This window comes from Bufo gargarizans, chromosome 11 (assembly GCF_014858855.1).
Source record: "Bufo gargarizans isolate SCDJY-AF-19 chromosome 11, ASM1485885v1, whole genome shotgun sequence".
NCBI classification, from domain to species: domain Eukaryota; kingdom Metazoa; phylum Chordata; class Amphibia; order Anura; family Bufonidae; genus Bufo; species Bufo gargarizans.
In genome coordinates, this window is record NC_058090.1 from 15525493 (window position 1) to 15662774 (window position 137282).

The 137282-nt window shown below is 45.7% G+C and overlaps 2 protein-coding genes across 2 annotated transcripts; one reads left to right on the top strand and one right to left on the bottom strand.

The window, feature by feature from the left end:
• Positions 1–8162: 8162 nt before the first annotated feature.
• Positions 8163–21204, top strand: DEGS2 (delta 4-desaturase, sphingolipid 2). Its single transcript, XM_044272172.1, has 3 exons — positions 8163–8248; positions 13072–13814; positions 20989–21204. The coding sequence occupies exons 1-3, from the start codon at positions 8221–8223 to the stop codon at positions 21130–21132; spliced, it is 915 nt and encodes a 304-aa protein (XP_044128107.1). The 5' UTR covers positions 8163–8220; the 3' UTR covers positions 21133–21204.
• Positions 21205–24442: 3238 nt separating this feature from the next.
• EVL (Enah/Vasp-like) lies at positions 24443–102819 on the bottom strand. The gene is given in 15 exon segments (XM_044271502.1): positions 24443–25146; positions 26009–26066; positions 28389–28455; positions 31846–31908; positions 31984–32050; positions 36040–36100; positions 36262–36322; positions 37085–37206; positions 37352–37549; positions 37551–37597; positions 46536–46594; positions 51372–51444; positions 63291–63468; positions 65579–65747; positions 102655–102819. Coding segments are annotated over 15 exon segments (1284 nt in total). The 5' UTR covers positions 102678–102819; the 3' UTR covers positions 24443–25108.
• Positions 102820–137282: the final 34463 nt, after the last annotated feature.

The following is a 137282-nucleotide window of genomic DNA, read 5'->3' on the forward strand; positions in this document are numbered from 1 at the left end:
CGGTTTTGCCGCACGTCTCATCCTTCCATTGACAAGAGTAAAAAAACGCAGCTAAAACCGCAAGCATAGTTGACACGCTATTCAATTTGAAATCCGCACGGCAGCTCCGTCTGTGTACCGTAATCTCATGCACTTGGCTGGTAGTGTGATACGCTGCGGTTTTTCCGCATTGGAATCTGCGTTGGAAAAACCGCCTGTACTCTGCACCGTGTGGCCTTATGGTGCTGACTTCATGGTGGATGGAGATCACACGCCATCCCCTCTCCATACAAGTGTCCGGCTCCACCCTTCTGGGGGGGGAGGTTATATAAGACCCGGCTGAGGAGCCACTTCCCTCAGTCCTGGGGTGGAAGAAGCAAGAATTGAGCCACGATGGGCAACAAGGTGACTCGAGGAGACTTTGAATGGGTGTACACGGAGCAGCCGCACACCGCGCGCCGGAAGGAAATCCTAGGTACGGAGCCGGTGGTTTATAGAGTTATTATCGCCGTCATTTCCTTTGATTTAGTTCTTTGTTTAGTAAAATTGTCCGTATTAAATCTCTGCAAAGTTTATTAGGGCCTCATGCACACAAACTTATTTTGTTTCCGTTTTTTTTTTTCTTTTTGAGGATAGGATGCGGACCCATTCACTTCAATGGGTCTGCAAAAAATGCGTACAGCACACATGTCCTATTTTTGTCAGTTTTAGGCATTGTTACAATGGATCCACCAAAAAACATAGCATACGGGTGTCATCCGTATATTTTTTTTTTTTGCGGATCTGCAATTTGCAGACCGCAAAATACATATGGTCGTGTGCATGTAGCCTAAAGGGGCGGGCTGGGTGTCGCGTTGGGGCTCCAACTAGCTGCTGTGTCTTCGCCAGAGTATTCGGATTCCAGACTTGGGCAGTGAATGCAATCATTGCTCTGGGTGAAGGGCTCATGCACACGAACGTAATTTCTTTCCATGTCCGTTTTTTTTTTTTTTCTGCAAAACCATTATGTTCAATGGGTCTGCAAAAAAAAAAAAAACTGAAGTTACTCCAAGTGCATTACGTTTCCGTATGTCCGTTCCGTAAAAAAAATAAAAATAGAACGGACAAGGATAGTACTGTTCTATTAGGGGCCAGCACACGGACGCCATCCATATTTTTTGCGGACTGCAAAATGCTTACGGTCGTGTGCATGAGCCCTAAGGGTGCGTTCACACAGTCAGTGATTTTTTTTGTTGTTGGTCACAAACGCATGCAATGCACGTGGTTTTAATGATGCTGGTTTTTTAGCACGCCGCCGCCCTCCGGGGATCATCGTCCACACCTGAGATTAGATTCCAAACTGCAGATGTGATTGATCAGGAGCGGCTGGTGGGGCAGGTGATGCCGGGGCTATCCCATTACAGACTCCTATCCACAGCATAGAGCAGCGATCGGCAACCCCCGGCTCTTTAGAAACTACAACTCCCAGAATGTTTCACGCACTTCTAAATAACAAAAAAAATATAAACATCATGGGTATCATGACGAAAAAAGCCCGTACTATTAAAAGATAAGAATATTTTCCCCATAGGCCGAATGGCAAAAAAAGAAAAAAATAGAAAAACTAAAGCTCATAAACATCCAATTATGAAAAAGTACTTTATTGCTACCCCGGACGAAGTCACGCTGAAACGCGCGTCGGGGTAACGCCGTCCCAGGAGCTCGGGTCCTATCCTCAGTGGGTGAGTCTCTCGTATCTACACTCTGTGCAGACTTTCAGCTTATATTTAGGACATCGGGTCACGCCATATCCCGTCTGGGATTTAGATGGGATACACTTTAGCCATAGGTGCTTTACACTATAACGTGGACCCTGGCATCGCGGGTAGTATTTCCATCGCTTGTCCTTTTTATGTTATTCACTGCTGAGGACTCGCCTTTACAATTTATCATATCATGTAATTGGTGAATTTTTGATTGTACGCATATGTACTTGGATTCAGTGACCTGTAGGTTGCTGGGGTGCTGGTTTTCTCTGTTCTCTACCCTCCTTATTAATGGTATTTTATAGACTATTTGTTATGTAACAAAAAAGTACTTTTTTATTATTGGATGTTTATGAGCTTTAGTTTTTCTAGCTCATTTAGTGAGCTCTTCCTAGTTACAGCGTATATTGGGGAGTCCCTATATATAGCTGCAATATCGCAGTGGTTCCTTTTTTTTGGCAGGGATGCCCATGGCTGAATTTGTTTTTTAGGCCTCATGCAGACGACAGTGTTTTTTCACTGTCAGTGATTTGGCTTCAGTTGTGTTTCCTTGTGTCTTCCTTTTTTTTTTTTTTTTTTTTTCTGACGGGGGAAAAAAAAGGAACGTTAATGAAAAGTGTAATTTTATTGCACCAAGGTCTTGTAGAAAAAAAAACTAACACGGACGCGGATGACATACCAGTTGTGCATCCGTTTTTTTTGACGGACGCAGCACGGCGAGAGGCCACCGGACTAAAAGTACCGCGTCACCGCAGGGTGAACAGCCTGTCGGATCCGTCCTGCCGCGAGTGTGAAAGTAGCCTTCGGCATTGTTCACACAGACATCCAGCTTTATCACCTTGCCTGCATTACAGAGTGCGCGATGCCTGCAGCGGATTAACCCCGGTGAGGCAGAGCTGCAGTTAGTGTTTCTGTTTCTTTAGTATTAGGCTACCTTCACACTCGCGTTTTGTGCGGATCCATCATGGACGGATCCGTTCAGATAATACAGCCATCTGCATCCGGTAAGAACGGATCCGTTTGTATTATCTTTAGCATGACAGATCCGTCTTTAACACCATTGAAAGTCAATGGGGGATGGATCCGTTTTCTGTTGTGTCAGATTGTGTCATAGAAAACGGATCCGTCCCCATTGACTTACATTGTGTGTCAGGACGGATCCGTTTGGCTCAGTTTCATCAGACAGACACTAAAACGCTGCAGGCGGCCTCCAGAGCGGAATGGAGACTGAACGGAGGCAAACTGAGGCATTCTGAGCGGATCCTTATACATTCAGAATGCATTAGGGCAAAACTGATCCATTTTGGACGCTTGTGAGAGCCCTGAACGGATCTTGCAAACAGAAAGCCAGAACGATAGGGTAAAAGTAGCCTAACTGCTATTTTATGATATATTAAGTAGACTGTAAGCTCCTCTGTAAAGAGTTAATGTTTCACTTGTAACATTTGTTTGTAAAGTGTGTGTATCCCTTTAAGGTTGTGATCCTTTTTTTGATCCCGAGTTTTGTCTACCTAAAGGCACCTGTGTAATGTGCTAGGAATCCCTCTTGGGGGAGCTACTTGCTACCAAGGTAGTTGCGAATACCCATAAAGAGAATTTTATTTTATTTTTTTCTTTTGCTTGCTTTTTGCTCAAAATAAAAATGAGCGTTGCTTTTGCAAAAAAAACAGAGTTTAGACTGTTTATAACGGCATATACACCCACATCTCAACAAGGGGTCAGAATATGGTGAAGTAAAAAAAAAATTAGATTTTTTTTCAAAGTTGAACATTATTTTTACACTATTTAGACATAAGACCTATATATATATATATACAGGTCCTTCTAAAAAAATTAGCATATTGTGATAAAGTTCATTATTTTCTGTAATGTACTGATAAACATTAGACTTTCATATATTTTAGATTCATTACACACCAACTGAAGTAGTTCAAGCCTTTTATTGTTTTAATATTGATGATTTTGGCATACAGCTCATGAAAACCCCAAATTCCTATCTAAAAAAATTAGCATATCATGAAAAGGTTCTCTAAACGAGCTATTAACCTAATCATCTGAATCAACTAATTAACTCTAAACACCTGCAAAAGATTCCTGAGGCTTTTAAAAACTCCCAGCCTGGTTCATTACTCCAAACCGCAATCATGGGTAAGACTGCCGACCTGACTGCTGTCCAGAAGGCCATCATTGACACCCTCAAGCAAGAGGGTAAGACACAGAAAGAAATTTCTGAAGGAATAGGCTGTTCCCAGAGTGCTGTATCAAGGCACCTCAGTGGGAAGTCTGTGGGAAGGAAAAAGTGTGGCAGAAAACGCTGCACAACGAGAAGAGGTGACCGGACCCTGAGGAAGATTGTGGAGAAGGACCGATTCCAGACCTTGGGGGACCTGCGGAAGCAGTGGACTGAGTCTGGAGTAGAAACATCCAGAGCCACCGTGTACAGGCGTGTGCAGGAAATGGGCTACCAGTGCCGCATTCCCCAGGTCAAGCCACTTTTGAACCAGAAACAGCGGCAGAAGCGCCTGACCTGGGCTACAGAGAAGCAGCACTGGACTGTTGCATGTCATTCGGAAATCAAGGTGCCAGAGTCTGGAGGAAGACTGGGGAGAGGGAAATGCCAAAATGCCTGAAGTCCAGTGTCAAGTACCCACAGTCAGTGATGGTCTGGGGTGCCATGTCAGCTGCTGGTGTTGGTCCACTGTGTTTTATCAAGGGCAGGGTCAATGCAGCTAGCTATCAGGAGATTGTGGAGCACTTCATGCTTCCATCTGCTGAAAAGCTTTATGGAGATGAAGATTTCATTTTTCAGCACGACCTGGCACCTGCTCACAGTGCCAAAACCACTGGTAAATGGTTTACTGACCATGGTATTACTGGGCTCAATTGGCCTGCCAACTCTCCTGACCTGAACCCCATAGAGAATCTGTGGGATATTGGGAAGAGGAAGTTGAGAGACGCAAGACCCAACACTCTGGATGAGCTTAAGGCCGCTATCGAAGCCTCCTGGGCCTCCATAACACCTCAGCAGTGCCACAGGCTGATGCCTCCATGCCACGCCGCATTGAAGCAGTCATTTCTGCAAAAGGATTCCCGACCAAGTATTGAGAGCATAACTGAACATAATTATTTGAAGGTTGACTTTTTTGTATTAAAAACACTTTTCTTTTATTGGTCGGATAAAATATGCTAATTTTTTTAGATAGGAAATTTGGGTTTTCATGAGCTGTGGCCAAAATCATCAATATTAAAACAATAAAAGGCTTGAACTACTTCAGTTGGTGTGTAATGAATCTAAAATATATGAAAGTCTAATGTTTATCAGTACATTACAGAAAATAATTAACTTTATCACAATATGCTAATTTTTTTAGAAGGACCTGTATATGTATATGTATATATATATATATATATATATATTTGATATCATTGTTATTGTACTGACCCAAAGAATGAAGGGCAAAACCTGTAAAACGGTGGAGGAATTGCGTTATTTTTTTTCTCAATTCCACCCCATTTGGATTTTTCCTCACCGCTTGCCACTACGTCGTATGCCATAATAACCAGGGACATTAGCCAACGAAGTACAACTTCTCCTGCAAAAAAATAAGCCCTCATACAGTTATGTTAATAGAAAAATAAAGTTATGGCTCAAGGAAGATGGGGACGAAAAATGAAAAGGCAAAAACCTCCAGTGTCCTAAGGGTTAAAGGGGTTCCCTTTTTTTGTTGTAAATTAAAGGGTTTCTACCACCAGAATTACCGTTATGCAGCTGACTGATATAGCGATGTGCTAATGTCAGCGCTACATAAGTGTGTTTTACATTTCTCCCTGCAGCCGTTCTGCTAAAATACACACTTTTCCAATATGCTAATGAGCCTCTAGGTGCTATGTGGGCGGAGATTCAGCACCTAGAGGCTCCGCCCACTCACTCTTTATCCCGCCCAGGTCCTCCGTTCTGCCCGCCCCGCTCCCCTTGATTGATGTCCAAGTTCCGTGAATCATTGAGGAAATCCCGCTCCTGCGCCGTTCACTTCTGTATTCGGCGCAGGCGCTGCAAGTGAAGGCCGCGCTCCTGGTGCCGGCTTCCTCACTGCGCCTGCTGGACTGATTGATCAGGTACATAACAATCCAGTGCTCTCAGCATTAATTAATGCTAGGAGCACCAACCGCAGGTGCCCTCCTGAATTCAACTGTATCGCCGTCCTCCGTATGGTGATCATAAGGCGGTATTTTATGCTGCACTGTGGTATTTTGGTTCTGCTGGGGCGGTATTTTGTGCTGCGCGAAAGTATTGCTGGCCCCGTCTACTTGTGTTACCCCACCTTCTGTCAATTCGGACCAGTCTACAACATAGGGCCACATTTATTTTTAATTTTTTTCCGGGGGCCACTTTAAAGATGACTCAAAGGGGTACTGCACTTTGTTTAAACTGATGATCTATCCTCTGTATAGATCATCAGCATCTGATCGGCGGGGTCCGACACCCGGGACCACCGCCGATCAGCTCTCTGAGAAGGCAGCAGCGCCGCGGCCTTCTCGCTGTTTACCGCTGGCCCAGTGACATCACGACTTGTATCAACTAGCGTGGGCGGGGCTAAGCTCCTTTAAGTGAACAGAGCTTAGCCGCGCCCAGGCCAGTTGATACAAGTCGTGACGTCACTGTGCCAGCGGTAAACAGTGAGAAGGCCGCGGCGCTGCTGCCTTCTCAAACAGCTGATCGGCGGGGGTCCCGGGTGTCGGACCCCACCGATCAGATGTTGATCTATCCAGAGGATAGATCATCAGTTTAAACAAAGTGCAGAACCCCTTTAAAACAGATAGCTGTTCACAGGAGGTTGAAATAGAAAAGATATAAATGTATAAATTACAAGTTTTACTGAATCTTTTTCCCCAAAAACGATACATCAATCCACTCTGCTCCTCCTGCTCCATAACATGGTGCCAGATTGAATTGCATTTTGTGGCGTCAGGTCCGCTTTCAGTTCCCGCCTCGGGTTATTGTCATAGTATAGACAAGTTCTGCAAGTTTTGATACTTTGTATCATTTTAGCTCATTTCAAGATCTGTTTGCCTTCATAGTTACATCCTGAAACTAAAAACCCATCTAGACAGGAACGGACTGGATGGAAAAAACCTAAAGGTGGCTCTGATGTAGGGGGGTCCAAATTGACAGAAGGTGGGGTAAGGCAAGTAGGCAGGGTCAGCAATACCATAGCAAAAAATACTGTCCCAGCAGCAGGGGCGTTGCTAGGTTAAAACATTCGGGGCTGGGCCCCTGATGTTTTGTCCCAGTCCCCGAATGTCCTGCCCTGCCAGATAGATCCTCAGGACGGCAATACAATTGAATCTAATGCCCTGCAAGATCTGAAGGACCTGTGATGACATCACAGGTCATGTGATCAGTTCTGAATGCAGTAGCTGAAAAGGACCTGCGATGATGTCACCATCATGTGACAGTGCAGGAGAGGACGGATCAGCAGTGAAGAGAAGTCCTGGGAAGAAGCTGTGGCAGGGCCGGACTGGGGATAAAAACCAGCCCTGGAAAAAGTTGCACACCAGCCCCACAGCGTTGCGTCATTATTTACTCGTTTATAAAAGGGGAAAGCATTCATTTTAAAACACGAATATAAACTTTGCCCCACAATAGCTCTTTTGTAGAACCCCCATTGCTCATATTATCACAGTAGACCAGCTTTTCCCAACCAGGATGCCTCCAGCTGTTGCAAAACTACAACTCTCAGCATGCAACATCTGGAGGCATCCTGGTAGGGAAACGCTACAGTAGACCATTATCCCATCCAATTGGGTCAGAACTAAGAATAATCAACTTATACCAGCTGTACATATATAATTATATACAGGAGATACCCAGGTTATACCAGCTGTACATATATAATTATATACAGGAGATACCCAGGTTATACCAGCTGTACATATATAATTATATACAGGAGATACCCAGGTTATACCAGCATGGTCCATATCACTATATAATTGGATGTATAAGTTATAAATCTTCAATGGACCATGCTGGTATAACCTGGGCATCTCCTGTATATAATTATATAAGTACACCTGGTATAAGTTATACATCTTCCTGTATATAGTGATATGGAGCATGCTGGTATAACCTGGGTATCTCCTGTATATAATTATATAAGTACAGCTGGTATAACCTGGGTATCTCCTGTATATAATTATATATGTACAGCTGGTATAACCTGGGTATCTCCTGTATATAATTATATAAGTACAGCTTAAGGCAGCCCCATGGAGAGCCCCGGTACATCACCGGATCTCCAAAAAATGCCTTTGCCCTGCGCGATGTATAGCAGGGCAAAGGGGAGCATCGGAGCATGAACCGTCTTGCCTGCTGGATGCAGACTGTGATCACTGGCCCCTCCTGTACAGAGAGCAGCAATCTCCAGGAGTGGCATCAGCTGGGCAGCTAGGATCTGGGCTCCATGGGCACTCTGTAACCCTCACATGCTTCTTCATGCATCACAGCGGGGCTCAGGCTGGAGGTAGCACTTTGTGAAAGGTTGTCACAGGTTGTCAGGGGCTGGGAGTGGAGAACATCTTGGTGTGTAACCCGGTGTCACTGTGCTGTACAAAGGATCTGCTGGGCATGGTGCCTCCACAGAGGGCAGGGAATCAGATTGACTGAGGAGGGCTTGTACTCTGGAGAAGAATATGTGGCTTCATGTGACAGAGCAGAGGAATGGCACAGAAGATTGTGTGGATGAGGATACGTCGTGTCTCCAGGAGCTCTGCCCCTGACCTCTCCAAGTGACAGACACTGCTGGACCCCCCTGGCACCCTGCACACAGAGCCTTCCTGTATGTATGGCTGGTGCCAACTTGTGATCAGATCTGATAGTCTGAAGCCAGGAAGCGCTGCCACCCTGTCCCCAGGTCTGCTCTGTGCATGCACCCGGAGCACCTCGCTCTGCCCTCTGTGCCCACACCGGTGATGCCATGCCCCGCAACCATAGTGGAGGCGATGAGGGAGGCTCTGGATAAAAAGCAGCTCTGGAGGGAAAGGCAGGGGCCGTTACTACGGCATGAAAGATGTGGTCTCGGGTCGGGGCAACAGGGTGCTGCTGAACTCCAGTAGAGGGGACGGGCTGCTTCTCCTGGGCACCAGTGACACTGGCAGGGGCAGCGGTGTGGGACCGGGCGGGGGCTTGTAGGAGAGCCACCGAGGGAAGCCGCTGTTGTTTGTTAGTAAATTTAATTTCATTGTCACCTATCGCCCTGGGATTAAAAACTTCAAAGCAGGGCGGTGATTCAGAGGATCCTGCTCCGATATTGGCTGATGAGGTGGTGATATCCGCCCTTTATCCTGAACTTGAGGCAGAGGTGTTGGAGGACCAGGAAGATGCACCTGATGTCTGTCCTCCAGGGAAGTGGTTTGTTCCCTCGGAACTACGACACAAGGTGTTTAAGGAACATCACGATACTTGCAGGACATCCTGGGAGCAGATCCACTGTGGATCTCATTTCCCGGAGATTCTGGTGGCCAGGGTAACGTAAATGTGTTGAGGGCTATGTGTCAGCTTGTGAGACTTGTGCATGTGCTAAGGTGACGCATACTCTGCCTTCAGGATCTCTACTTCCCTCGTCTATCCCATCCCGACCCTGGACTCATTTGTCCATGGACTTTATCACAGATTTGCCTAAATCCTCTGGGAATACTGATTCTGGTGGTTGTTGACGGCTTCAGCAAGATGTCACACTTTATAGCATTATCAGGTCTACCTAATGCCAAAACTCTCGCTCAAGTGTTTGTCGATAACAACGTGATACTACACAGTATCCCCTCTGATGTGGTGTCTGATAGGGGGACTCGGTTTGTTTCCAGATTCTGGAGAGCGTTCTGTACTCGCCTGGGGGTCCAATTGTCCTTCTCTTCGGCCTTTCATCCTCAGTCAAACGGACAGACGGAGCGCACTAACCAGAATCTGGAGACGTATTTGAGATGTTTTGTCTCTGAGAAAACAGTGGTCTTCATTTTTGGCGTTGGCATAGTTTGCCATAAAAAAAAAAGTAGACAGGAGTTCACTGATAAGTCGCCGTTTTTTCGGAGCATATGGGTTCCATCCGCAGTTTGGCACATTTTCTGGTACTGAAACTTCTGGTATACTGGAAGAGGAAAGAGTCTCCTCTTCGTTGTCATCTATTTGGCTGAAGATTCAAAACTATTTAAATAAAATGGGCAAAAAGTATAAACGTATGGCTGACAAGAGACGTGTGAGTGGTCTGGACCTGAGTGGGTGATTCTGCCCACAAGAAACATTAAGTTGAAGATACCTTCTTGCAAGTTGGGGCCAAGGTTTATTGGGCTATACAAAATTCATAATGTTTCACAAGTCATTGCTGAAAAGATATGTCGAACCTGCTGAGCCGTCCTCCCTGCCACCCCATCCTGTCATGGTGGATGGTAATCTTGAGTTTCAGATTGCCAGAATAGTGAACTCAGGTATTTGTGGATCTCTTCAATATCTCGTGCACTGGAAGGGTTACGGTCCAGGAAAGAATGTGGGTTCCTGTGACCGACGTGAATGCCAGTCACCTTGTTAAGGACTGTCACAGGGTGCATCCTGATATGGTTGGACCTGGGTGTCCCCTCCCGTGACACAGGTAAGAAGATTGGATAGACTTGCTGCACGTGAGGCTATCTGACTGGTCTCTGTTTTCCTCTTTGTATGTTGTTTGGCAGGATCTCGCGTCTCCTCAGGTTCTGCTCGTTATCAGTGATGAGGCTCTATTTATGTCCGCCTCACACTGCTGACCATGCGGTGGATATTTCCTCTTGGAGTTGCTAGAGCTTGTTTGTCTTGGATCTCCTGCTTCTCCAGACATCTCAAAGTGAAGTACAAGTTGTCTGTTCTGTTTGTTCTCTGGTGTGCTTTGGTTCCAGGCCTCAGGGAGACGCGGGTTTCTTCATCTGGGAAGGAACCAGCTGTCTCGTCTCCTGCTGCAGCCAGCCAGTCGCGGGGGGTACACGTGAGGTTCATGGTAGACCGATGAGGGGTCAAATGGTATAACACACAGTTCATCAGTTTACTCACGGTTAGCAGATAGCCTCCCTGGGCTGGCAGCACAGTGTTGAGGTGGACAGCACAAAATCCTCTGGGGCACGCTCTGTGGTAGGGAAGAATCAGCCAAGATGGTGGTTGAGGTGCCCTTGATGTTAAGGGTGCTTGTTGCGGCTGAGTCCTTTGATGATTTTTGTCGTGACGCCAGTACCGTTAATGGTGGTACAACCATAGGTAGTAATAATGAGGTAGACAGTGGTAAGATGCAACTCCCAACTTTTACTTTGGTGACTTTTTAGTTGCTGTGGTACAATTATGCAGTCTTTAGATGTTAGAGACGATACTGCAAATCCACTGTTTAAGGCTTGTCAGGTGCTGGGTTGGTTTTGGAGCAGTGGGTTAGGTGTACCTGGTTCCTTTAGATGCCTTGAATCCTATTCCTTGACTTTCCCTTCAAGCTAAATTTGTATAGACAGGAAAACTCAACTGTCCCTCAAAAGGTTGGTGTGGCTGCCTAAAGCTATAATCCTCCACCATGCAAAGGTGTCTGTGGCCCTCAATAATGGCTCTTATCACCGCTGAATTCCTGGGAATGCTTGTTTCTTTTCCAGGGAGGCAAACTCTTCTCCTACTGGTCAGGGATACAAATCTATAGTCCGGCTACAGAAGGAAAACGCTCTTCTGCGCCTAAACATCTGAGTAAACACCTTCTAGCGAAGTTTGCTCCACTCACTAATCTGTGTTGCGAAGTCTTCACTCTTTCCTCCCACTAACTTAAAGAGGACCTTTCACTCGTATACAAACTAAAAACTAACTATACCTGTGGGCAGAGCGGCGCCCAGGGGCCCTCCTGCACTTACTAGTATGCCTGGGCACCGCTCCGTTCGCCCGGTATAGGCTCCGGTGTCTCAGCGCCGTCTGTTGTACTGGACTGATTTTTTGTAGGAGGCGTGTCCCTTGCTGCAGTGCTGGCCAATCGCAGCACACAGCTCATAGACCGGCTATGAGCTGTGCGCTGCGATTGGCCAGTGCTGCAGCAAGGGACACGCCTCCTACAAAAAATCAGTCAGAGGGAGCGCAGACACCGGAGCCTATACCGGGCGAACGGAGCGGCGCCCAGGCATACTAGTAAGTGCAGGGGGACCCCTGGGCGCCGCTCTGCCCACAGATAGAGTTAGTTTTTAGTTTGTATACGAGTGAAAGGTCCTCTTTAATCTGACTACCTCAGATCTGCTCTCTTCGGCACTACATCCTAGTTACTCTGATCTGCCTTGACTAAAAAGTCCTCTCCCTAGGCCTGACTTGAGTATATATAGGACCTGCACTTTATCCCCATCTAGTGGTGGGATGTATAAATTGCACCTAATAGGCCTGTTAACAGGGATTTTGCAGTTACACAAATGCAAAGTTATACATAACAACCAAATGCTTGTAATATAAAAAGTGCTTTTTAAGCAGTGCCCACACACACGTAGTGGGACGCTGCACTGCTACCTATCCTAGGGCTCGTCGGTTTTAGCAGGGCTTTAGGTATCCGGCGTATGAGCATTTCCACCATCAGGATCTGCTCATACTGACAGGAGTTAGGGAAAGGCCTAGGGATTACTAGGTCACCATCCCTCTTCCTTAGCTTTTGAGGTCTAGACTGTTGTCTATTTCTTTTGTGTGTGTCTGGTGTTTTCCCCATTACCCGTAACACATGTGCACCACTGCAGCCAATGACTGGCAGCAGCAGTGATGTGTCCCCAAGCAGTATGTCATTGCTGGGACATATCGCGGCAGAGGCTGGTTATTGGCTGCAGCGGCACACATGGTCCCCATCTATGCTGGAAGTCTAAATGAAGGCCGTGGTGGATCCACATAGCCAAGAGCGTCTCAACAGGTCCTGTTTAAAGTGTGATGGGGGGGGGGGGCTACCCCTTTAAGACCCATTTCACACTGTCACTATTGTGGTCTGTAATCTGCATCAGTATCTGTAAGGTAAAACTAGGAGCAGGTGCAAAACACTATTGTATATATGTCTAAAGGCTATGGACACTTTTGGGGTAATTTTTTTTTTAATGATTTTATTTTACTCATTTTGAGCTAAAAATGTATTTTTTTCAATTGGTCTTTATAAAATAAAAAAAGTGGTGGCTGCTGCCAAATATATATTTTTTTTATTGGCTTTGCTGTAAGTCATAGGGGAGGCAACCCAACCCTCTCGCCCAGTAGCACACCTGAATGCCCCTTTTATGCTTGAAGTTATTAGACACATTTTTATTTGAGAAAATGTTTTGAAATATATTTTCTTTTTTCCTCTTGTAGCCAAATATCCAGAAATCAAGTCTCTCATGGGACCGGACCCTCATCTCAAATGGGTCGTCTTGGCGATGGTTGCTGCTCAGCTTGCGGTCTGTCACCTAGTCAGCGGCTTGGCTTGGAAATGGGTCTTGTTCTGGGCGTACGCATTCGGCGGGTGCGTGAATCACACGCTGACCTTGGCCATCCACGATATCTCCCACAACGTTGCCTTCGGTAACCGGCAGGCAAAATGGAACAGGTGGTTTGCGGTGATCGCCAACTTGCCAATTGGCATGCCGTACTCTGCGTCCTTTAAGAAGTATCACATCGATCACCACCGCTATCTGGGAGGACACCACCTGGACGTGGATATACCTACAGACTTTGAAGGGTGGTTCTTCTGCACCCCCTTCCGTAAACTCCTGTGGCTGATCCTGCAGCCATTCTTCTACGTGTTACGACCGCTGTATATGAATCCGAAACCCATCAGCAGGATGGAGATATGCAACGCCATCGTCCAGTTCTCTGCTGACTTCTTGCTGTATCGGGCGTGTGGCCTGAAGCCTGTGGTCTACCTGCTGGCCGGCTCCATTTTCTGCTTGGGCTTTCACCCCATCTCCGGACATTTTATTGCAGAACATTACATGTTCATGAAAGGACATGAGACCTATTCCTACTACGGATCCCTGAATTTAATAACTTTTAATGTCGGCTACCACACAGAGCATCATGACTTTCCCAGCATTCCTGGAAGCAGACTGCCCATGGTAAGTACATGCTTTCATGCTGGGAGTTGTAGTTGTAGGCACGGGTTAAAAACAACTGTTTAAGTGATAATAATCATGATTGAACCTATTTTTGGGATGTTTATTGGTCACGTTTTTATTTCCTACAATGCTCTAAATCAGGGATGGCCAACCTGCCGCTCTCCAGCTGTCGTAAAAATACAACTCCCACCATGCCCTGCTTTATGCAGATAGCTGTAGGCAGTCTGGGCATGCTGGGAGTTGTAGTTTTGCAACATCTGGAGAGCCTCAGGTTGGCCATCCCTGCTCTAAATTATCTGCTTCCATTCTCAGAGCCATAGTCTATCTGCCAGCAGCCACCACTAGGGGGAGCTCATTGCACACGGATTTATATAGCTCCCACTGAACGTGATGACAAATCTCGTTTCAATAAGCTCCTCCTAGTGGCAGCCAGCCGCCTTAACATTATGTCTGTGTGTAAGGGATCCAGGGGATTTGTAGCTCTGTGACGAAAAACCCTATGATATAGTATGACATTATAAAATTAAGATGCATAGCGAGATTTACTATGGGCCTCCGTGCCCGACCCAGTTTGCCAGTATGTGTGTCGGGTAACGCAGAATGCAAAGTGCAACACCCCAGATTTGATTGATTCATGTGATATATTATTTTTTTCATTAAGCAGAAGAAATTTGAATTTAAAAAAAATTTAATTAAAAAGTTGCTCTTTGTGTCACCCACTTTTCTGACTTCTACGTTGGAAAAAGTGGAACAGGCTCTTCAAAAATATGAATATTCTGAACGCCATATTTCTCAATGTATTTACATCACTCAAGTGCCATAAATACATTGACCAATCTCCTGCTTCCCTGCACACAGCATATTCTAAAACGGTCTGCCTGCAGCCGCCACTAGAGGGAGCTCAGTGCATAGAAATGTATCGGCTTAGGCTACTTTCACACTAGCGTTCGTCGGTCCGCTCGTGAGCTCCGTTTGAAGGGGCTCACGAGCGGACCCGAACGCAGCCGTCCAGCCCTGATGCAGTCTGAATGGAGCGGATCCGCTCAGACTGCATCAGTCTGGCGGCGTTCAGCCTCCGCTCCGCTCGCCTCCGCACGGACAGGCGGACAGCTGAACGCTGCTTGCAGCGTTCGGGTGTCCGCCTGGCCGTGCGGAGGCGTGCGGATCCGTCCAGACTTACAATGTAAGTCAATGGGGACGGATCCGTTTGAAGATGCCACAATATGGCTCAATCTTCAGGCGGATCCGTCCCCCATTGACTTTACATTGAAAGTCTGGACGGATCCGTACGAGGCTATTTTCCATAGCATCATCACGACGGCATACAAGGAGATTGACCCCTGACCTCTGTAGGGGCAGGAACAGAGAAAGGTTAAATACCCTCCTCCCACCACCAACACCAGTGTTTCCTGTCCCTACAGAGGACAGGGCAGAGAAAGGTCTCCCTGTATGCAGGGAGATGAAGCTAGGGATTCAGTCCGGATACCTTAAGAAATCGCCAGCATCCTGCATGGCGTCCCCCTGCCCTCCCGCGGTCCAGTACTAACGCTGGGCAGGGGTGTGGGGCTCTACCTCGTCCCGATTTTCGGGGCCTGTTCCCTGGCGCAGTCTCCCTTCCGGCATCATCGCGGCTGGGTGCGCGCCGGCGCATTGGGCGCATATGTATGACGTCACGGCCGGCGACCCGGAAGTGACGTCAGTGGCGGCAGCGTGGAGCTTAATTTAAAAACCGAGGCCTGCTCCGGACAAACGCTCCCAGGATCGGTCCCCCACTGGCGGAACCCTTGCCTCTCGGAAGAAGCGACCAAGCGACCATGTCGGTACCGGAGCGGTCCCCCAGAGCTGAGCCGCCGCCAGCGCCTCTAACTGTGAGTCCCCTTCGGGGGTGGTTATGAATGGGTCAGGGAGTCTGTTGATCCCCCTCTCCCACGATGATATAGGGGGGGGGGGAGAGGAGGAGCGAGCTCTTGCTCCATGCTCAGGCAGCTACGGCAGGGCGCAGGCTCCTACATCCACTCCCCCGCCGCCCCCCCCCCCTCCTCTTGGTGGGCCATATCCCTTATACTTTGCCGTTTCATCTCTTTTAGGCAAAAGAAACCCCAAAAAAGATGGGGAAGTCACTCAAATGTGTCTCCTGCTCTAGTAGACTCCCTGACGGCTACCCCAAAAAACTGTGCAAGCCTTGTATTTCAAATATCGTACGGGAGGAGGCACCCTCCCTAAAAGAGGAATTAAAAACTATGATTCAGGAGGAGATCCGTTCATCCCTGGCCCACCTGTCCACTAATCCCCCCGATTTGCCGCAACCAAAGAAGAAGCGGGCTAGATCCCCATCCCCCTCTGATATAGAAGTCGTTGCGGAGGAAAGTGCCCACTCTGTTAAGTCGTGGGAGGAGGGGGAGAGAGTCTCTGACTCAGACGACGATGGACGTAGATATTATTTTTCTACGGAAGAAATGTCCGACCTTCTGAAAGCTGTAAGGTCGACTATGGGTGTGGAGGAGGTACAACGTACCCATTCGGTACAAGAAGAGATGTTTGGGGGCCTGAGGGTTAAGAAGACCCGTGTGTTTCCCATCAATGAAAGCATTAGGGACATGATCCTTGATGAGTGGACAGACCCAGAAAAACGACTGGGAGTCCCGGCAACGTTCAAAAATAGGTTGCTATTTGATCCGGAGGAATCTAAAATTTTCAATGAAATTCCCAAGATTGATGTACAGGTGGCCAAAGTGAACAAAAAGACGTCCCTTCCATTCGAGGATGCCTCCCAACTCAAAGATTCGATGGATCGTAAGGCGGACAGTCTCCTCAGGAAATCCTGGGAGGCGTCCATGTTTAACGTTAAAACCAATATTGCGGCTACTTCAGTCGCCCGGTCCATGTATCTTTGGTTGGGAGAGTTGGAAACTCATATTAAAGACAGAGCGTCTAGGGAGCAGATTCTGGAGTCTCTCCCCCTTCTAAAGTCGGCCACGGCCTTCCTGGCGGATGCCTCTGCCGAATCAGTTCGGTTCTCCGCCAGAGATGCAGCGCTCTCCAATGCAGCTAGGAGAGCCCTCTGGATGAAGTGTTGGTCGGGGGATAAGACATCTAAGTTAAAGCTTTGCTCCATCCCCTTTTCCGGAGAGTACGTGTTTGGCCCGGTGCTAGATAAGATCCTAGAGAAGGCCGCGGATAAGAAGGGGTTTCCGGAAGATCGCCCTTCCAAACGCCGGTATCCTTTTCGCCCCCCCTCGGGTCAAGAAAAGAGTTACAGGGGAAAAGGGAAATCAGGGCGTTGGAGTTACCCAAAAGGAGGAAGAGGTCAGTCCTTCTCCCAGCAAAAACCTTCAGATAAGCAATGACGCCGGAGTGGGGGGAAGACTCTCAAGATTCCTGGGATCATGGGAATCCATCTCCCAGAACCCCTGGATTTCCAAAGTAGTCGGTACAGGCTATCAGATAGAGTGGTCTTCAAGACCCCCAAACAAATTTTCTCTGACACGGTTCCAAACGAACCTTTGGCAAGGAGTCCAGAAACTTCTTCAGATGAATGTAATCTCTCCGGTCCCACCTCTAGAAAGAGGCAAGGGTTTTTATTCAACTTTATTTTTAATCAGGAAAAAAGAAGGTACCTTTCGGACGATCATAAACCTGAAGCCTCTAAACAAATTCATCCGTTATCAGAAATTCAGGATGGAGACCCTAACATCTACAATCCCTCTGTTAAGCAAAGACGTCTTCATGTGCACTATAGACCTGCGAGACGCTTATTACCATATTCCCATTCACGCCAGCTCCCAGTGTTTTCTCCGGTTTGCAATCCAGGATATATCAGGAAACGTCCATCACTACCAGTTCAGAGCCCTTCCCTTCGGGATTTCGTCTGCCCCGAGAATATTTACCAAAGTGGTGGTAGAGATGGTTGCCTTCGCCCGAAGGCAGGGACTCATGATAATCCCCTATTTGGACGATTTCCTTTTGGTCAGCGAAAGTCGCAGCCAAATCAATTCCAATCTGAAGGTCTTTCTCTCCATCCTAGACGACCTGGGGTGGATCGTAAACGAGGAAAAATCCGTCCTCACCCCCTCAAGAGAAGTTCGTTTCTTAGGTATGATCCTGGACTCCCGAAAGCAAGCAGTGTTCCTACCTCGGGACAAAATATCAGTTCTCCAACAAAAGGTCAGGTCCTTTCAAAAGAGAAGATCTTGCTCTATCAGAGAGGCGATGAGCATGCTGGGTCTGCTGACATCTTGTATTCCGGCAGTCCCCTGGTGTCAAATACACTTCAGACCCCTTCAGTCCTGGATACTGAGTGTCTGGAACAGGTGCCAATCCTCTCTAGATCGCCAAGTAAGTCCTCCATTTCGGATTCTGCAGTCCCTAAATTGGTGGAAAAACCACGAGAACCTATCCCGGGGAAATCCCTGGCAGAAGACTCCCCAGTTGCAGGTAATAACAGACGCAAGTCTGTCCGGCTGGGGCGCAAAGGTCGGGGACCGTATATTTCAGGGCACTTGGCCAGATTCGATCAGATCCCAATCATCGAATTTCAGGGAGCTGAGAGCAGTCTGGGAAGCATTGAGGGCGGCAGAGGAAATGTTGTGTCATCATCATATAAAGGTGCTATCGGACAACACTACAGCCATTGCCTACCTCTCCCATCAGGGGGGAACCCGGTCCGTAACCCTTCAGGCGCTGGCAACAAAGATCTTTGCCTGGGCAGAACAGAAGGTGGCCTCTGTATCGGCAGTTCACCTGAGGGGGATACTAAATCAAGAAGCAGATTTTCTCAGCCGCCACAGGATCGATCACACAGAGTGGTCTCTAAGTCCAGAAGTCTTCAGGTTAGTGGTAAGGAAATGGGGGTTGCCCGACGTAGATCTGTTCGCCACCAGAGCCAACTCAAAAGTGGAAACATTCTGTTCCCTAAACCCCAGGGACAGGCCTCATACATTAGACGCCTTCGCCATCCGTTGGCATTGGAATCTATGCTATGCCTTCCCTCCACTTCCTCTAATCCCGAAGGTGGTGCAGAAAATTCTCCAGGACAAGGCCACGGTGATTGTGATCGCCCCCCTGTGGCCAAAGAGAAGTTGGTTCTCATCTCTCCAGAGACTTTCTCTACAGGATCCTTGGCCCCTTCCGGTACGGGAGGACCTACTCCAGCAGGGCCCAGTTCTACACCCAAACCCGCAGTTTCTGAAATTAGCAGCTTGGATCCTGAGTTCCAAACCCTGAAACTTCAGGGACTATCAAACGAGGTTATTACTACTCTGAAAGCTTCCAGGAAGAAGGTAACGTCAGCAATCTACCTTAAGATCTGGAGACGTTTTTGTTCGTGGAGTGGGGATGAATCGCCACATTTACATAAACCTAACATCCAAAGGATACTGGACTTCCTACAGCGGGGTCTAGATCTGGGACTTAGGCCCTCTACCTTGAAGGTCCAGATCTCAGCCCTGGCTTGTTTTTTTGACCAAGATATAGCCGGTCATCGTTGGATCAAAAGATTCATCAAGGCAGCGACAAGGCTCCGCCCAACGATCACCGCTCGTGTCCCTTCCTGGGATCTGAACATCGTTCTTACAGGCCTTACCTTACCGCCCTTTGAACCCATGTCTGACTGTCCTATAAAATTATGGTCCTTGAAAACGGCCTTCTTAATTGCGATAACTTCGGCCCGCAGAGTAGGAGAATTGCAAGCCCTATCGATCAGGGAACCCTACCTCCGTATTCTAGATGATAGATTAATTCTCCGTCTGGATCCTGGTTTTCTCCCCAAAGTGGTATCAAATTTTCATCGGAGCCAGGAAGTTACCCTACCTTCCTTTTGTCAACACCCTGCTAATGACAAAGAAGCCACATTTCACTCTCTGGATGTTAGACGGGCAGTCCTAAACTATATCACTGTGACGGAAAAGTTTAGGAAGTCGGACAGCCTACTAGTTCTCTTCGGAGGAAGACTTAAGGGCCAGAAAGCCTCCCGGTCATCTATAGCCAGATGGCTCAAAGAAACTATTAGTCTTTGTTATCAATTACAAAACCTTACATGTCCAGTCCACATTAGGGCCCATTCCACCCGGGCCATGTCCTCCTCTCAGGCTGAGAGAGCTGGGGCTTCTCTGGAGGAAATCTGTCGTGCTGCCACTTGGTCCAGCATTCATACCTTTATAAAGCACTATCGCCTGGATCTTTCCAGGTCATCCGATCTGTCCTTTGGGCGGAAAGTCCTCCAGGCTGTAGCCCCCCCTTAACTGATATATTTTTTATATCTCCTTGTATGCCGTCGTGATGATGCTATGGAAAGACCGGAATTAGACTTACCGGTAATTCTGTTTCCATGAGATCATCACGACGGCACGTTATTCCCTCCCTTGATTCAAATTATTTGACCTACCCAGGTCTCTGGAAGGTATGAAGTAATACCTTTTTTCTTGTTTTTTACTGTTCTCCACCACCGGGTTGCTCTGTGTGATTTTGGAAACACTGGTGTTGGTGGTGGGAGGAGGGTATTTAACCTTTCTCTGTTCCTGCCCCTACAGAGGTCAGGGGTCAATCTCCTTGTATGCCGTCGTGATGATCTCATGGAAACAGAATTACCGGTAAGTCTAATTCCGGTCTTTCACACTTAGCTGTTATATGCTAAAATAATGCAGACGGATCCGTACTGAACGGAGCCTCCGTCTGCATTATTATGATCGGATCCGTTCAGAACGGATCCGATCGAACGCTAGTGTGAAAGTAGCCTTACTGTGATCATCTCTGCACTGGGCAGCAGTGCTTTTATGTCGGGAAGAGAGGAAGCTCAGCAGGGGCCCCTCTCACCCTGGACCCTGTGGTCTGCCTGTCCCCTCTCCTGACATGTCTGTTTTAGTAATTATTTGCATTTCTCGTGCAATAATTGTGGAGCATCTGTTCCTTGTGCCATTTCCCTTTTATGAATGAATTGCTAGCAGTGTGCAATAAAGGTCCATCTGCACGTTAGCTCCCTCTAGTGGTGGCCGCAAACAGCCACAACTTGCACTAAACCCTCCAATATCTGGGGACAAAAATGCCACTCGTTTTACTTGTCAGTTGCATTACTAGGTCCATATGGACGGCCAAATGTTTCAGACCCCCCCTCCCCCTCCCCATCATGCCATCTGCTGTACAAGTAGCACGGGCTGAACTTCTTGTTTTTGTCCTGCAGGTACGGCAGATCGCTTCAGAGTATTACGACAGTCTCCCTCAGCACCAGTCTTGGGTCCGGGTTCTATGGGATTTCATTTTTAATGAAGAAATTGGACCTTATTCGAGGATCAAAAGAAAATGCAAACTTGCAAACGCGGGATAGCGACGTTCTGCTTTCACTGACGGAGCGTTTTACGTGCGGCCTTTCAAGCTGACAGCTGACACTGTGCATACACTGTATGGGATAATAAATATCTGTTTTCTATGGATCAGAGGTCTGCGTGTCTTCTATCCTCAGGGCTGACCCCATAAAGACCACCCCTTACACGTGTCTTGAGAGCCTATGGAACGTCCTAGAGGGAGACCCCGGCGTCGTCCATCCATTTAACCCATTCCACTGTCTTTAAAGCCCATGGATGTCCTAGGCGGCCCCGAGGCTGTCCATCCATTTAACCCCTTCAAATTCTTAGATTGACATGGTCGCCTATTTATTTCAATGGCATTTAATATTACACGTGTTAGAGGTTCCGGGAGCCAAACCCGCAGCAGTCGACTCATTTCCAGGGTATGTTTTTAGGATTTCCTGCCACAGACTTCGATAGGCTAGCTCATCAATGTCCGGTTGGAAATGGGGAGTCACTGTTAGGACCCCCTTAAAGAAGCTAGGTAAAGCAAACCATGGCACCTGGTGATACATCCCCTCCCGGTGCCACGTCGGACCCCTACCAATCGGGCATTGATGGCACGCCTCCTATGTAACAGGGTTCGCAAAAGCGCAGACCAACCAACATTTGAACAGCATTTCACGAGTTAACTTTTGCAGTTGAAAAACTTTTCAGTTTTTCTATTTTTATTATATTTTCTTCAGGTTTACTGTCAAATTTCTTCTGGTTGCCATTGGAAACAGTCAGCAGTTTAGCTCCACCCTCCTGTCAGTCATGTGATCTTACAGCTGAGCCCTGATTGTGTAACTGTCAGCTAATCCTCCCATCATGCACCGCTCTCTGGGAAAATCGAAACGGGCAGATTTTTTGACCTTTTTAGATGGGAAGGGATCTGAAAATCTAATGCAAAGTAGTGCGTCACTTGACTCAGGAGTCATCTTGTAAATGTGGCGGCTGTAGATGTCCGCAGCTTCAGGCATCACCACCAATGCCAATCAATCTGGACCTGCCTAATCCCAGTTTCCTGTCCATGTATTCATTTTCTACTACACTACTAACATGCTGTAACCTTGTGTTACTTTCTGGATCACCCCTGGAAGCAAATTATTATTGCCTTGTATGAGCTAAAAATCTATTTTTTCAATTGGTCTTTGAGCCCCTTTCTCTGTACAGCCTTGAGATTCTCTAGTAGCAGGCTCTGTATTTTTACTGCTTACCATCAGGCAGCTCAGCTGATGGCTCCTCATCTCCCCTCCTAAACACTCATTATAGCTGAATGTAGGCTTCACACAGCTAAACTGTTAACCCTTTGGGACAGAGTGGCTGAATATTCTTATTTAAGGCCAATTGACAAGGGGGCTTAATTACTTATGGAGGCACTACAGGGGGCATTTTTACTTCCGGGGGTGGCATTATGGTGGGCTTTATTACTATTGGGGACACTATAGGTGGGAATTACTACTATGGGGGTATTCTTACAATTGTGGGCACTGTTACTAGTGAGGGCACCCTGGGAAGGAATTACTATTGGTGGGACTTGCGGGAGCACGATTACTGAGGGCGGCACCCTGGCACAGTACCAGCTTAGTACAATCATTTTTTGGGGAACGCTTAGTCAGAGGCGCTATTTGCTGGGCACAATTATTTTGTGTGACCTAAATTATTGAAGGGGCATGATCTGTGTGGTACTAGTCGTCTCAGAGTGTCTGTTTCTGCAGTGTAGTATTTGGCGGCATTGAGGAACACAGCAGGCACAGTGTTGGGGTTGGCACCAGGATGCTACTGTGGAGGCATCAGGATGGGGCTTTCACGTTGAGAAGGTGGGGAGGAGGATGATGGAAAAGTAAGGATCTCGAGACGTCTGTGTGCAAACTCTGCAGAGACAAAACGTGACTGGAAGAAGTCGTCATGGTGGTCTGGACCAAATAAGGAGGAAGAGAATCTCGCTGGATGTAATGGGTAACTAGCGCAAAATTCTCCTATATGTTTGGTAGTGTGGAACGTAATTTTAAAGAGCCATCTGTCATAAAACCAAATGTGTGGTCTGTCATTTTGGCAGGAAGATCAATGCTGAACGGATATGAGAATAGCCTTATGTTCACATTTATCACTAAATGCCATCCTCGGGCTACTAGGTTGGAATTTCTTGTCATTAGGGGGTTCTTGGCGTGAAAAGGTTAAGAAAACATAGTCTGGGTCTGTAACAGGTGCCATAAGGAACCTCCAGGAAAAAACTATGGACAATGCAGCGCATGCGCTAGTTTCTAATGCAGTATTTAATAGAGGCTGCTAAAGACCGGGTTAACTGCCCCTCCACCATGTTCCAGATGTGAGTAAAAGGGCTTTACTTAAAGGGGTTATGACACCCCCCAATGTCCAGGCACCTTGTATATACTATACTTACCTGCTCCCCGGCACCTGTGTTGCTCTGGATCCCTGCATGGCCGCCGCTGCATCTTCCTGTTGCATGGATCAAAACATCTAGCCATGGGGGAGCCCAGCCAATAGCAGGCCGCGACAGGGACAAGCCTTCCTAGCGTCACCCGCGATGCTAAGGAGGCTTGTCCTTGCCCGCTAGTGGCCGATTCCCCCCCCCCCCTCCCTTTCATCGAATGTTCTGATCCACACGACGGGGAGATGCAGCGGCGGCCGTGCAGGGATCCCGAACAACATCGGTACCGGGGAGCAGGTAAGTATAATGTATACGGGGGGTTATTATGGGGGTTGGATGCAACTTCCAATATAAAGACAAAGGTGCTGATTTTATTCTAACCTTACAGAATGTTGCTTATTGTGCACTTTTGGAGGCTACCCCCCTGCCCCCTTGTTTTAGAGACTGGAGGACCTGGATTGTCTGTAACCCATTGGCTACAAACTGGTGCCATGTAATACCTCTACTCACCTGCAGAGGATGGGGGGGTGAAGACTAGCCAACCAGTTCACCTGTGGATCGAGGGAAAGGTAGCCGTTGTCCTCAGCAGGCAACACCCTGAACTGGCCCTTTAAGGACAAATGCAGACTCTTTTTTTAGTTTTTTTTTCCCTTAAAGGGGTTGGCTTATCTGGGAAATTTGATGGCATATCCTAGCAATATACCAACCATGTCAGAAAGATGCGGGTCCCACCTCTGGGAACACTCCTTTCTCCAGAATGGTTATTTTTGGAACTCTTATACCATGGACAGTATATTTCTCCTTCATGCCGTCGGGGGGGGGGGGCCCCGAGATGCTCCTATCCCCGGCCGCTGGGGATGGGAGCAGTCGGGGGGGCCCCGAGATGAAATGAAATGAAACAAACACTTCCAAAATGATCAATCTGGACAATAAACAATTTATTACCAATATGAATACAGCTACTGCGGTGCACTGATGTACCATTGTAATATTGTGATGGAAGTGGAAATCTTTTCTTTTTTTTTTTTCTTTTTTATATCTTTATTTTGTCACTGTACGATTTTTTTCTTTTTTTTCTTTTTGTAAAGTGATTTTCTGGTTCTTTTGTGATTCTGCAATAAAATTCGGTTGGCAAGAAAGGGTCCTAACACTGCAGACTACCGGTTAAATTACTCTGAGGTCGTCCTAATAAAGCAAATAGATCACATTTCTCTTTTTTTTTTTTTTCTTTTTCTTGTTTTTTTTTTCCCCGTAACTACTACTAAATGAAAAATAATACATTTAAATAAGCAAATATATCATACAAAAAAAAAAAAAGGCTGACGAAATCTCGGTGTGTGCAAAATCAGATGAAGTCTAAAAATAAAATTCAGAAATGTCAAATTGTTTTTTGAATCTTTTTCTTTCATGGTAAGACTTAAAGCAAAATCCAAGGCTGCAAGCTTCAAAGTGTGTCTGCTACGGGGGAGAGGAAGAGAGTGCAGGCGCCGTCCCCTTTAATTCAGTGACCATTTCAACACGCAAATCATCAGCCCTGCTTGGACTCCACTGTAGATTCCCGGACCGGACGACTCCTTCCGTTATTATGTTGTACTAATTCTGCTCAGTTCCTGCCTGATAGCTGCAAAAAACAAACAGAGCTCCGATCAGTATACAGAGAAGGGGCAGCCCGGTGTCAATCCTGCTCATCTTGGCTCCAGCGATACACTAGTAATGTCTGTCCCTCTAGGCTCAGGTGCTCTATCTGGCTCCCCATTGGGGATTTATTAAAAGGGACGTACAGGACTAAGGAAAACATGTCTGCTTTCTTCCAGAAACAGCGCCACCCTTGTCCACAGGTTGGGTACAGTATTGCAACTTCATTTAAGTGGATGGGACTGAGCTCCAATTCCGCACGCAAACTATAGACGGGTGCAGCACTGTCTTTGCAGGATAGTAGCCATGTTCCTCTAATATGCCAAATAAGAGGTGCAGGTCTCAATACTTTTGGCACATTTTCTTGTAGGCAACGTACCAAAAAAGCAAATGTACACTGTCGGTATGACTGGATAGTGTCACACTGTGCAGGGACATGCCCCCACTAGTGACCCCCCAAATAAAACGCCCTTCATGACCCTGAAAGATTGGTTTGCCATGGTAATTTACAGTGACACCTTATTTTTTACTGCAGGCTGTTAAGTGAGGGAGTCTTGTCCTATCAGTCAGGAGCTTGTGCCTGCTGGTGACATCTAGTGGTCAGTGTGAAGACTGCAACACCTCCTGATTATTGTATACGGAAACTGCCTGATAAAATAGCAGTTCCACTCGCCTTCCCAGCCCCCTACGACCATCCGTGTTGCATTTTTTATTTAATTTTTTTATTTGCAGACCTATTGACTTCAATGGGTCTGTGAGCGCTGTCCACGTCTTTTGCGGCCCCATTGAAGTAAATGGGTCCGTATCCGAGTGAGGACTAAGGAAGGGACTATAAAGGATGAACTCACCGTCGATGATCTCTTCTTTGACTTTATGTAACTCTCTAACGACTTCCTCTAGTATTTCCTGATGAGAAAAACATAAAATTAGGTTAAACACAAATAATAAACTTGAAATGGATACCATAGGGGCTGTATTAGATTTAGGGCTCATGCACACGAACGTATTTTCTTTCCGTGTCCGTTCAATTTTTTTGCGGACCGTATGCGGAACCATTCACTTCAATGGGTCCGCAAAAAAAAGGAAGTTACTCCGTGTGCATTCAGTTTACGTATTTCTGTTCCGCAAAAGAATAGAACATGTCCTATTATTGTCCGCATTACGGACAAGGATCGGACTGTTCTATTAGGGACCAGCTGTTTTGTTCTGCAAAATTCGTAATGCACACTGACGTCATCCGTATTTTTTGTGGACCGCAAAATACATACGGTTGTGTGCACGAGGCCTAAAAGATACAGCAGACTATTATCGCCTACTCGCTAGTGGAGGAGCGACAGTCTAATACAGCCTTTAGGCCCCTTTCACACGGGCGAGAATTCCGTGCGGGTGCAATGCGTGAGGTGAACGCGCTGAATCCGGACCCATTCACTCCAATGGGGCTGTGCACATGAGCAGTGATTTTCACGCATCACTTGTGCGTTGCGTGAAAATCGCAGCATGCTCTATATTGTGATGGACCATGTGATGAGCGCAGTGATGTCATCAAAGGTCCTTTAGCCAGGTCCTGAAGAAAGAAGAGAAACGCTATGCCAGGGATGGCCAACCTGAGGCTGTCCAGCTGTTGCAAAACTACAACTCCCATCATGCCTAGACAGTCTACAGCAGGCATCCTCAAACTGCGGCCCTCCAGCTGTTGTAAAACTACTACTCCCACAATGCCCTGCTGTAGGAGGTTCGGGCATGCTGGGAGTTGTAGTTTTGCAACAGCTGGAGGGCTGCAGTTTGAGGATGCCTGGTCTACAGCTATCAGCAGGGCATGGTGGGAGTTGTAGTATTAAAACAGCTGGAGAGCCGCAGGTTGGCCAGGCCTGCGCTACGCGATCAAGTGGATGGGGCGAGCTAAATTAGTTTATTTTTTAACCCCTCAATGGACATTTTACTAAGCATTCTGCATTCAGAATGCTATTATTTTCCCTTATAACCAGCTACCAAACATGCCGATTTATTCTCATGTGCAAAACGCATTAAAACGCTTTGCCCTCGCACTGGAAAAATCGCGCAATTTCCCGCAACTTGTCCGGACCTCACATGCGACGCCCGTGTGAAAGAGGCCTAAGAGAGAGTACGACCACACGGTGCAACCCTACGAGCCGCAGCGGGCTCTTATTAAACTAATGAGGACGGCACGGCTCAGTCGGTCTGCACCGTATTGCGGGTGCCTCGCTGTCCTCACAAAGAGTTAAAGGGTTGTAGGATCCACTTGCAACAAAGAAGTGATCGTTACTTACCTGCCAAATTCTGTGCAGCCGCTTCATTTCCCCCCGCCGGGATTAGTTTTCCCGCCTGCAGCGACCGTCAGTGCTGAGGACAATGATTGGCTGCAGCGATCAGACGTCACCGCTGCAGCCGGGTAAACCATGCGGCAGTGCGGGATCTGCCGGGCGAGCAGTGATCACTTGATCCACATTCTCCTGAAAGTGGACAACTTTTTTTTTTTTTTTTAAAGGGGCTGTCCAAGATTAAAAAACAAAACACATGGCTGATTTCTCCCAAAAATAGCCCCCTCCCGTCTGCGGGTTGTGTGCGGTATTGCGGGTCGTCACCATTGGAGTCAATGGGACAGAACTGCAATACTGCATGCAAGGGTGGTGCTGTTTTTGGGAAAAGGTAACTGATTTTCTAATCCTGGACAACTCCTAGAAGGTGGCCAGGTGCCTTAGCTGCGGGGGCAAACGCTCAGTTGGTTACTCTTCCCCCCCACCTCAGATGTCTGAGCATTCATATGTCCGCCTTGGAGGACAAAAGAATCAGGAATGTTGAAATACAACATGGCTGCAGGGGCCTGGGGTGGAGGAAGGAGTCCGAGCACCACCATTCATGTTAGGTGGTCTATATAGCCCACCGAAATCTGTGAGATCCGTCAACAGTCATCCAATGTGTATGCCCATTTTTTAATGCTCGAATCGGCACCCCCTATACCAGGGATACCCAACCTGTGGCTATCGCCAAAGTGACTCTCTGATAGCTGTAAGCTGTGCAGGCATGCTGGGAGTTGTAGTTTTGCAACAGCTGGAGGGCTGCAGGTTGGGCATCCCTGCCCTATAGTGCCTGGAGAGCACTTACCTACCATCAGCATGGACATACAAACATGCATCCTGTATTGTAGGAAACCCCCCAAACACAGAACACCTGAGGGGCACTGCAGGGCGGCCATTGCTGTTTACTCACTTGCTTCATTCGGTCGAAGTCTAAGGCGTCCGTCGAAACGTCATTGCTGCTGTTTACAGGCTTCATCCTGCTCAAAACATACCACAGTTAGAATGGACTGACTGGTTCCACTACAACTCTCATCATGTTCAATTACTCTCACTGGTGGTCCAGACCGGTTACACCACAATAAATCCGATATAAGTACTCTGGATAGTTAGAAAGGTTAGAAAAATATGGCTCCTTCCAGGAACTGGACAGGGCTGGGCTGCGGTACAGCGTACAACCAGCGGACAGGGCTGGGCTGCGGTACCGCGTACAACCAGCGGACAGGGCTGGGCTGCGGTACCGCGTACAACCAGCGGACAGGGCTGGGCTGCGGTACCGCGTACAACCAGCGGACAGGGCGGGCGCTGTTTTTCTAAACCTTGAGAGCACTTGTTTTTTTAGGTCTCCATATGTTCGGGTCCATATCCTGGACAAGAGCGTTAACAGATTGCAGAAATGACAAAAATACCATAAATTACAATCAGAAATGTGACCTTGTTGGATCCAGTACTGGGATCACACGATCACTTATCACCCCTTCCCGCTGTACGCATAGCGATGCGGCGTTCTGCGGATACTGACCAATCTTGTACAACGCTGAAAGCTTTGCCGCCGGAAGGTCGAGGACAAAATAGGGAATCGTCCTACAGCTTCCCAGTTATGTGGCAGTATTATATGGGCGTTATTTGGTGGTGATCTTTGGGCATCATATGGTAGTATTATATGGGCATTATTTGACTGTATTCTTTGCACCCTATATGGTAGTATTATATGGACACTATTTTGTTTGGCAATATTATATGGGCACTGTATGGCAGTATTATATCGACAGTATTTGATCACTCCTTGGGCACCATATGGTTGCATTATATGGACATTCCACTGTATATTTGGGCCCTATATGGTAATATAATATGAACACTGAATTTTCTTTGGCAACCTTATATGGGCACTGTATGGCAGTATTATATAGACATTATTTGACCACTCCTTGGGCACCATATGGTTGCATTATCTGGACATTATTTGACTGCCTTCTTTGGCCCCCGTACGGTAGTACTGTGCTATATGGACACTGGCTGTATTCTTTGATCCCTATATGGTAGTATTATATGAATGCGGTTTTGTTTGGCAATGTTATATGGGCACTCTATGGCAGTATTATATAGACATTAACGGTAATCTTTCAGCACCGTATGGCAATGTTATGCGTACACTGTTTGAGGCTATTACGTAGATGCAGATTGCCCCGTGGGCTCCACAGATCTTGAATTGGCGCAACCATTATCAAATGTTTTGCCAAGTTAATGCCCCAAGGCCCCGGCAAATGCAGCTGAGCTGGTCCATGACAACGACGCCAAGCTTTACCCTGGCATTACAGCCTATGGCGGTGAAAAAGCAGAGGAGCAACTGCAAGAGCGGAGGACCCAGAGCAACGCATGAACATTTTCCTGGCGGCTCCTCTGATGTGCAGATAGTCTTTGGAACATGATTGTACAGTACATATCTGTATATAGCAGCGTATTTCACTCCAGTCACCTCCAGAGCTGCCTTCAAAATTCTGGTTGCTGTTTCAAACCTGTCACTGCTAAACTGACAGACTACGCCCTAAAAAAGATCACCCCATCATATACTTCACACTACTGCATTTTAGGCTACGTATAGGTAGTGAGCTGTGAAAGCCTGCAACATAAAATAGAGCAAAACTTTGAATGCAGCTTTGGTTGTGAGTGGAGTATAAGGGTTCATGTGTATCAAGATTGGCAGAGGTTGAGAAAAGCGAAGCAAAACCGTAACCGTACCCATGGTCTGTCACACTGGAAATAATTATAAGGGGGCAGTGCAGGGGGACCAGGGACACACAGAGGGGTTAATCCAGTCCAGACGTAAACCATAAAGGGGTTACACAGGGTTGGAAAAACATGGCTGATTTCTTCCAAAAACAGCGCATCCCCCGTCCGTGGCTGTGTGTGGCGCTGCAGCGCAGCCCTGTGTACAGAATGGGGCCAAGCTGCAATACCTCGTGCATCCTGTGGACGGATGTGGCGCCATTTCCATAAGAAATCGGCAACGTTCTACTAGTCTTGGACAACACTTAATTGTTGTATTAAAAGCTCTGCAATTTTGTAAAAAGTATTTATTTTATTTTTCCATTCAGCTTTTTCAAGATCTCTGCATATCATCAGTGAATAGAAACATTATTTTTTTACACTGAAGCTGAAAATTCTACTTAGTGGTGGCTCAAACAGCCAGGGGTTTGTTACAATGTATCGAAGTCTAAGTAAGTCCGTGCTCTTTCCAACAAAGACCTACTAGATGTCTGAGCAGGACAAGGTCCGGAGGGGTTGTCGGCTTCTGGATATAACCAGGAGGGTTTCCATTCACTGACTGTAGGGATCTTAGAAATGGAGAGGAAGTGAAACTTGCCAAACACCTTTTTAATGGTTCCTAGAATCCCCTTTTGATTTCTATCTTTCAGTTTATATTTTGATATAATCTATGTAAAATGTAGTCATTTGATGGTTGGTTATATATAATCTGCATCATACTCCCAAGCTGCATTCACAATTCTGCGAACTGGAAACTGTCAACAAGCTTGATGCCCGACACATCCCTCATAGATCTGAGCTCCTATAAAGCAAGGTGTAAAATATGACCATGCAGGAAATGCTGGGGAAATTCAGCTCTGAAGCATAACACAAACTGTAATACATTCACTCCACCAGCAGAATAGTGAGTGCAGCTCTGGGGTACAATACAGGATGTAGCTCAGGATCAGTACAGGATAAGTAATGTATGTATACAGTGACTGCACCAGCAGAATAGTGAGTGCAGCTCTGGGGTACAATACAGGATGTAGCTCAGGATCAGTACAGGATAAGTAATGTATGTACACAGTGACTGCACCAGCAGAATAGTGAGTGCAGCTCTGGAGTATAGTACAGGATGTAACTCAGGATCAGTCCAGGATAAGTAATGTATGTACACAGTGACTGCACCAGCAGAATAGTGAGTGCAGCTCTGGAGTATAATACAGGATGTAACTCAGGATCAGTACAGGATAGTGAGTGCAGCTCTGGAGTATAATACAGGATGTAACTCAGGATCAGAACAGGAGAAGTAATGTATGCACACAGTGACTGCACCAGCAGAATAGTGAGTGCAGCTCTGGAGTATAATACAGGATGTAACTCAGGATCAGTACAGGATAGGTAACATATTTACAAGGTGACAACCTTTTCCAGCACCTTCTTCCCATATATAAACCGGTGTCGGACGGCTCCCCCTCTATGTTCAGGCAGTGGGCGCACACACAATGCAATGATACTACAACATCGACACTACACTGACGGATGCAGCGAGGGACAGGTGGAGACGAGAGTCGGCACAGCACAAGATGATACAGACAGAGCTGCAGGTCATTTGGTACCTAGAGGGTGGCTGAGATTGTATGGGGCTCTTAGCTTCAGGACTCTTCACCACTGGTGGGGTTCTATGGCAATGGAATGAGAGCACATGAATAGAGCAGACTGCAAGAGTTCATCCATGCACTGAGACGGGCACCTACCTGGACAGTATTGAGGGCACAGGCTTTTCCACTGAATTACTTCTCTCCCATGGTTTTTTCCCCAAGTCTGTAATGATATCACATCGTTAGATAATCCAGGCAATGACAGGAGGCTTTAGGGTATCACCACATGGAAGGTAAAGAGCAGCAGAAGCCGCTGTGGATCCATGAGATACATGCGGGAAACAATGCAGATTTCACTGTAAGCAAAGTGTGGGCACCCCCAGCATGCACTGATATTCTGCAGACTATAAGGGTAGGTGCACATGAGGCCCAGACGCTGCAGGTTATCCAGTGCGGAGTCAGCGGGAAAATCTGCAGCGTCAAATCTCATCCACACATTAAAAGAGTATATATATTCTGCATGAAAAATGACATGCAGTGTGGGTGTTAAAGGGGGTGTCCGCCTTTTCTTACTGATGATCCTTTGGATACATCAGCTTTTGATCAGTGGGGGTCTCACAGCTGTTTAAGAAGGCAGCAGCACTCCCAGTTCCGCTGCAGCCTTCTCTCTGCTTCCCGTGGCCAGTGACGGCACGACTAGAAGTCACGTGGCTGCAGTCTTCTCGCTGCTTCTCGTGGCCAATGACGGCACGACTGTAAGTCACGTGGCTGCAGTCTTCTCGCTGCTTCTCGTGGCCAATGACGGCACGACTGTAAGTCACGTGGCTGCAGCCTTCTCGCTGCTTCTCGTGGCCAGTGACGGCACGACTAAGTCACGTGGCTGCAGCCTTCTCGCGGCCAGTGACGGCATGACTAGAAGTCACGTGGCTGCAGTCTTCTCGCTGCTTCTCGTGGCCAATGACGGCACGAATGTAAGTCACGTGGCTGCAGTCTTCTCGCTGCTTCCCGTGGCCAATGACGGCACGACTGTAAGTCACGTGGCTGCAGCCTTCTCGCTGCTTCCCGTGGCCAATGACGGCACGACTATAAGTCACGTGGCTGCAGCCTTCTCGCTGCTTCCCGTGGCCAGTGACGGCACGACGTGGCCTGGGTGCAGCTCAGTCCCATTGAAATGAACGGGGCTGAGCAAGATACCAAGCACAGCTGCCATCAAATGGACGGCGGTGTGCAGAGGTAATTATTGGGAGCGCCGGTGCCTTCTTAAAAAAAAAAAAAAAGGCTGATCGCGGGGGTCCTGATGAGATGCTGAAGAGCTATCCGTAGATTGATGGCGGGATCCATAGATGACTTTCTGCCACAAAATTCCTCCCGTGTGGACGTACCCTTAAAATCCACAAACCTTGTCAATTTCTACATAATTTATTTTACACCGCGGTTATCCCCTTACGGGCCTTAAGGGCTCATGCACACAATGTAATTCTTTCCGTGTCCGTTCCGTTTTTTTTTTTTTATGCGGAACCCTTCATTTCAATAGGCCCGCCAAAAAAAACGGAAGCTACTCCGTGTGCATTTCGTTTCCATACGTCCGCATGACTGTTCTGCAAAAAAAATAGAACATGTCCTATTATTGTCCGCATTGCGGTCAAGGACAGTGCTGTTCTATGAAGGGCCGGCTGTTCCGTTCTGCAAAATACGGAATGCACATGGACGTCATCCGTATTTTTTTGCAGCTACGTTTTTTGTGGACTACAAAATACATACGATCGTGTGCATGAGCCCTAACCCTAATGAACAGGGAGAACAGCATTTATACGCCATTGCCCCGTTTACTCGCTCCGATGACGCTCCTTCGGCAGCGAAACACGTTGGGTGGATATTGGTTTTTGTCTCTGCTATTTTACTTGCGTCTCCGTGTCCGTTATAAGACGCGTAATAATATCGCTCTGTGAAAAGCTATTTAGCTTCGCCATCAGAACATTAATAACTGCATGGGATACAAGTGTAATTAGCCCGCACCATACAACTCATTTTAATGGAAACAAATGAGGCACCGTAATAGCTCGGGGGAGGGGGGGGGGATAACCACTCAGGTCTATTTATCTAGATACACTTCCCTGAGCGCTCAGCTCATCTTTGGCTCCTTACTGTTAGGCCTCATGCACATGGCTGTGCCGTTTTCTGCGGTCTGCAAACCGCGGATCCCCAAAAAACAATGTAAATTCCTATTCTTGTCCACAAAGCGCGGACAAGAATAGGACATGTTATATTTTTTTTTTAACAGGGCCGCGGAACGGAGCAATGGATGCGGACAGCACACAGAGTGCTGTCCGCATCTTTTGCAGCCCCATTGATGTGAATGGGTCCGCATCCGAGCCGCTAAAATGGCGGCTCGGATGCGGACCCAAACAACGGCTGTGTGCATGAGGCCTTAGGGTACTTTCACACTAGCGTTGTTAGAATCCGGCAGTCAGTTCCGAAAAAAATATATATATACGTTTGCATACGGATATCAGGATCCGTTAGACTTGTTCATTAAAATACCGGATCTGTCTTTCCGGTATCATCCGGAATAATGGATCCGGTATTTAATTTTTTTCAAAGCTAGAAAGAACTGCGCATGCGCAAAACCAGATCCAGCGATGCGGAAATTTCCAGGACACTTGGTACCGGATCCGGCATTAATACATTTTTAATGGAAATGAATGCCGGATCCGGCAAAGCGGTAGTGTTCCGGAATTTTGGCCGGTCAAATACCGTACAAGGGACGGGAGGGAAGACATCCTGATGCATACTGAACGGATTTCTTTCCATTGAGAATGCATTGGGACAAAACGGAAGCGTTTTTTTTTCTGGTATTGAGACCCTTTCAGTACCGGAAAAGAATAACGCTAGTGTGAAAGTACCCTTAATTATATGTAATTATTCATCCGTGCAGGTGTTTGAAGCTCTGAATCCGAGAAACGGCTCCAACTGCTGAAAATGGACACATCAAGAAACACGTCCGCACCCCCTTTAGGCTAGTTTCACACTTGCGGCAGGACGGATCCGACAGGCTGTTCACCATGTCGGATCCGTCCTGCAGCTATTTTGCCGTGCCGCCGGACCTCCGCTCCGTCCCCATTGACTATAATGGGGACGGTGGCAGAGCTCCGGCGCAGCACGGCAGTGCACGGAGAAAGCCGCCGGACTAAAAAGCCTGACATGCAGTAATTTTAGTCCGGCGGCCTTTCTCCGTGCACCGCCGTGCTGCGCCGGAGCTCCGCCCCCGTCCCCATTATAGTCAATGGGGACGGAGCGGCGGTCCGGCGGCACGGCGAAATAGTCGCAGGACAGATCCGACAAGGTGAACAGCCTGTCGGATCCGTCCTGCCGCAAGTGTGAAAGTACACTAATTCTCAACATCGGATTTTCTTTGTAACTAATTTTGTAAATTGTTGATAAATATTTAAAAAAAAACTGTTAAAAAAAGGAAAATAATCGGCACAGGATGGGGACACTGGTTATTAAAAGGCCTTATGCTACAATGTATCAAGACAAATGTAACCTCCCAAAATATAAAACCAGACTTTCGCACTCACTTGCGTTGTGAATTTCGGTATTAAGATCCGGCAGAGGATCTCAATACTGGAATTAAACGGTTCTGTTTTGATTTTGCACATCAGGATGCATCACTTCCGTTAGGATGCGGCAGTGAGATATCAAAACGGATTCATCACTAAAAAAAAATGAAATTCAATGGCTGACGGATCCGTTTTTTTTAGGCTCCTAAAAAAAATGGATCCGTCAACATTGACTTAATCCAGTATTTTTGACCGGACACACGACCGCAGCTTGCAGCGGTATTATTTTCAGGCACAAAACAGAATGCTGACGGAACGGAAGACATCCTGAATGGATCTCTTTCCATTCACAAGTTTTTTTTTTTTCCAGTATTGAGATCCTCTGCTGGATCTCAATACCGAAAAACAACAACGCAAGTGTAAAATCTATGGGTCAGGACCACAGACAGAACAGCCAATGATCGTCTTTTCTGGTGAGGTTGCAGTAATGGCAGCAAAACCGAATGACGTCCATTCATCCTACAAACGGATATAACCAAGGCCACAATATGGGTGCGTTTAGTGTCCGTATTATGGCTGCAATTCTACAGAATTAGACAAACCCTTTCGGGTGCACTCTATACATCTATAAATGCATCTGTGCTTGTGTTACCTGCAGAGTTCTGAGGTGTGGGACCCCGCGTATTGGGAGAAGACGAGAGACTGGCATCTTCCTAAACATACAGGAGCACAGTGATATATATTATAACAATAGAAACGGTAACAATCTCTACAATTACTACAGAATATCAGACTCTGAGATGAAACTGGGCTAAGAGTACAGATTATTGGGAGCCTGGTTTATTGGAAGGTGGGAAGATTAATAGTCACTTACATTTTGGCATTCATCTTCTTTTTTGTCCCCAGGTTTTTCTGTCTGTGAAGCTGCTTTTCTTCTGCAACAAATAATATCATCAAACACTACTGTAATATAACTACTATAATACTGCTCCTATGTACAAGAATATAACTACTATAATACTGCTCCTATGTACAGGAATATAACTACTATAATACTGCTCCTATGTACAGGAATATAACTGCTATAATACTGCCTCCTATGTACAAGAATATAACTACTATAATACTGCTCCTATGTACAAGAATATAACTACTATAATACTGCTCCTATGTACAAGAATATAACTACTATAATACTGCCTCCTATGTACAAGAATATAACTACTATAATACTGCTCCTATGTACAAGAATATACCTACTATAATACTGCCTCCTATGTACAAGAATATAACTGCTATAATACTGCCTCCTATGTACAAGAATATAACTACTATAATACTGCTCCTATGTACAAGAATATAACTGCTATAACACTGCTCCTATGTACAAGAATATAACTGCTATAATACTGCCTCCTATGTACAAGAATATAACTACTATAATACTGCTCCTATGTACAAGAATATAACTGCTATAATACTGCTCCTATGTACAAGAATATAACTGCTATAATACTGCCTCCTGTGTACAAGAATATAACTGCTATAATACTGCCTCCTATGTACAAGAATATAACTACTATAATACTGCTCCTATGTACAAGAATATAACTGCTATAATACTGCTAACATCTCCACTGTGACAGGGATATAAAGTTGCTATAATTTACAGCAGATTATTTCATTATGACTTGAACCTTTTTGCCAGCAGTTTGTTCATTTCCTCCATCAATCCTCCTCCGCCTCCTCCGCTACTTGTTCGATTGGCGTCAGTTTTGGAAGCTCCGCAGGGACTAGAACTTCCTGAAACATCTTCTGGCTTCAAAGAGAGAGAGAGAAAAAACAAAACGTTAAATCTATATTTTGCGGCTGAGCCTCACAGGATCAGGTTCTGCCCCCGAGGACTGAGTCTTCTGTAACGTCCTCTCCTCCGTAGACAGGGAACGTATAGACAGGAGTCTCACCCGTTGTACTTTCCTCAGTTTGGCACCGGCCAGAGCTGCTGCCAGCCCAGACGCTGGGCTATCTTCATACACCACCCCTTGGCTTCCCCCAGCTGGTAAAGGAGGGGCAGGTGGCGGGGTAGCTCCTGATGGCGGTGGAGGACCAGGCGGTGGCGGAGGTGGCGGTCCACTGGTTGGAGCAGGCGCTACCCCAACTGAAGCTACCATAGTTGTAGGAGGAGAGATGGCCAGGAGGGACCATGGGACCTTCAAAAACAAAATGAGGCCTACTGTTAGGTGTAGGGAAACAGTGGCAGGTAAGTAGCTGAGGACAGTAAGTACTACCCTGCCAGTAACATTCATAGGTGTGACGTACAGGAGCAGCGCTCTGCCTGTTGCTCTTTGTTTGGTTTCCCTTTTAATTCTCTATTTTACCATTTTGAATAAATGTTGCAAAAGTTGATGTAGTGAAAACAGTATTGCTGCCTGGAGACCATCAGCAAGCAGGTTTAGCCATACATTCTACAGCTCAAATCCAAATGTTCTGATCACCGTATCGACCCCTCGACTGCACTGGGTATTTGTGTTAATGAGCCCCCCCCGCTAACAGTACTGTGTTTGCCGTCCACTGATTGGCCCATTCACAGCACTGAAAGAGACGCATTATATAAGAGTAATAGAGCAGCTTACTGATGGTTTCCACGAAGAAGAAAAACGTTGTTTTTTTGTTGTTGTTTTTTGGGTGTGTGCAGCCAATGTTATAGCTGGAACGCCAATTTCAAATAGGGATTTTCAACAGACTGTGAAAAATATCTCTATGCCATACACACTATACAATCTGTAGGAAATAAAATCTATTAAAAGTAATACAAATAATTACCTTCCACTGTCCTAAGGGGCAGAGGTAAGTAGGACTTGTAGATCAGCAATGATCTTTTACTCACCTTGTGTCGGCTTTGTCCATTGTTAGATGGACTTGGCGGCTTACAATAATAGCGCTACCTCTGTTCGCAGTTTTTACAGTATGTAGTGCTGCGGCTCAGCCAATGAAATAATGTGAACTGTCCTCGGGATAGGTTATCAATATCAGATGGGTGGGGGCGAGATTCCCACCAACTAGCTGTTTGAAGGGGCTGCGGTGCTTAGAAGAGCGCTGCAGCCATTTCATTGCGTAGCAAGCACAGCGCTGTCCATTGTATAGTGGCTGTTCGTGGTATTGCAGCTCAGTCCTATTCACTTGTATGGGACTGAGCTGCACAATGGCCGTGCAAGCAGCTGAGGAAGAGGCGGCAGCACCACATCGCCTTCTAACAGCTGACACCCCCCGTGTGTCAGGAGTCGGGGCCCCTCACTGATCTGATATCATAAGGCTAGGTTATCAGTATTTAGTCCGCCATAACAGACACAACCCTTGGACAGGTAGGGCTGTGTTTCTGTTAGAGGAGAAAGCAGTCATGCTTTTCAATTCCTGGACAGCCCCTCTAATTACCCTAATAAACGTCGGACCCCGTTACGAGTCGGGTTTCTGCAACGGGACGTAACGCGTTTTTTTTGGGGGATTTGTAAAACAGCAACAATAATAACCCACGAGGCTTAATACAAACACATTCTACATAAAACAGCAAAAGATACAGTTGCAGGAGGGCGCGTGAATATCAGAGATCTGTCCGCAGATGGAGTGCCCCTTTAATCGCAATTAATTACTTGAATTAAGGGGGCGCTCCACTTATTCCTGCTAAGTCTGCCCTCTGCTGGGTAAAGACACCTGGGGTATATAGAGCAAATAGTAATTCCACCATTTTACCACTACTTGTGGGTGGCGCTGTGCAGCCCTTGCTATATGTCATATACATTCTAGGGTGCATTGATAAGTCACCCCCCCCCCCCCCCAACTACCAACTGGGGCCACATGAAATGATGGCGTACCCCTACCCACAGTTCTTTGCAGAAGAACTACATTACTACATTATTTTTTTTATCATGGAAGCCAGAAAAGTTTCCATGCCTCTTATCATACTCCAATCACATCCAGAGCAGTTCTGAGGATTGTACTGGTTCCCAGTTAGCTCTCAGGACCTCCAACACATAGTCACAGTGGGACCTGTCTGCTTGGCAAGCATTGGGTATCCAGGTCAAAATGAGCTTGCTCTGCCCCTGGTCCTCGCCATCCCACCAGCTCCGACTTCAAACCTCACAGTATCCCCCGGCTGGATCCGTTTCTGCTGAGATCAGTATTCCCAGTATTTTGCATTACGAATGATCGCTGCTAAATATTTCCGCGTAGTGGAGTGACCATGCGACAACCCGTTAGGACAGGCATCCTCAAACTGCGGCCCTCCAGCTGTTGTAAAACTACAACTCCCACAATGCCCTGCTGTAGGCTGGGAGTTGTAGTTTTGCAACAGCTGGAGGGCCGCAGGTTGAGGATGCCTGTGTTAGGACATATCCGGAAACTCCAGCTGTTGTGAAACGACAACACCCAGCATGCTCCTTTCGCTTCTGTGGAACTTCCAAGAACAGCTGAACAAATGTGCATGCTGGGAGTTGTAGTTTACAATACCTGGAGTGCCGGAGGTTGTCAATCCCTGCACTAGGAGATCGTTTCCTGCTCCTGTCCATGCGTTTGAATGGCAGGCGTGCAATACCCCATTTCACCTGTAGTGGCCACTGCAGGGAAATGCATGTCTTGCTGGAGGTCTCTGAAGGCCGATCCGCCACGATCAGATGATTGCTCAGTCGGATTCTATTTAAAAGGTTTGGAAACCTTCTGGATGTGAAAGGAGTATGCAACATGATACAACTTCATCTCCGTGTAAAGCTATGTAAAAGGATGTCAGGCAAGTTTCTTTAACCACGGAGCTCCCCTTTAAATTGGCGGGTAAGACATTTACTGCTTTTTGAGCGGCTTGTACTTACTTAACTGGGAAATGGCGGATGTCATGTAATGTGTAGTCCTCTTGGACAAATTCAGCTCAGATACAGCAGCATAAGGAGGAGGTAATGAGACAAAATGTGATGAGGACTGGTATGACGGTTGACAGGAGCTATGGAAGGGTTGAGCGGAAGCATGAGTCAGGGTCCCAGCCGGGCTGGCGATGACTGGCAACTGAGGGAGGGGCACAGTTTCTAGGCAGGACAGAAAGGAACGGTCAGAGCTTTTAACTTGGGCTTTCTGAGAACTTAATGGAATCTGAGTGGAGCGCGGTTCATCTGCTTGGTCATCTGGCCCTGTCTGATGAGGTACGTTTGGGTTTTGGACCATTTTGTCAGGACCTCCTCTGTTCCTGACGTTCTGGGCAGGTATCACGGGAAGAGTCGCTGGAATAAGGAGTTGAGGAGACACGTTCTGGTGAAGGCCTGGTGAAGCCACAGCAGGAGAAGAAGAGCGGGACGAAAACGACACAGGGGTATGCTTTACAGACTGATGAGAAGTTAATGGAGAATGGGAACTGGAAGGGTTTGGAGGGGATAGGGAGATCTGCTTGACGCTTCGGGATAGGGTCCCGTTACTTGGCCAGATCGGAGAAAAGGCAGAAGCTTGGGAAGAGGAGGAGGAAGGCTCGAATCCGGAAAGACTGTGAGACGGCAGCTCTGGGGACTCGCTGGTTCTGTTACAGGACTTTTGAGAGGACAGATTACTGGGTTCGGGGACAGGAGATGCTGAAGAGATAGCTTTGGCGTAAGATGGTGGCGGGATAGCGCCAGCGGAAGGAGATGTTCTGTAGTTATTGTAGTCAGGAGGAGGAGACTGGCAGTGGGTGGGGGAGGAAGGTACGTTTATCTGAAGGGTGGAAACTAAAAGAAGAAAAAAATAAAAAATAAATGAAAAGAGCAAAACGGGCATTTATCAAGGGCAACAAATCAGGCAGAGGGGAGCGGGGAGCGTGAGAGACAGATGGAAACAGAAAATATAAAAGATGGCGGCATGCAGAGACGGTCATGGTTACAAGTGAAATAACAACCAGAGGTCAACGTATGTAAGGAGCATAAAAAGCAGCACATATTTAAAGGGGGTTTCCACTTTCAACGAAAATAAAATGTTTTTTTGTGTCTATTCCTAAAGGACATTGGTGAGCGTCTTTCCCCAGAAATGAGACAGCCCCTTTCCCGAGTAACCAAGCTTTTGGGACCTGCTTGGTTCCTCTAGGGTGGTTCCTCAATGTCTGCTAAGAGAACCGCTTGCTGATTGGCTGGGAGCAAAAGCAGCTCTGCCAATCAAACGTGTAAAGAAAGTGGTTGGGGATTATGGAGGGCCGATCATCCACTGAAGCGACGGAGTCGTAAAGCTGCTCCTAAGACTTGAGATTTTGGGGACCATCTCTTGTCTATAGTGGCTGGGGCTCGAAGACCAGGATTTAGGGAATCGGACAGGTTGGTTTACTAGAGATAAGCGGCACTAGATAGGCCTAGCAGCCACTTATCTCAACCCTGCTATAGAAATGTGAGGGCAGGTATATGGCGGAGTCGGGCGGGTAGGTTTAGGTCCAGCTCGGGTTGTATTATCGATCCGTAGGGGAATCCCAATGACTCGATAAATGATAACATTCTGTCTACTTTAAGCCACCACTAGAGGGAGCTAAGTGCAAACTCAAATCTGAGTGCAGTGCCCCCCCCCCCCCCCAGCGGTTTAAAACCCGCCCACTGCGTGTCCTGCCGCAATTGTAGGCACACCCCTGAGGATCAGGGTCCTCGAGGAGACACCTCACCAATGTTCTCTAAATGTAGATACAAAGGAACATTCTATCTCTGCTGGAAGGAAACAATCTGTAAAGAAATCACATTCTTAAGTACCCGATAGCGTCATTTTCCAGCAACCTCCTTATAGATTTAGGGCCCAATACAGGCTCAAGCCTGAGGCCTCAAAATTGAAGGGGCAGTGTCTTTTTTTTTTTTTTTGTGGGGGGGGTTCATGTTAATAATACATACCTCACATCTCAGGCAAATAAGGACACTTATGGCTTAACTCAAGAAAGACTCACTCATGCAATCTCCGGCATGCACCGCCACAGGCTTTCAGTTACACGTTATTGCAGAAAGGGTTAACTATCCATATCCAAAATCACTACAAGGACTTGTGTGACGACCTACAAAACCAGGGCGACGTGCTGCTGCGCTCAAACCCTAAAAATTCAGGTGTATCTCCTCCCGTGCCATTGCAATACTCCAGGAAGCTGAGATACGAGGAGCTGTTTGCAGAGAGACTATTGAGCTACTTTAGCCGTTGGATGGAAAGGAATGGCTGGTTTCTTGGAGACAGCGCCACACCTGTCCATAGGATGGCTGAGGAACTGCAGCTTGGTTCCATTCCAGCTACAATACCAGACACAGCCTTACGGACACGTGTGGCGCTGTTTTAGGAGGAAAAAAAATAAAACCGGCCACCGTGGTTTTGTAATCCTGAATAACGGCTATGTTCCCGTCTGAAGAGCAGTCAGGTACGTGTAATAGATCCTAAAGGCTGTGGCCTTTACAGTTTGCTCTCCTTGCGTATATAGCACCGACATATTCTGTAGTAGTGTACACAGACTGTGCAGTAAAGAGAAAAGGCATCGGGAAACCGTCATCAAGCAGGCGAACTGCTGATGCTGGATCTTACTATGGTTGTAGTTTGTATTCCTGCTATGGACACCATAGATGTGATGCCATTGGGGCATTGAGGGCATTGTCATAGAAACTAAGGCACAAAACCCAGCCAGACCTACAGCCCATAACCAGCAGGACGGCAGCGCACACTCACAGGATGGCACCAGATCCGTCAACAGCAGCTCGTTGCCCGAGTTCAGCTACTAACGGGACCCTTTTGTCTACACTTGAATCAATAAACCCGTATGAGCAGAGCGCACGCACCGCGCAGCTGTCCGGCGGAATCCTCGGGACGTACACGGTATAAATCTGTGTGATCTCTCCACCGGGAGCCGGCAGAAGAAGCGCAGTAATACCCAAAGCACAGTGTATCTAAGCCTCCCGTGTGATACTGTCAGTCTGCTGTATCTAATCCTATTGAGTGCGATACAGTTTCTTTGTAACTAAGCCTCCCATGAGTGATGTCTGCTGAGCCTGCTGTATCTAATCCTATTGTAGCTGCGCAGTGTATCTAAGCCTTACTGTCTGAGCCTGCCGTACAAAATCCTGTCATATGATATTGCCTGTTGTGCATCTAAGCTTGCTGTATCTAATCCTATTGTGTGTGATACTGTCTGGTGTGAAGCATCCTCAAACTGCGGCCCCCCAGCTGTTGCAAAACTACAACTCCCAGCATGCCCGAACAGCCTACAGGTATCAGCCTACAGCAGGGCATTGTGGGAGTCGTAGTTTTGCAACAGCTGGAGGGCCGCAGTTTGAGGATTATCCTCCTGTGTGATACCGTCTGCTGACCCTCCTGTATCTAATTCTGTTGTGTGTGATGCTGTGTTGTGTATCTAAGAAACCTATGTGATACTGTCTTCTGAGCCTGCTGTATCTAAGCCTTTCATGTGTGATACTGTCTTCTGAGCCATGTATCTAAGCCTTTCATGTGCGATACTGTCTTCTGAGCCATGTATCTAAGCCTTTCATGTGGGATACTGTCTTCGGAGCCATGTATCTAAGCCTTTCATGTGCGATACTGTCTTCTGAGCCATGTATCTAAGCCTTTCATGTGCGATACTGTCTTCGGAGCCATGTATCTAAGCCTTTCATGTGCGATACTGTCTTCGGAGCCATGTATCTAAGCCTTTCATGTGCGATACTGTCTTCGGAGCCATGTATCTAAGCCTTTCATGTGCGATACTGTCTTCGGAGCCATGTATCTAAGCCTTTCATGTGCGATACTGTCTTCGGAGCCATGTATCTAAGCCTTTCATGTGCGATACTGTCTTCGGAGCCATGTATCTAACCCTTTCATGTGCGATACTGTCTTCGGAGCCATGTATCTAAGCCTTTCATGTGTCATACTGTCTTCGGAGCCATGTATCTAAGCCTTTCATGTGTCATACTGTCTTCGGAGCCATGTATCTAAGCCTTTCATGTGTCATACTGTCTTCGGAGCCATGTATCTAAGCCTTTCATGTGTCATACTGTCTTCGGAGCCATGTATCTAAGCCTTTCATGTGTGATACAACCCAAGAGACACACAGCACTATAGGGCTCTTTTCCTATAAGTCAGAGGCGCATCCTTGTGCCTCAAACTGAACTCTGCAGTAGTTACAGGAAGGCGCTGATTTCAGGTAAAATTTACGCCGCGAGTGGTGGAAAAAATGTAAAAAGTGCGTTCTAGCTTCAGTACCTGTCCCTATGTGACTGAAGCTGGGGTGTAATGGACACTTTATGGGGCAGTTCAGGGATCGGGTAGCATCATGCGGACGGTCACTTGTCTTGGGCTGGTCATACTATTTAGATGGCCGTCAGCCCCCCCCCCCCCCCCCCCGTATACATGCATGCTGGGCTCGGCTGAGCATGCCTGTGTTCTAGCTGTCAGCCCCCCCGTTCACATGCATGCTGGGCTCGGCTGAGCATGCCTGTGTTCTAGCTGTCAGCCCCCCCCCCGTACACATGCATGCCTGTGTTCTAGCTGTCAGCCCCCCCACCCCCGTACACATGCATGCTGGGCTCGGCTGAGCATGCCTGTGTTCTAGCTGTCAGCCCCCCCCCCCCCCCCCGTACACATGCATGCTGGGCTCGGCTGAGCATGCCTGTGTTCTAGCTGTCAGCCTCCCCGTACACATGCATGCTGGGCTCGGCTGAGCATGCCTGTGTTCTAGCTGTAAGCCCCCCCGTACACATGCATGCTGGGCTCGGCTGAGCATGCCTGTGTTCTAGCTGTCAGCCCCCCCGTACACATGCATGCTGGGCTCGGCTGAGCATGCCTGTGTTCTAGCTGTCAGCCCCCCCCGTACACATGCATGCTGGGCTCGGCTGAGCATGGCTGTGTTCTAGCTGTCAGCCCCCCGTACACATGCATGCTGGGCTTAGCTGAGCATGCCTGTGTTCTAACTGTCAGCCCCCTTCGTACACATGCATGCTGGGCTCGGCTGAGCATGCCTGTGTTCTAGCTGTAAGCCCCCCCGTACACATGCATGCTGGGCTCGGCTGAGCATGCCTGTGTTCTAGCTGTAAGCCCCCCCGTACACATGCATGCTGGGCTCAGCTGAGCATGCCTGTGTTCTAGCTGTAAGCCCCCCCGTACACATGCATGCTGGGCTCGGCTGAGCATGCCTGTGTTCTAGCTGTAAGCCCCCCCGTACACATGCATGCTGGGCTCAGCTGAGCATGCATGTGTTCTAGCTGTAAGCCCCCCCGTACACATGCATGCTGGGCTCGGCTGAGCATGCCTGTGTTCTAGCTGTAAGCCCCCCCGTACACATGCATGCTGGGCTCGGCTGAGCATGCCTGTGTTCTAGCTGTAAGCCCCCCCGTACACATGCATGCTGGGCTCGGCTGAGCATGCCTGTGTTCTAGCTGTAAGCCCCCCCGTACACGTGCATGCTGGGCTCGGCTGAGCATGCCTGTGTTCTAGCTGTCAGCCCCCCCGTACACGTGCATGCTGGGCTCGGCTGAGCATGCCTGTGTTCTAGCTGTCAGCCCCCCCGTACACGTGCATGCTGGGCTCGGCTGAGCATGCCTGTGTTCTAGCTGTCAGCCCCCCCGTACACGTGCATGCTGGGCTCGGCTGAGCATGCCTGTGTTCTAGCTGTCAGCCCCCCCGTACACGTGCATGCTGGGCTCGGCTGGGCACTTCTGGTAGTGGCTTATGTCTGAGGATAAAAGTATTGGGCATGTTGTAATCTAACAGCCCGATCCCTTCCCCCTGAATGTGTATGAACGGAGAAAACAAGACAATGAAACTGAAAATCTGCGCAACGTTTCACATAGATTTGCTCGGCGGCTCGCTATGGACCGGCCACGATAGATATACACCATAGACAGTGCTGGCCTGTACAACTGAGCGTGAGCGCCCCCACTGGTAAGTGTCTGTCCCTACAAGCAATGATCACATTTACCCTACTGCTCTAATAGGCTCCGCCCATTCGTCACATGACTCATTCGCCCACGATGGGATTACGATTTTATTTTTATTTTTTAATTTTTTCGTTCTTGCAGAACTGATATTAGACTCGATTACAGAGGATAAGTATTCAAGCAGATCAGACGTCACCCCCATCTCATTCTATTAATTTAGTTAGCATTTACAGACGCAGAGCACACACGCTTCACTGATTGCACTTGCCTGTGGTCGATGTCCTCCTTTCCAGCGTCTCTTGTCGCAGTTGCGCTTCCATTATTTGCCTGAATGATAAGAAAATTAAATGATAAACCAAATATCATATCAGGTATCCGTTATAATGAATGTTGTGCAATACCCCAGTTCTACCACTAGATGTCCTCCTGCTCTTTCCACAGCCTGGTGCATGGGTTTATTAGGATCATTCATCTTGCAGGTAATACAGATGCCAGCAGCGGGTAATGCAATGAAGACTCGTTAATATTTGTCAATTAAATGACAAGGAAGGAAATGAGCTTGCTGGGAGTTGTAGTTTTGCAACAGCTGGAGAGCCACAAGCCAGGGACCACACAGACCTATAGTTGGCACAACCCATGTTCTGCATATGTATATTCTGAAGGTGTGGGGGAGGGGGCTGTGCTCATGTCGGGCTCAGTTAATGCATAGAACAGGGGTCAGCCACCTTCGGCACTCCAGCTGTTGTGAAACTACAATTCCCAGCATGCTCCATTCATTTCTAAGTGAGTTCTTAGAAGAGCAGAGCGAGTATGCATGCTGGGAGTTGTAGTTTCACAACATCTGGAGTGCCGTAGGTTGCCTACCCCTGGCATAGAACATCCTGGGGCACCAGGGCAGTGCATGGGGAGGCACAAATACTTAACTTTTCTGCTTTTGCTTGAATGGCTCTTTAAAGGAAAGTTATCAGCAGGATCAACTCTATTAAACCAGACATGCTGCTTTGGTAGGGTTGATCCTGCTGGTAAAAACAATACCCGTCTTAAGAAAGATCGGTTGCAGCGTTCCCGAGAAAAACTGCTTATATTCTTTATTCCAGGGATGCTCAACCTGCGGTTCTCCAACTACAATTCCCACCATTCCCTGCTCTAGGCTGTCTGGGCATGCTGGGAGTTGTAGTTTTGAAACAGCTGGAGAGCCACAGGTTGGCCATCCCTGCTTTATGCAAAATATAGGTTTCATAGCACTGAGACGCAGGGCCTAGCCCCTCGGTGCACCTCCGCTATTCAGGATCGCCGCAAGAGAGTTATCATTGTAATCAGCAGGATCAACCCTACCAGGCCCTATTCCTGGTTCACTGGGGTTGTCCTGCTGACCAGTGCTCTGTCAGAGCCAATAAACACATCTGTAAACCTATCTTTCCTGATGTGCAGCAAAGTCTATATAGAGGGAAAATAAAGTTGTATCCAATATGCAAATGAGGACACAAGTGCGCAGTGGGCGGTCCCGAGTCCCAGAATTTCCTCCATAATCCCTCACCCCCCGTCTAGATTTACAGCCCCTTTGTCATCCGACCTCAGTCTCTGTGTTGCTTAATTGTCGCACCATGAGGCTTTAGGATGGCGCTTGCGCAGTACTCTCCAGCCTGTGGGCGCAAGTTTCAGTGCTGTACTGTACGTGGCACAGGTGCAGTATTCCGCAGCAGCCGATGCACACTGACTAGAAAGTACAGCGCATGCACCATCCCACAACGCATGTGCGAAATGTCAGATTTTGAGAAGAGGGGGGGCGACACGAATGGCCAGCGATTATGGAGAGCGGCGGCGTGCTGTGCTGTCTGACTTCCCGCTTTGCGCGGCTGATTTGTTGCACAAGCGCCGTAGGATGCACTGTGCTTTCTAGCCTGTACTGTACATGCATGTGACGCATGTGCTAAAATCTTACGCATGCGCCATTCAATCCTGGGATGCCACACGTGTGAGATTTCAGCGCCACAGAGACTGAAATCTCATACCTCAATATATGGGACAATATATGCGGCGCGCATCGCAGCAATTGGTTTCATACTAGGCCACGCCCCTGACTCCGCCCACAGCCGCTGGGGATCAGTAAGGTGAGGTCCTTTATTACAGCAGGTGGAGACCCCGGGACAATTATTTATTTATTTTTTTGCACTAAAATTCATTAAAATATTATTAGCTCATAAATCATTGGATTCTAGATATTTTCAGGTCCAAATAAAGAATCGATGGTTTAGTATGCAGGTAGGAGCCGTACACATCGTTTACTATTAGTTGCAATTTAGTAAATGTATTAATTCCCTGGGTCAAAAAGAGGGACATTTGGGAGGCATGCAACCTATGCGAAGGGTGAGAGACGCTGGGCAGGGATTACAGAGGAAAGCATGGGCACTTATGGCGCCATGTTCATTTTGGATATACCTGGCGCTGTCATTTGCCTGTTGGTGTGAAAGGCTCTGAGTCAGGCCTCTTTCACACGGGCGTTGCGGGAACATGCGCGATTTTTCCGCGCGAGTGCAAAACATTTTAATGCGTTGAGAAAAATCGTGAGAAAAATCGCCATTTTTGGTACCCAAACCCGAACTTCGGGCTTGGGATCGGTGTTCTGTAGATTGTATTATTTTCCCTTATAACAGGCATGGCCAACCTGTGGCTCTCCAGCTGTTGTAAAACTACAATTCCCACCATGCCCTGCTGTAGGCTGATAGCTGTTGGCAGTCTGGGCATGCTGGGAGTTGTAGTTTTGCAACATCTGGAGAGCCTCAGGTTGGCCATCCCTGCCTTATAACATGGTCATCACTCCGGTCATCACATGATCTTTTACCATGGTGACGGACCATGTGATGACCGGAGTGACGTCACCACAGGTCCTTTTCCTGCACACAGCAAAGAAGACAGAAGAGATGCCGGCTGCGCGAGCAAGTGGACTAAGGAGAGTTAAATTATTATTTTTTTTAACCCCTCCAGCGCTATAGTACTAAGCATTCTGTATTCAGAATGCTATTATTTTCCCTTATAACGATGTCATAAGAAAAAATAATAATGATCGGGTCTCCATCCCGATCGTCTCCTAGCAACAGTGCATGAAAATCGCACCGCATCCGCACTTGCTTCCGATTTTCACGCAGCCCCATTCACTTCTATGGGTCCTGCGTTGCGTGGAAAACGCAGAATATAGAGCTTGCTGCGATTTTAACGCAACGCACAAGTGATGCGTGAAAATCGTCCCTCATGTGCACAGCCCCATAGAAATGAATGGGTCCGGATTCACTTCACGCATTGTACCCGCGCGGAAATCTCGCCCGTGCGAACGGCTACTTTCACACTAGCGTTTTTACTGGATCCAGCAGAGTTCAGCTAAAAACGCTTCCATTACTGATAATACAACCGTCTGCATCCATTATGAACGGATCCGGTTGTATTATCTTTAACATTGCCAAGACGGATTGGACTCCATTGAAAGGCAATGGTGGACGGATCCGTTTTCTATTGTGGCAGAGAAAACTGAGCCACCCCCATTGACTGGCATTGGGGGTCGTGCTGGATCCGTCTTGCTCCGCATCCCAGGACGGAAAGAAAACTACAACATGTTGCGGTTTGCTCTCTGGTCTGGGAACACAACTAAATGGAACGGAATGCATTTTGGAGAGTTCTGTTCTGTTCAGTTCAGTTTTGTTCTCATTTTTTTTTCCCGGTACTGAACCCCTATGACTGATCTCAATACCAGAAAACTAAAACGCTCGTGTGAAAGTGGCCTAAGTGATAAAAATGGACATGTTCCCTTTAAATCCTTCTGTTCCACTAAGCCCCTGTTTATAGGACATGTAGGTGGAATAAAACACGTAGCGCTCAGGAGAGTCTAAATTTGAACGCGTTAAAACCCCTTTTGTCATCCGGCTTCCTGACGGCGTCTCATTTATTTTAAGGACAACTTGTCACCACTTTGTAGGCGATTATATCCGCCCTGTCCCACCTACAGAACCTTTTGTAGGGGTCAACCACTTTCTTACACTTATTTATTTACAGTACATTTATTTAAACATATGATACAAAGTTGCAAACATTACTCATTTCCCTTTTAGTTTGATTTCTGCCTCCTGTCTGAGACCTCCTGCTGCTGCAGCGCCCATAGACGCCGCTCTCTGCCCACGATCGCGCGTCACTTCTCATCCACGTGACGTCATACCTTGGAAGGTCACTTGCCCCTCACATCCTTGTCTCAATGTGCGCTCCCGTTCCTTGGTTTGTACAGCGCGTGTTCTGAGCGCCTCTCTTCAGTGCACTGCGCATAAGATATGTCTCAGCACAGCAGTCACTTCTATTGTGTAAGCACTGAGTTCCGGCTCGGCCCATGTGGAGAGAGAGCCTTTACTACAGAATGAACTGCTTCTACGGCGCATGCGCCAGGCAGGGAGGTCAGTACTTGCATAATAGAAGAGAAATGATGGTGGGGTGGAGATATATCTACTGCGCATGTGCCGGGCAGGGAGGTCAGTACTTGCGTAAGAGAAATGATGGTGGGGTGGAGATATATCTACTGCGCATGTGCCGAGCAGGGAGGCCAGTACTTATGTAATAGAAGATAAATAATTTGGAGTGGAGATATATCAACTGCGCATGTGCCGGGCAGGGAGGTCAGTACTTACGTAATAGAAGAGAAATGATGGTGGCACAGAGAGACATCTACTGTGCATGCGCCAGGCAAGGAGGTCAGTACTTATGTAATAGAAGATAAATGATGGTGGGGTGGAGAAATATCTACTGTGCATGCGCCAGGCAGGGAGGTCAGTACTTACGTAAGAGAAATAATGGTGGGGTGGAGATATATCTACTGCGCATGTGCCGGGCAGGGAGGTCAGTACTTAAGTAATAGAAGAGAAATAATGGTGGGGTGGAGATATATCTACTGCGCATGGGCCGGGCAGGGAGGTCAGTAATAGAAGAGAAATTATGGTGGCACTTAGAGACATCTACTGCGCATGCGCTTGACAAAGGATTCAGTGCAGGTGCAGTGGGAACTGAAGAACAGGAGCTCACATTGAGACGAAAACAAAAATGTGAGCTGCGCCCCTGCTTCCCCTCTCACCTTCTCTGGATCTCCATTTCGTCCGGGGAGGGTCCGTTCTGGATGCTCGGGACTTGGCGCTGAGCTGCAGGACCTAAGGCGAAAAACAATTGTAAGTGGGAGATTTTAAAGCTCCGCCCAATCCACCTGGACATTCCCATAATTAGCATAAGCCCCTCCCTCCTTTATGTTTATTACACAAGACAATCGGATGGACATTTGGGAGATGCATCCAATGGTTTTAGCGATGCGGTCACATGACGATACCAATATGGATGACACCATAGTGCAGCTGTGCCATGTACATGGGGGCCTGCCGTTCACCCCTGGTGAGAACAAAAGTGACATTATTTTATCACAAGCATGTCTGCTTTTAAAAAAAATTCTTCTAAAATATTTTTTTTTTTTTTTTGTCCTATGCCCCAAGTTGTGGAAATCCCCTTTAAGGCTGCTATGTGATTCATTCATTTCCTATTAGCTGGGAAATGACAGACTGGATAATTTGCACATTTGCTGAGAACATAAATACAGATTTTCATCTCTCGTTACCATGATATTTACATAATCCCCTCCCCCAAAGCAGATATGCAAATGAGCCTTTATGACGGAGACAGACGCTCATGTATTCCTATAAGACATCTTATCATATCCCCCGCCATTCTGCTGCGGCGGCGGAATATAAAGCAGGCGCCCTAGTTAGCCGGGCATCCCACCGGTAATCACCGGATCTGCTAGGAAATTCTGCTTGTTCTTAAGAAAAGAGGCCGAGAGGAGAAACGTCATCGGATTATTTTTTTTCTAAAATAATTATCTTAATCCTTAAAGGGGTTGTTCATATTGATGGCCTAAACTCAGGAAGGGGGTCCCCGGCCCCGCACCCCCACCGATCAGCTCTCTTCCTTGGCCAAGTCACGATAAATCGGTCACATAGTCTAGACCAGGGATCAGCAACCTCTGGCTGTTGTGAAACTGCAACTCCCAGCATGCTCCTTTCACTTCTGTGGGAGTTCAGAGATCAGCCAAGCAAGTGTTATGACGAGAGTTGTAGTTTCACAACACCTGGACTGCCGGAGGTTGCTGACCCTGGTCTAGACACAGAATGGGCCGGAGCTGCAATACCAAGCAGAGCCACTATACAATGGATGGCGCTGTGTCTTGGAAAGCTGCTCATTGGAGCTCCGGTAAATGCAAGTGGTCTCAGCTGATCAGTGGGGGTGTCAAAACATTTTGCTTATGGATCCCTGCACGTGTTTCTGAATACATGCATGCCCCTGTAGAGGAGACATGGATGCATGTATATACTGTATACGTACAGCTGTTTGCATGTGTGAGTGTACATATGAAGATTCAGGTGTGCACAGGTGTTTATGCAAAAATGTGTGTGTAAATAAATAAATATATACACAAAGGTATGTATATGCACACAGGTGTGTATATGGGTAGGTGTGTCCATGTGCACGTGTGTAGGTATAGTAGGTCTGTGTTATGGGGCCACATGATTGCTTGTCATTGCCCTGTATCACCAGCCTCAGACTGGCCCACAGGGGAACACAAATCCCCCGGTGGGCCCCTGAGCAAGGTGGGCCCCTAGTCCCCTGCTCAGCACAGTATACTGACATATAGATAGGATGGCTAGGATGCTATACCGTACATTGCCTATGTCCATATAAAAAAAACTAAGTAGTTTGGGAAGATTGTATAGTATATGCGTGTAAGCTTCACAGTGGGGCCCCCAGAATTAATTTTACTGGCGGGCCCTAGGAACCCCAGTCCGACGCTGTGGGCTCTCCACAATAGTAAACAGAATATCGCAGTGCACAAAGGAAATGAGTACATGGGCTGCTAGATGGCCGCTAGCACATGCGCAATACTCAGTCCCCATAGCTCTGTGTGCTTTTATTGTGTAAAAAAAACGATTTGATACATATGCAAATTAACCTGAGATGAGTCCTGTACGTGAGATGAGTCAGGGACAGGACTCATCTCAGGTTAATTTGCATATGTATCAAATCGGGTTTTTTTACACAATAAAAGCACACAGAGCTATGGGGACCGAGTATTGCGCATGTGCTAGCGGCCATCTAGCAGCCCATGTCCTCAGCTCTATACACAAAATCCCGGTGACAGGTTCCCTTTAAGTAACAAACTCAGCTCTGCTACATTTCTATACATATCGCCATTAAAACATACGATTATGACTGCAGGTAAAGGAACATCCGCGAGAGATGCATCATCCATTAACATCTATTTCTGCTCACATCCGCTATCCTGATCGGATCTTCTGTAGATACCAATTACCTCTCCCCGTTAACTGCTGTATGATGTGCAGTATTCTAATTACTAACAAAACTATATCCAAAGAACCAACACTTATATGTAATAAACCACGAGACTGCCTCCGGTCAAGCGACTGCCGACTCTAAAGCAAGTGTCTTCGTAAACCACTAGACTGGAATATACAGCATCGTACGGAGAGGGGGATCCTTCAGGCTGCCTGCACACATTGCCAGGGTCGGACTGGGGTTTCTCGGGCCCATCAGAGGAAATTATTCTCGGGGCCCAACCCCCCCCCCCCCCAAATTTCATCAATAAAGTTTAATAGGTTTTGATTCAAATTCAAAGAAATAGACCCTAATGACAAGTTATTGGCTCCAAATCAATTTTTCTCCTGGACCTTTGGGACCCACCGGAGGATCCTCTGATATTCTGGAGATTTTCCTGCAGAAAAACCACAACGTAATAAAGTACCAGCAAAGTGTATGCAATTTGACAAATGTTTTGTTTTTTCGTTGCGGACATTGACCATTTTGAAATCCTCAGCATGTCAATTATTTCTGTGGATTTTAGTGCAAATGTCACAATTTGCAAGGGTGATATCTGCAAAAAAATCTCAAGTAACGCATGCGGAGTGCGGTGCGGAAACGCAGAGAAATCCACAAGAAATTCTGTGAGGAGGTTCTGTTGTAACCCGCACCCATGTGCAAGTAACTTAGGGTGCCGTCTAGTGACCCGCTGATCACCCACAGAGCGTCTCTTCCCTCCCCCGGCCAGAAAGAACAATCTTATATTGTCTAAATATTTACAAAGATTATTGTTACATTGTTTACAATCCAAAGTTCCAAAGTATCAAATCAACCAGGAACAATGCTAATCATAAACAATAGTGAATAGTAAGATGATGATAAAGAATCATCACTTCTAAATAAGCAGAATGGAAGTAAAATAATTGCATAAAATAAAAATGAATGAAAGAGCAACTGTCAAAGTAAAGAATAAAAAAAAAAAATGAACATACTAAAACTGCAAAGAAAAAAAAATACCATCACCTACAGGACATTCTGCAAAGGACGAAGCAGTCGCAGTGGCACAGACAGAAGCAGTGAAGGACCCATTCCTTGCTGACCATGCTATACAAGGCCTCTGAGCAATGCTCAATGGACTCTATTCATTGCCCTTCCTTACCTGCCCTCCCATAGAGTGCCAGGTTACAGCCTGCTGTAACCAAATCCTTCACTACAGCGCAGGACGGCATCTCGGCTTAAATATTTTATCACAAATTCTATTCAGGCTTTTTTTTTTTTTTTTGCAGTAAAAAATTTTTGGGCAAAAACTAAAAAGTTAATAAAATAAAGAGGCAAAATAGTAAAAATTTAAATTAATTTTAAAAGCGACCAGTTCACATCAGAATATGACATGAGGTGTCCGCTTCTGAAATAAAGAATTTTCGGAATTAAATATTAATTGTCTAAATTATCCATCTGCCGCCTCCTCCTCATTCTACTTGTTGCCTCTTATCTTTTGGGATAATTTAATATTCCGTCTCGGTTCCTTCCCGTCTATTATTATTTGATGACCGGTTTTATTTTTATGCCGCGTTCGTTCAGGGCTATTGTCCATCTGCTTTGTTGTAATACGTCTGCACAGAGCGATGATTAATTACTAGTAATTGTAATGGGCATAAACAGTGTCCTTGCTGTAGCGCAGAGCCCGTCACTACTGTAATCGGGGTAATAAATTACATTTTGCAAAAAAGAATAAAAAAGTTGAGGTTGCTGAATAAGGGTACAGACAGAATAATTTTCGGTATGTTGAAGAATACATCCTTGTAAAAATCTCAGAGCAGCATTCTGTCACTAGTAGAAGGCAGGTCTGTCTATACGCAGATGTCTCCCCTCACGAGGGGGCAGGCCTGGCTGTATAGAGATGTCTGTTTTCACCACTAGGGGGCAGGCCTGGCTGTATAGAGATGTCTGTTTTCACCACTAGGGGGCAGGCCTGGCTGTATAGAGATGTCTGCTGTCACCACGAGGGGGCAGGCCTGGCTGTATAGAGATGTCTGCTGTCACCACTAGGGGGCAGGCCTGGCTGTATAGAGATGTCTGCTGTCACCACTAGGGGGCAGGCCTGGCTGTATAGAGATGTCTGTCGTCACCACTAGGGGGCAGGCCTGGCTGTATAGAGATGTCTGTCGTGACGTCACCACTAGGGGGCAGGCCTGGCTGTATAGAGATGTTTGTCGTCACCACTAGGGGGCAGGCCTGGCTGTATAGAGATGTTTGTCGTCACCACTAGGGGGCAGACCAGTCTATACAGATGTCGTCACCACTAGGGGGCAGACCCGTCTATACAGATGTCGTCACCACTAGGGGGCAGACCCGTCTATACAGATGTCGTCACCACTAGGGGGCAGACCCGTCTATACAGATGTCGTCACCACTAGGGGGCAGACCCGTCTATACAGATGTCGTCACCACTAGGGGGCAGACCCGTCTATACAGATGTCGTCACCACTAGGGGGCAGACCCGTCTATACAGATGTCGTCACCACTAGGAAGCAGACCCGTCTATACAGATGTCGTCACCACTAGGGGGCGCACCTGTCTACCCACAGACAGCCAATGCTGAACACATCCCTGTAATCTTATGACTTTCAGACCATCAGATGACAGACTAAAGGAAATTCACTGTACAAACTAAGCGCTATATGGATGACGAGGGTGATGATACATGGTAAGGGGGGGGGGGATACCATTCTTATCATGACTTTCATCACTTGTGGTGAGAGGAGATTCCATAATTGAGATATTTTCCCTTCCCCTTATGGATGCTTTACATGACCCGCTGTCCGCCTCCAGCATACATCTCATTGAGACCCATCAGACACTTAGTCCGTCCACATTCCAGTCGGATATCTAATGAAACATTTTATCTTGGCTGAATGACGAGAAGTAACAGAACCTCCTGTGGAAATACGGACAACGCTTCTACAGAGCTGCGTTAGCAACGACATAATTGTAACCACGGGCGAATTAAAGGGGTTGTCCAGTGGGATAACTTTTTTTTTTTTTTTAAAGGGGCAGAATGGGTCAAAAAGAAATAAAAGCAGTATCACTCACCCCAGGGATCCCCTCCAATGTGTAGCTTACCGGGTCTCTGCTGCTCTGCACTTCCTGGTCCCTGCAGGAACACACAGGAAATGCCCAGCTCAACCAATCACTGGCTGAGGTGGGCGACCACTGCGGCCAGTGTACGCCTGAGTGGGCACTTCCTGTGTGTCGAGGCAGGACCAGTAGGGGGACCCTGTAAGTGTAAGAACTAAAACAAAGCGGGGCTCCAGGCTGGACTCCAATAATGCCAACCCATGGGACATTTTTGGCTAATCTGGCATTAGGACCCTCAGCCAGATTCATGGGTGCTACGTTTTACTCCAATATGCAAAGTATTTACTAAGAGTGAATCTACTAATGAGGATCCCCGGAATAAGGTTTATCCATCATTATCCCGTAAATGTGGTCCCTGGGGAGGTATCGGGATCTCCAGACAAAGGAGCAATGGAAATGCCGGCCAAGAGATCCTCTTACTGGAGCTGCTCAAAGGATGGGTAATTAAATAGTCTGTTAAGAATAAGCCCTTATGGTCCCGCGACGAATCCACCACCCCGTGAGCTGAGATCAAAAAAATCTTCCTTTGCAGAAGGTTGTATTTTAATATTTTACTTTTTTGGGGGGGGGGGGGGGGGGGGACGGGGTCCTCCTTTTGCAACCGCTACCTGCAGCAAAAACCTTTTCATAGGTCATATGACGTCACGTTCATCGGTCACCTGGTCTAGGCGCAGCTCAGCCCCATAGAAACATAGAATGTGTCGGCAGATAAGAACCATTTGGCCCATCTAGTCTGCCCAATATACTGAATACTATGGATAGCCCCTGGCCCTATCTTATATGAAGGATGGCCTTGTGCCTATCCCATGCATGCTTAAACTCCTCCACTGTATTTGCAGCTACCACTTCTGCAGAAAGGCTATTCCATGCATCCACTACTCTCTCAGTAAAGTAATAGAAGTAAATTAGTGCAATACCAAGCACAGCCACTATACATTGGACGGCGCTGTGCTTGGTGAGCAGAGAGAAGGCCGCGGAGCTACTGTGAGCCCCGGTGCCTTCTCAAACAGCTGATCGGTGGGGGTCCTGGGCGCCGGACGGACACCCACCCATTAGTAGGGTACATAGCAAAGATCAAATAGATCGAAGGGTTTGGTGTTCGCCCCCCCCTGACCAAAACCCAACAATGTAGTTGAATAAACCTGAACGGGTTCTTGGCACCTAGCGGCAAACATGATGGGACTAGCCGAGGGACGCTCAACCTGCGGCCCTCCAGCTGTTGTAAAACTACAACTCCCACCATGCCCTTTTGTAGGCTGATAGCTGTCCAGGAATGATGGGAGTTGTAGTTTTGCAACAGCTGGAGGGCCGCAGGTTGAGCATGCCCTGGACTAGCCTATAAGAGCGCCATGGGATATCACAACGCTCCTTCCTCTCTTACATATAGGGTATCAAGAAGAGGGGCGTGATAAAGGACTGCAGGATCCGACTACACACAGGGTGTGCCTGTAACCATGGAGACACATAGGACTGCAGGCTACACACAAAACGGTAGGAGATAATTAAATCAAGACTATTTGCAAAGTAACTTCATTTCAGACACACTGGATGCAGAGCTGTAACAGCGCAAGTAAAATGACGACTCTTAGGCCTCATGCACACAAACGTATTTTATTTCCGTGTCCGTTCAGTTTTATTTTTGCGGAACCATTCATTTCAAAAGGGGTCCGTGTGCATTCAGTTTCCGTATTTCAGTTACGCAAAAAAATAGAACATGTCCTATTATTATCCGCATTACATTATCCGCATCTATTAGGGGCCGGCTGTTCCGTTCCACAAAATACAGAATGCACACGGACATCATTCGTATTTTTGGCGGACTGCAATATACATACGGTCGTCTGCATGAGCCCTAAATATCAAGTATCCACTGACGTCTCATTTGCCCCTTTTTGCTACGAATCCAAACAGGCTTTCTCTTCTAGCGTTCCACCGCTCTAAATACAAGCGTCTATTTCTGCTTGACGGAGCTTATTGGGAATATTTTTAGCACATGCCTGCGGTGCGCAGACGCCTCGGGTCTCGCCACATCGAAGAAAAAGTCTATTATGTAACATTATGAGGCCGCCCTGCGTCACCCACATAACATTGATCTCTATGGATCATTGACAGGTTACACAGATACATATTGTGCAGCTATTGTCATGCGCACAACCAGTGGGTTTTTTTTTTTCCCACATCTTGTCAGCATTTTTTGCGGATCGGATGCGGAACCATTCATTTCTTCATCCGTATGTCCGTTCCGCGGCACCCCCCAAAAGAAACAGAACATGTTCCATTCCATAGGACAGTTCTATATATAGCAGGATGTTCTGCAAAATACAGAATGCACACAGCTGATATCCGTGTTTCGCGGATGCGCAATTTGTGAACGGCAAAAACTGCAACGGCCGTGTGCATGAGCCCTTAGACACAGTCGTGTGAACACAGCCTGTACAGAGAGACACTGCGCCCCTATAGCTATATATTGGAGTGCTGCTGTAATATGCCGCCATATGGTGCTGCTTTACAGAAGGGTCTTCTACATACCTGCAGTGTATGGCATCTGATGGAGCATTGCAAACATTTTTGTTCTCCTGGATTCATATGGAATCTGTCATATAATAAGCCCCATGAACTAGACGCAGGGATCAGCAACCGTCGGCGCTCCAGCTGTTGTGAAACTACAATTCCCAGCATGCTCCATTCATTTCTATGAGAGTTCTGAGAAGAGCAGAGCAAGTATGCATGCTGGGAGTTGTAGTTTCACAACACCTGGAGTGCCAGGAGGTTGCCTACCGCTGGACTAGAGTGATGTATTATGTACGGCGGTGGTACGGAGATGTCATATGTCTGCGCGCATAAGATCTTGATCAGGTGAAATATGACATGTTTAATTTCTAAGAAAATGTAACATTACGTCATGTTTTGATTATTGATGAAAATACATAGTAAATGGCTTAATAATAATAATAATACAAAAATGACATTTATAGTAATGTATGCTCAGAATGATGACATAATAAAAATGTTGCAATGACAACTATATTATACGTTAATATTTATTATTATTATTTGTATTCTCTTCCTTGTTATGCAATTTAATTACCGGTATATTTATTATTCTATTATACATTTAGGATTATTCTACTTATTAGCAATATGATGCATAATTATACAGTATTGTGCATTATCCTGTTAGCAATTAGCTTTACTACTTACCGTGTATTTGTTTTTTAATTTATTATTTAACTTACTATTATTATTATTATATTTAACATATTAATTTGCTATTTTCTAGGCTCTGTTCACACTACTGTCAATGTCTCTGTACAGGATAGCTATAACCGATCCGATCTAACCAGATCCCAACAAATCTTACTGGATTATAATGGGATCCGTCAGGTTTTTCCAGTATTTCATGACGGGAAGATATTATCAATGTCCAAAAACCGACTGAACCCAAACAGAAAGGGAAAAGACGCCCTTAATATTCTTCCAGCTTTACAACACGGTCACTTTTATAAAAAAAGAGAAAATGTATTATGTACAAAATGTATAAATTTAGAATTTTAACATTAAATACGTATTTTTAACTGCGCGTTCTATATCTTCAGCACAAACATACAGCTCACAACAATGACTTTTCCATCAGACGGTTTGTAGGCGTCAGGTGTGCAGCGTAATGTCCAGTCATCGAGGGGTTAAGATGAAGCATACTCACAGGTCCGGCTGATAGTGGCCAAGCTGATTTGTTTGCGTCGACCCCTTTGACCTAGCATATTAAATGACGCAAATTATCAGCCAAGGTGGGGGCCGGGCAGGATGGTCAGTCACCGAGACGGGACTAAGAATAAATCCAAAATGACTCATCGGGGATAAAGGATCAGAATTCAGGCAAAATAAAGAATTTCCATGGACACAGAACGGAGAACGCCAGCAGAAAACGTCCATTGAATACAAGCCAAGAATTAAGCCCCCAAAAGACTCCCAGGGATATTTTGGACAGAGAGTCCTCCAATCAGGGCAGGAGTCCAGCTAGACCATATATGTATCCCCATAGGCAGAGTCCGGAGGCGGAAACAGGAGCCGCCGTCTGTCCAGGATCAGACCCTGCCTGCCTATAGCCAGCACCACGTGTCACTTGTCAGGGCAAAATACAGCAAAAGAAGGGCTACGACCAGAATCCAAAGAAAAAAATAAATGTTTGCATAAATATTTTTTACTTTATTTTTTTATTTTTTAAATATTTTTTATAATTTAATTCTGTGGATTTATATAGTGTATTTTTTGTAATGTTTTATTTTTCAATGTTATTTTGTATTGATTTCTGTTTAAATTATTTAATAATGTTTTCATAATAGATTCAATTTTTATTTACCTTTTATTTTTCATTTACTAGTTTTTCTCTTCTTTTTTTTTTTTTTTTTAACCCACGCATTAAAACTGTCTCATAGCGCTCATAATAAAGTCAGTACATTGTTATTACAGGAGTATTTTTTTTTCCCCGTTAACGTTCCGTTTTTTTGCTTTCCGTATACGGAACTATTCATTTTGAATGGATCCGCAAAAAAAAAAATGAAAAAAGAAAAGGAAGGTACTCCGTATGTCTTCCGTTTCTGTATTTCCGTTCAAAGATAGAACATGTCCTATTATTGTCCGCATAACAGACAAGGATAGGACTGTTCTATCAGTGGCCGGCTGTTCTGTACGTCATCCGTATTTTTTTTGCAGACCGCAAAATACTGAAAAAGCCATACGGTCGTGTGCAAGAGGCCTAAAAATGTTACCTGTGTGGGGGAGATTAGATTAGAAGCAGTTAGTGCATAGGAAGAGGTGTAGATGTAGCTGCCGAATGTCCCCCAGCCCCTCTCTGCCACCTGCACACGTTACGCATGATTATTCTGCATGGTCCTCTGCGCAAAAATACTGTATCGTTAATACAATTAATGCAAAGCGTCTGATTAGACAAATCTCACACACACTTGACCTGCTGGGTGAATCTAGAAATCCGCACCAAGTCAATTGTTTGTGATTTTTTGGGGGGATTTTACCCTTTGCAATGCAAGGATGAGATCTGCAAAAACTCCGCATAAAAAACTGCAAGATGCAGATTTTGGTTCTGGATTTAGTGCACAAATGCAGAGAATTTTGCATGAAAACATAGTCTTAGAACTTAGACTATTCTAATAATTTAAAGCAGGGGTCAGCAACCTCCGGCACTCCTGCTGTTCTCAAACTACAACTCCCAGAATCCTCCATTCACTTCTAGGGGAGCCAGCCAAGCAAGTGTGCATGCTGGGAGTTGTAGTTTTTACAGCAGCTGCAGTGACAAAAGGTTGCTAACCCCTGACTTGGGCCTCCTGCACACGAACGTGTGCTTCCCGTATTGCGGATCCGCAATACACGGGCGACGTTCCGTGGGCATTCCACATCACGCATGCAGACCAATTCACTTAAATGGGTCCGCAAATTTGGAGACGCGGAACGGAAGCACGGAACGTAACCCTACGGAAGCACTACGGACTGCTTCCGTGGGGTTTCGTCCCGTACTTCTGTTTCGCAAAAAGATAGAACATGTCCTATCTTTTTGCGCAACGGCCGGATCACGGACCTATTAAAGTGAATGGCTCTGCGATCCGCTGCGGCTGCCCACGGACGGTGTTCATGCATTGCGGCCCGCAGCATGACCACGGGGCGCACACGTTCGTGTGCAGGAGGCCTTAAAGTGACATTTCCTAATTTATGCTGTAACATTTGCCAAAAGTAACACCGACCCCCTCATACCTCGCACTCGCCTCTCCGAGACTGGCGGCTGATGCAGGAGGCTCAATGCATAGAAACCAAGACAAAAGACTTTTATCCTTTATACCAGGCATAGCCAACCTGCGGCTCTCCAGCTGTTGTAAAACTACAATTCCCACCATGCCCTGCTATAGTCTGATAGCTGTTGGCAGTCTGGGCATGCTGGGAGTTGTAGTTTTGCAACATCTGGAGAGCCTCAGGTTGGCCATCCCTGCTTTATACAAATGAGGACTGCAGTGCACCGAGGGCAGGGCCAGCACTGGAAAGTTGAGGAGCTCTGAAGGGCTAAGCCCCACCCCTCAGTGCACTAAAGCTCTCATTTGCATAACAAAATAACTCGTTCTGCTGACAGGTGCTCTGAGGTTTTTCATAGAAATGAATCAATCTCTGTGTAAACATTTCTGCAACTTTGTCATATGTGTTTTAATTCTCCACCATTTCCATTTCTAGACTTCCGCTTGCTGTCAATGAATGAAAACATCCAGACACCTCATATTTCACAAAGTTGAGGATTTGCTAAAATTGCGTACAGTCTAGACAATGCTCTGTGAGCCAAGCATATCAACAGGACAAACCTCTCGGATACAATGTATCAGTCTGGAGTCCAGAGAATTGCACAGATTGGATACAATTGCGGCAAAGAACAGCAAGGAAAGCGCAGGTAAGTAAATGAAGCCGCGTCGACGCGACAGACCGCGACTTCTCATCGTTTTACCTCCGTCTTGTGAGTTCATGATGTTGAGCGCGAACAGCATGGCGTTGGAGAAAGCGGTGGCCTCTTCTTTGCTTGCAAAGTTCAAGCCGTACACCTGCCGGGCGTCCCTCCATTGGTGAAAGGTTGGCGTGGCCTGGTTATATTTCAGACCTTTCACAAGTGAATAGTTTATTACTACCTGAAAGGAAGAAACGGGATATCTCACAATGGAAGCGGCCGACCCGAAGCGAAAGTTACAGCCCCCGGCTGGGGCTCAGTGAACGACAGAGGTGCTCTCCAGGATTAGGAAAAGATGGCTGCCTTCTTCCAAAAACAGCGCAGCTCCTATCCACGGGTTAAGTCTGGTACTGCAGCAAGGCTTCACTGAAGCGACTAGAGCTGAGCTGCAATACCAGGCACAACCTATGGACACGTGTGGCGCTGTGTTACTAATTCTCTGGAATGCTGCAGTTTATTAATAATGTGTAATAAAAAGTTCTACAACTGTCTAGTATCCGTTGTGTGTCCATTGCCATCATTTTCAATATCTCTGCTTGCAGTTAGTCAAGACAGACAACCTTGTTTGCATTAAAGTGGTATTTCTATTTCCACACGGGATATGCTACAAATGTGTGATAGATGCAGGCCCTCCCTTTTGGGACCCCCCCTCCTATCCCCAGACTTGGTGATGAATGATTGGAGAGGTGGGGGCATTTGTGCGGAGTTCTCTTCATTTATTTCTATGGGAGTCATGGAAGCGGCAACCCCTCCATTCTTTGGGGCAGGATGGTCGTCCCTCATTCTAGACCAGTGTTTCCCAACCAGTGTGCCTCCAGCTGTTGCAAAACTACAACTCCTAGCATGCCCGGACATGCTGGGAGTTGTAGTTTTGCAACAGCTGGAGGCACACTGGTTGGGAAACACTGTTCTAGACCAGTGATAGGCAAACTGCCGCTCTCCAGCTGTTGCAAAACTACAACTCCCACCATGCCCTGCTGTAGGCTGAAAGCTGTAGGCAGTCTTTGCATGCTGGGAGTTGTAGTTCTGCAACAGCTGGAGAGCCACAGTTTGCCTATCACTGTTCTAGACAGACGGTGGGACCTGCATCTATCAGGCATTTATGGCATACCCTACAGATATGCTGTAACTGTCCAGGGGAGGAATACCCCTTTAAGGGCTACTTTCACACTAGCGTTTTTGTTTTCCGGCATAGAATTCCGTCCTAGGGGCTCAATACTGGAAAAGAACTGATCAGTTTTATCCTAATGCCTTCCGAATGGAGAGCAATCCGCTCAGTTCAGTCCCTCTTATGTTTTTTGGACGGAGAAAATACCGCAGCATGCTGCAGTTTTCTCTCCGGCCAAAAATACTGATCACTTGCCGGATCCGGCATTAATTTACATTGAAGTGCATAAGAGCCGGATCCGGCATTAAGTGTTCAGGCAAAACGGATCTGGCTTTCCAGTCTGCGCATGCGCAGACCTTTTAAAAAATATATAAATATATATATATAATACCGGATCCGTTTTTCCAGATGACACCGGAGAGACGGATCCGCTATTTCAATGCATTTGTCAGACTGATCCGTCTGACGAATGCATTCAGTTTGCGTCCAGATTGCCGGAATCCTCTGCCGCAAGTGTGAAAGTAGCCTTAGAAGATGAGAACCTGTCCTTACCTGGGTCTACCGTCATACAGCTGCAACCTGTCATCATGTATCAGTGCAGCTGAAAGCTATGGAGTGGCCGCTGCAAGGACTGGCAATATCAGCCATAGGCCGTGGAACACAGACGTGAGCGGTCCGTGGTATCCCGGCCTGGCATCCTGCTGACGTATGACCTATTCGAGTGTATTACTGTAGTGCAGCGGCGGCATGAAGCGCACAGCGTCATAGCAACCAATGACGCCGTGCTCTCCTGCTGTCAGCAGAATGCCAGGCCAGGATACCACGGAGCGCTCGCATCCGAGCATTCGGCCATATGCTGAGGATTGCAGGAACTTAGTCACAATATTCTGTTCATGAACCAGGAATCTGTCCTGTAATGAATGAGATTGTCAATAGAAAGCTAAAAAAAATGACTTCTGCTACTTGTGGCGATCACATTCTATTGTCAGGGTGATAAATGTTATAATTCTTCCTTCCTGCATCCACCACTAGGGGGAGCTCAGTAGAGACAGATTTTTATTTTTTATGCCTTAAGCTCATAAGCTCCACCTAGTGGTGGCTGCAACATAACACACAATGACAGACTTGTACACATTTCATGCCTTTGTCATCAGGCAGCCATGTTTTTTTCGGCAGTACATACTTGCTGATCCTGAAGTTTTACTCCGACTACTCTGAAGGTGTTGTTGGCAGTATTATGGTAGATGTTAATCCGGCTGAAGCCCTGCTGCCCGGGTTTGATTGGCACCCATTTCTTGCTGGTGTCATCGTAGATCATGACAGAAGCGCGAGCTTGGCAGATACTCTGTTCACTGCAAACACAGGAGAGAGAACAGGGTTAGTCACAGAACCACAGAGACCGCCATAAAGCAGACGGCCCCTCCACCATATCCCTATGGCGCACACAGACCGACCGCCATTCATACGAGGGATGGGCATTGCTCTTCTGCAGCCAGCTCCATATGAGAATCGACATTTTCAAGATCTCTGATTGCTGTCAGTGAATTAATACATTGCTGTTTTTTTTTTTCCAGAAACTAACCCCCCCCTTCTCGCAGCTGAGGGTTTGTTACAATTGTATCCAATCTAAACAATCCTCTGTGAGCTAAGTGGCCTGATTCCAGACTGATACATTGTCACATACTGACGAGGAAGGTTGTCTACGCTGGACACAACTGTAACAAACCCTCAGCTGTGAGAAACACCATCCCAAGGACTGCAGAGGGTCCAAAGATGGGCAGATGATTCATCCCTGTGAGAAAGCTCCCTAGGTAGGTACATACAGTAGGTCGAGCGCACAGTCCAACTCCTCCTGCCCGGGACAGCAGTAGCCAGGATGGTTGCACAGTAATACTTCCCATTTTCCCTACTAATATTAATATTGACAGAGCATGCTGGGACTTATAGTTCTATATGCCGCAGGTTCCACCCTCTTGTGACTAAAGGCCTAGTGCAGGGTGACAGTCGCACTATTCACGACCTCGCAACGTCCACTGAACTATTCCGGTCACAAGGCAATAGCGCCCTCTGCTGTCTAGAGTCAAAGCTTAGTGGTTGTAACAATGTATCAGCGTCCACGACATAGAAATATATTATATATCTGTAGGTTTCCTGGGAAAACAGGATGACAACCAATCAGGCTGCCGGTAGCGATCACCCAGCTTTCCTAGAAACAGATTTCATTATCAATAAGTTCAGCGCTGATCATAGCTAATGAAATCAGATACATATGGAAGTTCTGTAGTGCATAGCAGGACCTGCATACTACTACTCTCATCAGTCTCCTCCCCGTTACTATTATGTAGCCTACCCAACACCCTCTGCCGCTGTCTGTGGGTACAATACGGTAATAATGCATTATTTTAATAGGCTTTGTGTTTAAATTCTTCGCCATATTCAAGATATCTGCTTGCTGTCAGTGAATGAAAAAGTTCTGTAGAGGCTTAAAACTTTTCCCGAATTGGTCGTGCTCCCACAGATAAAAGGTATTCGAGCTCATGCCCACGAATGTAAATTGGGAGCAGCAAATTGTGGTCCCCAATTCCCTGGCACCGTCCATGTGGCCGGCGCTGATGGATGGGTCTGCGATCCGTCCGCACTGCAAAAAAGTAGAGCATGTTCCATTTTTTTTTTTTGCAGTGCAGAGGCGCGGAGCGAAATGCCACGGAAGTTCTCCGTAGTGCTTCCGTGGCCTCCCGCTCCATATCTTCCGGATTGCTGACCCATTCAAGTGTTTGTGCGCACGAGCCTTTAGAACAGGCATCTCAAACTGCGGCCCTCCAGCTGTTGCAAAAACTACAACTCCCACAATGCCCTGCTGTAGGCTGATACCTGTAGGCTGTCCGGGCATGCTGGGAGTGGTAGTTTTGCAACAGCTGGAGGGCCGCAGTTTGAGATCCCTGCTTTAGAATGTGTCGGCAGCATCCCAAACCTCTCTTACCTATACTGATACACTGCTACAAACTATCAGCTGTGAAAGCCTTAAAATGTAAACATGAATGTCTGCATTTACTGATGGCAAGCAGAGTTCTTGCAAAAACGGAAGGAACCCGAAAAGTACATTAGAACGCTGCAGAATTTCTCAGTATACAGTGATTACACTTTCTAGAAAAGTAGACAAACCCTTTAAGAATTGTGATACTTGTCACACATCGGTGGGGTACATGGCGCAGAGAGATGGGGGGTTCTGGGGTTCATACTCCGCCATCACAGGACAGCCCGGTGCTTTGTGCCTCCCCCCCCCCTTATTTACGGCTTTGCATCCCCCACATGTTTACTAGCGTTGCTCTGATGACCTGATCTGGGCCCCTTCTTCTTACGGACCCCCAGCAGCTGCATCGCCTGCCTCTCCGGTAACGCCCCACGTACGTGTGACCCCTGACGTCATGGAGCTACACTTGGCACAGGCAGCCCCTAAAATAGACTCTGCACGCTCGCCCATCCACAATCATCTGGTCATAAGGTTCTGTGCCGCAATCAGTTATCGTTTTCAAGCTCTCCGCTTGCTGTCATTGAATAGGATGCTTCCTTGTTTACTCCCAGAGGATGAAACATTGTCCTGGATAGATGTGAATGGTGCGAGCTCCGATACATTGTAACAAGCTGGGATTCTGCTCCCATGAATCGGTTACTCTACAGGTGCATGACATGACCAGGACACCTGCTAGTGTTCTGGTCCAATTCACTGACAGCAAACAGAGACTTTAATACATCATGTACATCACAGAATCACTTTTCACAGCACTATATAAGAATGAGCGACACAATGATATTCATTATCCAGTACATTATATGCTCTCCCCCTCTTTTTCTAATATACGATTCTCATTGTACCCATAGATTCCTTTATGGTACCTCTATACTATATTGTATACCGTTATATGTGATAGCATGTGGCGATACAACCTCCGCCACCGTCTTATTTATTTTGTTATTCCTTTTAGATTCATTAATTACACTGCCCTTCACATCCTGGGGTCATCTATAGTATCCTTTTTTACGTTATGGTATATTACATGTATGTGTCCTATATTCATACAGTATATTACATGTATGTGTCCTATATTCATACAGTATATTACATGTATGTGTCCTATATTCATACAGTATGTTACATGTATGTGTCTTATATTCGTACAGTATGTTACATGTATGTGTCCTATATTCATACAGTATGTTACATGTATGTGTCTTATATTCGTACAGTATGTTACATGTATGTGTCCTATATTCGTACAGTATGTTACATGTATGTGTCCTATATTCGTACAGTATGTTACATGTATGTGTCCTATATTCGTATGTCACCCATATTACTTATGTTTATATAAGTCATGTCTATCCATGTTAATATACTCTAGTTTCTCTCTATATTCCTTCCAATATATGCCCTGGTCTCCTTTAACCTTGACCTTCCTCTCATACTAAGTGCTGGGACTATGTGCGCTTCAGATATTTCCTACTATCACTACGATGCTCAAAGCGAGGCCTGACACGCACCAGTATTGTCTGCGCATGCGCAACACTGATATCCCATGCGAGGCTTGAGATACATTGACGCGATACATACCGGATCTCACCTGTAACACCTGTGCCCATATGCTCCCTCCATAAGGCTTAATTCACACGTCCGCAACGTGTTTTGCGTATCTACGGATCCGCAAAACACGGACAGCGGCAATGTGCGTTCCGCATTTTGCGGACCGCACATTGCCGGCAATTGCGGACAAGAATAGGACATGTTCTATTTTTTTGCGGAACGGAAATGAATGGGTCCGCAATTCCGTTCGGCAAAATGCGTAACGAAATTGCGGACGTGTGAATGGAGCCTTATGGTCACTGGACACCGCACAGGCGACAGCCCTCAGCACACCCGCCACAATCAAACCCCAAGGCTTATGCAGCAGCTTCCTGGCATTAACCAGCACCCGATCTTATTATAACCAAATTACTGCCGCTTATTATAGAAAGTGCAACGCCAAAAATTTTCCGCTGCGTTGTTTTTTTTTATTTTTATATATATACTCCTCCAGTTAACCCCTAGTAAGCCAGGTAAAGCAAAGTTCATATTCATTATGAACGTGGGCGTGCCAAAATATCCGAAGTATTACCAAGGGGAAGGGGAGGTTATGTTTAGCCTGACTTTGCAAAGTTCTCCCAAAGGCTTATTTTCTGCTTGCAATGTTCTCAGTTTGTTATATCTGTTCCTGGGAAAGCTGGGTGACAATAAGATCTGCCTCGATTGAAGGTTTATGCTGCAGAAAGCCGTGATACATCCCAGAGGCATCGCCTCCAAGTTCAGGGCTCTGCGGCTGCCCTCTTATGCGGCAGGTGCCCAGCCTCTGCACACCCTGTAGCTATGCCCTTTAACCCCATGAAGGTTGTAGTGCCTGCCATAACTGACAGAAAAATAAAAAATAAACAAAAATCTGACATTTTATAGTTATATCTGTACCTGGGAAAGCTGGGTGACGAGCACTATGGCTATTGTAGTTCCCATGGGGGCATCACACAGCTTTTCCAAATGCCTGAAAGGCAAATCTGCCTTAGTGCAGGGGGTGCATCACTGAATAACCAGGCAGCCTTGCCAGTAAGGGTCCTGAAAAAGCTGGGTGACGAGCAGTGGTTATGTTGGTTATCACCCAGCTTTCCCAAACATCTGCCTTGCATTGAGGAAGTCTACGTCCAGGGGATGCATTCCTGAATTATATAGGAAGCCTTACCATTCAGGGGCCTGGGAAAGCTGGGTAACAACCGCCCTATTGGCTTTTACAAAAAAAAAAAATTGCCCAGTTCAGAGTTCTATCAGGATGGCCGACAATAGACCTCCCATGCGGCTGTCACCCAGCTTTCCAAGGCTCCTGAATGGCAAGGATGTCTATTTATTCCCTGCTGGCATAGACAAAGCTGGAAGCTGGATGACCAAGTGCGGTGACGGCCATATTGTCACCCAGCTTTCCTGGAACATAGGGCATCCTGTGACTCATCGCTGAGGAGATCCTGCAGTCACTAGCTGGCGGTCTACATGGAGCAGTGGTCAGGGAGAGTCACTGGCAGGGCAGCAGATGCCACTCAATGGCTGTGACTTGGCACCGGCGGCGGTGACCAGTATTAGGTTACAGAAAACGTAAACCGCTATTCATCCGTTATAACAGATGTGACGACTGGCACCAGCCGGGCACCGACCAAGGGGCTTCTGAGAGAAATCAAAAAAGTGCTGCACAGGCTTCGACCTGCTGGTTTATGACCCTTTAAATACATTCCTCCCCCTCACGTCAGGTTAACCCCTTGATTGGAAGTAACAAGATGTAAGACAGATTGTCAGCTGCAATGATAGAAGTGAAGATCCCTTTTGCTCCCTGTTCAGATTCCCTGCAGCGCCCCCGCAGGATAGATGAGGAATAGCAATCCATCCATGGTTACACATTGGTGATCAATGCTGCTCTGCGATTTACAGAATCCTTAATTAGTCCATCAGCCTGTGACTGAAGGGGGCTGCTAAGCGAAAGACCATCCCCCCACCCATTAAAGGGCTTATCCAAAAATGTATGTAAAAAATGTAAATCAGACATCATACAGGACATGACTGACTCTTTCTAACAAAGCTAGAACCAGGGACCCTCCGTGTCCCTCTCCTCCAACTGCTCTGTCTGCTAGATTTATTTCAAGCTGGCAGCTCAGGGAGTGTGTCCTTTCTGCTGCAGATATTTACCTTTCACAGCTCAGGGGGTGCATCCTTCCTATTGCATCTTTATCTATCATATCTATGTGCCCTTCCTGCTGGTGATCTTTACAGCTCAGGGGGCATGTCCTTTCTGCTCCAGCTCTCTCCCTTTTGCAGCTCAGGGTATATGTCATTTCTGCTGCAGCTCTCTCCCTATTGCAGCTCAGGGTATGTGTCCTTTCTGCTGCACCTCTCCCCCTATTGCAGCTCAGGGTATGTGTCCTTTCTGCTGCAGCTCTCTCCCTACTGCAGCTCAGGGTATGTGTCCTTTCTGCTGCAGCTCTCTCCCTATTGCAGCTCAGGGTATGTGTCCTTTCTGCTGCACCTCTCCCCCTACTGCAGCTCAGGGTATGTGTCCTTTCTGCTGCAGCTCTCTCCCTATTGCAGCTCAGGGTATATGTCATTTCTGCTGCAGCTTTCTCCCTATTGCAGCTCAGGGTATGTGTCCTTTCTGCTGCACCTCTCCCCCTATTGCAGCTCAGGGTATGTGTCCTTTCTGCTGCAGCTCTCTCCCTACTGCAGCTCAGGGTATATGTCATTTCTGCTGCAGCTCTCTCCCTGAAACGGTCACAGCTTCTAATTGTAGCAATTTGCTGGTTTCAACTGAGGGATTGAACGGAGCATGTGCGACCACCTCAGCCATGTTACTAAGGTCAACAGGAAAATAAACTAATATGAAAAAATAACAGCAGGTGGCGCTATACAGATATATTTTATTCAATAGCTCGATGGCTATACTACATTTTTAATTACATGCAATTACAAAAGTCTTCACATCCAGGTGACCATACACCTTGGGGTCCTTTTACACTGGTTAAAAATTGGGCCAAGAAGTAAATGTTTGCATGAACACTCATTCCAGATCACTCCACAAAAATGCTCATTTGCTGAGTGATCGCATTTTTCCTACGGCACCTAAAATCGTCGTCTGTCAGCAGCAGATCGCCCTGCGCAAATGGCACGTGCCCCCAACAATATGCAAAGTGAAGGGGGGGATGGATGATCGTAAGCAATCATTGGTTTCCCATTCACCTTGCGTTGAGACATGAGAAAACCTCTTTATTTATTATTTTGTAATTGTTCATTAGCTTTCATTACAAGATCTACATAATGCACATCAAGAAACACCCTGATAGAAAACCCACCAGCAGACCACCCCCCCCCCCCCCCCCCCCCATGCAGGGAAGAGAGGAAAAGAAAAACTAAATTTGAAAAAATGTCACCCTAGGAAACAAAAAGACCTCAAGTTCTGGCGACGTCTCCATCCAAACCTTATTAACACACCCTCCTTGTCATTAATAATCATGTGATTTAGTCATTTTTTCCATTTGATGATTAAAGTATCTGGTGCTGTATTATTTACAGTCCAAATTGCCTTTAACTAATAGGGGGCTTGTAGACCACCTGCCAATCACATGCCTCTCCTGGTGGGGAACATGATTACTAGTATGGGCACTATGGGAGCATTATTACTTCTGGGGCACTATTACTACCACGTGTGCTCTAGCAGAGAATTATTCCTATTGGTGGGACTTTTGGGAGCACTATTACTGTGGAGGCACCTGGCACAGTATCAGCTTACCACAATTATTTTTGGGGGATGTTATGTTTACACTATTAGTGTCAGGGGCACTATTTGCTGGGCGCAGTTATTGAAGGGCACTATCTGCATGGTTCTAGTATTATCAGGGGGGTTATCTGTTTCTGCAGTATAGTATTGGGGGGCACAGCGGCACAGTATTGGGGGTGGTAGGATGATTTGTCCAGAAGATGGGAGGATGATGGAAAAGTAGTAAACTAAGATTTTGTTTGTCAAACTGCAGAGACGAGAAATGGCTGCAAAATGGTGTCCGGTCTGAAGGGAGAAGATGAGGAAAGAGAACATCTACATCAAAGAGCCGTCACTGGATGTAAGAGGTATGTGCGCTGTATTACCCGGGATGTAAGAGGTACGGGGCGCTGTATTACCCGGGATGTAAGAGGTATGGGGCGCTGTATTACCCTGGATGTAAGAGGTACGGGGCGCTGTATTACCCTGGATGTAAGAGGTATGGGGCGCTGTATTACCCTGGATGTAAGAGGTACGGGACGCTGTATTACCCTGGATGTAAGAGGTATGTGCGCTTTATTACCCTGTATGTAAGAGGTACGGGGCGCTGTATTACCCTGTATGTAAGAGGTATGAGGCGCTGTATTACCCGGGATGTAAGAGGTACGGTGCGCTGTATTACCCGGGATGTAAGAGGTATGAGCGCTGTATTACCCGGGATGTAAGAGGTATGAGGAGCGGTATTACCCGGGATGTAAGAGGTATGGGGAGCTGTATTACCCGGGATGTAAGAGGTATGAGGCGCGGTATTACCCGGGATGTAAGAGGTACGGGGCACTGTATTACCCGGGATGTAAGAGGTATGGGCGCGGAATTACCCGGGATGTAAGAGGTATGTGCGCTGTATTACCCGGGATGTAGGGGTGGATGGAGGGGTTAGTAGTACAGTACTATCTGCACATTGTAAAAAAAAAAAAGTAATCTGCAAAATACTTGTGTTTTTAAAATTTTGGGAATAATGATACAGCCATTTTTTTTATACTTTTGTGCCGATTCTTTTTTCCCCCTCTATATTAACCTGTAGAGGACTCACACCGTACATGTACGGCGCAGATGTCTGTGACTTAAGGACCAGCGCTGTACATGTACAAAAGTATTGTGATGCATTGTAATGGGGATCAGACCCCCAAAAGTTGAAGTCCCAGAGTGGGACAAAAAATTAAGTGTAAAAAAAAAAAAGTTTAAAAAATAAAGTTTTACAAAAAAAATAAAGTTTCAAGTAAAAAAAACAAAACCAAACGTTGTATTCCCAAAATAAAGTAAAACAAAATTGTAAAAAATTGTGAAAAAAAGAAAAGTAGACAAATTGGGTATTGTCGCATTTGTATCGACCGGCTCTATAAAAATATCACATGGCCTAACCCCTCAAATGAACACAGTCAAAAAAATAAAAACTGTGCTAATAAAAAATGTATTTGTCACCTTACATCACTAAAAGTGCAACACCAAGTGATCAAAAAGGCATATGTCCCCCAAAATAGTACCAATCTTACCAACACCTCATCCTGCAAAAAATGATACCCTAACTAAGACAATCGCCCAAAAAATAACATTAAATATGGCTCTCAGACAATGGAGACACCAAAACATGATTTTTTTTGTTTCAAAAATTCTGTTATTGTGTAAAACTTAAATATATATAAAAAGTATAGATATTAGGTATCGCCACGCCGTAAGAACCTGCTCTATAAAAATATCATCTAACCTAACCCTTCAGATGAACACTGTAAAAAATAAATAAAAAAGGAGTGTAAAAAAAGCTATTTTTTTATCACCTTACATCATAAAAAGTGTAATAGCAAGCGATCAAAAAGTTATGTACACCCTAAAATATTACCAATCAAACCGTCATCTCATCCCCAAAAAATTAGCCCCTAAACAAGGCAGTCGCCCAAAAAATAAAAAAGAAACTACGGCTTTCAGAATGTGGAGACACAAAAAAAAAACTTTATTATGTAAAACTGAACGAACAAAATAAAATAAAAATAAAGTTGTCATATTTGGTATTGTTGCTTCTGTGACAACCTGCAATATAAAAATCCCACATGATCTAATCTGTCAGATGAACATTGTAAATAACAAAAAATAAACAGTGCCAAGACAGCTATTTTTTGTTACCTTGCCTCACAAAAAGTGTAATATAGAGCAACCAAAAATCATATGTACCCTAAAATAATACCAAGAAAACTGCCACCTTATCCCCTAGTTTCCAAAATGGGGTAACTTTTTTGGAGTTTCTACTCTAGGGGTGCATCAGGGGGTCTTCAAATGTGACATGGCAGCTTAAAATTATCCCAGTGAAATCTGCTTTTCAAAAACCATATGGCGTTTCTTTCCTTCTGCACCCTGCCGTGTGCCCGTACAGCAGTTTACGACCACATAGGGGGTGTTTCTGTAAACTACAGAATCAGGGCAATAAATATTGAGTTTTGTTTGGCTGTTAACCCTTGCTTTGTCAGTGGAACAAAATTGATTAAAATGGAAAATCTGCCAAAAAAAGTGAAATTTGGAAATTTCATCTCCATTTTCCATTAATTCTTGTGGCATACCCAAAGGGTTAACAAAGTTTGTAAAAATCAGTTTTCAATACCTTGAGGGGTGTAGTTTCTAGAATGTGGTTATTTTTGGGTGGTTTCTATTATGTAAGCCTCACAAAGTGATTTCAGACCTAAACTGGTCCTTAAAAAGTGGGTTTTGGAAATTTTCAGAAGAATTTCAAGATTTGCTTCTAAACTTCTAAGCCTTCTAACGTCCCCAAAAAATAAAATGGCATTCACAAAATGATCCAAACATGAAGTAGACATATGGGGAATGTAAAGTAATAACAATTTTTTGGAGGTATTACTATCTATTATAAAAGTTGAGAAATTGAAATTTGTAAATTTGCAATTTTTTTTTGTAAATTTGGCATTTTTTTTATAAAAAAAATATATTTTTGACTCAATTTTACCACTGTTATGAAGTACAATATGTGACGAGAAAACAATGTCAGAATGGCATGGATAAGTAAAAGCGTTTTAAAGTTATCACCACATAAAGTGACACTGGTCAGATTTGCGAAAAATGGCAGGGTCCTGAAGGTTAAAAATGGCAGGGTCCTGAAGGTTAAAAATGGCAGGGTCCTGAAGGTTAAAAATGGCAGGGTCCTGAAGGTTAAAAATGGCAGGGTCCTGAAGCGGTTAAGGGACACTATAGTCACCAGAACCACAACAGCTAAACGCAGTAGTTCTGGTGTCTATAGCATGTAAATGCAAGCTTTTTAATGTAAATACTGCCTTTTCAGAGAATTACTGCCAAGGAACATCTCTAGTGGCTACTCATTATTATTAAAGTTTACTACTCTACGAGGTGTGTTGTGGTGGAGGGTGTGATTGCATGCTAGGGTGTGGAAAGGCGGATCCAGGGGGGCCAAGTAAATTCTTGCCCAGGGTCCAATCAATATTAAAGACGGCCCTGCTTCCACAACAAACTGAGACCCTTGCTTGTGCTCAGTTTTCCAACAGCGCCCCAGCAGGACATATAGGGTATAGCAAGCTACACCATTATAAACAGCAAGGACCTATGAAGTGCTATTATTCACACTGCCTGATGCTTTTATCGGGTTCTAAGTAGACGACCACCCACCTATTTGGTATAGGTGCCCTTAATGCGCACTTAAAGGGATATGGTCTATTCAGAGCAGAGTCTTCAGATCGAGTAGTGACTTATCTCTGACAACAGCAGCAGAAGAATAGACGGCGTCTTTAGAAATAATCGTCTACAATTTCCTGCCCTGTAAATCTCACTGCCCGAGTCTCATGGCGCAATCTGATTCGTGATGTTATCGGCACCAATTATTTGAATATACAAGAAATCACAATCCGGGGACATCAGGGAGGGAAGCCCTATGTCCTGAATGTGTAGGACAAGGGCTTTGTCATCAAAGACACTGGTTATAAAGGGTTAATAGTTAAATTGCTGGGCTCGACAATCATATTAATGCATTCCGAAGGAGGAATCAATGACACTAGATTTCCCGTAAGTTTTCCCTCCTCCAGACATTAAACTCAGGCAGCGTGAAGAAGAGATATTATTGTGTGTCCTATCCATAACAGCATGCACACAAAAAAAAGAGCACAGTTACAATTCAGCAAACTTCAGAGCTGAAATCTCCCAGCCAGGGGCAGATTGGGAATTTAAAGTGGCCCTGAAAAAAAAACCTAAAAGTGGCCCAATGTTGTAGGTGGCACTAAATTGATAGAAGACAGGGCAATATAAGTAGATGGGGCCAGCAATACCATAGTTCAGCACAGTATACTGCCCCCCCCCGCCACGATATTCAACTGCATCATAATACAGTTCAGTTCTGGAGGGTAACTGCAGCTGTTAAGCATCAGATCATTATGTTCCTGGCCCTGGGGACATCAGGAGAGTTTGGGTGGCCCCCTGGGCATCGGCCCACCGGGAAATTTCCCTGTAGGGTCTGTGGCCAATCCGCCCCTGCTCCCAGCAATATCTTGTACAGTGTCTGCATAAAGCTTGCTTAGGTGATTGGCATTCAGGGAATTGGCTGTGATCCGCTAGGTCTTATCTGATGTAAAGCAAACTAACCTCCCCCCGGCATTAAAGCAGCTCCGCTAAGGAGCTAAAGGTGAGTTTGACAACAAATTTGCTGACAGTTTCCAAAAAAAAACACAGCAGAATAGTGAGTGAAGCTCTGGAGTATAATACAGGATGTAACTCAGGATCAGTACAGGATAAGTAATGTATGTACACAGTGACTGCACCAGCAGAATAGCGAGTGCAGCTCTGGAGTATAATACAGGATGTAACTCAGGATCAGTACAGGATAAGTATTGTAATGTATGTACACAGTGATTGCACCAGCAGAATAGTGAGTGCAGCTCTGGAGTATAATACAGGATGTAACTCAGGATCAGTACAGGATAAGTAATGTATGTACACAGTGACTGCACCAGCAGAATAGTGAGTGCAGCTCTGGAGTATAATACAGGATGTAACTCAGGATCAGTACAGGATAAGTAATGTATGTACACAGTGACTGCACCAGCAGAATAGTGAGTGCAGCTCTGGAGTATAATACAGGATGTAACTCAGGATCAGTACAGGATAAGTAATGTAATGTACACAGTGACTGCACCAGCAGAATAGTGAGCGCAGCTCTGGAGTATAATACAGGATGTAACTCAGGATCAGTACAGGATAAGTAATGTATGTACACAGTGACTCCACCAGCAGAATAGTGAGTGCAGCTCTGGAGTATACTACAGGATGTAACTCAGGATCAGTACAGGATAAGTAATGTATGTACACAGTGACTCCACCAGCAGAATAGTGAGTGCAGCTCTGGAGTATACTACAGGATGTAACTCAGGATCAGTACAGGATAAGTAATGTATGTACACAGTGACTGCACCAGCAGAATAGTGAGTGCAGCTCTGGAGTATAATACAGGATGTAACACAGTGACTCAACAACTTTTTGTATATCCCTGACCAAAAAAGTACACAGGGGCGATAGGTTGAGGCACACTTCCACTTATGGCCACAAGATGGCAACAATAAAGTTATGGCAATGTTCTGCACATCATGGGAACATCAATAGGGAAAGATTTACCAGCAGTAGCTATTTTATTCAGATCTAGTCCAGCCAGTCACTAAATCCAAGGCCGGCGTCTGCACCTGGCACACCCGGGCAAGTGCTGGGGCCCACAGCTCCTGCGGAGGCCAGAATCAATGAGCGCCTCCATCAGAACAGATGGAAGCACTCATTGCTGGAGCGCAGGGAGCTGGGTCCTGTCCCTCACCGCTCAGCTCCCCGCGCTCCTCCACTCCTTCAGACGGGGGAACTCTGAATGGTGAAGCAGGAAGACCTCTCCCCGCTCCACCATTCAGCCTGCAGCCCAATAATCTGCATAAGCTCCGCCCACACAGTGCTGCAGAGCGATCTGTGCCTGCAGGGGAGAGAGGACTGTGAGCGTCAGGGACGGGACAAGGTGAGTAGTTACTGTGTTTTTTTTGTTTTTAATACAGAGGGGGCACAGAGGACTTTATTACTATGAGGGGGGGGGGGGGGAGGGCACAGTCGTCATTATTACTGTGAAGGGGGCACAATGGGGATTATTACTATGGAGGGGGCACAATGGGGATTATTACTATGGAGGGGGCACAGAGGGCATTACTAATGTGAAGGGGGCACAATGGGGATTATTACTATGAAGGGGGCACAGATTGGGCATTACAACTGTGAAAGGGGCACAGATTGGGCATTACAACTGTGAAAGGGGCACAGAGGGCATAACTACTGTGAGGGGGCACACATCTGTACAAAACTACTATGAAGGTTGTACAATGAGGGCAATACTACTGTGAGGCTGTACAATTTTTTTTTTAAGTATTGGGGGAAGGGGATGCCAGAAAAAGGACCCGCCCTGGGTGCCAAACACCATAGGCACGCCACTGAAGCAGGGAAAACATTTCCTCCCCGCTCCACCATTGAGCCGTCAGCGCTCCACCGCAGCAGCAGCGATGTCCTCACACATGGTCCTGCTGATCTGTGTAGGAGGAGGAGAGTGGCGGCCGGGAATCAGGCTCTGCTCCTCCTACACAGCAGCGCCACGTGTCACAGTATCCTGCTGATGGGGAGCGTGGATCATGGGAGGAGCCAGGGGACCGAGGCCAGGAGGGTTTATTGTTTTTTTACTTCCTGTGAAGGGGGAAAATCTGGGCATAACCACTGTGAGGGGGCACTGGGCACATATCTTGGCATAAGAACGAGTACAGTGAAGGTCTTTCAAAGAGTTACAGGCAATCATATGATGCAACAGAAAAAAGGTGTGGAGGTTGCAGTAAAATAATTTTGTCAAGTCAGGAGATAAGAATGCAGAAAAGATGGTAAAAAGTCTACAAAGAAAAAACACCATAAAACTATATAAGAAACACATATAGATCTCTGACCTATAAAAATAGCCATAAATGTTCCTGCAATAAAAGAATACTAGAATTACTACGTTATATCATCCAGCAACCTATGTACAAGAATATAACTACTATAATACTGCTCCTATGTACAAGAATATAACTACTATAATACTGCCTCCTATGTACAAGAATATAACTACTATAATACTGCTCCTATGTACAAGAATATACCTACTATAATACTGCTCCTATGTACAAGAATATACCTACTATAATACTGCTCCTATGTACAAGAATATACCTACTATAATACTGCCTCCTATGTACAAGAATATAACTACTATAATACTGCTCCTATGTACAAGAATATAACTACTATAATACTGCCTCCTATGTACAAGAATATAACTACTATAATACTGCTCCTATGTACAAGAATATAACTACTATAATACTGCCCCTATGTACAAGAATATAACTGCTATAATACTGCTCCTATGTACAAGAATATAACTACTATAATACTGCCCCTATGTACAAGAATATAACTACTATAATACTGCTCCTATGTACAAGAATATAACTACTATAATACTGCCTCCTATGTACAAGAATATAACTACTATAATACTGCTCCTATGTACAAGAATATAACTACTATAATACTGCCTCCTATGTACAAGAATATAACTACTATAATACTGCTCCTATGTACAAGAATATAACTACTATAATACTGTTCCTATGTACAAGAATATAACTACTATAATACTGCTCCTATGTACAAGAATATAACTACTATAATACTGCCTCCTATGTACAAGAATATAACTACTATAATACTGCCCCTATGTACAAGAATATAACTACTATAATACTGCCTCCTATGTACAAGAATATATAACTACTGTAATACTGCCTTCTATGTACAAGAATGTAACTACTATAATACTGCCTCCTATGTACAAGAATATAACTACTATAATACTGCTCTATGTACAAGAATGTAACTACTATAATACTGCCTCCTATGTACAAGAATATAACTACTATAATACTGCTTCTATGTACAAGAATATAACTACTATAATACTGTTCCTATGTACAAGAATATAACTACTATAATAGTGCCTCCTATGTACAAGAATATAACTACTATAATACTGCCCCTATGTACAAGAATATAACTACTATAATACTGCTCCTATGTACAAGGATATAACTACTATAATACTGTTCCTATGTACAAGAATATAACTACTATAATACTGCTCCTATGTACAAGAATATAACTACTATAATACTGCCCCTATATACAAGAATATAACTACTATAATACTGCTCCTATGTACAAGAATATAACTACTATAATACTGCCTCCTATGTACAGGAATATAACTACTATAATACTGCTCCTATGTACAAGAATATAACTACTATAATACTGCTCCTATGTACAAGAATATAACTACTATAATACTGCTCCTATGTACAAGAATATAACTACTATAATACTGCCTCCTATGTACAGGAATATAACTACTATAATACTGCTCCTATGTACAAGAATATAACTACTATAATACTGCTCCTATGTACAGGAATATAACTACTATAATACTGCTCCTATGTACAAGAATATAACTACTATAATACTGCTCCTATGTACAGGAATATAACTACTATAATACTGCTCCTATGTACAAGAATATAACTACTATAATACTGCTCCTATGTACAAGAATATAACTACTATAATACTGCTCCTATGTACAAGAATATAACTACTATAATACTGCCTCCTATGTACAGGAATATGCTGATACTGAGGGACATATGAGCAGTAATTAGTAGAGCTCGTTATCTGCTGTGGTATTTGAAATGATGGAAAGTTATTCAGACTTGTAAGAACTCGGTGACAACCACAAACTTGATTCTCACTTAAGACTCTGAGAACGAAACTTCACAGTAACCAAGACCCCGGCACCTTCACAGCAGAACAGCGACGGCTTCTAACCCTGTCGATAACCACAGTTCCTGTCCTGAACCTGAGCATTAGAACTGTGACAACTTCCCCGATAAAGACATTTAAGTTCTGTTTCTCCTTTTGTATTTTATCATTGACAGATTCATGTGTTACTTCAATTCGGAAAATACAGAATCCATATATTTTCTGAAGGGACAAAGATTCCTTCTATAACCTAATGTAAAGAATGAAACTACTTGTTTGGATCATTACCGGGTGAGTATTTTCACTGAGTGCAGCTCTGGAGTATAATACAGGATGTAACTCAGGATCAGTACAGGATAAGTAATGTATGTACACAGTGACTGCACCAGCAGAATAGTGAGTGCAGCTCTGGAGTATAATACAGGATGTAACTCAGGATCAGTACAGGATAAGTAATGTATGTATACAGTGACTGCACCAGCAGAATAGTGAGTGCAGCTCTGCAGTATAATACAGGGTGTAACTCAGGATCAGTACAGGAGAAGTAATGTAATGTATGTATACAGTGACTGCACCAGCAGAATAGTGAGTGCAGCTCTGGAGTATAATACATGATAAGAAATGTAGTGTATGTACACAGTGACTGCACCAGCAGAATAGTGAGTGCAGCTCTGGAGTATAATATATGATAAGAAATGTAGTGTATGTACACAGTGACTGCACCAGCAGAATAGTTAGTGCAGCTCTGGAGTATAATACAGCATGTAACTCAGGATCAGTACAGGATAAGTAATGTATGTACACAGTGACTCCACCAGCAGAATAGTGAGTGCAGCTCTGGAATACAATACAGGATATGAAAATAAAGGCACGTATTTAGGCATCCGTTGAACAGCCCCTGTATATTGATCAGCCAGGAGGGCACACAACCCTTACTAGTCACATGATCCCACAGTCTAATTATGTTTTTTCTGAAGGCGGATCTGTCACCACCAGACAGATTTCATTCTGCATCCGTTTAGGCCCCTTTCACACGGGCGTTGCAGGAAAATGTGCGGGTGCGTTACGGGAACATCCGCGATTTTCCTGCGCGAGTGCAAAACATTGTCATGCGTTTTGCACTCGCGTGAAAAAAATCGCGCATGTTTGGTACCCAAACCTGAACTTCTTCACAGAAGTTCGGGCTTGGGATCTGATGTTCTGTAGATTGTATTATTTTCCCTTATAACATGGTTATAAGGGAAAATAATAGCATTCTGAATACAGAATGCATAGTAAAATGGCGCTGGAGGGGTTAAAAAAATATAAAAAATTATTTAACTCACCTTAATCCACTTGTTCGCGTAGCCGGCATCTCTTCTGTCTCCTTTGCTGAACAGGACCAGTGATGACAGTCACTCCAGGTCATCACATGGTCCGTCACATGATCTTTTACCATGGTGATGGAATCAGTGTGATGGAACATGTGATGACCGGAGTGACGTCATCACAGGTCCTGTTGATGTAATTAATGCTCACCCCAGGTCCTGTTCAGCAAAGGAGACAGAAGAGATGCCGGCTACGCGAACAAGTGGATTAAGGTGAGTTAAATAATTTTTTATTTTTTTTTTAACCCCTCCAGCGCTATTTTACTATGCATTCTGTATTCAGAATGCTATTATTTTCCCTTATAACCATGTTATCCGATCATCTCCTAGCAACCGTGCGTGAAAATCGCACCGCATCCGCACTTGCTTTCGGATGCTTGCGATTTTCACGCAGCCCCATTCACTTCTATGGGGCCTGCGTCGCGTGAAAATCGGACAATATAGAGCATGCTGCGATTTTCACTCAACGCACAAGTGATGCGTGAAAATCACCGCTCATGTGCACAGCCCCATAGAAATGAATGGGTCGGTATTCAGTGCGGGTCCAATGCGTTCACCTCACGCATCGCATCCGCACGGAATACTCGCCCGTGTGAAAGGGGCCTTAGTTTCTGCAAAACTACAACTCCAATCATACCCTGTCAGCCAGTTTTGTAAAACCGACACCTGTGACCATGGACTTACCTGGATGACATGGCGACAGAGCAAAGAACCAAAGGTGCGATCAGAATCTAAGAGACGGCTGGGTCGCCCGCATGACAGGGACGCCGATGCTGAACTCTTCGATTTGGGGAACACTGGTTTGTATTTAGAGAGAACACGAGAAGGCACAGGAAGAGGATGTTCTACCAAAGTAGCCCGAGCAGGAAGTGCGATGGCTTTTGGTACAAGAACCGAAACAGCACGCTGAGATCATTCACATGTGAGACTTCTGAATATACAGTATTAACCCCTTCAGGGGTGGGAAACTGTCACCGGTTAAACTGGGGCCATTTTTAATCATCTCAGTGGAGTTTCTATCATCCTTTGTGATGGATGTTATGAAAAATGTACAAACAGCCAAGCCAAATGATTACAAAGAGCCCCCCCCCCCCCCCCCCCCAAATAACTGACCACAGAGCGTCCCGATGCTGCCCCCTCTAACCTGCACTGGAATCTGGCAGTACCTGTTCAAGTGCTCTATAGCACCCCTACAGGTGGGTCAAAGCATTACAGTTCTCATTGAAATCAAGGAGCTGTCCATGTATTGTGTGGACATCTCGGGTCCTCCAGTGTGAAGGACGCTCTTTGTAGCCTCTCATTGTACCCCAACTGTCATCATGGATCCTTCTCTCAAATGAAAAATAATAACTTCTGTGATAGCACCCATGTTGGTCTTCACCCAGCTTCTCCAGGTTCCTGACCAGTATATATATATATATATATATATATATATATATATATATATATATATACACACACACACACACACACACACTCATCTGTATATATGCTCATCTCACCCCACTCCAGCAGTATGTGAAGCGTGTGGTCTGGGGTCTGCTCTGTATTTGTATAGGGGTCTGTAGAGGGCCGATACAGCGCTCATATGCACTACTTGCCTTAGGTTACATAAGTAGACTGCATTTTTGTGGACTCTCCCTGCTGTCACTTCTCCGAATTATCCTACTACTTAGGCCTCATGCACACGACCGTTGTTTTATTCCGTGTCCGTTGTGCCGTTTTTCTGCGGACCCATTGACTTTCAATGGGTCCGTTGAAAACTCGGCTAATGCGCCGTTTGTCATCCACGTCCGTGATCAGTGGTTCCAGTCCGTCAAAAAAATATAACCTGTCCTATTATTTTCGCGGAAAACGGTTCGCAGACCCATTTAAGTCAATGGGACCGCTAAAAAACACGGAGGCACACAAGATTGTCGTCTGCGTCCGTTTTTTTCCGATCGTTTGCATGGCAAACCTGTCTTGGATTTTTTTTTTTACTTTCCTTCATGTCTGGTGATCCTCCAAAAATAAAGGAAGACGCACGGAAACGGATCACGGAACAACGGAACCCCATTTTGCGGAACGGAACACAACAACGGTCGTGTGCATGAGGCCTTAAAGGGGTTGTACAGGATTTTACGTATTGATGGCAAGTCTCAAACACCCCATACCCAGGGGTGCACCTAGCCTTTCTGCAACTGAAACGGCGCCGGCGCCCGCCCCCCCCAGTCTATTTCTTAACCTAAACCTTATACCACTAAGAAAGCGCTCATTGCCCATGGCCCTTCCGCAGCCCCTCTCTTGCCCCTAGCTGGGCCTCACCTGGCCTCACTGGTGGTGCACCCCTACCCCAAAACAATCAGCTATTTTGGAATAGCACCAGTGCTGGAACCACACAGCTCCGTCCATGGTGTAGTGGCCCGAGGTGGACGCTGCAGTATTCAATTCAATTGGAGTAGTGTTGCAGTAACCAGCTCCGGCCACTACACAATGGATGGCGCTGTGCAGTTCGAAACAGCTGATCAGTAGGGGTGGAGGGTGTCAGAACCCTGCCGATCAGATACCGATGACCTATCCTGAGTAAAATCCTGATCAACCCCTTTAAGGACCAGCATTGACTGGGAATTCTTTTAATGGGGGTGTTAACTAATAATATTAAAATGATGTCTGGTGGGAAAAAGGTGCCATGAAAACACTGTGGAGGAGTTCTGAAGTTCTCCTGACGAGCTGCCAGAGGCGATCTCCGAGAAGAGCAGCTGGCGTCCTCTCGCCTTTCTCACTGCTATAATTAAAAGCTAATTACATGTAAGTGAATGGATGCGTTTCTGATAAAGCCGCAATCTTGGGGCGGCCGTACAAGGAGGACTATCCTGTCTGCGATTGCGGTGTCATTCTGATGGATGGAGCAGAAACTATTTACAGGCAGTTTTCCCAGTTATAGGTACAAACAATCTACATTTTTATGCATTAATGCATCTAAATGATATATTTCCATTCACTGACAGCAATCAAGTCTTGAAGAACTGAAACTGAAAATATATTAGGAAATGAGACTGCAAAAGGTGTGCATACTTTTGCAACCATTTATACCATTATTCACTGCATCTGAAATAAAAAAAATGAAGCGACGTTGCAAGCAGTTGGATTAAAAAATAAAACCTCATGTTTGTGCTTCTATGTAAACAATGCGTCTCTATGGTTACAGACTACGAAGAAACCCAGTGTGTAGTCTGATTCTGAAGTCATATCTCCACTATGCTCTACGCGTAAAATTAAGTCACAAGACCCCGGTTTTCAACTTTTAAAACGCCTGAGTGACGATATTTTGTTGCATTGGTATTTTTACGCGACCCTGGCCACTGCGGTATAGCGGGGGGGCGGGGGGGGCTAATCGGCTCCGGAACATTCATATTTATGCCATTTCCAGGCATAAAAGTTGTTGAAAAATGACTCCACTCCCTGAATTTCCCTCCAGGCGCATGGACCGCCGGAGGATGCACCTAATTTATAAAAAGGCGCACACCTCGTCATGAATTAGCTGCGTCCTCCCGCAGTGCAGGGGATATCCGAGACCAACGTGAACAGTTGATAAATGACCCCCAGTGACACACGCAGGGCCTGTATGTAGTCTGTAAGCACGGAGACACATAGCTCTGCATAGGAGCTGTATACACAAAATGTTTCATTATAAAAATCAAGGCTAATTGCAAAGCTTTTTTTTTTTCATTCTTTTTGATTTTAGCCGACACCGGACCACAGAAAAATTGGCAAAAATAGGCATTCCCTTTACGGTTCTCTACCCGGCCACAAGTAGCGCAGCATATTACTATAGAGGTTGTCCGTGGTGTCAATGCTGCAATGAGGCAGTCGCAAAAAACCCAGACGTGTCGGATTTTGTGTCACAGGTTGCGAGTGTCTTTTCCTTCATTGACTTTAAAAGGGGTTATCCCTTAAAAAATGTAAAATAAAATAAATGACAAGCTTAGAACCAGCCCTGCACCTCACATGGATCCAGAAAGCTCACTAGTCATTGCTCTGCTCAAATTATTTTCAGCTAGCAGCTCAGGGGGCGTGTCCTTTCTCAAGGTGGTGGTGGTGTCCTTTCTCAGGGGGCGTGTCCTTTCTCAGGGGGCGTGTCCTTTCTCAGGGGGAGTGTCCTTTCTCAGGGGGAGTGTCCTTTCTCAGGGGGAGTGTCCTTTCTCAGGGGGAGTGTCCTTTCTCAGGGGGAGTGTCCTTTCTGCTGCAGCTGGTGGCAGTTGAAGGATGGAACTGAGCATATGATATGATTTCATCTCAGTTAGCTGGACAAAGAATTTAAAAACAGGACAACCAGCAGGTGGCGCTATACAGAGAGATTTCAGTGAATAACTCAGTGGCTATACTAAATGTTTAAATACACACAATTACAAAAGTATTCAGATCCAGGCGCTGGTTTGAAAAACGTAGAATATTTTTCGCGGCACAGCCAAATCACAGTCGCACGACACGTGTCGCTTGCTGTCAGTAAACGGTGACGATTCTTGCTTACATCCAGGGGCTGAAAACTGGTACAGATCGAATCCTTCTGGCGGCTGAGGCTTTGCTACAATTGTATCCAGTCTGGACAATCCTCCAAACATCCAGACTGTTACATTTCACATAAACGGATACAATTGTTACCATTATGGCGGACGTAGCACAAACAGCAGGTTCTGACAAAGGCAGATTTCTCCCCCTGGCAGACTGAAGAAAACACGGCAGCCCACACGCAACGCAGATAAATTACATTTGCAACAAACGGACCTACAAGAACCTCTATAGACTGCAGGAGAGCAGACAGACGTAGGACGCTCAGCGTGGCCTCCCCCTCCGCACTGCCGCCCATTTCCTTTCCATTTCACAACCTGCTCCAAGTCATTATAACACAGCGGCTATTAATAGGGCCACAAATCTGCTGGACATGTGATACGCGGCATGCTATCTACTTGATATTCACGCCTCTATTTTCGTGAGACCTTCGGTGGCACAGTGATTAGCTTCTCTAAATGAAGGGACCCCAGGGAAAAGTCCTGGTCATGGTCTCAAAAAATTATATTCCGCCATTGTTAGCGGAGATCTCTTCTGGAAAAGCTGGGTGACCACATACTAAGGCGTAGAAGAAGAAAAAAAGACAATGCAAGAGCAAACCAGATAAAGTACGATAATGCCATAGTCACCAAAAATATTATAGTGCTAATTGCTACGCTTCTTTATAAAGGGAGATGCTTGGCAAATGCATTTTGTACAAAACCATCTGGGCCCGTCTGCTGAACGTCAAGGCGATCTCTGTAAGACGGGAACCTAACGCTAAATACTATCCGTTATGCGCCATAAAATTCAGGAAGTGTTGGATCCACAGGCATGCTGGGTCCACTTTGCCTTTTACCATTTTTGGTGCCATAATGGCCTCCATTACTTCCAAGGGATGCAGGTACCAACATGCATACTAAGGCGGTCACCAAGTTTCCCTGGACTCCTGAAGGGCATTCAGCAGTGACACCTCTACCCCGCCGTATAACCGTATCATGGTATTGTAGGTTGGTTTTGTGAACACTAGGGAACAATCCGTGTGGACAGACCTCCCAAAATTAATGGGACACTTAAAGGGGTTGGGTCATGAAACATATTCTACTTTTTTTTTTTCAAACCAGCACCTGGGTCTGAATACTTTTGCAATTGCATGTAATTAAAAATGTTGTATGGTCACTGAGTTATTCAACAAAATGTATCTGTATAGCGCCGCCTGCTGTTTGTTCTTTTCCTTATTTTTTGTCCTTCTCACTGATCTGGTCGCACGCGCTCAGTTTAAATCTTCAACTGCCACCAGCCATATGTTACAGGGAGAGAGAAGAACCAGAAAGGACATGCCCCTGAGCTGCCAGGCTGAAGATAATCTAGCACAGGGATGCTCAACCTGCGGCCCTCCAGCTGTTGTAAAACTACAACTCCCATCATGCCTAGCTGTAGGCTGTCTGGCCATGCTGGGAGCTGTAGTTTTGCAACAGCTGGAGGGCCGCAGGTTGGGCATCCCTGATCTAGCAGAACTATTGGAGCAGTGACTGGGGAGATCTCCGGACCCATGTGAAGTACGGGGCTGGTTCTAGCATTGGTAGAAAGGTATTGTCATCATGTGCTATATGATGTCTGATTTTTGTTTTTTACATCAATCATGGAAGAACCCTTTAAGTCCCCCCCCCCACAACCAAAGTCTTTTTGTTCAAATTTGCATAAGCTCCGCCCCTTTGTGGTCTAGTTCATATGACGGACGAGATGGCATAACATTATGATCGGAGGGGGTCTGACCTCTGGGACCCTAGAAATCCCAAGAATTAATCAAGGTCCTTTTGGCTTTTTCCCATCACACTGGTGCAAAGAACTGCGACACAGCCCCATTTAAGGGAAAAACGGAGCAGGTCTACGGTCCCTTTGTTGGGGGTCCCAGCTGTAGGACTGATGAGGATGTGATTGGTTACATTGTTATATTTTACAAGGAACTGCCTACATTACAACACTTAAAAAAATTTAACTTATTTTTCAAGACAATTTGGCCACTGGGTGGCGCTGTAATATTCCAATCTGATAAGGAAAGGTATACACAGCTCCATTAGTTATGTCCTTTCTTCTGGGCTGGGACGACGTATCTCCTGGGAAGCTTCCAGTTATTACATAGCAGCTGATATGATATATCTTCCCACATTCTGCCCTCTGCGGACTGTAATGTCAGATTGTATCTTGTGCAATTTCCTTTAACTTCAGCGATTGCTTCCTGTTTGGGGACGAATAAGATGATTTATGTATTACCGGAACAAACACACAAAACCCCAGATGTGGAGGCAATAACTACTACACTCACCGTGTGTCACCCAGCTTTCCTAGATTACTGAACGGCAGTGTCCTCCAGTTAGTTACCCCTACAGTTGCACACACTTGTCACTGACTGTGGGGGCACTCCAGCTGCAATTACAGGGACCCTCTGTCTGTCACTTACTGTTGGGGCACTCTAGCTGCAATTACAGGGACCCTCTAGCTGTCACTTACTGTGGGGGCACTCTAGCTGCAATTACAGGGACCCTCTAGCTGTCACTTACTGTGGGGGCACTCTAGCTGCAATTACAGGGACCCTCTAGCTGTCACTTACTGTGGGGGCACTCTAGCTGTCACTATAGGCACCCTCTAGCTGTCACTTACTGTGGGGGCCCTCTAGCTGTCACTATAGGGACCCTCTAGCTGTCACTTACTGTGGGGGCACTCTAGCTGTCATTATAGGGACCCTCTAGCTGTCACTTACTGTGGGGACCCTCTAGCTGTCACTTACTGTGGGGGCCCTCTAGCTGTCACTGACTGTGGGGATCCTCTAGCCGTCACTGACTGTGGGGGCACTCTAGCTGTCATTATAAGGACCCTATAGCTGTCACTTACTGTGGGGGCCCTCTAGCTGTCACTGACTGTGGGGGCCCTCTAGCTGTCATTATAGGGACCCTCTAGCTGTCCCTGACTGTGGGGGCACTCTAGCTGTCACTAACTGTGGGGACCCTATAGCTGTCACTTACTGTGGGGGCCCTCTAGCTGCGGGGGGACCCTATAGCTGTCACTTACTGTGGGGGCCCTCTAGCTGTCACTGACTGTGGGGGCCCTCTAGCTGTCATTATAGGGACCCTCTAGCTGTCCCTGACTGTGGGGCACTCTAGCTGCCATATTTAGGGGATGACTTCCAGGAGACTGAATGGTCGCTGTCTGTGTTGGCACACTGCCCATCATTATTGGGGTACAGTCAGAGACTTTGGTGTGGTAAGTACTTGTGGTAATTAGAAAAACATAAAGAAAACTAAGGACAAACGAGGGAGTCCTGGAAATCTGCAATACTCTGCGCCATTCTGAAGTGAATCTAAAGTTTATAAACCGAAATCTGATGCTTTCCTTATAATGTTCTCCAAGATTTCTTCAGAGCCCGGAATCATAGGGAGAAATGTAAACTCTTTATAATCAGGAGCAGCTGTGCGTAATAACAGACGAGCCGTCCGCCACCCTGGCCCCGCTCCAGCACAACTTCACACTGAGCTTCTGTTCCCGTCAGGATCCACAAAGTTCTAGGGCAGAGAAGGGACTCCTGAAAGAATCGTCTCCAGTGAACCCCGGACCCTTCCACCTGCTGCTCCAATATTTCAGACTCCATTATTAAGGTCTCAGAAACGTTCTGCTGCAGGCGACGCAACGCTCTGCTGCAGGCGACGCAACGCTCTGCTGCAGGCGACGCAACGCTCTGCTGCAGGCGACGCAACGCTCTGCTGCAGGCGACGCAACGCTCTGCTGCAGGCGACGCAACGCTCTGCTGCAGGCGACGCAACGTTCTGCTGCAGGCGACGCAACGTTCTGCTGCAGGCGACGCAACGTTCTGCTGCAGGCGACGCAACGTTCTGCTGACTCCTTATTATAGTTCAGAGATTCACAACTGCAAACTGATGACATTGGGACGAGCGGGCGAACGTGTGAGGAGCGGGATATCCGTCATTACAGAAATATATAAAGCTACATCAACATTGTGGAGGGGCAAACAACGCATACTCCTATAATACTTCCCCAAAAACAGTACCATGCTTTACCTTAGAGTAACACCTAATACTGCCATATACCACCTACATAATAGTGCCATATAATGATGAATTAACAGAATCACACAGTGGCCACATAATGCTGACACGCAGAATACAGGATGTAACTCAGGATCAGTACAGGATAAGTAATGTATGTACACAGTGACTGCACCAGCAGAATAGTGAGTGCAGCTCTGGAGTATAATACAGGATGTAACGCAGGATCAGTACAGGATAAGTAATGTATGTACACAGTGACTGCACCAGCAGAATAGTGAGTGCAGCTCTGGAGTATAATACAGGATGTAACTCAGGATCAGTACAGGATAAGTAATGTAATGTACACAGTGACTGCCAGAAGAATAGTGAGTGCAGCTCTGGAGTATAATACAGGATGTAACTCAGGATCAGTACAGGATAAGTAATGTATGTACACAGTGACTGCACCAGCAGAATAGGGAGTGCAGCTCTGGAGTATAATACAGGATGTAACTCAGGATCAGTACAGGATAAGTAATGTAATGTATGTACACAGTGACTCCACCAGCAGAATAGTGAGTGCAGCTCTGGAGTATAATACAGGATGTAACTCAGGATCAGTACAGGATAAGTAATGTATGTGCACAGTGACTCCACCAGCAGAATAGTGAGTGCAGCTCTGGAGTATAATACAGGATGTAACTCAGGATCAGTACAGGATAAGTAATGTATGTACACAGTGACTGCACCAGCAGAATAGTGGGTGCAGCTCTGGGGTATAATACAGGATGTAACTCAGGCTCAGTACAGGATAAGTAATGTATGTACACAGTGACTGCACCAGCAGAATAGTGAGTGCTGCTCTGGAGTATAATACAGGATGTAACTCAGGATCAGTACAGGATAAGTAATGTATGTGCACAGTGACTGCACCAGCAGAATAGTGAGTGCAGCTCTGGAGTATAATACAGGATGTAACTCAGGATCAGTACAGGATAAGTAATGTATGTGCACAGTGACTGCACCAGCAGAATAGTGAGTGCAGCTCTGGAGTATAATACAGGATGTAACTCAGGATCAGTACAGGATAAGTAATGTATGTACACAGTGACTGCACCAGCAGAATAGTGAGTGCTGCTCTGGAGTATATTACAAGATGTAACTCATTTACAAGGAATATTTGCCACATAACTATCTGCTCTCACATTTTCTGACAACAAAGGGATTCCCATACCAAACATATCAGTAGATTTATTCTTAAAAAATATGAAAAGAATGTAGCAGAGTATGGAGTGAATACAATAAGCCTCAGAAGTGTCACTTTTATCTCCAGAAGACATTGCGGATTGTTTTCAGTGGTCTGTGAAAAAGGAAAATGTTCCTGGTGCACAGGGTTATAATGATTAGGGAGGTCGCTAAAATACATGTCTGCACCCACCACTAGAGGGAGCTCATTATATACAGATAATTACTACTATCATTATTTAGTCATCACCCCCTAGTGGCAGCTGGAAGAAGAAAGATTTTTCCCCCCATTTGAATCTGTGTGAATGTTCATGGGATGAGGAGGTCTCTAATGCTGAGATGCTCTGGAGACATTTCCATCCCTATGTCTATGGCTGAGAGGGAAGATGCTAAATTAGATTTTTTGGGGGATTTGCTATTTAGGCAATTGCTTAATATACTGTATTAAATGAGTTTTATGGAAATGAAGATTCACCCCACTACAACTCCCAGCACGCAAACTTACTCAGCTGTTGTAGTAACTCCTACATTAGTGAAAGAAGGATTCTGGGAGTTGTAGTTTCAAAACAGCTGGGGTGCCGGAGGTTGCTGATCCCTGGCTTAGAGCCTAGAACAGCAACATCTGGCACTCCAGCTGTAGTAAAACTACAATTCTCAGCATGCTCCATTCACTTCTAAGAGAGTTTGGACAATAGCCAAGCAAGTGTGCATGCTGGGAGTCGTAGTTTCACCACAGCTGGCCTACTGGAGGTTGCTGATCCCTGGCTTAGAGTGTGTACCCATGGACTCTAGACTGATACATTTTACCTGCACCGATACATTGTAACAGTAATAGAGCCTTTGCCATGCTTAGCTCACATAGGGCGATGGGAGAAGACAATTGTATGTTAGTAAACAATTGTCTCCAACAAATGGATATTGTTACAATGTATCTAGGCAATCCTCTGTGAGCTAAATACATCAGCAGCACAAACCTCCCTCCAATTCTGAAAGTCTGCTACAATGTATCAGTGCAGGGACATTGTATTCAGCTAAAGAATGGTTTTGCTGACAGCAATTTACCTAGACTAGATATATTGTAACAAACCCTCAGCTGCATGAGTAAGCCTGGGACAGGAGAGAGAAAGAAGAATCTTGGAGTTCACCGACAGCAAGCAGAGATGGTGAGGAAAGGAAACACAAAGTATATTACAAGGTTGCTGAACTCTCCATCCAGGTGCACATGTGGGTGCAGATGTAGTGGTGCTGGGTGAGTTTACCATGTAGTCACCAGGCTACTGAACCTGTATACAGCTGGCTGTGATTCTCACAAGGAAAGAATTTGCAGCATGTGTTTGTCACAGCGCATTACAGATTTCTGAGATCCCGGAGACGCTTCATACCCAAATAAGTCCTTGTTCTGCGTTTTTTCCCCCCCTCCGCTGCAGCTTCAATGAATCATTGAGAGACAGTGATATATCAGATGAGGATACGGGAGGGGAAATGTGAGGAATTCAAACAGAATTTCCCCTTAAAATAACAAAATGATACATTCTATTCAGATGTAGTTTTACTGATATCAAGCTTTCCCAGGTTCCTGCAGCAGCCATGCAGTGGTTCCTGAGTCTACCTGACATGGCAAACCTGAAGAAGAGAGGGCGTCTGGTTCACAGAAAAAGGTTAGAAATTGATGGTAACAGCATTAAGAGGATAGCTGAATGCATCTCGGACTCCCGTTACCCATGACATACAATGGACAACCACACAAAGGCTATATGCCAAAAGCCAGGTATGTGAAGCCAACAATCTACCCATGAGACAGACACAGTCAGCATACCCTACAATGGCAGCCTTTTAGAATATTTGCTATTAACACTACTCATGAACAGCGCTCTTTATTGGTCTCATAGTCTTATGACAAGACTATAAATCCAATAGATGGCGCTGATCACGACTCATGAACGGCACCATCTATTGGTTTCATAGTCTTTTTTTTTATTTTTTATTACATTTTATTAGATTTTGATTTAATTTGCACATTTACATTCAAAGGATCAAATTTTCTTTTTATTATAGGTATTCCTGGAGTTGTACAGTGTCTCATTTCGGAGTTCATGTGGATTTATTGTCGTGTAGTCTTATGGTAGTGCGTCTTTATGTAAGGATTCAGTGGCGTAGCTATAGGGGTCGCAATTGCGACCGGGCCCCTACGTCAGGGGGGCCCCCTCCAGGAGAGACAGTGTAAAGCAGCAGCGGGCAGCCCTATAATACTATACCTGCGGGCGGCGCCGGCAGCTTCACATAGGGGGGCAGAGGCAGAGCCGTGGGTGCAGGGTGGTCCCGCTCCCGTCCGGGAGGCAGAGTTATACTGGCCGAGTGGCTGGAAGAGGACGATGAAGGCAGCGCCTGCTGGAGTGACGGACTCGAGAGTGAGTGAGGTGAGGGCGGCGGCGTGATGGATATTGCTCTATTACCCCAAGTATTATCTGTGACTGTGTATTATATATAGATGGATATCATACCTTTGCTCTTACCCCCAGTATTATCTTTGTATTATATGTAGATAGATATTATAGCTCTGCTATTAACCCCTGGGTGTTACAGGCATATTATACTAAATCTCGGATATTAACCCCGGAGGAGCAGATGTGCGTTAGGAATGCTGGATATTATACCTGCATCTCTGGGGCAGTGTTTTTTCTTGCCCTGTTGCCTCATCTCACCTGAGCTGCAGGTGCTTCTTCCCTCCTGGGGCCCCGGGCTCCTGATCCCCGAATGCCTTTTGACGTCCCTGGCGATCCCCCAGTAAGAGACCAGGCTGAGTGTAGAAAGCAGGAATGCTGCCGGCTCCCAGGAGCCCCAGGCTGGAGCGAGCAGCCAGAAGATGGGCCCCCGGAGGCAGCTGACGGGTGTGGTCCCTTTGTGGAGTTGGGGGATCCTTGTTGAGACCCAAAATTCAAAGTTTGCCCTGGGGCCCATAGAACTCTAGTTACTCCCCTGTATGGATTGATGCTGCTTTATATGTTATTGGTTTCATAGTCTTATGACAAGACTATGAATCCAATAGATGGCGCTGTTCATGAGTAGTGTAGATCGCGAATATTCCAAAACTGTATAGAAAGGTTATTGAATATTATGTTAGGACAATCAGAAGACTTTGTGTCACAATAATGATAATGATCTAGGTGCGCAGGTCCACCCAACAGATGTGAAGCAACTTTGAGGCTTACTGGCTCTCAGTCAGATGAGAGCTGGTTTGAATGTCTCATAGTGCACAAGGCTGCTATTGTAAGGTGTGCTGACTGTATCTGTCTCATGGATAGGTTGTTGGCTTGCACATACACTGTACCTGGCTTTTGACATATACCTTTGTGTGGTTGTCTTTTTTATGTCATAGGTAATGGGAGTCCGAGATGCATCCAGACATCCTCCCTATGCCGTTTCCAAACCATTTTGGTGGTGTTTCCATCAATTTCTAACCTTTTTCTGTAAACCAGACACCCTCCCCTCTTCAGAGTAGGGGGTGCCTGGTTTCATGCTTGGGTTTTCCCACTGACTTCCACTGTGCTCAGTACAGCACCCGAGCACCCCCATATGTTCGCACTTTGGTGCTCGATCAACACTAATGCTAACCCAGCTTTTTCCAGGAATCTGAATGGTCAACCAGTTCCGATAGGTAATGGCACATGCTCATAGATGCAAGTCTAGCCTGAGAAAAGAGAGAGACAACCCACTGGGTGTCATCATAGTGGCCAGATTGGATGTAACCCAGCTTTCCTAGGACCCTGAATGGCAGAACAAGCCAATTACACGACGAGTTCATCCTCAATTCTGCGTATCTAGCCTAAGAAAGCCTAGTGAAGACCATGGTAAACTTTCTGGTGGTAACTCAGCTTTCCTAGGTCCCTGAAAGACAGATCAGCCCAATAATGCAGCAGTTCATTCACCATTCTGCACAACAAGCTTAAGAAAGGCGAGTGACAACTCATGGTGGCCATATTGGTTGTCACTCTGCTTTCCTAGGTCCCTGAATGGCAGATCGGCATAATAATATAGCAGTTGAACCCCAACTTTGCATAGCCAGCCTGAGAAAGCTTTGCGAAACATCTGTGCACCGTCATGGCGACCATGGTGGCTGTCACCCAGCTTTCCCAAGTACAGATATTCATTAGAAATGATGGAATTAAACGAAAGTAGAAGCCTCCGTTATTTGCTGCCCACTGAAGGCGCAGCGTTGCCCTGCGGCTTTGGCCACATGTAGAGCCGTGTACCTGGGGACGGTCATAGACATAAAAAGCACTGCAGCCCCCTCATATCATATACAAATAGGTCATTCCCATAATCCAGAAAGCGATATTCCGATATTTTTGACGCTTCCTAATGATTTTAAATGATGCCTAATAGCGAGCACGTGAAAACGGATTTCTTCTTCCACTTCTGTAACTGGAAGGACAGGACTATGGTTCCTCACTCCCATTAGAGCAGGGGTTGTGAAACTACATCTCCCATCATGCACACTTGCTTGGCTGCTCTCTAAACTCCCACACAAGTGGAAAGAGCATGCTGGGAGTTGTAGTTTCACAACAGCTGGAGTGCCGAAGGTTGCTGAGGATCCCTGCATTAGAGTAATGACTCGGTATACTAGATATTGTATAAACGACCTTTTGCTGTATGTTACTACCAGGCCTGGGAAAGCTGGGTGAAAACTAATAAGGCTGCCATTACACCTCTCTCCGGCTTGTGGTCGGCAAAGCAGCCTAGAAGACAGTAGTGTATATACCAGGGATGCTCAACCTGCGGCCCTCCAGCTGTTGTAAAACTACAACTCCCACAATGCCCTGCTGTAGGCTAATAGCTGTAGGCTGTTCGGGCATACTGGGAGTTGTAGTTTTGCAACAGCTGGAGGGCCGCAGGTTGAGCATGCCTGGTATATACAGTATATTGTACAGGTTTTTAGCCCCTTGATGAAAACAGGAATCTTAATGTTCAATAAGAGCAATCAGAGATCTTACAAATAGTGAAGTAGATTAGAAAGTTGCAAAATGTTTCAATATTTACATAACACCAAACCATCCCTTTAATAACTATAAACAATGACCGTTACAGCTCAGCTCCATTGGAATGAACAGGACTGACCTGCAATACCAGGGATGGTGCTGTTTTTGGGAAACGACAGCCATGTTTTTCTAATTCTGTTCAACCCCGTATCTTATTAACCCCCCCCCCCCCCCCCACACACACACACACACTTGATAAAACGGTTTTTTATGTGGCAGGGTTTAACACGGTGTTACATTTCTTCTTGAAAGGAACATTCCATAGGGTGGAGCATGACAAAGGGATTCAAGACCACAACAAATAGAGAATCCCAGTGTCATGCTCTGCGTAACCCAAGTGTATCAGTTTTGGTCGGAGCGTTCCTTTAAGTGTGCAGAAATAGGAGCTGAATTCAATGTTTCTCCATGATGAAGTCATTCTACAGGAGAGGAAGTTGGTGATTAAATATTAAAAATGGCTGCAGCTATTCTGAGACGGTAAGAGGAAGCATCGCGGCCACCGCATTGCGAGAGGACGAGGAGAGTCATCATGTAACAGCTTTATTCTGCGGCAGCGAATGAAGCTTCCTCATGACTACCAGTCCAGCTAGAAAATACCTCAAGGCTATGTTCACACCTGTGGGATTGAACACAGACTTCGGTGCAGATTCCAGGCTCAGATCTGCAGCAATTTCTGCAGGAACCCACATCCCGGGCCTGTGAATGGGGTTTCCTAACTACGTCAAAAGGAGCCTGGACGCTTCATACCCCTCAACCAAGCCAAGTGTGCACGTGTACGGCGGGGTCGGGAGTCGTGGGGAGCAAACATGTGGTTTCAAGTTCGGCGTACAAGGTTCGGGTTATCAAAGAATTCCGTTATGGATTCCGCTACCCTGGTCCGTGGTAGCGAAAATCCACAACGGAATTCTTCGATAACCCGAACCAAACCTTGCACGCCGAAGTTGAAACCACAAGTTCGCTCAACATCAGTCGGGAGGAATAATGTCAGCCAAAACGGGGTTTAAAGGGGGTCGTGCCTCGAAATCAACTCCTGTGGATTAGGAAGAGGCATCTGATCGGTGGGGGTCCGACCGCTGGTACCCCCCCCCCCCCCATCAATCACTGGAACAGTAGTCTGGTACGCCAGGTCGCATGCAAAGCACTTGAAGAAATGCAAGAAAAAAAAAAATGTATAGCAAACTATTAAAAAATACTTTGAAAAAAATACACAAAATTCATGGCATTTCCTTGCAAGCATTTCAAAATGAAATAAAAACCGTGTGTGAATGAGGACTATAGGTGTTCTACTTTTCTAAAATCAAGCCTTGATATCTCCACTAATCCACAACAGGAAGATCCAAAACCCTTAATCCAGCACCCGAAAAGGGAAGAAGCTGAAAACCTGGTCTAATACTTGCCACAGCTGAGGGTTTGTTGCCATTGTATCCAATCCTCTGGTCAGCCTCCTTCCTGTCCTGACAGTTGGATATAATGTATCAAGTTCAGGTCAAATGTGCCAGTCCAGCCTGCCTATAGCAAAAGGGAGCTGTCCAAAGACTAGATGCAACTGTAGCAAACTCTCAGCTGTGAAAAGTATTAGTTAGTTATGGACAGTTCTTCATCCTCTGGATGTAAAAAGATCGTGAAAACGGTGTGGAATTTAGACACAAAGCAATGTAACAAGTTGCAGGCGTTGGTTGAGTTTAATTTACTGAACCACAGACAAACCTATTAATAAATATACAATAATCACTATTAATATTGAGGCTCAGCTCCATTGCATTGAATGGGACTGAGCTGCAGTACCAAATATATCCTGTAGACAGGGGTGGCGCTGTTTGTGGAAGTAGGCGGCCGCATTTTTGTAATATTTTTTTTTAAAGACCCCATGAATAAGATTGTCTAAGGTCGTTCACAGAGCTGCATCTGTATGCAAATAACGCAATATGATATGCCACCCCTCCCCCGCATCGCCTGTTACCGGCGTTAATTAACCATTCTCCATTCACTGTGAATTTCCGAGCTGCATCCTAAAATATCACAATTCCCGGTCTCCCCCCACCCTTCTCCCTCATTTTAATTTCCCGTGTATCAGTCAGCAGCCTCCATCAGCTATTATCCCCCATTCGCCCGCCGCCTTCCAGCCCAATCCGCGCGGTGATGCAGCGAGCTGGGTGCTGTATGGGTTAGGAAGGGATTCAACTCTCATCGCCCTCCTCTTACTGTATATAGGGGGCAACGCTCACTTCTTTCCTCAGTCACAAACCAAATATTCTGGATTATCGGACATTACCACCGAGGGCTCATGCACACGACGGTATGTATTTTGAGGAACGGAACAGAACGGAACAGCCGGCCCCTAATAGAACAGTCCTATCCTTGTCTGTAATGGGGTCAATAAACAGGACATTTTGCGGAACGGACATACGGAAACAGAATGCACACGGAGTACCTTCCGTTTTTTTTGCGGACCCGTGGAAATGAACGGTTCCGCATACGGGATTGGATTGGAGCGGCGCTAGTACAGAAATGAATAGGGTCGCAGCGCAACTTGCATATGTGCTATGACCAAGAACCCAGAAACTCCCTATAATCCAGCAGTGATGGATTTTTTGCAAACCCGGAGTCGTGGCAAATGTATGAATCACACAGTGACCGCACCGATCCTCGGGCGTAAAAAGTTGTTGCGATAACGGAATCGCCGTGTAGCCGAACCCTGATTTTGCATCCATGCAATTCCAGATTTGCAGAGTTTTTAGATATGGTATTACAGGACTTTTATCACCTATGGGCGATTGCCTATAATAATAAGAAGAATATACTAGGGCGCTATTATTTGTGCAATTCTCCAGTCCATTTCACCTTTCATAGTGGCTGCCTCCCTTGCCAATAGGGGAGCGGTAGTGCCAACATGAGGACACCATAGGTCAAGGAGCACTCCAACCAACCGTACAGACCCCCTTTAACTGTGCCCGGGGCGAGAAAACATTAAGTGCTAAGTTTAGGAGTCCTGGCTCCGGGAGGTCACCGATCAGGTTACCCGGGTATGTGCCTGCTGAGAGAACGCCAGGGCTGACTGTAACGTGATCAGGGTCAGCATGGGATCAGCTGGGCACAGAATTATGTCATGTCTCCTACAATATCTGCCAGATGCCAAGGGCCTGATGATATGCACCCGTAATCTCGAGGGTGCAAGACTAAGGCGTACAAGGACATGGCTTCTTTTATAAGGGCACTGTAGGAAGCTGGCATTGAAGCTGGCACTGTTGTGGTGCTATTATACTAGCATGGCTGGCAGGTGCCTCAAGACTTGCCCATCATCTATACCAGGGATGCTCAACCTGCAGCCCTCCAGCTGTTGCAAAACTACAACTCCCAGCATGCCCTAATAGCTGTAGCTGAGAGTTGTAGTTCTGCAACATCTGGAGGGCCGCAGGTTGGACATCCCTGATCTAGAGGGTGCAAGTGTAAGGGGCACAAGGACATAGCTCCGTCACAGGCAGCTTCCCCGATTCCCCGAAAGGCTTTGTTTTAGGGCACTGTAATATGGGCAAGGTGGCTGACTTTTACAGGGAGGGCAAGTGGCTGGCTCTCTTATGCGGGCACCAAAACTGGCACCGTGATTCAGGCATGGTAGCTGGTTCTGTTATGAAGGGGGGGGTACCATGGTTGATTATCTTAGAAGAGGGGCACTGAGTCTGTTTCTCTTTTGGGGGCACCATGTCTGGGTCTGTTGTGCAGGCATGGTGGCTATGGTGACAATGCAGTTGGTATTATAATAGAGACACTTTGGTTGGCACTGTAAAGAGTGTCCAGTGACTTATTTGTGGTAGGGGTGCTGTGATTAGCCCCGCTATGGATTCAGCAAATGGCATTTATCACGTAGACAAAGTTAATACAAGGCACTTACTAATGCATTGTGATTGTCCATATTGCCTCCTTTGCTGACTGGATTCATTTTCCATCACATTATACACTGTTCGTTCCCTGGGTTATACGACCACCCTGCAATCTAACAGCGGTGGTCGTGCTTGCACACTATAGGAAAAATTGCCGGAATCTCTGGTGGCCAGGACACGACAGCGCGGCCAGCGTCCCAGCCACCTTGCATTACGGCGGCCATAATGCCTGGAAACGAGCAGAGTATAATGTGATGGAAAAATGAATCCAGCCAGCGAGGGAGGCAATATGGAGAAACACAATACATTAGGAGGTGCCTTGTAGTCACTTACTGTACATGATACATGTCATTTGCTGAAGTGAGAGGACCAAGAAGTGGTCTCATCGGACTTACTGAAGTGGGCCATGTTATCCACTTTCGGGTGGGTGGTCCCAGATGATAAGAGGTTGGTATTTACAGTTTTGCGCCCCCCTGACACATTATAACTACTATAGGTTGGCCTGAGCCAGAGGAAGCCGACCATGTGATACACAGAGGGGCCAAATCCATTAGAATGAAAGCTGCTTTTTAATTCAAGGGGGTCCCTAGCAGGTAAGTCTTCCTCTGCCGTGTCCATAGAGAGACAACCCACCTCTTTTGGGTTGCATTCTCTTTCTGATTTAATTCCAGACTATTCTGCAGTTTTGTGCCAGAAACAAATGCCGGACTATCAGATACTGGAGTAAAGGAATGTTACTCTATATGCAAAATAAATAGATACATTAAATAATAAATAAATACATCAAATCCTCGGGAGCAGCTATCCGTACAGGACACGAATAAAAATGTGATAAAAGCCTATCTGACAATACACTGAATGCTAATACTATACCGGGCAGAGCTGCAAAAATAAAAGAATCCCCTCCTGTGATATCCTACCTGAAATCGTCCAGTGCATTCATGGCCTATGCAGCTCCCCCCCCACCTTCCCCGCAGATGTAGGGGGATGCAGGTTTGCAGCAGATCTGCGGGTCACGTCCAGGACTGCTGCTCTGTCAGGATGCTGTGCATTTCGGGAATGACATAAAGGGGAGGAAGGGTGCGCAGAATTCAGGGACACAGACTACTCCATCAGCCTCTGATCTAGCCAGCTGCAGAAGAGACCGCGTCACGTGCCCACCCCGGTGGTCTGATTAATGCAGTAGCTGCCGTCTTGTCGGATAATGCGGCCAGCAGACTGGAGTCTAAAAAAAGCAAAAATAGACGTATAACAGGCCGCCTGGAATAACGCCGATCCCTAATCATTAGATTCAAAAGTCGATGTATTCCGCCACAGCGAACACACAAGGCACGCACAGCCGGCGCTGACCCCAGCAGAGCTTGCAATCTAATTTCCCCATGTAATATTAAAAGTGCAAATATACTGCATATAAAAAGGGGTTGTTCAGGATTAGAAGGACATGCTCCCCAACTGTGCACAGCTTGCATTGGGGTATTGCTGCGGAGCCCCATTCACTTTAATGCAATACTGCACAAGACCTGCAGACAGGCGTGGCGCTCTTTCTAGAAGAAAGCCACCATGATATTCCAATCCTGTTCTAGGAGTGGTTAAGGATCTGCTTGACTTTAAGAAATGGCGCCGCTCATGCCCACAGGTTGTGTCTGGTATTGCAGCTCGGGATAGGACTGAGCTGTAAGCCCAGACTCTGACAAATTGTATTTGGCTGGCACTGTATGGGAAGCACGCTCTGCCAGGGGTGCAATGCAACTAGTACATTGTTGAGGGGCACATGGGGAAGACTGTGGATGGCATTGTATTGGAAGCAGAATGAAGGGCTCAGTAAGCAGGCACACATGCCCATGGTTAGTCTTAGGGGGTGCATGGAACATGATCTGTCACTATTGAAGGGGGCACCACTGAGCACCAAGGGCCTGGAAATCTAAGGCTCGTTTCACACAGGCGTTGCAGGAAAAGGTGCGGGTGCGTTGCGGGAACATGCGCAATTTTTCCGCACGAGTGCAAAACATTGTAATGCGTTTTGCACTCGCGTGAGAAAAATCGGCATGTTTGGTACCTAAACCCGAACTTCTTCACAGAAGTTCGGGCTTGGGATCGGTGTTCTGTAGATTGTATTATTTTCCCTTATAACATGGTTAGAAGGGAAAATAATAGCATTCTGAATACAGAATGCATAGTACAATAGCGCTGGAGGGGTTAAAAAAAAAATAATAAAAAAAATGTAACCTCACCTTAATCCACTTGATCTGGCAGCCGGCATCTCTTCTGTCTTCTTATTTGCTGTGTGCAGGAAAAGGACCTGTGGTGACGTCACTCCAGTCATCACATGGTCCGTTACATGATCTTTTACCATGGTGATGTCACTCCAGTCATCACATGATCCATCACCACAGGTCCTTTTCCTGCACACAGCAAATAAGAAGACAGAAGAGATGCCGGCTGCCAGATCAAGTGGATTAAGGGGAGTTAAATATATTTTTTTAACCCCTCCAGCGCTATTGTACTATGCATTCTGTATTCAGAATGCTATTGATTTCCCTTATAACCATGTTATAAGGGAAAATAATAATGATCGGGTCTCCATTCCGATCGTCTCCTAGCAACCGTGCGTGAAAATCGCACCGCATCCGCACTTGCTTGCGATTTTCACGCAGCCCCATTCACTGCTATGGGGCCTGCGTTGCGTGAAAAACGCACAAAATAGAGCTTGCTGCGATATTCACGCAACGCACAAGTGATGCGTGAAAATCACCGCTCATGTGCACAGCCCCATAGAAATGAATGGGTCCTGATTCAGCGCGGGTGCAATGCGTTCAACCCGCGCGGAATACTCGCCCGTGTGAAAGGGGCCTAAGGCTTGCATCCTCAATTCCACAACTGATGCCTAAAGGAAGCTACATTCCCTAGATTGGGCGGCGTTATTTGGGCACCCTATGGTAGTATTACATTGATGTTATATAGGGGGGTGAGGCATGAAGAGAAGGTATTGAACAGAGTACCAACCAACCTACGGTGAGCGATCATTGTGACCTGGTTTGGGGGCGGGGGCACCATGAATGGCGCTACAATACACATCTCTACTGATACAATGTATAATCATCAGTCCTATATGTGATAGTTATAGGCTCTAGGAAAGCCGGGTGCCATCCCGTGCCCCCAGTTATCACCTAGTTTTCCTATGAACACCTATTTCTTAAAAAAAAAAAAAATCTACAAAAAAATATACGTGCTTTAACCCCATAAATACCAGATGTTCTGAATGAAGACCATAGTAATAATAGTAATAAAGGCACTGCGTTTTATGTTAGTGCATGAAGAGTTTTCCACAACCAAGTGCCAAGGAATGCCACAATAGACAGATGCCAGTCCAGTCACATGCCAGGGTCTGTGCCAAGCTGGCAAGGTTTCTACTTTTTGGACAATCAGACAACTTCTGTGCTAATAACAGTTGGGGGTCGTTACAATGTATCACAAAGCAGGTTTTATTACATGTCCTGTACAAATGCAGCCTGCAAACACTTCCTGCGTCCAGCACCATGGCACTACCCACAATGCCATGCTGGGTGCTGAGCCCTTTGTCCATCTGAAGCACAGATGTCTGAAGCCAGAACAAAAGTCTGTGCGGAGAACGTCCATTAGTGCGAGGGAGAAATCTGCCGCCTCATCTGTTACTATGTGCCCTGTTCCTCTGCCAGACCTGACCAAATGCACAGAATTCGGAGCATTTATTATAGAAGAGGCTCCGCATTTATAGTCCCACCGTCCTGACAGGCACCAGGGCTCAGGTGGGTCCGCATCCTTTGCACCCCTCATAGTGATACCACTTTCCTATATTTCTCTGCAATGGAAAAGGCTGTCTGCCCCTAGGACAAAATCCTCCACATACAGGGAGTGCAGAATTATTAGGCAAGTTGTATTTTTGAGGATTAATTTTATTATTGAACAACAACCATGTTCTCAATGAACCCAAAAAACTCATTAATATCAAAGCTGAATATTTTTGGAAGTAGTTTTTAGTTTGTTTTTAGTTTTAGCTATTTTAGGGGGATATCTGTGTGTGCAGGTGACTATTACTGTGCATAATTATTAGGCAACTTAACAAAAAACAAATATATACCCATTTCAATTATTTATTTTTACCAGTGAAACCAATATAACATCTCAACATTCACAAATATACATTTCTGACATTCAAAAACAAAACAAAAACAAATCAGTGACCAATATAGCCACCTTTCTTTGCAAGGACACTCAAAAGCCTGCCATCCATGGATTCTGTCAGTGTTTTGATCTGTTCACCATCAACATTGCGTGCAGCAGCAACCACAGCCTCCCAGACACTGTTCAGAGAGGTGGACTGTTTTCCCTCCTTGTAAATCTCACATTTGATGATGGACCACAGGTTCTCAATGGGGTTCAGATCAGGTGAACAAGGAGGCCATGTCATTAGATTTTCTTCTTTTATACCCTTTCTTGCCAGCCACGCTGTGGAGTACTTGGACGCGTGTGATGGAGCATTGTCCTGCATGAAAATCATGTTTTTCTTACCTTGCAGACTTCTTCCTGTACCACTGCTTGAAGAAGGTGTCTTCCAGAAACTGGCAGTAGGACTGGGAGTTGAGCTTGACTCCATTCCTCAACCCAAAAAGGCCCCACAAGCTCATCTTTGATGATACCAGCCCAAACCAGTACTCCACCTCCACCTTGCTGGCGTCTGAGGCGGACTGGAGCTCTCTGTCCCTTTACCAATCCAGCCACGGACCATCCATCTGGCCCATCAAGACTCACTCTCATTTCATCAGTCCATAAAACCTTAGAAAAATCAGTCTTGAGATATTTCTTGGCCCAGTCTTGACGTTTCAGCTTGTGTGTCTTGTTCAGTGGTGGTCGTCTTTCAGCCTTTCTTACCTTGGCCATGTCTCTGAGTATTGCACACCTTGTGCTTTTGGGCACTCCAGTGATGTTGCAGCTCTGAAATATGGCCAAACTGGTGGCAAGTGGCATCTTGGCAGCTGCACGCTTGACTTTTCTCAGTTCATGGGCAGTTATTTTGCACCTTGGTTTTTCCACACGCTTCTTGCGACCCTGTTGACTATTTTGAATGAAACGCTTGATTGTTCGATGATCACGCTTCAGAAGCTTTGCAATTGTAAGAGTGCTGCATCCCTCTGCAAGATATCTCACTATTTTAGACTTTTCTGAGCCTGTCAAGTCCTTCTTTTGACCCATTTTGCCAAAGGAAAGGAAGTTGCCTAATAATTATGCACACCTGATATAGGGTGTTGATGTCATTAGACCACACCCCTTCTCATTACAGAGATGCACATCACCTAATATGCTTAATTGGTAGTAGGCTTTCGAGCCTATACAGCTTGGAGTAAGACAACATGCATAAAGAGGATGATGTGGTCAAAATACTCATTTGCCTAATAATCTGCACTCCCTGTATACTGAGCAAACACGACCGTATGTGTTTTACGGTACGCAAATTGCGGATCAGCAAAAAACGGAGAAGAATAGGACATGTTCTATTTTTTTTGCGGGGCTACAGAACGGACATACTGATGCAAACAGCACACTGTGTGCTGTCCGCATTTTTTGTGGACCCATTGAAATGAATGGGTCTGCATACCATCCGCAAAAAAAAAAAAAAAAAAAGAAAAGGTTTAGACACGGAAACAAACAACGTTCGTGTGCATGTAGCCTTAGGCCTCCTGCACACAAACCCCGTGGCACCCAGCTTCCCTAGGGCCTATGTTTTTTTTGCCCGCAAATTGCGGGCCGCAATGCACGAACACCAACCGTGGGGCAGCCGCAGAAGATCGCGGACCCATTCACTTTAATGGGGCCGCGATCCGCCCGTTCCGCAAAAAGATAGGACATGTCTATCTTTTTGCGAAACGGAAATACAGGACGAAACCCCACGGAGGCACTCCGTAGTGCTTCCGTAGGGTTCCGTTCCGTGCTTCCGTTCCTCACCATTCCGCATCTGCGGACCCATTGAAGTGAATAGGTCCGCATCCATGATGCGGAATGCACAAGGAACGGTGCCCTGTGTATTTCGGATACGCAAATACGGACCGCAATACGGCAATGGGACACCTACGGTCGTGTACAGGAGTCCTTATGTGCAGCACAAATTCTGTAAAAGGAGTTACCACAATGAGCTTTCTATGAACTGAGCCTCTCAGGCTAAACAGGTGGTAAAATAATACCAGCAAGTCATCACTTAAATAGCAATTCCAGTAATTCTTTATATTAACCTCAATAATATAGTAAGTGTTCCAAAGTAACAGGATAGCAACATTCATAAACATACCACTAGAATACATGGCCCATATGCAGAAGAATATAACTACTATGTACAAGACTATGGCCCAAATTTATCATTAGCTCAAGTCAGAATAATGGAGTGAAAAAGTTGCAAATTTTTGCGCAATCACTAAAACTGCGCAAACATTTGCGACTTTTTTCTGCTCTGCAGTATGCTCGCCAGTTTTCTGAAAGTGGGCGTGTTTTCTTATGTAAATGAATCTCTAGACAGATATACTATTGGGACTATTTAAAAAGTCGCAAAAAAATGCGCAATTTCACTCCAGTGAGTACCACGCTTATCTTATGAGACTTTTTAATAGAACAAACATGCGACTTTTTGTAAAGACGTGCGACTTTTTCGTAAAGACGTGCGACTTTTTCGTAAAGATGTGCGACTTTTGTAAAGCTTACTGACGTATAAACTGCTACAGTCAAACCACATTTATTACAGTCTTAAAGGGCCGATCATAAATCTGACTTGGCTAAAACTGAGTTTAGCCGTATGTGAAAGTGGAGTGAGCTGTCAGAGTAATGATAAATCTGACCCTATAGCTACTATAAAATTGCTCCTATGTACAAGAATATAACTACTATAATCTGCTCCTATGTACAAGAATATAACTACTATAATACTGCTCCTATGTACTAGAATATAACTACTATAATACTGCTCCTATGTACAAGAGTATAACTACTATAATACTGCTCCTATATACAAGAATATAACTACTATAATACTGCTCCTATGTGCAAGAATATAACTACTATAATACTGCTCCTATATACAAGAATATAACTACTATAATACTGCTCCTATATACAAGAATATAACTACTATAATACTGCTCCTATGTACAAGTATATAACTACTATAATACTACTCCTATGTACAAGAATATAACTGCTATAATACTGCTCCTATGTACAAGAATATAACTACTATAATACTGCTCCTATGTACAAGAATATAACTACTATAATACTGCCTACTATGTACAAGAATATAACTACTATAATACTGCTCCTATGTACAAGAATATAACTGCTATAATACTGCTCCTATGTACAAGAATATAACTACTATAATACTGCCTACTATGTACAAGAATATAACTACTATAATACTGCTCCTATGTACAAGAATATAACTACTATAATACTGCTCCTATATACAAGAATATAACTACTATAATACTGCTCCTATGTGCAAGAATATAACTACTATAATACTGCTCCTATATACAAGAATATAACTACTATAATACTGCTCCTATGTGCAAGAATATAACTACTATAATACTGCTCCTATATACAAGAATATAACTACTATAATACTGCTCCTATGTACAAGAATATAACTACTATAATACAGCTCCTATGTACAAGAATATAACTACTATAATACTGCCTCCTATGTACAAGAATATAACTACTATAATACTGCTCCTATGTACAGGGATATAACTACTATAATACTGCTCCTATATACAAGAATATAACTACTATAATACTGCTCCTATGTGCAAGAATATAACTACTATAATACTGCTCCTATATACAAGAATATAACTACTATAATACTGCTCCTATGTGCAAGAATATAACTACTATAATACTGCTCCTATATACAAGAATATAACTACTATAATACTGCCTACTATGTACAAGAATATAACTACTATAATACTGCTCCTATATACAAGAATATAACTACTATGTGCAAGAATATAACTACTATAATACCGCTCCTATGTACAAGAATATAACTACTATAATACTGCCTCCTATGTACAAGAATATAACTACTATAATACTGCTCCTATGTACAAGAATATAACTACTATAATACTGCCTCCTATGTACAAGAATATAACTACTATAATACCGCTCCTATGTACAAGAATATAACTACTATAATACTGCCTCCTATGTACAAGAATATAACTACTATAATACTGCTCCTATGTACAAGAATATAACTGCTATAATACCGCTCCTATGTACAAGAATATAACTACTATAATACTGCTCCTATGTACAAGAATATAACTACTATAATACTGCTCCTATGTACAAGAATATAACTACTATAATACTGCTCCTATGTACAAGAATATAACTGCTATAATACTGCTCCTATATACAAGAATATAACTACTATAATACTGCTCCTATGTACAAGAATATAACTACTATAATACTGCCGCCTATGTACAAGAATATAACTACTATAATACTGCCTCCTATGTACAAGAATATAACTACTATAATACTGCTCCTATGTACAAGAATATAACTACTATAATACTGCTCCTATGTACAAGAATATAACTACTATAATACTGCTCCTATGTACAAGAATATAACTACTATAATACTGCTCCTATGTACAAGTATATAACTACTATAATACTACTCCTATGTACAAGAATATAACTGCTATAATACTGCTCCTATGTACAAGAATATAACTGCTATAATACTGCTCCTATGTACAGGAATATAACTACTATAATACTGCTCCTATGTACAAGAATATAACTACTATAATACTGCTCCTATGTACAAGAATATAACTACTATAATACTGCCTCCTATGTACAAGAATATAACTACTATAATACTGCTCCTATGTGCAGGAATATAACTACTATAATACTGCCTCCTATGTACAAAAATATAACTACTATAATACTGCTCCTATGTACAAGAATATAACTACTATAATACTGCTCCTATATACAAGAATATAACTACTATAATACTGCCTCTTATGTACAAGAATATAACTTCTATAATACTGCTCCTATGTACAAGAATATAACTACTATAATACTGCTCCTATGTACAAGAATATAACTACTATAATACTGCTCCTATGTACAAGAATATAACTGCTATAATACTGCTCCTATATACAAGAATATAACTACTATAATACTGCCCCTATGTACAAGAATATAACTACTATAATACTGCCTCCTATGTACAAGAATATAACTACTATAATACTGCTCCTATGTACAAGAATATAACTACTATAATACTGCTCCTATGTACAAGAATATAACTACTATAATACTGCTCCTATGTACAAGAATATAACTACTATAATACTGCTCCTATGTACAAGTATATAACTACTATAATACTACTCCTATGTACAAGAATATAACTGCTATAATACTGCTCCTATGTACAGGAATATGAATCTGCACAGGTAAGAGTGTTCTCTGTAATCTGAAAGAGTTAAAATAAAGCTCACAATTGGTTTTTTATGAAATCTTCAGGATCGGCTGCACTTTCACTGACTACATAAAACAACTATCTTTCCAATATCTTTTTCTACAGAGATATAAAGTAACACTCCGGAGACAATATACAATGATTTCCTGGATTATTAAGCTTCTGTTGGATGGTATTGGGCCCCGCAGCTCTTCAGGTCTCCTCACAAAACCCCCAGCGATATGACACCATGGCGCCGTGATGTTGAGAAATTAGCACAGCTGGTTGTCATGGAAACAACTTGATTTATTTTTATACATATAGATACATTGTGGACGGTACAAACTCATCATCATTGTGACGTTTTACAGGTTTTATGCGATAATGACTTTGTGTGATCAGTGACTGGAACCCCCCAGCTCCTTTCCTGTCTGATTTTATGGTGGGGGGAGGGGCGGCAATGCAGCAGCCATAGGGTGAGATAATAGAACTGCTACATGTGATTTGAGGTGCATGCTAACAGAACCACAGACCCGAACTGTGTCCGGTGGAGTAACTGTCAAAAGTTACACCATATCCTAGATATACATTTACTTCTATTCTCCACCACAGCAGAGGAGTCTGAGGGCACAGCTAGGTATAATAGGAGCAGGTCCCCTTTAACTTCGGGTCCTTTCTTCATTAGGACTCATTATCATGTCACGGTCTGGGCCTAAATCCATCGGAAGGTCATCCTGACCTATGGCGAGACAGATTTCCCCGTGCAAAACATTAGTAAAATTTGGCTCAAAGTGTGTTGCTCAATAAATCCCTATGGATACATTGTGTCGGTTTCCATGGTTACAGACTACAAACAAACCCTGTGTGTAGTCTGACCCTGCCCTCAAGTGCGATCATCCATCCACCTCCTCTTGTACGGTCTATAGATTTGCAAGTAAAAAGAGTAAAATACGATCTGCGCTGTATACACAAAGCGGGAGATTTATAACCAAGACTTTTTGCAAAATTGCTCCATTTTTGGAGCAATACAAAACATAATTGCAAAATTATACACGCCCTTCATTTAAACCGCTCTGTCCATGGAAGCCATCTCCCCTCCCATGACCTTGCTGGGTGGGGAATATCTCATTCACATATCATGTATCTGTACCTCATCTGTATCCTGCAGGGCGGCACTCTCTGCAAGGTTTCACACGTCCGTGTGTATTTTGCAAATCCGCAAAACACGGACACCGGCAATGCGCGTTCCGCATTTTGCGGACTGCACATCTCCGGCACTAATAGAATATGCCTATTCTTGTCCGCCATTGTGGACAAGAATAGGGCATGTTCTATTTTTTTTCGGAAACGAAAATGCGGCCCCATAGAAATGAATGGGTCCGCAATTCCGTTCCGCAAAATGCGGAACAGAATTGCGGACGTGTAAATGGACCCTTAGGCTACATGCACACGAACGTTGTTTGTTTCCGTGTCCGTTCTGTTTTTAGGGTTTTTTTTGCGAATAGGATGCGGACCCATTCAACGGGTCCGCAAAAAACGCGGACAGCACACCGTGTGCTGTCTGCATCAGTATGTCGGTTCCGTTGCCCCGCAAAAAATTTGTTCATGTCCTATTTTTTTCTAGTTTGTGGACAAGACTAGGCATTATTACAATGGATCTGCAAATAAAACAAAAAACGGATGCCATACGGAACCTCATCCTTTTTTTTTGCGAACTGCAAAACATCCCCCGGCTGTCCTGTGCCGCTTTATCGAGAGCCAAGGGCCTGGCAGCCAATTCTACCATCTGGGCAGATGTTCACTGTGTCACAGGACTTGAAAGGTTTTGTGCCATTTTTGTTTTGGTTGCACGTCTTTCTGCGAGGGGGCGTGGCCTCAATGGCGTACATGGCCTTAAAATGGATCATGGCTAGAAAAGGTCAGAACTGCCATGTGTGTGCACTGGGTATGAGGCGCCCACCGTGGGCTTATTATTCCCCGTTTCCATGCTGGGAGAGGATAGCGGTAACGCAGCAGTCATACAAGCTGCTGCAATAGTGCAAATGAGCTCCCCCTGCTGGTGGCCACTATGATATTATTTTTTGTATTTCCTGCTGCTTGCAGAATGTGATCACTCACACGATGAGGGGCGACGGCTACTTATATTAAGTCTATAATAAATCTGTCCCATTATTGTCACCACCAGACATCTGAGAAGCTCTGACAGACGTTCTTCAGAACCTCCTGCTTGAGGTTCCTTTTGTTTTGCTTTCGTTTTCTCATCTCGTTAGCCTCTCTCAGCTGTCATGTAGTTGCACTGATTGCATCCCTTTAAATCCCTTCCCATACTGCATCACTTTGCGGTTTATACAACTTCCTGGAGTGTGTGTGCATGCTGATCCTACTACTGAGTCTTCTACAGATAAGTTTTGTTCATTTATTTGTGTTTTTCTGTTTGCTGGATCCCAGGTGACCCCGACTCCCTCCGTGTCTGGTGTAGGGAGCCGGTGGTCGTGTCCCCTCACTATTATAGGGTGTTCAGGTGTCATACAGTTGAGGTACGAGGATATGCAATCATCTACCAATAAGATTTTTGCATAGGCTGAGCAGTAACCCTAACTTCACACCTGAGCGTTTTACAGCGCGTTCAAACGCGCTGTAAAACGCTCAACACATGAAAACCAATGCTTCCCTATGGGAATGGTTCTCACCTGGGCGTTTTACAGCGCGTACGATCGCGCTGTAAAACGCCCGACGCATAATCAAGTTCTTGAGCTTCTTTGGGGCGTTTTGACGCGCGTTTGTGGCCATAGGACACTGCAGTCAATCACACAAACACGCGTCAAACGCGCGTTTACTATTACAAAAAACGCGCATAAAAACACGCGACTAAAACGCGCGTTTGAGAAACGCTTAGGTGTGAAAGCAGGGTTAGGGAGAGAGCCAGGTCTGATGCAGGGCTCTCCCTTTGGTTCCTTAGTTTTGGATCCAGTCAGTCGGATCTTCATTTTGTGTCTTCTAGTTTTCTGTACACCTTCCGTGACAATTATGTGTTTATAGCCCAGGCCGCGGCGTCACTATATGTCTAACGATTTGTGTGATGTCAGCGCAATATCCAAGACGTTCATCAGCTCGCATTGTGTCTCTTTCATCAAGCCAGCAGCAGCTGCTCTCGTAGCGACCATGCATGCGGCACGGCAGAGAAAGTATTCACGCCCCCTCCATACAGCACTGAACACTGGGACTGAACAGGGCAGTTTTTTTCATTGCGAAGCTATTCCAGCGGCCGCCAACAATCAATTCTTACTATTTCAGAGAACTCCTCCCAACTACAGCTTTGTACATCCAGATCTTCCTGGTTCACAAACAGAATTTGAAAGCGCGTTGAAGACTGACACTTGCATAGTACATGCAATAGGCAAAGGTGATCAGCATGATGCATCTTGATTTGAAGATTCAGACGTCATTCAGAAAGTGTGAAAATTCTGTTGGTTTATCAGGTTTTAGATGATTTTTTTTGTTAAAGGGGCTCTCCGCATTGGACAATCCTGACTTGTTAGAAGGGTCCCCTGACAATAAGCAGACCACAGAATGTCCTTCTGCTGCGATCTGCGGGGAAACCTGGCAGTAAGTGTTCAATTTCCCAACAGCGCCACCACAGGGGAAACGCCAGACAGGATGGGTCCTCCAGAGCCGAGACACTCTGTGTGACCGCCGACCAAGAGATGAGGACTCTGGACAGAGGACCACCTCTATTAAGGCCTCTTGCACACGAACGTGTATTTTTTCTGTTTACGTTCCGTTTTTTGCGTTCCGTATGCGGAACCATTCATTTCAATGGTTCAGCAAAAAAAATAATATAATATGGAAGGTACTCCGTAAGCCTTCCGTTTCCGTATTTCCGTTCAAAGATAGAACATGTCCTATTATTGTCGGCATAACGGACAAAGGATAGGACTGTTCTATAAGGGGCCAGCTGTTCCGTTCCGCAAAAAACTGAAAAAGCCATACGGTCGTGTGCAAGAGACCTAACACAGGGTGTATGGAGTTTTTTGGTTTTTTTTTAAACTGGAGCACCCCTTTAGGCCTCATGCACACGATCGTTTTTGTGGTCCGCATCCGTTGATCCGTTCCGTGGTCCGCAAAAAAAAAAATACCCTGTCCTATTTTCTTGCCCGCTGTAGTCACGCAAACACCACAAAGAGAGGAAGCTGGCGGCCAGGACTCTGCTCTGGGGATCGATGGATATAATATATATATATATATACACACACACACACACACACACACCACACAGTATGAGATATATATACACACACACAGTACAGACCAAAAGTTTGGACACACCTTCTCATTCAAAGAGTTTTCTTTATTTTCATGACTATGACAATTGTAGATTCACACTGAAGGCATCAAAACTATGAATTAACACATGTGGAATTATATACATAACAAAAAGTGTGAAACAACAGAAAATATGTCATATTCTAGGTTCTTCAAAGTAGCCACCTTTTGCTTTGATTACTGCTTTGCACACTCTTGGCATTCTCTTGATGAGCTTCAAGAGGTAGTCACCTGAAATGGTCTTCCAACAGTCTTGAAGGAGTTCCCAGAGATGCTTAGCACTTGTTGGCCCTTTTGCCTTCACTCTGCGGTCCAGCTCACCCCAAACCATCTCGATTGGGTTCAGGTCCGGTGACTGTGGAGGCCAGGTCATCTGGCGCAGCACCCCATCACTCTCCTTCATGGTCAAATAGCCCTTACACAGCCTGGAGGTGTGTTTGGGGTCATTGTCCTGTTGAAAAATAAATGATGGTCCAACTAAACGCAAACCGGATGGAATAGCATGCTGCTGCAAGATGCTGTGGTAGCCATGCTGGTTCAGTATGCCTTCAATTTTGAATAAATCCCCAACAGTGTCACCAGCAAAGCCCCCCCCACACCATCACACCTCCTCCTCCATGCTTCACGGTGGGAACCAGGCATGTAGAGTCCATCCGTTCACCTTTTCTGCGTCGCACAAAGACACGGTGGTTGGAACCAAAGATCTAAAATTTGGACTCATCAGACCAAAGCACAGATTTCCACTGGTCTAATGTCCATTCCTTGTGTTCTTTAGCCCAAACAAGTCTCTTCTGCTTGTTGCCTGTCCTTAGCAGTGGTTTCCTAGCAGATATTCTACCATGAAGGCCTGATTCACACAGTCTCCTCCTAACTGTTGTTCTAGAGATGTGTCTGCGGCTAGAACTCTGTGTGGCATTGACCTGGTCTCTAATCTGAGCTGCTGTTAACCTGCGATTTCTGAGGCTGGTGACTCGGATGAACTTATCCTCCGCAGCAGAGGTGACTCTTGGTCTTCCTTTCCTGGGGCGGTCCGCATGTGAGCCAGTTTCTTTGTAGCGCTTGATGGTTTTTGTGACTGCACTTGGGGACACTTTCAAAGTTTTTTCCAATTTTTCGGACTGACTGACCTTCATTTCTTAAAGTAATGATGGCCACTCGTTTTTCTTTACTTAGCTGCTTTTTTCTTGCCATAATACAAATTCTAACAGTCTATTCAGTAGGACTATCAGCTGTGTATCCACCCTGACTTCTCCACAACGCAACTGATGGTCCCAACCCATTTATAAGGCAAGAAATCCCACTTATTAAACCTGACAGGGCACACCTGTGAAGTGAAAACCATTTCAGGTGACTACCTCTTGAAGCTCCTCAAGAGAATGCCAAGAGTGTGCAAAGCAGTAATCAAAGCAAAAGGTGGCTACTTTGAAGAACCTAGAATATGACATATTTTCAGTTGTTTCACACTTTTTTGTTATGTATATAATTCCACATGTGTTAATTCATAGTTTTGATGCCTTCAGTCGGAATCTACAATTTCCATAGTCATGAAAATAAAGAAAACTCTTTGAATGAGAAGGTGTGTCCAAACTTTTGGTCTGTACTGTGTATATATATATATATATATATATATATATAATTTTATTTATTTATTTAAAAAAAAAAAGGGGTACTGGCTTTTCTCCCTTTAGGCCTCCTGCACACGACCGTATGGCTTTTTCAGTGTTTTGCAGTCTGTTTTTCACGGATCCGTTGTTCCGTTTTTTTGTTTCCGTTTCGTTTATCCGTATGCCATGTACAGTATACAGTAATTACATAGAAAAAATTGGGCTGGGCATAACATTTTCAATAGATGGTTCCGCAAAAACGGAACGGATACGGAAGACATACGGACTAATTTCCGTATATGTTCATTTTTTTTTGCAGACCCATTGACTTGAATGGAGCCACGGAACGTGATTTGCGGGCAATAATAGGACTTGTTCTATGTTTTAACAGAACGGAAAAATGGAAATACAGAAAAGAAATGCATACGGAGTACATTGAAATTAATGGTTCCGCATACGGCCCACAAAACGAAAAAAAAAAAAAAGAAACGGTCGTGTGCAGGAGGCCTTATGTTGGGGTTTTCCTGTAATGACCTCTCCCGCCTCCACACACTTTATAATACAGTAGGTGGGTGATCTGCATATAGATATAGACACACACCATAAATCTGTATGTAAGCGTGCACAGGCTGAGCGCCCTGTTCTGGAATCGCGAGTATGCAGGCCCCATGCAGAGAACATTCACCAGTTCTTCCATGAAAGGAAGCCACTTGAGAAGATCCTTCAGCACAAGACAATGCCAAGACCTGGTGCAAGATTTACAACAGATTGAGACTATTAAGAACATCAAAGGTCCTTTTACATTATATATTTTTTTTTATCTTTCCTTTTTGTAACTCTTAAAAATGGGTGCAGCTATGTTGTGGTAGGGGCACCTCACATGAAGCATCCACCAGAAGAGGACCTTCTCTATGATGTCCATAGAGGGAATTAATAATAGGGACAACCTCTCTCCAAGATACGTCTCAGGAGGCGGACACGAAATGTACTGCAAGATGGGCCTCCACCACAGTAGACCCTGCCTGTCCATGCAGAACATCTGAATGTCCGCCACGTAATAGTCTGGCCACACCACACCAGAAGAGATGGCTGAAATGACCATCGGTTACAGAACCCAATTATTCTCTTGCTTCGAGGGGGGGGGGGGGGGGGGGGGGTTTGATCACTGGGATCCTTTCAGATAGACCATCAATGCGTCAGACTGGGCTGAATGTCCTACTGTAGACCAAGCAGCGGGGTAGAGCACCTGCTGCATCCCGTTGCCTTACAGTCAGGAACGATCTCCGGAGAGATCTATAGAACTGTCTGAATTGTTTCATTCTCACAGGTTTGGTTGGAAACGTGAGGAAGGATGAATTACATGAGTGGATATAGTGTTCCTTTATATGCGCTTGCGGGGGGTTTGAAGGAAAACCTGTCACTTGTTTTGGGGGGACATGAAACTACCAGCATGCCATTACGCAGCTAGGGTAGAGGGTCCGAAGGCTGCCCATAGAAGAGCTGTCTAGGACTATTTTTCAGCAGCATTGGGCGCATGCGTATTGCGCCAATGAAGCACAGGACAGAGCACCTTGATTTACTGAGCATGTGCCTGACGTGCAGAGCATGCGCAGTGAAGCTAGGCATACTGTCCATGGCTTAATCCCCGCGATGCACATGAGCCGGACGCCACCCGAGAGGAGTCCTGGACTCCTCTCCCATCAAGTTAGATTTTTATGTACTGTACTTTGCAGGCACCGAGAGTGCTAGTGATTTAGTGGTCCCAAGCCAGGCGACAGACTCCTTTTAAGGCCTCCTGCACACGACCGTATGGCTTTTTCAGTGTTTTGCGGTCCGTTTTTCACGCGAATCCGTTGTTCCGTTTTGTGATTCCGTTTCTGTTCCGTTTTTCCATTCGGCATATACAGTAATTACATATATAAAATTGGGCTGGGCATAACATTTTCAATAGATGGATCCCGAAAAAAAAACGGAACGGAAACGAAAGACATACGGATGCATTTTCGTATGCGTTCTGTTCTTTTGCAGACCCATTGACTTGAATGGAGCCACGGAACGTGATTTGCAGGCAATAATAGGACATGTTCTATCTTTAAACGGAACGGAAAAACGGAAATACGGAAACGGAATGCATACGGGGTACATTCAGTTTTTTTTGTGGAACCATTGAAATGAATGGTTCCATATGCGGAACGCCAAAAACGGCCAGTAAACGGGGAAAAAAAAAACGGTTGTGTGCAGGAGGCCTAAGGCCTAGTTCACATGACCGTATGGCTTTTATAGTTTTTCACGGATCCGTTGTTCCATTTTTTGTTTCCGTTGGGTTTCCGTTTCTGTTTCGTTTTTCCGTATGGCATATACAGTAATTACATATATAAAATTGGGCTGGGCATAACATTTTTTTAATAGATGGTTCCGCAAAAAATGGAACGGAAACGGAAGACATACGGATGCATTTCCATATGTGTTCCGTTTTTTTGCGAACCCATTGACTTGAATGGAGCCACGGAACGTGATTTGCAGGCAATAATAGGACATGTTCTATCTTTCAACGGAACGTAATAACGGAAATAGGGAAACGGAATGCTTACGGAACACATTCAGTTTTTAATGCGGAACCATTGAAATGAATACGGTCCGTATACGGAACACAAAAAAACGGCCGTACACTCGCAAAAAACAAACAAACGATAGTATGAACTAGGCCTAAGGGTCCATTCACACTTCCTTAATTTGGGTCCGCATTCGTTCCGCAATTTGCGGACCCTTTCACTTTCAATGGGGCTGGAACGGATGCAAATCCACATTTCCTGGCTCCGCATCCGCATTTTCGGGATCCGCATCCGTTTTTTCGGGATCCGCAATTTCGTTCCTGAAAAAAATAGAACATGTCCTATTCTTGTCTGCAATCGCGGACCAGAAAAGGCATTTTCTATTATAGTGTCTGTGATGTGCGGTCCGCAAATTGTGGATCGCACATTGCAGGTGATCCGCAAAACACTTACGGACGTGTGAATGGACCCTAAAGGGGATGTTTATGGTGGAATTTAAGGGTAGGGAGGAAATAGAAAATAAATTAAAAAAAGGGACACTGTCTAATATAATTCAGCTAAAATGTGTCCGCTGTCTAAATCTGAGCGCGTCCCTCTGATAAATGTGAGATGGCGGAGGCGCACTTAACGCTGCTGTTTTGCCGTCTTTACAGAAACGTCTCCCGCTAGGAGTTACAGCAAGGCGCCTGGAACAGACTAAACATTTACACAAGTTCTCCGGATCACAAGATGCTGTTCTTCCAGGACCTCGGACCCCTCTCTCCACAAATGTACAAACAGTCGCTGATTACTTCACACCCGGAGACTGGGGCCCCCAGAGGAAAGAGGGGCCACACAGCAGCGAGACAGAACAGGTAACGGGGTATGTCGACTTTTGTCGCCGCCACAATCTCTTGTTGCTTTGTTTGTCTTTTTATGCATTAATGCCTCGGTTTATAAACGGACTCTTGTGTATACAGCTCCTGTTCAGAGCAATGCGTCTCCATAGAAACAGACCACCAGCCCTGTGTAGTCTGACCCTGCAGTCATGTGTCTGCACAGGGTTTGTAGTCTGCAACCCCAGAGACCCATCGCTCTGCACGAGAGCTGCAGACACAAAATGGTTCATTTTTAAATCAAAGCTATTTGTAAAGTTGCTTCATATTTTATTTCATTCGGTGCCATTATAAGGTCCTCTCCTTTTTTTTTTCCCCTGGGGATAAGCGGCACCAAAAAGGTGTCACAAAGCACTCCCCCCTAAATAAATGCACATGCGGAATCCCCACACGTTTTTTTTTTTTTTTTTACTTCTAATGCATATTTGGCGTGGAATTTAATTTTCAATGGAAATCCTGGACGCAGAATCTGAAAGCGGAAAAAAAAAAAAAGCACCGTATGGTTTAACAGGCGCGATTCCCACTCAAGTTAGGGCCTCATGCACACGACCGTTGTTTTGGTCCGCATCCGAGCCGCAGTTTTTGCGGCTTGGATGCGGACCCATTCACTTCAATGGGGCCTGCAAAAGATGCGTGTGCTGTCCGCATCCGTTCCGTGGCCCCTGCAAAAAATAATAATATAACCTGTCCTATTCTTGTCCGTTTTGCGGACAAGAATAGGCAGTGGTATCAATGGCTGTCCTTGCCATTCTGCAAATTTCGGAACGCATATGGACGCCATCCGTGTTTTGCGGATCAGCAATTTGTGGACCGCAAAACACACAAAGGTCGTGTGCATGAGGCCTTACAGGGAAAGTTCTGCCAGCATTTTTGATGAAGAATCTGCGCAAACACATCCTCAAAGTTACCAGAAGCTACAGGACCCCAATTTGTGTGTCCAGTGGGGGCCTAGCGGCCGGTGGTCATGGTGACAGGTTTCCTGTAGAAGAACCCCTTCAATAAGTAAAGAGGGATACAATTCGATAGATCCCAGTGATTTTACTTTGTTCTGACAACAATCTAATATCGGATTCAAACCACTCTCTCCTATGGAGATAAGTGGCGCCATATCGTGTGGAAGCTGCTTATCTCCTGTCAGTAGGGATGACAATGCTCAGCTGAGCCAAGCATTCAAATTAGGCTACATTCGCAAAGGGCGGATCCGCAAAAAATACGGATGGCGTCCGTGTTGCATCCGTTCTTTTTGCGGATCCATTGTAACAATGCCTATCCATGTCCGCAAAACGGACAAGAATAGAACATGCTCTATATTTTTTTCGCGGGGCCACGGAAAGGACATACGGATGCGGACAGCACACGGTGTGCTTTCTGCATTTTTTGCAGACCCATTGAAATGAATGGGTCCTCATCCAATCCGCAAAAAAATAAATAAAAATGAACAGACACAGAAACAAAATACGTTCGTGTGAATGTAGCCTAATGGTGGAGTTTGGTGGCTCTTATGTGAAATTCTGTCGCGTACGGATGCTTATGTCTATCATGGTGTACGACTGGACCACGAGGAGATCAGCGTTACCATCGCGGCCACTACACCATGACCAATAGATCATTGGGATCAGGTCAACTACGAGCGCCTATAACAACAACTTACCATTTAAATCAGACAAACCAGGAGCTACACCAGGGGTAGGCAACCTTCAGCTGTTGTGAAACTACAACTCCCAGCATGCATACGTGCTCTGCTCTTCTCAGAGCTCCCATATAAATTAATGGAGCATGCTGGGCATTGTAGTGTCACAACAGCTGGCGTGCCGGAGGTCTACACACACAGCCGAGGGACCTTACATAAACCCCTCTTTATATTTCTCTATAATAATCCACCATAAATTCTGGGTTATGCTTTTCTTGTATTTTGCTCCTGTTGTGAATGTGATTGCTGCTGTTCTGCCAAAATTTCCCCACCGAGGGACAATAAAGGGATTTTCTTCTTCTTCGTCAGTAAGTAAGAAATGCAGTATCTCAGTCCTTTACATTCAATCTAGTAGAAAGGTGTCCCTCAATCTGCAGGGTCCCTATGCAGCTGTACATATAGTACGTCTGTCCCTGAATTTATATCGCTATACCCCCCCCCCCATATAACGACATATTTGTATATTAAGTGTTTTCCATAGACACGCACTACAGGGCTGTCAATTCTGGGGAAAAGGATGAGGACGGACTGTATATCAAAGCCCCTGGACCTAGTAAAAGCATGGCTGCCGCGGAAAATGCCAGTGCAGAAAATGGTCTGATGCTGCTTTAAGACCATGGTGGGTTTGTGCCTGTCATCCAGAGCAGGAGCGCCCCAGCAGAGGGTCCCCATATACATACATGTACACATGCAATACTATATGTAATCTAAGTGACACCCGCCAAGGCCCCTACACCAACACTGCAATATAATCATCCTAATAACACACACATATTATATCTATAAGAGAAATAATGACTTACTGCAAATGCATATCTGCTAGGTGTCCTCAGCATCACACACAGGCTAGATCCAATGATGATGTCATGATAGAGGACACATTTACATTGGTTTGCTGGAATGAAGGTTGTAACCCTTTCCCTGCCACGCAGAGCCCAGCAAGACAGTCCCCCACTTACATGCTGCCTTGGGCTGCGAAGGGTTAACCCTGACATTTCCAAAACCGACCCTCCCCTCCCCCCCCTTTCACCATATTGCCCATAGGTGCAGCAGTGAAGGGGTTAAATGTATGAGAAATGACCACAGGGGGTTAAACAGTGCAGCACAATAGCCCCCCCCCCCCCCCTCCTTTCCTATCAGTCTGTGTTAGTGTCATTGTGTGTATGTGCTGGGTGCATGCATGGTGACAGGGCATGAGGAGGTGGGCAGTGTGGGTAAGGGGGTCTCTCTGCCAACCTACCCCCCCTTGTCCACAGGCACAATGAATGGAGATCTCATGCTCGGCCATGGACAGACATTGCATCTCTTCCCTGACATTGCTACATTGTATTCATATTGTTACAATGCCCCCCCTCCCCTATACATGCACCCAGAGGAGGGGGTCTCTTACCTCATTCTGCAGGCTTCCCCTCGGCTCCTGCTCCTTGAGATGGGCTCTTACTGTGGATGTGGAGCTGACAGCTTTGCTGTGAGATTAGTGGCTGATCTCCTGGGTGGCTGGGCACTGCTGATCATGCATCTGCTGCTGGCTGCAGGAGGCTGGCTGCTCATGGACTGTCCTTAGTGGCCTGGATGTGCTGATACTCTCACTCCAGGCTGCCTTGAAGCTCATGTTTGGGTCCAGGCTAGCTGCAGAGATGCTCCTTCCCGGCTGACAGCTGTTTCTGAAGTCCTGCCATCTTTTTTTTTTTTTTTTGAGGTGAGGTTGCTGCAGCAGTAAAAGATACAAAGGCACCTGATCTCTACTGCCCACTAGTGGCAGCCCTGTGCAACTGCAGGACTGGAATCTAGAACTGGGACTAGCCTCCCCCCCCCTCCCTCTCTTGAATCCTGTGCTTCATGACATGGTGTCATCCAACCACAGCTGCTGCAGAACTTCTTAAAAGAGTTTTACTTACTACTTATCAAGAGGTTCTGCAGAAGCAGCAGCAGCACAGGGTTTGCCTCCCTTTCCTCTAGTCATCTGCTTGCTTCCCAGTCTTGTGAGATGTTTTGACAATAGAGAAGGAATAGAATAATATTTACTGATCTGGATGTTACATTGTAATGTATTTATGAGGAAGCGGTAATACAGGAAATTCAGGGGCGAGGAGCGGGCGTGGGAGCGGCGGACGGGCAGAGGAATAATTGCTGTTTACTCCCCGTCTTATTTCAATATTAAAGAGACAGTAGTCAGTATGGAGGCTTTCCCGGCGCATCGCAGCCACTGTCGCCGTCTTTTCCAGGACTTTTCCAAAATTGCAGCGATTTAGGCCTCCTGCACACGACCGTTTTTTTTTTCCCGTTTACTGGCTGTTTCTTGCATTCCGCATATGGAACCATTCATTTCAATGGTTCCGCAAAAAAAACAAAAACGGAATGTACTCCGTATGCATTCCGTTTCCGTATTTCCGTTCCGTTGAAAGATAGAACATGTCCTATTATTGCCTGCAAATCACGTTCCGTGGCTTTATCCAAGTCAATGGGTCCGCAAAAAATAACGGAACACATATGGAAATGCATCCATATGTCTTCCGTATCTGTTCCGTTTTTGCAGAACCATCTATTGAAAATGTTATGCCCAGCCCAATTTTTTCTATGTAATTACTGTATATGCCATACGGAAGAACAGAAACACAACGGAAACCAAAAACGGAAGAACGGATCCGTGAAAAAACTGACCGCAAAATACTGAAAAAGCCATACGGTCGTGTGCAGGAGGCCTTAGGGTCCATTCACACGTCCGTGTGTGTTTTGTGGATCACGGACACCGGCATCGGCAATGTGCGTTCTGCATTTTGCAGACCGCACATCGCCCGGCACTTAATAGAAAATGCCTATTCTTGTCCACAATTGCGGACAAGAATAGGACATGTTTTATTTGACAAGAATAGGACATGTTTTATGGGAACGGAATTGCGGACCCGGAAGTGCTGGTCCGCAATTCCGGATCTGGGCAGCACATCGTGCTACCTCCTAGAAATTAAAGGGTCCGCAATTCCGTTCCGCAAAATGCGGAACATAATTGCGGACGTGTGAATGGAGCCTTACTGTGATTTTGGCAAAACTATGTGAACTTCCCTCCTAATTATTGAGTTTAGGTGTTTCAGCCGCACCCATTGTAAATAGGTGCAGCAAATCAAGCACATGGGCAAATATTGTCAGTGCTATGACATGTACCAAAGAGGTCAGGGGGGGTCAGGGGCGTAACTACCACAGCGGCGGACCATGCGACTGCTATGGGGCCCAGGGCAAGAGGGGGCCCAGTCTTAGTTGGGATCATCTCCTCTTCTACTGGAGGTGAGACTTAATCAGGACTCTACAATAAAGGAACAACTTTTAGCAAATGAAGCAGTGGAAAAATGAAATTGAAAAGGGTTTCCGCAGAAACCCTTCTGTCCTGTGTCTGTGGGGGGCCCGGTTTGATCCTTGATATGGGGCCCCTACTTCTCTATGTACGCCACTGAAGGGGGATCATTTACAAAGGCTGGCATTTTACGGCAGTCTTTGTCCCCCCTCCTGACACGTTGCTGGAGGATTCGCCTAATTTATGATGAGGTATGCGGCGGTCCCCTGACAGGAGTAGCTTTTACGCCTCTGTTATGTCCGTTTTCAGGCGTACATCTCAGTAATGATTCATGCACACGACCGTGCCGTGCTTTTACAATCCACAAACATGGATGTTGCCCGTGTGCGTTCCTCAATTTGCAGAATGGAACGGGCCGCCCATAATAGAAATGCTTATTCTCGTCTGCAAAACGGACAAGGATAGGACATGATCTATTTTTTTTACGGGGCCACGGAACGGAGCACCATGCGGTTCAGATGTGGACCCAAACAACGGTCGCGTGCATAAGGCCTAGTTCACACTTCAGTTATTTGATTCGTTATTTCCATCAGTGCCAAAACCAGTAGTGCAGTCTGCTGAGAGATCCGGTGTAATGGAAGGATTTCCTCCTGTTCTGGGGTTTTGACCTGCTCCTGGTTTTGGCTCACAATAAGGGTCCATTCACATGTCCGCAATTTCATTCCGCATTTTGCGGAACGGAATTGCGGATCCATTTATTTTATTCGTGCTGCCCGGATCCGGAATTGCGGATCTGCACTTCCGGGCCCACAATTCTGATCCTGAAAAAAATAGTACATGTCCTATTCTTGCCCGCAATTGCGGACAAGAATAGGCATTTTCTATTAAGTGCCGGCAATGTGCGGTCCGCAAAATGCCTAAGGGTGCCTTCACATGACCGTAAGTGTTTTGCGGATCCGCACTTCGCCAGCTTTTGTGCGCGGCCACGGAACAGAACAACGGATGTGGACAGCACACGGTGTGCTGTCCGCATCTTTTGCGGCCCCATTAAAATGAATGGGTCCGCACCCGTTCCACCAATTGGCGTAACGGATGCGGATCCATTTATACGGTCGTGTGAATGCACCCTAACTGATGGAAATAACTGACCAAATAACTGAAGTGTGAACATAAGGCCTCATGCACACGGCCATTGCCCGGCTGTGCCTGTATTGTGGGCCTGCAATATGCGGGCACCGGCCGCGTGCACCCTGCATTACGGATGTGGACTCATTCACCTGAATGGGTCTGCAATCTAGAAAGTCGATGTGGAACGGAGGCACGGAACCACTACGGAGTGCTTCCGTGGGGTTTCTGTCCATGCCTCCGCACTGCAAAAAAGTAGTGCATGCATTACTTTTTTGCAGTGCGGACCGCAGACCCCATTCAAGTGAATGGGTCCACGTCCGCATGCGGCGGCCCTACGGTCAGTGCTCGTGCATTGCAGACTGCAATTTGGAGTCCGCAGCACAGGCCCGGACGGTCATGTGCATGAGGCCTAACTTGCTGTAACTGAAGTCCTGGCCTAAAAACTGGCGTAAAAATTTTAATAAAGTGACTTAAGAGGTGCATACCCATGGGGCATATATGCTGCAGATTCTGGGGCACATTGAACATCTTTTTACACTGGTCTTAGTTTCCCCCTTGCGCTGCAGTAAGATTCATCTACTTTGTCTACTTTATGGGGAGACATGCAGCTCGTTATAAGTCACATCTATGGACAGGGCTGCCATCAGAAATTTTGGGGCCCCTAACACAGCTCAAGTCCTGGGGCCCCGCCCTTAGGCGAAAGGTAATTTTGCCGCCCCCCTTGACTCAGCCCATTAACCACACCCTTTAACCCACCCCTTTTTGTCGGCCACCTATTTAATGATTGTTTCATGCAACATGACCAGCTAATTGTAGATATTCTTAGCGGTCATCTGTGCCATTTTGGCCTCAAAACATTACATGACCCCCTACACTACATTACATTATTGACAACTGTAAGTTTTTACCTTGACTGGTGGTGGCCCAGGTGTGTTTATCAGCAGGTCTGCTCCAGTCATTGTTATGGGGGATCTGTGGATGACACTGTTATGGAGGGGATCTGTGGATGACACTGTTATGGAGGGGGATCTGTGGATGACACTGTTATGGAGGGGGATCTGTGGATGACACTGTTATGGAGGGGATCTGTGGATGACACTGTTATGGAGGGGATCTGTGGATGACACTGTTATGGAGGGGGATCTGTGGATGACACTGTTATGGAGGGGGATCTGTGGATGACACTGTTATGGAGGGGGATCTGTGGATGACACTGTTATGGAGGGGGATCTGTGGATGGCACTGTTATGGGGGATCTGTGGATGGCACTGTTATGGTGAATCTGTGGATGACACTGTTATGGAGGGGGATCTGTGGATGGCACTGTTATGGGGGATCTGTGGATGACACTGTTATAGAGGGGGATCTGTGGATGACACTGTTATGGAGGGGATCTGTGGATGACACTGTTATGGAGGGGATCTGTGGATGACACTGTTATGGAGGGGGATCTGTGGATGACACTGTTATGGAGGGGATCTGTGGATGACACTTATGGAGGGGGATCTGTGGATGACACTGTTATGGAGGGGGATCTGTGGATGACACTGTTATGGAGAGGGGGATCTGTGGATGACACTGTTATGGGGGATCTGTGGATGGCACTGTTATGGTGAATCTGTGGATGGCACTGTTATGGAGGGGGATCTGTGGATGGCACTGTTATGGAGTGGGATCTGTGGATGACACTGTTATGGAGGGGATCTGTGGATGACACTGTTATGGAGGGGGATCTGTGGATGACACTGTTATGGAGGGGGATCTGTGGATGACACTGTTATGGAGAGGGGGATCTGTGGATGACACTGTTATGGGGGATCTGTGGATGGCACTGTTATGGTGAATCTGTGGATGGCACTGTTATGGAGGGGGATCTGTGGATGGCACTGTTATGGAGGGGATCTGTGGATGACACTGTTATGGAGGGGATCTGTGGATGACACTGTTATGGAGGGGGATCTGTGGATGACACTGTTATGGAGGGGGATCTGTGGATGACACTGTTATGGAGGGGGATCTGTGGATGACACTGTTATGGAGGGGGATCTGTGGATGGCACTGTCATGGGGAGGGGGATCTGTGGATGACACTGTTATGGGGGATCTGTGGATGACACTGTTATGGGGGATCTGTGGATGGCACTGTTATGGGGGGATCTGTGGATGACACTGTTATGGAGGGGGATCTGTGGATGAAACATACCGTATATAGCATCTTATGCTATGTATCATCCACAGATCCCCCTCTATAACAGTGTCATCCACAGACCCCCCCATAACAATGCCATCCACAGTCTAGAGCCCCCATAACAGTGTCATCCACGGATCCCCCTCCCTATAACAGTGCCGCCATCCATAGATCCCCCTCCCCGCCGCACACAGTAGTATACATTTGTAAACTGTAATCAGTTTCCTGCAGACAGTAACTTTAAATCAGCGCTCATCTCTTTACTACCTTACATTCAGCTCCCTCCAGTTACAGGCAGTGCGGGCGGCAACGCTCACTCACTGACGTCATGCACCTGCGGCGCCTAGTGGGAGGAGCAGGCGCGTGATGTCAGTGAGTGAGCGCTGTCTGCACTGCCTGTTACCGGAGCTGAGTCAGTGTAAGATAGTAAAAATATGAGTGCTGATTTAAAGTTAACACACTGATGGCGGCCCTGTCTATGGAAGTTCTTGGTCCTGGCAACAACAAAAAAACTACTCCAGCCAGTGGAGTACATAGAGAAGTAAGGGCCCCATTGCAAGGATCAAACCAGTAACATTTTTAAAAAGGTTTTTAACTTTTTTTTTTAGCTTCTCTAGGGGGATATAATATGCAGTGCTTAAATTTATTTTTGCCTAGACGGTAGTTCCCAAGAAGCTCTATTTGCAGTTATACTATGGCGGTCTGCCACCTGCAGGCCTCCATAGGAACTGCAGCTCTGCTGGGTCTCTTTGGAGTGCATTAGAACAAAGAAACAGCTCCCTCAATCACCACACGGGGGAGCAGGTCCTATCCTGGGCGCGCTCGCTTCTGTTTTTTTTTGACCATTTAGATGCCATGGTCATGATTGACGACAACATCTAAAGGTTTAAAGTCCTGCGATCGGCATTATTGCCGATCACAGACATTAGCCCCGAGCCTACCCAGCGCTTATGGCACCCACTGTGCTGGGAGCATAAGGGTTAATAAATGTCCCCCTCTCTTTTATGAATGCAAGTATTTTACAGGGACACACCGGGGGTTATTTTACTAACACCAGTTTGGCGTAAAGAAAAAGCCGCAAGACCCCTTTTTGTCACTTTTTTAATGCCTGTGCAACAATATTTTGGCAAGAGCAGCAATTTGATGCCATCCTCACCACTGGGGAGTAATGGGGGTGGTGCAAGGACATGTCTGGGTATCAGCCCTGGCAAATTCACAACATTTATACCTGCCGTAATTGTTGGCGAAAAAGTACCCCAGTCAGGGACTAGAGTAGTTTTCACTGCAGCTGCACAGACTGCTGGAGGATAAGCTTGATTTATGAGGAGGCGCGAGCCTCACCATAAGGTCTTGTTCACACGACCGTATGGCTTTTTCACTGTTTTGCGGGCCGTTTTTAATTGATCCGTTTTTTGTTTCAGTAGTGTTTACGGTTCCATTCCATTTTTCCGTATGCCGTATACAGTAATTACCTAAAAAAAATTTGGGCTGGGCATAACATTTTCAATAGATGGTTCAGTAAAAACAGAACGGATACGGAAGACTTACGGAGTACATCCGTATGTGTTCCGTTTTTTTTGCGGACCTATTGACTTGAATGGAGCTATGAAACGTGATTTGAGGGCAATAATAGGACATGTTCTATCTTTGAACGAAACAGAAAAACGGATATACAGAAAAGGAATGCATACGGAGTACATTCCGGTTTTTTTCTGGAACTACTGAAATGAATGGTTCCGTATACGGAACTAAAAAAACGGCCCGTATACGGAACGCAAAAAATGTTTGTGTGAACGAGCCCTTAGTTAGACGCATCCTCTGGCAGCGCAGAGGGAAGATAAAAATCGTTGGTCTTCGATAAATGACCCCACTGACTGAGGGCTCATGCCCACAAACGTAAGGGCTCCGTGCCCGTGCTGCGGACCGTAATTTGGGTCCACAATGCATGGGCACTGACCGTGGGGCAGCCGCATGTGGATCGCTGACCCGTTCACTTGAATGGGGTCCGTGATCCGCATCTGACGGTCCCAACCTCAAAAAAGGAGTGCATGTACTCCGTAGTGCTTTCGTGGGGTTCCGATCCGTGCTTCCGCATCTCCAGATTTGCGGACCCATTCAAGTGAACAGGTCCTCATCCGTGATGCGGAATGCACATGGCTGGTGACCAGTGTATGCGGTCCGCAGCACGTGCACGGAGCTCTTACGTTTGTGGGCATGAGCCCTAAAAGTGAGTTCTGTCAAATTTGCATTAAAATCTCCGTAAAAATCTACATGTAAGGGGCCGTCCACACAGTGCATTTTTAAAGCCATCAAAATCCACTAGGTATACTGTGGCAGAAACCACCGTGGTTTCTGCCGCAGTTGTTAACTTTAGAGGCCACGGACCTGCTCAAAGCTTAGCTCTATTGAATGGAGCAAAGCCGCGAGTGAACAGCTGCTGTAGCGTCAAGCGATGGACACGTCCCTTCTTTGCACAGTCGTGGCTTTAGGCTGCAGTCGGGAGCGCCCCCTATGACAGCAGCTTTGCGCTGAGGTCACAGGTCTGACAGCAGGGTGGAGCTAAACCGTTGTCTGTTTCCAAGGGTAACCAGCAGAATATGAAATGAAGAAAAATGGTGCGGATTAAAGGGGTTGTCGTCTCACTTCAGCAAGTGGCATTTATCATGTAGAGAAAGTTCATATAAGACACTTACTAATGTATTGTGATTGTCCATATTGCCTCCTTTGCTGGCTGGATTCGTGATGATTAAAGAGACAGGGGGCACACCAAATAATACACGGAGTGCAAAGGGTGGTGAAAAAAGCATACAGACGTGGACAAAATTGTTGGTACCCTTTGGTCAATGAAAGAAAAAGTCACAATGGTCACAGAAATAACTTTAATCTGACAAAAGTAATAATAAATTAAAATTCTATAAATGTTAACCAATGAAAGTCAGACATTGTTTTTCAACCATGCTTCAACAGAATTATGTAAAAAAATAAACTCATGAAACAGGCATGGACAAAAATGATGGTACCCCTAACTTAATATTTTGTTGCGCAACCTTTTGAGGCAATCACTGCAATCAAACGCTTCCTGTAACTGTCAATGAGACATCTGCACCTCTCAGCAGGTATTTTGGCCCACTCCTCATGAGCAAACTGCTCCAGTTGTGTCCGGTTTGAAGGGTGCCTTTTCCAGACTGCATGTTTCAGCTCCTTCCAAAGATGCTCAATAGGATTGAGGTCAGGGCTCATAGAAGGCCACTTTAGAATAGTCCAATTTTTTCCTCTTAGCCATTCTTGGGTGTTTTTAGCGGTGTGTTTTGGGTCATTGTCCTGTTGCAAGACCCATGACCTGCGACTGAGACCAAGCTTTCTGACACTGGCTAGTACATTTCTCTCTAGAATTCCTTGATAGTCTTGAGATTTCATTGTACCCTGCACAGATTCAAGACACCCTGTGCCAGACGCAGCAAAGCAGCCCCAGAACATAACAGAGCCTCCTCCATGTTTCACAGTAGGGACAGTGTTCTTTTCTTGATATGCTTCATTTTTTCGTCTGTGAACATACAGCTGATGTGCCTTGGCAAAAACTTCGATTTTTGTCTCATCTGTCCACAGGACATTCTCCCAGAAGCTTTGTGGCTTGTCAACATGTAGTTTGGCATATTCCAGTCTTGCTTTTTTATGATTCGTTTTCAACAATGGTGTCCTCCTTGGTCGTCTCCCATGTAGTCCACTTTGGCTCAAACAACGACGGATGGTGCGATCTGACACTGATGTTCCTTGAGCATGAAGTTCACCTTGAATCTCTTTAGAAGTCTTTCTAGGCTCTTTTGTTACCATTCGGATTATCCGTCTCTTAGATTTGTCATCAATTTTCCTCCTGCGGCCACGTCCAGGGAGGTTGGCTACAGTCCCATGGATCTTAAACTTATGAATAATATGTGCAACTGTACTCACAGGAACATCTAGTTGCTTGGAGATGGTCTTATAGCCTTTACCTTTAACATGCTTGTCTATAATTTTCTTTCTGATCTCTTGAGACAGCTCTTTCCTTTGCTTCCTCTGGTCCATGTCGAGTGTGGTACACACCATATCACCAAACAACACAGTGATTACCTGGAGCCATATATATAGGCCCAATGGCTGATTACAAGGTTGTAGACACCTGTGATGCTAATTAGTGGACACACCTTGAATTAACATGTCCCTTTGGTCACATTATGTTCTGTGTTTTCTAGGGGTACCATCATTTTTGTCCATGCCTGTTTCATGAGTTTATTTTTTTACATAATTCTGTTGAAGCATGGTTGAAAAACAATGTCTGACTTTCATTGGTTAACATTTATAGAATTTTAATTTATTATTACTTTTGTCAGATTAAAGTTATTTCTGTGACCATTGTGACTTTTTCTTTCATTGACCAAAGGGTACCAACAATTTTGTCCACGTCTGTATAACAGATCACCTGACCCAAGAGAGAGTCATAAATGCACATCCGACAATGAGTTAATATAAAAAATGTATATAAAGTTTATTGGACACACATTCAAAATTGTATACAATTAGAACAAAGTGCGGTATGCAATATAATATATGTAACCGACACACACAGGTCCACTGGGTAGCCACAAAATAGGCACATGCACTATAAACTAGCATATAAAAATTCAATACAAAACATGAAGCAAATGTAAAGTAAGGTAAGACCATGGACCATGATAAGGTCAGATATCAAGGGCCAAACCTACATCAACCGCTGGTGCAGTGGACCTGGAAGCATGAGAAACGCCCAACGCGTATCGCCGGAGCAATCCGGCTTCCTCAGGGGTCTTTTGCTGGCTGGATCAATTTTTCCAATGCATTATACACTGCTCGTTTCCATGGTTACGAGGTTGGTGGTCGTGGCTTGCACATTACAGGAAAAAGTGCCAGCTTCTCTGGTGGCCGGGACCGTGGGATCTCGCTCTTTTCCTAGAATGTGCAATCACGACCACCACTGATGGACTGCAGGGTGGTCATAACCATGGAAATGAGCCAAGTATAATGCATTAGAAAAATAAACGAAACAGCAAAGGAAGCAATATGGATAATCACAATACATTAGTAAGTGACTTGTATTAACTTCCTCTACCTAATAAATGCCATTTGCTAAAGTCGCACAACCCCTTTAGGCTACATGCACACGAACGTTCCGTTTTTTTTTTGCGGATCCCCAATTTGCGGACCGTAAAACACATACTGTCGTGTGCATGTAGCCTTATCTTCAGTTTTTCCACACAGGTTTTTATGCGGAAAACCCCCCCAGAATAATACAGTATGTACGTGAATAAGATTTGATACATCTAACGTACTCTTATTTTATTTTTTACGTGCGGAAATTGACCAGACATGCAGATTTTTAAATCTGCAGCATGTCAACTGTTTGTGAAACAACATGAAAACCGTAATAGTGTGGATTTATGTGCATTTGACTACATGCACACGACCGTATGCGTTTTGCGGTCCGCAAATTGGGGATCCGCAAAAAAAAAACTGATTACATCTGTATGCCATGCATTTTTTTTTTGCGGATCCAATGTAACAATGCCTAAAATGGACAAGAATAGGACATGTTCTATTTTTTTTTTTTGAGGGGCTACGGAACGGACATACTGATGTGGACAGCACACGGTGTGCTGTCCGTATTTTTGGCGGACCCATTAAAATGAATGGGTCCGCATCCTATTTGCAAAAAAAAAAACGGAACAGACAAAATACGTTCGTGTGCATGAGGCCTTTGTTTGAGGATTTTGAAAGCTAGAAATCAGTATAAGAACAATGAAGCAAAGTACTTGCTTATATTTAGGCCTCATGCACACAACCGTATTTTTGGTCCACATCCGACCCATTCATTTCTATGGACCCACAAAAAATGCGCACATCCTAATTTTGTACGTTTTGCATACAAGAATAGGCATTTCTACAGTGGGGCCTGCAAAAGATGTGTCATGCACACAGACCACATCCGTATTTTCCAGACCACAAAATTATGGCGTCGTGTGCAGTAAGCTTTAGGGCTAGTTCACACGAACGTGTGCTGCCCGTTGCCGTATTGTGGATGCGCAATACACGGGCACCATTCCGTGGGCATTCCGCATCACAGATCCGGACCCATTCACTTCAATGGGTCCGCAAATCCGGAAATGCACTCCGTAGTGTTCCGTTCCGCTTTCTGGGGTTCCGTTCCGTGCCTCCGCACCGCAAAAAGATAGAGCATGTTCTAATCTGTTTGTGGAACGGAGGGATCGCGAACCCATTCAAGTGAATGGGTCCACAATCCCCATGCGGCTGCCCCACGGATGGTGCCCGTGCATTGCAGATTCATGTGAACGAGCCCTTAACCTGTGAAATGCTGAAACAGAACATGGCAGCCCAGCCAGTCCACAGGGATGAGATCATCTTCTACATCAGCAGCACATACAGTAGTTGTGATTATTGGGGGTGGGGTGTTTGTTTTCCAGTATTTTTTTAAAATAATTCTAATACAAGCCTTCTGTATTAGAAATTAAAACCACATTGCTGCTGAGCCAGAGGAGTGGGCTGCGCTGGGCCGACACTGCTGTTCCTCACAGTCCTCTGTCTCACAATGGAATCTGTTTATTTTAGGAGATCAATACAATAAAACTGCAGTAAATTAAAGTAACACTCCTGAGAAAACTGATACATTGTGTTGTGAGGGGGTGGAGCATGACACAGGGATCATCTCTTTGCTGTTTCTTGAATCCTCTTGCACGGGCATAAAAGATGGTGTCATCACAAATGTTTTCATAGATTGCAGATCCCCCCCCATGATATACAGTAGGTCTTCAATCATAGCATCACAAATGGTGTAGTATACAGGATCTGTCAGCTCTGCTGTGCGGTGTAGTATAGAGGATCTGTCAGCTCTCCTGTGCGGTGTAGTATAGAGGATCTGTCGGCTCTCCTGTGCGGTGTAGTATACAGGATCTGTCGGCTCTCCTGTGCGGTGTAGTATAGAGGATCTGTCAGCTCTCCTGTGCGGTGTAGTATAGAGGATCTGTCAGCTCTGCTGTGCGGTGTAGTATAGAGGATCTGTCGGCTCTGCTGTGTGGTGTAGTATAGAGGATCTGTCAGCTCTTCTGTGCGGTGTAGTATAGAGGATCTGTCAGCTCTGCTGTGCGGTGTAGTATAGAGGATCTGTCGGCTCTGCTGTGTGGTGTAGTATAGAGGATCTGTCAGCTCTTCTGTGCGGTGTAGTATAGAGGATCTGTCAGCTCTCCTGTGCGGTGTAGTATAGAGGATCTGTCGGCTCTCCTGTGTGGTGTAGTATAGAGGATCTGTCGGCTCTCCTGTGTGGTGTAGTATAGAGGATCTGTCACCTCTCCTGTGTGGTGTAGTATAGAGGATCTGTCAGCTCTCCTGTGCGGTGTAGTATAGAGGATCTGTCGGCTCTGCTGTGTGGTGTGGTATAGAGGATCTGTCAGCTCTCCTGTGCAGAATAGTATAGAGAATCTGTCAGCTCTCCTGTGCGGTGTAGTATAGAGGATCTGTCAGCTCTCCTGTGTGGTGTAGTATAGAGGATCTGTCAGCTCTGCTGTGTGGTGTAGTATAGAGGATCTGTCAGCTCTCCTGTGTGGTGTAGTATAGAGGATCTGTCAGCTCTCCTGTGCGGTGTAGTATAGAGGATCTGTCAGCTCTCCTGTGTGGTGTTAGTATAGAGGATCTGTCAGATCTCCTGTGTGGTGTAGTATAGAGGATCTGTCAGCTCTGCTGTGTGGTGTAGTATAGAGGATCTGTCAGATCTCCTGTGTGGTGTAGTATAGAGGATCTGTCAGCTCTCCTGTGCGGTGTAGTATAGAGGATCTGTCAGCTCTCCTGTGTGGTGTAGTATAGAGGATCTGTCAGATCTCCTGTGTGGTGTAGTATAGAGGATCTGTCAGCTCTGCTGTGTGGTGTGGTGTAGTATAGAGGATCTGTCATATCTCCTGTGTGGTGTAGTATAGAGCAGTGTTTCCCAACCAGTGTGCCTCCAGCTGTTGCAAAACTACAACTCCCAGCATGCCCAGACAGCATTTGGCTGTGCTGGCATGCTGGGAGTTGTAGTTTTGTAACAGCTGGAGGCACACTGGTTGGGAAACACTGGTATAGAGGATCTGTCAGCTCTCCTGTGCGGTGTAGTATAGAGGATCTGTCAGCTCTGCTGTGCGGTGTAGTATAGAGGATCTGTCAGCTCTCCTGTGCGGTGTAGTATAGAGGATCTGTCAGCTCTGCTGTGAGGTGTAGTATAGAGGATCTGTCGGCTCTCCTGTGTGGTGTAGTATAGAGGATCTGTCAGCTCTCCTGTGTGGTGTAGTATAGAGGATCTGTCAGCT

What these genes read in the sequence shown, in the direction of transcription:
- DEGS2 (XM_044272172.1), top strand. Translation starts at nt 8,221, where the DNA reads ATGCATCACAGCGGGGCTCAGGCTGGAG. An exon ending in CAGCGGGGCTCAGGCTGGAG is followed by an intron (nt 8,249 to 13,071) that starts GTAGCACTTTGT and finishes TTCCTCTTGTAG; the next exon opens with CCAAATATCCAGAAATCAAG. An exon ending in CTGGAAGCAGACTGCCCATG is followed by an intron (nt 13,815 to 20,988) that starts GTAAGTACATGC and finishes TTTGTCCTGCAG; the next exon opens with GTACGGCAGATCGCTTCAGA.